Source organism: Mixophyes fleayi, chromosome 6 (assembly GCF_038048845.1).
Source record: "Mixophyes fleayi isolate aMixFle1 chromosome 6, aMixFle1.hap1, whole genome shotgun sequence".
Taxonomy (NCBI): domain Eukaryota; kingdom Metazoa; phylum Chordata; class Amphibia; order Anura; family Limnodynastidae; genus Mixophyes; species Mixophyes fleayi.
Genome location: NC_134407.1, coordinates 173,632,401 through 173,739,299, shown reverse-complemented (window position 1 = coordinate 173,739,299; position 106,899 = coordinate 173,632,401). Strand labels below are relative to the sequence as shown.

Genomic DNA, 106,899 nt, shown 5'->3' with positions numbered 1-106,899 from the left:
GTTTCCTATTTAGACATTGGCAAACCTAAATTCAGTTCTCAATAGTAAGTAAAACTCGTAGGCATTTTCTTAGTGGCTAGTGGAGAAATGCCATAATTATCATAATCCAGATCAGTTAAAAAAACACATGGAGGTATATTTGCTAAACTGCAGGTTTGAAACAGATTCTAGTTATTTATTTAGTACATTCTACAAAATGATAGCTAGAATCTGATTGGTTGCTATAGGCAACATCTCTATTTTTTTTTCAACCCACAGTTTAGTAAATATAACTCATAGGGGCATATTCAATTGTCCGTGGAATCGCCGAAAATCCTGCGGACCGCGCAGGATTACCGTTATTACGGTAATCCTGCGCGGGGAAAAACCGTTAATACGGTAACTTACTATCTAGCTGCGAGCTGAAATCCAGCGAGAGATTACCGTATTAACGGTAATATTTTTTCTGCGCTCGAACTTTGGAACAATTGAATATGTCCCATGGAGTGAGTTTTACAAGTCAGGCATGATCCCACTGAGAGACAAGAGTCAGTCTTGGCTTTCAGGACGTGCAACAAATAAGGGTGCCATGTTAATGGGTTCAAGTTGGGATGTCTTATTGCAAAAATGCAATTAATATATAATATCAAAATGGTGGACAGCCTTCCATTGCTGGAGCCTTGGATTTGATTTTGTTAATCCCACTGTCTAGAGCCATACTGGTAGGTTTTGGGCTTTTGACTAAATTTGACCATGGTTCTGTGACACTGGTGGTAAAGTTAAATTGTAAACTTTGCTGGGTCAGAGACTGATATCCCTGGGCAAAAATTCTCATTGTCCAGAGCAGTTGCACATTTTGCTCTACAAATGAAGGATTATAATAACGTGATACTTTTATAACTAATTAGCGTACAGGTGGAGATTCAGTTAGCCGCGAGATGTCTCGGGAACGTCCAAGAGATAGCTCACAGTGAAGATTTGACAGAAACCTCTGTTTATTTTTCCTCGCACCTCATAGAGTTGCAAGGGAAAATGAGCAGAGTTTTCTATAGTTATTGCTGCCAATGTCCATGCGCCACATCGCTGCCATTTGAATCTCCCTCATAGTGTTATTGCACATCTACCTGAGTGAATGGAGAAGCAAAGTGACAAGAAGTGCACAGAAAAACTGTTAAGACATTTTAGTGTAAAATATTCAATGTGTTCTATGCTTGAAAAAGCACAAAACATCACGGGAACATTTTTTTTTCTATGAGTTATTTTTTAGTCTAGCAAAGCTCAACATGTACTGCTTTTTCCATGAAATATTATCCTAAGCTACAAAAAAAACCTATAAGTTATTTAAGGTCAGTGACAGGCCGTCAAAATGGAAAAAAAGTCTGGTTAGCATTGGGTGAAGGGGTCATTAAAATGACTGTATCCCTAAACATTCCTCTTACCTAATTGTATCTAGCACAAGGCAATGTAAGTGTTATCCATCTCTGCAGGTTAGGAGTGTTGTAGCTGCTATCTCTTTGCCTGCTCTCTGTCAGACCTGGTCACACAGCAAATGATTTGTCACACGTGCTATACCCAAGTGTTGTATTTAGAGATTAATATCCCCATATTGTACTTCTGAAGGGATTATGGGGAAGATGAGAAGCGTTCGCATCTCTCCTATACTGAGCTCTGCATTCTTAAAAGGTCGCCATACAAACTTTACTATTTACATTAGACTAAGGCAAAGGGTGAATTAAATAACAGAGGGCTAGAGTTTCCTATAAAGTATAGTCATCTACACACCGCAAACGCAGCTTTTTTATGTACTGATCCTGTATTCGTGACAGTGTAGCCTAAGAATTTGCTAAGAATTAGAACCGTTACTGAGACATGAAGCATGTTCTACCTCAATGTTGTCAATTAATCTCAGCTGCATGTTTCATCTCAAACTATATATACATAAACTGCTTGGCTATATATATATATATATATATATATATATATATATATATATATATATATATATATATATATATATATATATATATATAATATGACCCTGGAATACATACAGAAAAACTCAGTAGAACATTCATTTAAAAATGTATAATTGGCCCCAAACTGAGAGCTATGCCTTTATTTTAGCCATGAATTGAAGTTAATTTTCTTGAAATAGATAATCGTAATGCCTATTGATGTTTACCCCAAAGTATTGAGTTGTTTACAGGTGCCCCTTAAAATGGAAATCTTTCCAGAAATGCTTTCAAATTAAGGGGCGATAAAAAAGTTAAAAAAATTTCATTTTGTGGGAGTTAATTTTTATAGCCTGATACAGAACCCTAAAGTTATATTTCCTTTAAGTTTGCAAATACTCTAGTGGTTTGTAATGGTCAGCAGGATGTAAATATATTATGTGATTAAGTGCCCTGCATTTACTCTCTACATTTCTGGGTTTTAATGTATTCTGATTGCTAGTGGTTTGGTAACCAAAACAAAGAAAGGGTGAGAGGGGGGCACTTTGCCTTGGTGATTTCCTGTAGAGGTGATTCCATTTCCAGAGACAGTCACCGACAGCATTCAATATAAAGTTGAAATACCAGTCATAGATTTGCCAGAGAAGCCCCTGCAGAAAAGAACATTGAACATAAAAGGCCACTGTGAAGATTGTGGGTTTATCTGGCCCAATTATACCTACTTAACACTGGCTTGCCACCCAGGGGTGCCTTACTAAGCCAGGAAAGCATACCCAGTAATTTCTAGGGTTCTTATAGTCACTCAGGCAAATGCAGTTGGAAAAGTACAACAGTACATTTATTGTAATAAAAACAATCACTACAATACCATATACAAACAGTAAATAAATGCCAGACTGTTTATTGCATTAGCTGTCCTTTACCCAACTAACTTAAGGAGTTAGTCACCTGGATGTCCTAGTAGGATGTACAGTACAGCAGAAGCCTAGACTTCAACGATGGAGTTCTTCCCAGGATGAAAACAAAGAAACAACAACATCCCCTGTGTCTCACTCTATAGCCAGTAGTTTTCCCATGCTCCAGGGGCTGGGTCAGGGGTGGTCTTAGATATTGGGATCCTCTGCAAGTGGCTGTCTGTTACAGGATTACCCCTTCTCATACTTTGGTCTGCTGCTGGAATGACTCCTAAGTGTCAAGCAGAATGCAACCTGAGACAATGGGGACATACTCTGGTTAATTAAGGGGCAAGGCCTTGATTGAGTGATACTCCTAGTATTAACCCCTTACTTGCTTTTTCAGCCAGAACTAGCTTATCAGGACTTCCTGTAGAGTAAGGAGGGGGGAAATGAATGCAGCTACAGCCGCCTCACCTGTATCATAATCCACCTGGTTTCAGTTTAAGAACAATGCATCATTGCAATAACCAGAAACACATTTTTACAATGTGTAAGAATAAAAGTCTCCTATATAGGCATGTCTACAATGTCCCCATATCTGCATTTAATGAGATACTGCATTTGCACTCTGGTGAGCTGAGAAACAGAGCTATAAAAGGTACATGTTATACTCCACATTTTGTGAGAAATGAGGGATGAGCTGGTTAAGGTTATTATCAAACTACTTTTGTCACAGCCACTAAATGTGGTCAACTGTTTTCCACATTGAGCGCAAGCGTTAATAAAGGAACCTTTAGTTCTTGCATCCTGTGAATTAAGTCTATGGTTCATCTTGTGTTATTGGGGATTTGGCAACCTGGGATAAACCTGACCTGGTTGGGGTGGACCATGATTGGAAGAATAAATTTGAGACGGTTTGCCAATATTTCTGCGTAGCTATTTAGGTCGATATTAAAAGGAGATGGGCCTGTAATCTGAGGACGAAGTAGAGTGAAAGGTTTCTCCCTCTTGTATTTTTCTTTTAAAAAAAAATTGTCTGTTTCAGCACTAATGCGTCAATGCTTTTTATAGTACAGAGGGGTCAGACCCTCAGGTCCCGGTGTAGATTATTTGTGACCTATAGTAGCTAGCTTGGCATCTTAAGAAATATTAGGCACACTATTATATCACGTCATTTTTGACGAAATTTGTGTAGATTTGCATCGCCTGCATTTGAAGATTTTTGTTTGGACATGCTGTAGAGTGACTCCCAGAAATCACATTCTTGAATATCGAGGGGGTGTTACTTGACTTGGAACCATTATATTTCTTTATTTGTCCAATCCAACGAAGCACCTGCTTCTTGCTTAATTTATTAGCTAATATAGAGTCTGCTTTGAGCCTCACTCTGAGTGAAAAGATCAGAAGAGGGATTCACCTTCTGATAAGGCTAATAAGGAAATCAGCTGATGTTTCAAGGTGCTAAGCTCTTGGGCTACCTGTTTTCCAAATGGCCATAGCAACACATTACTTTATCCTGTATCATGACCTTATTGACCTCCCAAAGCGTCGCTGGTGTTCCGTTGGAGGAATATAATTCACACGTCTAATTGATATCCAGAGCGTAATTAGTGTTTTAAAGCAAGGAATCACTTAATCGCCATTCACTTTGCTAAGGGGGAGGTTTAATAAGTTCCAAGAGAAGATACGGTCCTGCGTGATCACACCAAGAAAAGGGAGTAATGCCTGTCACTGCAGTTGCTTAAGTTAGTGTATTAGCAGCAGCATTTCAATTCGAGTGAATGTCCAATATGAAGGTAAATAGTGGGTATAATGCTTGGCCAATGGGTGTTTGAGGCTCCATGGGGCATATTCAATTGTCGTGGGTTTCCGCGGCATTAAAACTACTACCATTATTACGGTAGTAGTTAGCTGGATTTCAGCTCCCTGAGCCACAAGCTTAAATCCAGCGAAAAAAAATTACCGTAATAACGGTTTTTCCCACACATTATTACCGTAATAACAGTAATAGTGCGCGGAGCGCAATATTTTTGCCGTTTCCGCCGACAATTGAATATGCCCCCATATGTTTTGTAGGTAGAACAGTTTCAGATGATATGTTAGAATTCAAGAGTGTTTAGAGAAAGTGTATGGAGACTGGGGGAGGGGGATTTATCAGTTCTGGAATCTAAGACCAGTTTGAAGTCTCCTAAAAGAGACATGAAATTGTATAACTCACCCAATATGCTTATAAAGGTTTGAGAGAAATGTCCCTTGTTCTGGATTGAGAGTGTACAATGTAACTGTCTCAGAATGAAGGCTCCCAAGTAAAGTGAGCTACTTACTTTCGATGTGGGCCTGTGAATGGGAAAGTGAAAAGGAGACTTGGGGGTGTATTTACTAGACTGTAGCGTTCAAAAAGTGGAGATGTTGCCTATAGCAACCAATCAGCTTCTAGTTATCATTTACTGAGTACATTCTACAAAATGACAGCTAGAATCTGACTGGTTGCTATAGACAACATCTCTGCTTTGTCAAACTCGCAGTTTAGTAAATATACCCCTTATAAATGAAACGAGACCATGCCTTTTTGCAATTAGCAGAAGCAAAAAAGGTTTGTGAAAATTTCTTACCTTGTTAGATGGGTATGATTACCTGTCTTTATACAGGAGACCCACTTGGCAATGTAATCCTTCTTTCCATGTAATACAATTTTTACTATGGAGAACCCTTTGTGTAACTTAAGTTGAAAGCTACTGGACCAATAGCTTGAAATTTCTCTAGCTAAACTAGTTGCATACATTGATAATATATGCAGAATACCTCATCATAAATTTCTACAAAATATGTTAAAATCAAAGGAATCCTTAAAACCATTAGGTAGAAATTTGTTCAGTGTATAAATCCAATAAGTTTTGCATTTTCTCAAAAGAACTAATCTATCACCCAAGGAACATTTTAAATGCCACAAAATTATAACTGCAGTGGGATGGCATCATGAACGTCCCTAAAATGATGGTCTATATAGAATCTGTCATTTTCTTAATTTTAATATATCACAGATGTTTGTAGATTCGCTCCCTCAGTGTTCTAATAGTGTGACAGATTGGTTGTTGTAGAACATAAACTACTTAGGAAGACTAACAAGTTAAATTGCCCATTATGTGAGAAGTTCAGCTAGTACTATGGAAATATATCTATTCAGCTTAGTATAACCATAAATGCATACCTGCACCTACAGTAGACCACCCACTTATCCTTTATACCAGTAATTGGTTTCTCCCTTGGAAAATAGCTAATTTATTTTCAAGGTTTAAAATTTGGGTGTATATATACTTAGTATTTTTTCTGTAAGCAAAGGTTCCAAAATTGTATGTTCATTTTCAATATTTGCCAATACCTCCGTATCAATTCCATATATATTTTTTTAATAATCTCTTGAATCTTGTAATACACTTGAATTAGGCTTTTTTCTGATGATTTTCAAGTTCCTATCCACTTTATTAATTTCATTCTTTATCCCATATACTACAGATGAATACTATTCTTAAAGCAAAGTGTTCTAGATCTTAATAATATTATAATTCTTAATGAGAAAAAATGTTCAGTCCACATTAAAGTACAGTTCTTTTTCCTCACCCTCAGAATTGTCTTTTAGGGATTCATCTAAGTCAGTGTTTCCCAAACTCAGTCCTCACCCCTAACAGTGCATGTTTTCCATATCTTCTTGCTGGAGCACAGGTGTATTCATTACTGACTGACACATAATTATACCACCTGTGGATCTGTTACAATGTGTCAGTCAGTAATACAGCTGTGCTCCAGCAAGGAGATATGGAAAACATGCACTGTTAGGGGTACCTGAGGACTGAGTTTGGGAAACGCTGATCTAAACCATAAATTATTGTGGCTATGCTTGGCATTTAAGTATTTGCATCCACTCCTTTGAAGTGAGTGTATATATATATGTGTGTATATATATATATATATATATATATATATATATATATATATATATATATATATATATATATATATATATACTTTTAAAAGGATTATAATAAAAAAATAAACTGTCAAATTCCATAAATATAGGTTTTACATGGTCAGACATATGATAGAAAGATATATTTTAAACACTTAAGGGCATATTCAATTAGGATTCCGGTCCGCGGGAACGCGCGTTACCGCAGAACCTGCGCAGTATTGCCGGTAATACGGTATTGCAATAACGTGGATTTTTGTTTTCAACCCTATGGGGTGCGAACTAAAATCCACGTTATTGCGGTACAGTGGATTAATTTTGCGACCCGTTCTGGCGTGATCCCGCGGACCGGAAACCTAATTGAATATGCCCCTTAGAGGTAGATCAGCATTAGACAAGTCAAGCCAGTGCATAAGAAACCAAATTGCACCTGGTAAAATACAGAGAACGGTCGGCATTGGATGAACAAAGAACAAGACAAAAGCATAGTCCCCTGAAAAAGAGGTAACCTCAGGGTGTGTTGGTCAGTGGGGAAGTGGTGTAGGCAGCCACAAAAATAGATGGAGGAGGATCTGGGGACAGACCAACTCCAAAAGGGTCAAGAAATCAGAGTGTGAATGGTAGGTGCATGTTGAAGCGTTTTGCCTAGCACACCCACATTTTATTAAATGATTGAGTTTTGAAGTGTACTTGACATGAATGCCATTTTGTATGTTTGCCACATCCTATTAAGCACTGCCTTTACAGTTGGGGCGGAGGGCTGTTTCCAGTCTACAGCAATCTGACACGTGGCCACCAACACAGTATGGCACAATAATTTATTCTGATGACAAGTTGCAACCGAGCGGGTGACTGAACCTGGGATATAAACATTTTATGTTGCATATTACCAGAATGTAATGTGATTCCCATGAAATGCATTCAAATGTTCTAAATGTTGAAACCTTTGTAAATTATGACAGGTATAATAAAAAAGAAATGTAGTCATTTTATTAAAATCTGTGGGCATTCCATTAAATTCTTGTGAACTTTAGGAAGCTGATGAAAATCTGGAATCCTAAGAGGTCAAATTTAGTTTCTATCTTCATACCCTCGTTTAGTTCTATATCTACAATAACTCTTAATTGCCCATTATAAGCCTCAGTGGGTTCTCTTTTTAAAATACTTTAAGTGTGATGATCAGATCAAATATTAAGGGTACTCCATCTGATGCCATTCCCTTTGTCAGCCTCTTAATACCCCATTCATACTGCACCAAAATCCCGGGTTTTTGCAGGGGCACGCTGAAAAACCCGGGTCTTGGTGCAGTATAAATAGTCCAACCCCTAAATCCCGGGACTTAGACCCGGGATTTTGTGAGGGGTAATTCCCGGGTCTCACCATTCATACTGTAAAAAAAAAAAATGTCAATGTAAAAAAAAATGATTTTAATTAATAAAAAATACATAACAAATGTTTACCTTATTTTCAGCCAGCGGTGTCTGCGGTGCGTTGCCGGCTGTCAGGGGGACCTCTGGGTCCTAAAATGACGTAATTTCTAATGGACTAGAAATTACGTCATTTTAGTACCCAGAGGTCCACCTGACAGCTGGCAACGCACCGGAGACACCGCTGGCTGAAAATAAGGTAAGTAAACATTTGTTATGTATTTTTTATTAATTAAAATCATTTTTTTACACTTTTTTTTTTGTAAAACCCGGGTCGGGCAGGTGCAGTATGAACCCGCCCGACCCGGGAATCTTCTTATCTATAGTGCCGGGGCGGCAGTATGAAAGTGGTATTAACTATTTGAATCCTGACAAAGTTCTCACTAGAAATAAGATTATCCCCATCAGTCAGCGGATTCAGATATATTTTATATATATATATATATATATATATATATATATATATATTGGATGTAAAAAAATTATAAATGGCAGGTAAGAGAGAGTGATTCAAGGTAAACTAAGCACTGATTATTGATGAGCATTCATAGAAATCTAATTATAAGAAGAATTTATTTTACTATAAATGTTAAGTGGGAAGTCATAGCTTCAATAGAACAGTGCCCCTATTGGCCTACATTTGAACAACCTTTCTCGGCAATTACTTTTTTTTTTTCCATCTAGAAAATACATTTCAAATTCAGGCTGCGGAATGATGGTTTATTGCATGAATAGAGCATGGCCATTTATGATCTCTCAAACATGCTGCTCTTTATCTAACCACAAAGTTATCTCTATAAAGCATGTACAGACCAATTAGCCACAAGGAAAGCTTAAAGGCTTTTTATTTTTCTAAATATACCAACAGCAGTCTCAATCCAGAAACTAGCATTATTTGCTCTTTAAAAATAATATCGAACAGCCCTCATTTACACACAGTGGCTGTGGCCATTCTTGGGCTGCACCAAAATTCTTGGAAATGCAAATTATAATACAGTGGCTATATATGCACATTGGGGTTCTGCACATTTTATTTTCTTAAATCAGAATGAAAATGGATTTATTTGTAAACTGTTAGCCCACTGAGTACACACAAATAACTCTAAACTTGTAAAACATGTTCTTCATTACTAATAAAAATTATTCACCCCCTTGTTTTAATACGAAGTAGAAGCACAATGAACTGCAATAACCGATTACTATTTGGTACGTTTGCACAGTTGCTCCAATGTGCATATTGCTGTGTTCTTTGGGCCCTTTTCCTTCTAAAATATAAATCTCCCAAATTCTAATCTAGACTGCAGCAGGTTTTCCTCCAAGATTTCTCTATATTTTGTATTCGTTGTGCCAAGTTTTCCAGTCCCTGGACCAAATGATCATGCTCCTATCTTTTATGCTTTGCTACTAAGCGTCACATTAGGGGATAGTGTTTGTAGCACCCTGGAGGAATTAGTGAATACAATGCAAGAACTTACTTCTTTTTCTTTAATGCTGTTCTTCCTCCTTATTCGCAATTCAGATGCGGTTGTTCTGAGATTGAAAATGGGTGACAGAGGGGCAATGGTACTGGTAGGACTTACTTGCTCCCAACTCAATAACAGACAGCAAGAACCTTTAACATTTTATTTCTTGGTCAAAGGGGTTAAGTTGGAAAAGGCAACGTGGAAATAATACATTCAATACCCATTGGTTAGACAATGCAATTAGCATCGACCATAAAGGATGCAAAATAGTAAATTATTTATTGAGCTTGACTCTGAAGAATACTCCTTTCAAACTGAGCTTCAGTTACTGGTGTCCTCTCCAGCATATGAGGTTCTGTAAAGGTGAGGATTGTGGACCATCCTTGCACTTTACAAATTTCTGTTGGTGATAGTTGTGCTCTTCAAGCTGAACATGTTGCCACTGCTCTGGTTGAGTGTCTACAATTCTTGGCACCTCTAGACCTTTCCCCCTATAAGCCTGTATGATCTCCTCACAAATCCATCTTGCAAGGGTATCCTTTGATGTAGCTTGTCCTTGTAATGCTCCTCTTCTTCCTCTGTCTTTTTTCCTGTCGTGCCAGCTGAGTCAGCAGTTGATATGTAGAGTGTATAGGGTAGTATATATTCTATGCTTAAATGTGGGCTTATGTTTTTTTATCCTGGAGCAGGATCCAGGAGGCCAAGGGGTCGCTCTGATGGTGGTTGCGTCCCAGGGCAAGGGGTGGCTCCTTATGACTGCTATGATCCCTTGTTGAAGAGAGAAATGGTGGGGGCATCTTCCAGCTTCTGGCTGAGCATGCGCAATATGACTCGTCAAGCACGCTGGTGCCATGCTAAGACTCCTGGGTAATCCTAGGAGTCAAAAGAGCATGATATTTGAATGAAAGATGCAGGTCAACACTCAGGAATTCAGTATGGATCTGGAGCCCACCCCAAAAAGTCAAATTAGCATGAAGACAAGATAAGTCCCACTGTTTTTTTGTGTTCTCACATGGATGTTGGAATACATAGAGATTTTTATTATATATATATATATATATATATATATATATATATATATATATATATATATTAGTACCCTTATGGAGTCTGTTGGAAAAAAGAAAACTGGCAAGACTCCTCACAGGACTTGTGGGACCTGTGATAAAACCTTGTTTATTGATTATAAAGAATTTTTTGTATAGAACGCACACCACAAAGTATTACAAATGTAAGCCAGGGTCAAATTAAAGAATTAATGGAATGGATGAAGAAGTCTTTTGTTACTAAAGAGGACTTTTATGCTCAGCAGAGTGTTAAAAAATGTAAAACTGCTATGGGTCTAGACATGGAAGATTTTATCAGTCAATCTATGTATATGTCGGGTGAATCTGACGCATAGTTTAGTCTACTTAAACCTATAAATAAGGCCATGGGGATTCAGAATAGTCTAGTCACAACCTCACTGCAAGACGCCTTCTTTGAGGAAGAGAAACATAAGCATTTTTTTTTTGTACTTTAAGTAATTAAAGATCTGATTAAAAAAGAATGGGAACAGCTTGAAAAATGTTACGTGACTCCTAAAAGAATAGAGAAGATGTTTCCATTCTTAGCCAAAAAAGCAGAGAAATGACATATGATACCTAAAGTTGATGTAATGATGGCGAGCTTATCAGTTAAATCTATAGTACCATCCTGTTAGAAGATGGAGGACCATTAAAGGATTCCGGGGACGGAAAATGGAGAGATGTTTCTCAGCTGCCACAGCGGTCAAATCAGGGCTAGCAGCAGCTTCTGTTTCCAGCGATTAAGAATTTGGATGGAAGCCTTATGTAAAGATACTCAGGACTTGATCAATAGAGATTTTCTTTTGGGAAAGAGTCCAGAAACTATGAATTTTTTTTTATTGACTTTCTTTGTGAGGCTTCCCTTGATATGGTGACACTGTCAATGAGAATCATTGCTTTCATCCTGATGGCTTGGAGAGCTCTTCGACTGCGACCTTGGGCAGCGGATTCTTCTTTGAGGAACAGGCTGGTTATGCAATCTTTTGAAGGATCACTGTTTGGAGACAAACTGGACACAATATAGACCTGGCAAACAGTCTTTTAGACATGAAGACTCAAATGTAGAGAAGCAATACTTCCAAGGTCAAAGACAGGAAGTATAGATCCAATTTCGCCCAAATGACTCATGACACTCAGTCTCAGAGTCCATGGTAGGGGGCAGGATTTAATTATTTTTTTTACAAACTTTGATTTTAACAACCCTGGATCATTGGGTAAGAGAGATTGTAACCATGGTGTACAAATTAGAAATCAGAGTTACAGATGTTTTATTTAAGATCAAATACTTTGGTCACCATAGTACTAAAATAGGCACTGTAAAACAAGTAATTTCATTAGTGCCCATCAGTAAAAGGGGGAATAGTTTTTACTCCAAACTTTGTTTTGTACAAAAATAATCAGGAGATTTTAGGACAGTGTTGGATCTAAGAAGACTAATAGGACAATTTCTGACTTCTATAGATCAGCAAGTTGCATATCTTCATATCCCAATTGCTTTTGTCCTTGTGATGGTCTTGCAGACTGCAGCAAAGGGTGGCCATAAATGGACAGTGTACTGCAGAACAGGAAGAATCTCGTTGCGCAGCACCAGTGCTTTCCATTCAATGGTGAGGTCTCTGATGCTTCACAAACCAATTTTCAGATGAACTGTTGCCAATCTTTCCTCCCAAAACTTCAGGGCTGCCTCCTCTCCACCAAACCAAACTCCTAGAATCTTGATCAAGTCTGAATTTATTTTGAAGGGAAATGCGGTAGGGGCTGACAGATGCCACTGCAGGAAGAATATTGCCTCTGACTTTCCACAGTTGACCTTTGCCCCTGAAGCTCATCTGAAGTTCTTGCAGATCTGGACGAGTGCTGTCACCAAATGCTGGGGACATCATCCTTGTAGAGTGTGCATTTGGCCTCTTGTCTGTCTGGACCCTGTGCAGTAATGCTTCGTCTCTGGATTCTGTCTATTGCACATTGCGAAGTTCTCTATGCAACAAGCAAAAAGGAGAGGTGAATAAGGGTAGCCTTGTTTGACCCCAGACTTAACAGAAGAAGGGTCAGTCTTCCAGCCGATCACCAACACTGATCTGTCAAGGTACATAAGGAAACATATGAACAAAACATTTCTCCCAAATCAAATCTGCAGAAAGATCTACACATAAACTCATGAGAAACACGATCAAAGGCTGCCTTCTGATCAAGACTGACCAGGGCCACATGTGCATGGTGATCTATGATGTAATGGACTGTGTCCCTCAGCAGCACAAGTCTATTTGCAGTCCTGCGACCAAGAATTTCGCAAGTCTGATATGGATGAATTATATGCCCTATGACACCATTTAGCATGTTGGCTAGTACCATAGCCAATGAGGTCCCACAGTACTACATAGATCTCCATTAGCAGACCATCACTGCCCAGGGTCCTAGTCGGCCTAAAACATCAAGCGGCAGGGGGCAGCTCCTTCAGTGTCAGGGGGGCATCCATGGCCTCTTTACTTGCAGGATCAATAGTGTTAGTGATACCTGGCAGGAATCAATCAGCCACTTCAATGTAGGTAGTCTTAGAGGAGTAGAGGTTGCTGTAGTAGTCTGTGATGACTTCAATGTCACTTTCTTTCCCCTTTCTGGGAATGCCGGTCTCATCTCGCAGATCAGTAAGGGGCGTTTGAGTTTTCTGAAAAATAAAGAGTTACAGTTCTTGCCCTTCTCCAGATTCTCCACCTTGGAATAGAATATGATGTGTTTGGATTCTTCCTTAAGTGTATTTTCAGGCCCTCCTTGGTCTCTTCCAGATCACCCTTCACATCCCAGCTGCAAAGTTGGACATCTAACAGGGACTGCAGTTGTTTTTGCATCCTCCTGAAGTTTCTCTTGCTTTCATACAGTTGTTGTCTACCTTTTATCCTGAAAGAAACTGCAAATTTTGACCTTTCATATTCCCATCTGTTAGACATGCAGTCAAAATAACATTTGTAGTTCTTCCATGTGATGTAGGCGTCCCTCAGCTCCTCTAACACATTCTCCCTTTCCAGCAGAGAAAAATTCAATTTCCAGTAGCCCGGGCCAGAAGGAAAACTGTGGTCCAGAACCCCCTGAAGAATGGCCCTGTGGTCTGGGAAGAATCAGGATACAATGACATATCTATTCTGCCTTACTGCTCTAAAGGTAAACACAAAGTCAATCTAGGAACGCACTAAGCCATCAGAGCGGCTCCAATTATAATTAACAGAGCCAGCCCCCACTGCATCCTGCAAGGATGCTTCGGCTACTATCTCCTGCAACAACCTAGAAGTAACATCTAGCTTACCAGTGTTTCTACTACTACATCCCCCTTCCTCTTTAGGACAGTTAAAATCCCCCACCATCACTACTGCCCTGGTGGTTGCAGAGCTGGGTCCCCAGGTTCTAGAAAAGCTCCAAACAATCATTCTTACCAGGGGCTGCATACACACAGATTAGCCTAGTAGGCTCACCCATCCAAGAGTCATCTACGATAAGCAATCTGCCACCGACAAACTTCTGAATGGAATCTAGTGTGAAGAGCCCCCCACAGACCAATAGGAGGGCCAATGAGACCACTCCCCACCTAGCTGCCTATCGAACTAGATAAAGACAAAGGACATTCCTGCAGCATGTAAACATCACATTTAGAAGGAAGGGAGATTCTGTCAAAATGGGAGCTGGCGAGGAAGGAGTGGGGAGGGATGGCTGCGATATGTGAAGATACCAGGTTTAATGTAACCCTTTGTGCCACACAGCTGGCCTATCCAGTACCTATCCAAGGTTCAAAATCACCCAGGCAAATATCCCAAATAAAATAAATAAGTTTATTTAACAAAATTGTAGCACCAAACAGCAATAAACATCTTTCAATAATAATCTGCAACAACTAACACTACAGTCTGGCACAGACAACATACAAGATATAATGAAACCACCTCACCAGTATCTTAGCCACTCTCAGGGACTGCTGTCTATCCTTCCAAGCTTCTCCCTCTCTCTCCTTTAAGGCTACCAGCAAAGTAGTGATCCTGAGTCACTGTCACTCCACTTTTGGCAGACACACAGCTCCCCAAGACCTGAAGAGGTAGATCAGATCAAAGGCAATACTCCAGGGACCAACTGTCCCTTCCCTGTCAGGGCAGAAATCTGGATCTCAATGCCAGCCTGGCTTCAGGTGTCACTGGGTAGTGAATGCCATTTTACTGTTCTCTGGAGTTGGTATTTAAAGGCTGAAATGACCTTCCTTGAAGTTCCAGGACCTGCCTGATTGGTCCTTTTGTGTGTTTACCTTTTCACAGATAAATATACAGACAAAGGGATAGCAGATGGGCCACTCTTGATATAATTAAGGATAGGTATTGTTCTGTGGCTATACAGCAGAGCCTGTTTAAACGGAAGAGATCGCAATCCAGACACATTACATTTTAAATACACAATGCAGTCCTATGTAATTAAACATAGAGCTGTATCTGTGGACCTTTTCCCTATCTTAATACATGAGACCTCCTGGTGTGATGTACATTCATACAGAACTGGTGGACAATAATCCTTTTGTCTAGGCTGAAACAATGGACTAGTCTGCAGGATAAGAAAAACATGCTGGCAGACATTTTAACTACTTTCAAATGGAATATATACAAGTTTAAATATGACTGACAAATATGGGGAACCAGAGGCCTAGAAAAAGTATACGTTTTTATAGTTCACAGTTTGTGAATAACGAGGTGCAGACTGGTGTCACCACAGGATGGAAGGTTTCTTACCCACTCATGCCTGAGTTTGAGGCTTCTGCTGCTTCCTCTGGGCTGGTTTGGGCTGCAGTACAGGAGCAGGTTCACTTTCTAGTAGACCTTTTCCAACCTTTTCTTGCCCTCTGGGGGCAGTTTCAGTAGATGTGGCTGGCCAAGCACAGAAGTTGCAGTATGTCATTCCCTAAGTCATACACTAAGTACACTATATTAAAAGCCTTTTTGATGTACCTGCTTTTGATATAACATAATGTGGTCATGGTATGTATATTATACAGCTGACAGAGATAAATAGCATCTGATAACGGGCTGAGCACCTCGCCATTGCTGGACTTTGCATGTTATGAGGCAGTACTATATATGACAGTCTATTTCTGCCCCTCTGTGTTCAAACTGCAGTGTTTCCTCATTAAGTGCAGGAGTGAATGCTGGGAAACTGTCTTATGACAGTACCACGATTACCACTCAATCTAGCAAATGAAACCAGTCGCCCATTATTTGGCTTCTCATCCTTTATCTTGTCTACCCCTTAACTCCACTACAATTAATTGTGCTTAAGAGTTTATGTACCCATATGCAGTTGCGGCATATTAAAAGTGGAAATATTTATTTCCGCAACCTAAATCGGCATCAGGCCTTGTGAAAAGAATCCCCATACTGGTAATTACAAGCTGGTTTACACATTTGGGCTAATAAATAGGGTTGTTCTAATTGTAGAAATAGCTATGGGATTATTATTATTGTTATCACCCTATGTTTCCCTAAATACTGTAATAAAATAAGTTTTACAATTTTCTACCACTATTTCTCACAAGAAAAAAAACAACAAAATGGGGGAAAAAATTATTCCCATTTTAATCTGACACTTTGCCAAAATATAAAACCGGTCTTGTCATTAAGGGTGTGAAAACCTTCCAGTCTTGAATTTGCTAATGGCATTCACACTAATCTTAATTCCCAGGCTGGTGAGCTGTGTTTGCAGTCTATTAAAACTATTAATAGACTATTGCCATAACATACTGCTGTTTCCGAGTGATACAGAAGTGTCTTTCCTGGGCTAATGTGGGAAGGGAATGATGGATATGCTGTGGTTATGAAGTGAGGAGAGAAATGCCTACGATAGTAGTTTAAAAAGACAATGGTATACTTGGAGTACTTTACACTGGGGCTCTAGCACGAGTGATATATGTAATGTATGGGCACTCACATTTACATGAAAGGATTATTGTGGGAAGAGCCAGAGCTATGCTCTTCTGCAGGCCAATGAAATGCATCACTATACCTGTTTCTTCTGCTAGTAGTGTAGTAATATGTTTGGTATCTTTTTTTAAAAAATAATATATTATTGAAGTTTTAAACAACATTTGGGAATGGGAGGAGGCACATAATAGAAAAGGGATCCAGGGAAGGAGGGAAATGTACAACCTTCAGTACAATTGATCTTTTGTCTTTTAAACATCAGCGGTGGGGTTGAAATGAGTGACCATATTAGATCAAAATCAATAAAGAGGTAGAGCTATGTTGCATTAAAAAGGGGAAACAGTCTAAGGAGGAGAGTGAAATAGAGGCAGGTATAACATGAAATGTCAGTACAGGCATGAGGAGATGGAAATAGAGCGGAGGGAAAGAGGAATAAAGAAAAAGAGATGTTGAGTTCTCTAAACTTTTATAATAGAGAATACAAGAGAAAGGGATTTCAAGAGTCGGAGTACTCGGTCCAGATTTACGAAGTCGACAAAAATTGATTGGGACAGTTATGTATAATATTGGTGATATGTTCTAACTTATATGTGATGAAATGAGTTTGATAACACCCTAACCTGGCTGTCCCCTGTTTCTCACAATATGTGGATTACAGCATGTACTTTTTATAGCCCTTGGCTTTGTTCCCCAGCTCAACAACTGCAGTGTCTAATTACATGTGGATAAGTGGACATTGTAGCTCATTGTAAATATGTATATTATATTATTATTTATTGTATCTTGTTAATATTGCATGGACGCTGTTATACATTGCCCTTAAAGTGAAGCCAGGTGGGTTATGGGTAGAGATCAGGTTGCAAGATACTGGTGAGGGGGAAGGCTAATTAGTATCCAATGTTCTCACAAGACTACTTCAGACATTTAGTCTACAATCTAACAGAGGAGTTTCTGTGGAAGTGAAGCTATTCTTCACTCCCCACTCCAACCCCCTAGTCCAGTACTCACCAATGTTTAATAAGCAGAGACCCAGGGGTTTGCCCAGGGAGGGGGGAAAAGACTATGGAAATTTGACCCTAGATCTAAGGAGCCACTCCAGGGCAGGAGGTGATGTTCATTCTGGGAATTGATGGCTGGAAGCTGCAGGGTGGCTGGTTACTCTACCAGTGAAATACATCGGCAGATTCATAGGTCATAAAGTCTAGACAGCCAGGTGACTGTAACTCCTTAAGCTAGTAGGGTAAGGGACAGATGATGTGGTAAACATGCCTGGCATTTATTTACTGTGTGTACATCTGCCAAATATTCATAACTAGGGTTGGGATAGTAGGAGGTTAAAGATTTTTCCAATACCAGGCGAATAGGCACCTTGCTACATTAATATTATGGCCAGGTAGTTTCCAAATCAAATTATGGATTTCAGGAGGTAGGCAAGGCAGGACATAGGCGATATGGAAAGGGGTTTGTAGGTGAGTTAATTTATAAATAAGATATGACACATCACACTAAAAACGGCTCAATTTTAGGACAGCTCCACCAAACATGGGAAGAGGTACCCTGCTGGCCCCAGTTCTGCCTGCAACGGTCTGAAGCTGCAGGTAAGAATGCTTTTAGTCTAAATACCATCAAAAGAGAAGCTTATATGAATTTTCCTTGGTTCGAGTATACACAGAGGTTTTGGCTACCGTTTCTCAGATTCTTCTGACCATTCTTCTAGATTAATTGACTCACCCATGTCCAGCTCCCAGCGTAACTCATGAGGCTCTTTAGATGGTGAGTTAATTTGTAGTAAAAGAGGGTACAAGATGGAATAAAGGCCTCTGGGGGAGAACCTGTGAAGACAGAATGTCTCTAGTGGGGAGGGATGGTACACAGATTTATTTGGCTATTATAGAGCTTATGGATTTGGAAGTATTGATAGAATGAGAAGGGTATAAGTTGAAGGCAATCATGGAGCTCAAGAAACTGAGGGAAGAAACATGAGGAAACTATATCTAGAAGAAATTTTGTTTAGTCCAGTTGGGAAAAGCCTTAGGATTGACACCAGGTTGAAAGAACAGGTTTTGCTACAGGGGAATCATTAGTTTTGTGTTGTCTTTAAGCTTGAATGCACAGATAAAATATTTCCACAGAGATAGGGAAAAATGAACCGTAGGGGATAGTTGGTGTAAAGAGGGCTGATTTTTGGAATCCAGCCAGTATAGGGCTTAGGGGGAGGACATATGTAATAAGTCCGCTTCTACATCAGCCCACAATCTAGTAGAAGAATTGGCATGCGCGAGAACGGCCTGGGTGAGGTGTGTCGCTATATAATAAGGCAGGGGAGACCTAAGCCACCATTCTTAGAGTATTGGAAAAGGGATTTCTGGCAGGCCTTCGGACGTCTTCCAGATCATATAAATCGGGAAACGCTGGACTGAATATCCTTAAGAGTAGTCTACAGGACTCCAACTGGCAAAGCCTGGAATGAGTGGAGCAGCCTGGGGAGTAAATTCATTTTTACTGCAGCGACTCTGCCAACCCAAGAAATATCTAGGTGGTCAGATTCTGCTTTAGAGTAGTAATTAAAGTGGGAAAATTAGTCCCGAATAATTTATCAGTGTTTTGTTAGGTTGATACCTAGATACTTAATTTTATGAGGTTGCCAATTAAACTTGAAGGTAGATTGCAAATGTTGGAAAGGAGAGTTTGGGACAACAGCGCTACTCTGAAATGTATAATGTATGAAACTGCCAAAATGGGACTGTGGGGGATGAATTCCAGAAACTTCCCCAATAATATACAGTAAAAAACAAAACTTGTCCCACAGTGTAAACGTATGACATATAAGGGCAGGAAAACTTCATTCCCTTAGGTGACCCTAATGTAGGTCTAAAAAACTCTTCTATATATGGTGTTTCTAACAAATCCTTTATTATAAATTATGCCACTTTAGCAAAAAAATGTAAAGATAAAACATTGAGTGAATGAAAAATAGCAATAGATGTAAAGCATAGTCTCATCAGAATAGAGTCTTCTACAGGAAAAAGAGAGACCAAAAAAATATTTCTAAAGGGTTAATATCCAAAAGTCCAGGTAATGCTCTTAGGGGGAATATCCAGTATAGACTCCCATCAAGCGATGGTGTGTGAAAATGCAGATTTTGAATATAACTCGAAAAATGTATAGTCCATTAAGTGCATGCACAAAACATAAAATATAAAAAATAAAAAGTACTCACAAAATGTTGAAGTCCATAAAGGTCTCTCATGAAGACATTGGTAGTCCATGGTCCCTACAGACATTCAGGGGCTCTGTGCGGAACTTCTGGTTTGTTTGACTCCAACTGGTGGAACGCACGCTCTCACTTGCATCCCTCTGTAAGTAATGTAAATAAAAGGTTCTTTTCTTCAATGGAGAGTATTGGTAAAATCAGTTAATATTGAATGTAAATGCCTTTAAATAAACGCGTTTCACCCCTCAAGCAGGGGCTTCCTCAGGATAGAAGGCAAGAACATTTTGTGAGTACTTTTTATTTTTTGTGCATGCACTTATTGGACTATACATCTTTACATTTTTTTTTTTGCTAAAATGGCATCATTTATAATAAAGAATTTGTTAGAAACACCATATATAGAAGAGTTTTTTTAGACCCACATTAGGGTTACCTAACAGAATTAGGTTTTCCTGCCCTTATGTCATACGTTTGCGCCGTGGGACAAGTTTTGTAGATTGCAAATGTTGTTGAGTATCGGGTAGGAAGTTGAGGACAAGAGCTTCGGTTTTATCTAAGTTGATGTTAAAATTTGATAATAGGCCATAATCTCTGATCTCAATCATTAAAGACGGGATGGATACATGGGACAAGGGTGAGAAGGACATCGTCTACATAAATAGCGAGTTTGTCAACTTGAGAACCGGTCGAGATACCGGTTATGTTTATACTGTTCTGAATTCTGGCTGCTAGTGGCTCCATCAACAAGGCAAAGAGAAGAGGTGAAAAAGGACAGCCCTGTTTCGTGCGAATACGAATCTGGAATAGCCGTTTGCAAGCACTGAGGCAGTGGGGTTAAAATCTAGAAAGGCTATTCCTTTAAGGAAGGGGCCTCGAATTTTGGCTGTATTAAGAACTTTTCACATGAATGGCCAAGAAACTCAGTCGTACGCTTTTTTGGCATCAAGGGTCACACCAGAGCAGGTATCTTTCATTTGTTAGCTGCGTAGGTTAAATCAATGAATTTTCCAGTGTTATCTGCAGCCTGGCAGTTAGGGATGAAACCCACCTTATCTGGATTGACCAATGAAGTTATTACCCGAGTGAGTCTGTTTGCTAATATTTTAGCAAATAATTTGAGATCCACATTTAATAGGGAAAGGGCCTATAACTCGCACACTGGTTGGGATCTTTGCCCTCTTTAGGGATTACTACTAAATTCACTCTGGTGGTGGCCCTGTCGAATTTCTTGCCTCAGAAGACTGAATTAACTAAATCTAGTAGCATGGGAGAGAGAGCCAGTGACAATTGTTCATAATAAATTGCTGTGAAGCCACCTGGGCCTGGAACAGGGGTATTTTTGAGTCTCGATAGTCTGCTTTAGCTCTTTATTGGTTATTTCTGTATTGAGGGAAGTTAATTGGTATCAGACAGAGAAGGGAGATGGCATTCCCCCAGAAATTGTCTGATTCTATCATGTAGATCTTTAAGGAGGGGGCGGGAGGGGGGGGTGGGTTGCCTCCCTCAATATGGTCTGTATTTTTAGAGTTGCTGTTAAACCCATGGAGCCTGGGGGACTAGCTGTGAACTCTATACGCCATACGGGATCAGTGCAGGCATGAGGGTACTGATAAGGGATAAGTGGGCTAGGAATGAGGAGAGAGCAATCAATAGACTTAGTACAAATAGCTGTACCAGGCCATTTAATATTTTCATAATATAATATACATTGCAATATTCTACCACTAAAAGAAAAACATATTTCTCACAAAAACATGGTGCTAAGGAATATTGAATACATCCAATTTTACTCCATGACCTTTACCCTGATCCTGTTACTGAAAAAATAGGTTGTGTAAGTCCGATTAGACCTATTGTTTCAGACCTCCAGCCCAGACTTGCCAGAGCCTCCACCACAGGAGACCACGGAAAGGACAACGTGACAGTTATCTAGTCCAGTTCAGCCCCTTTCCCATTCTCCAGCCCAACAGGTACAAGAAGAGGAGCAATCACATGCATGAGATACAGAGGGTTAAAAGAGAAAGGTATGTGGATCTTCTTACGACAAGACAAGGCCAGGTATTACTAATGCACCAGGTTGGACTGTTTGGGGCATGAATGGGGACAGTTTACCTACTAGTAGTGTGGAGTGTGATTCATCATCATCATCATCACCATTTATTTATATAGCGCCACTGATTCCGCAGCGCTGTACAGAGAACTCATTCACATCTGTCCCTGCCCCATTGGAGCTTACAGTCTAAATTCCCTAATATAGACACACACTCATACAGAGAGGGAGACGGACAGGTAGAGACTAGGGTCAATTTTGATAGCAGCCAATTAACCTACTAGTATGTTTTTTGGTTTTTTGGTGATTGCTTTGGTCAGAGCATTTTGAGGCAGCCGAGTTGGGTCTGCCGAAAGTAGACCATGCAAACTCTGTGGGCAATTGTATGTCTGAGCTTGGTGGTAGATAAGGGCCCGCAGTTAGTAAACAGACTATTGCAGGGGCAAGTCCATTCCCAGAAATAATACAGCTAGCCTTGTAGTACAATGTAGTTGTCTGTGTATTTAAGTTTCCCCATTGTTAGTGTGATCTATAGTATCTTGTCCCCTGATGCTCAATAGGAGTTCAATAAAGCTAAAGGTTCCTCTGCAACAAATATATATTGTTAAAAAGTGACAACTGGGTCCCGGGATGCTACTTTCTCCTGGGTATTTTGGCAGGGTTGTACAAAGATGTGAGAGGTAAACAAAGGCCAAAAATCTAGAGAGAGCACCCCAGACAGTCTGGCACTTCTAAAACTAGCCACATGGATGGTAAGTACAGTGGTATTCTCTCAGGATCATCCCTTGTCTGTAGAAACAAGCCCAGCAGCAAATATTCTACTGTCTCCTTTGCCAGCTGTACCCTGGAAAATAGCTAGGAATAGTGAGCATAACTGAAAGGTTAAACAAGTGGGTGAAATATTTAAATACATTAAGAGACATCTATCTGAGACTGTTCATCCAATGTGCTCAGCCTGACAGAGGAAGCAATGGTTGAATAAAAGTTGACAGTTTTGAAAAGATAAGAAAAGGATGACGTTAGTAGCTGAGAAAGTCACAGATGATGGTTGGTGAGTAGAGAGCAGACGTTGTTATAGGGCTGAGTCTTATTCTCCAGATACAGCTCTAGTAGAGATGGTGTAAATATACAAGAGAATGTAAGGGCAATGCCAGCTCTTAAGACTGCTTTACTCAGACTGCAGTAAAGGCAGGTTTTAAATGTGGTAATTCTGTAGAAATTTGCTGATCAGGAGGATACAATTGATCTCTGCTTTTATTGCAGATTCCATTGAAGTGGTAACACCATGTTGTTGTGTCTGTTGTCTCTGCTGCTTCTCGATACTCATGCACTGAATTTGGAGAAACAGAACCCCCAAATCTTCTCTGGACCCAAAGGCAGCTACTTTGGATTTTCATTTGACTTCTATGAGGCTGAAGATAAAGGGCAAGTACATTAGTGCAGCATTGTTCATTTTAATTATATTTTTAATATTTCATTGTCAATAATGTGTTGTTTCCTTCATTTTCTCCTTATGGACTTTTTTTTATAATTTTTTTTTTATAAAGGAATATTTTAGAGTGTATTTAAAATATAATAATAAAGCTAATAATTTTGCATCGTAGATTTTTAAATGCTATATTGTACATTTGTTAATGTATACCATAGATAGCTTTTTAGTTTAAAAGGAGACTGACTATAATTTGTGCAATATTAACCCTGTCCTTTTTTTTTTTTTTTTTTAAACCTCAGGTTAAACATAGTTGTGGGGGCTCCAAGAATGAATACATCTCAGCCAGGTGTCCGTAATGGCGGAGGCGTGTTCTTGTGTCCATGGGGGCCAGGAGACAAAAACTGCTCCATTATACCATTTGACCAAACAGGTACAGTAGTGTGAATTAGAAATGAGCAGGGACTGTATTAATATTATCCTATATTTATAGCACCAGTATATTCTGCAGTGCTGTCAACAAACTGGATATACTCTAAAAACAGTAGAGCTGTTTCCCAGAGCTTTCAATCTCAAGGCATAAGGCCTTTTACCTACTGACGAAACCAGTGACCCCACTAGCATAATTGCATTTGATATTTGGGGGCATATTTACTAAACTGCGGGTTTGAAAAATTGGAGATGTTGTCTATAGCAACCAATCAGACTCTAGCTGTCATTCTGTAGAATACACTAAATAAATGATAGATAGAATCTGATTGGTTGCTATAGGCAACATCTTCACTTTTCAAACCCGCAGTTAAGTAAATATACCCCTTGGTGTTAACAGCACTTACACTGATTGCTAATCCACCAGGCTGGACTATTTGGGGCTTGAATGTGGACAGTTTACCTACTTGCAGTGTGGAGTGTGATTGCTTTGGTCAGAGCATTTGGAGGCAGCCGAGGTGAGTCTGCCGAAAGCAGACACAAGTGAATAGAGCAGATAGAGTCCAAAAAACACGGCTATGCCACAAACATTCCTGAACACAAGTGGAAATGGATTTGGGGTCATTGCAACTAAAGGGTTCCATTAAGTGGCGTAACCAGGGGGGGAGTGAGTGCTCCCCCTAACACAATTGTAGTTAAGATCGCCGCCTTGAAGGTCGACTGTCCCGGGAGTTAACAGCCAAGCCTAATCAGTAGGGAACATCAAAGGGCATAGGACTTCAGTCTTTTCCATCAAGGCTGGGTCAAAGGATTCTAAGCAATGTTACCAGTGAGAGGAGAGGAGTGCAGTATTGTCTAGACTTGAGGCGAGGCATTGTAATGCAGGTTCTCCCCACTGCTGCCTCTATGTGTGATGTGCAGTGTGTGTGTGAGCCTGAGGGTGGGGTTATCGAGAACTCATTGTCATATTTGAGATAAACCATGGCAGAAAAAAGAGTCTTTGCTTATAGCATTAATCGTGACACTGTAATAGACCACTTTGCAAGAAAATAAAACAGCAGATGTAAACTTGTAATGCTTCCTAAGATAAGCAGAAGTTATAGCTTGATGTAGGAAAAGTCAGGTCATTTACTTAAAGTTAATTTATTTATCTAAAATTCTGTCATGTTTTGTAATTAATCGTTTTAATTACATGTAAACATATTGGGCCTGATTCATTAAGGAAAGTAAGGCAAAAAAATTAGTAAGTTTTCTCCTGGACAAAACCATGGTACAATGCAAGGGGTGCAAATTAGTTTATTATTTTGCACATAAGATAAATACTGGCTGTTTTTCATGTAGCACACAAATACTTGATAGCTTTATTTATACACTAAAATTTAAAGTTGATCTAGGACATTTCTTACCTCAACTATAAATCTGACATCACATTTTAAATTTACTTTCTCCTCCAATGCAATATGCCAAGGTGCAAAGTTACTCATTTATTTTGCTTTACTTTCCTTAATGAATCAGGCCCATTATGTTAACATTTATCACTGGCAGTAGGATTGCTGATTTAAAGACTTGTGTCCACCTAAGCCTTAAGGTTATAGGCTCTCATTTACAATAACTTATTTTTCATAAAGTTTTGGAGTGAATGACAATTTTTTTATTCAAAACAACTTGTGTCTATTTTGTACCCTTTGCTCCCCCTCACTTCAAACCCTGGCTAAACCACTGTTCTATTCCCATACCCATTTACATACTTGTACTAGCAATAAAAAAATGCTAGTAAAAGCATAATTTTTAGTGCCAGTAGGTAAGCATTCTTGGGGTGGCAAGGCAGAGATTCTGCAGTATGGCAATGGGTATATATGCAAACTATATGTATGATATCTAAAACATTGCAGATGTGCTTTTGACAATTTAATTCTGAATGTGCAAACACGTAATGAGCAAGAAAGCCCTATAAAACACAATAGTTCACTATATATATTAATATATATTAAAAACTACATATGTTAAAATGCATTGATCACTTGTTTGTTTTTGAGAAATCATCATATGCCTAAAAATGTTTTGCAGAGATTTGTGATTGTTTCAACAAAGTACAAAAACAGTAAAGTTGGCTGCTTGCCAAGGAATAGAGAGGAAAGGGGAATGTGAGCGTTCAGACTGCTATCCTTTCAATATGAAATCTCCTGTCTACAAAAAAATCATTTATAAAAGCTAAATATGCAAGATAAATATAAGAACATTGCAAAAAAAAATGAAAAAAAAATGTATATATTATTATCAATTGGTGGATATGATTTATGTTTTAATTTATTTGAAGTTCCCTTTTAACTTTCCTGTTATCAAGAAAGTTTTCAAACAAATACAGTAGGTTGTTCTGAAGTTTGTGAAAAGACCAGAATTCTATAAGCTATTGGAAGTTTCACACTTCCCTATGTTTTACTTCCTTTCTTGTGTCAATATTTTTATTTAATTATCTCCCTTTTCCTATCACTTCTCCCTATCCTCTACCCCTCATTATATATCCACTGAACAATGACAAATGAGGCTGAATAGGACGAATGCACTTAAAGGGTGACATGGTTTGTAGTAAGCTGAACACTTACCTGAAGGTGTTAACATGGGTTGGCCCGACCAATGTGTAATCCAGTGGGAGGGACCTTGATTGATATAGGAGGCTGAACTTCCTGTTCTGGTTCATTCCACAGCACGAGATCCCACCCACCCACTCCTTTGGTAGGGTATGTCCGGTTATGTTGCGGTAGGAAGGCACTGCGTTCAGCGGCTGATTTGTGGGCGCACTGGTAGTTGTCGTAGGTCACTGCCCCCCGTTGAGGCACCAGTAACTCCCTTTTTAGCCCTTCGGTGAGGAGGGTCCCTGTTCGACTCGGTGAGGGAGGGCAGAGTGAGTTTTAAAAGGGGCAGTCACTCTGATGCCAACTCAGCGCAAAAGTTATGTTGGGATTTGTTCCCCGTGGTGGTGGACGTACGGCGGTTTGCGCCAGTCCACACGTGATAGTGTTTGTCAGCTTGAGAGCTGTTTCGCAGTGCCCTTTCTCCGCCACCATAGGTCTAGTTAAAATTAAAATCATAATAAAAGTTCTGGCAATTTTTAATAACTTATTCAAGTCTCTGTGTGTTTACTTGCATGCATAGGTTTTAGAATTATAAGGTTGATGTAAGGTTTACGAAACATACACGGTGAGCCCTTTATGCTTTTCCTCCTGTATTCACAGTGTTGTTCTTTTACAGGTGACAGAAATGACACTACTTATGGTATAGCCAGTATATTTAAATCTGATCAGTGGCTTGGAGCAACAGTCAGGACCTGGAAGACCAGCATTGTGGTACGGGTCACTATTATATATGATTAAGGCTTCCCTGTGTCCCAGGTTACTCCTGTCCTACTTTGTTTGAACCAAAATCTTTAAATCACATTATTATTTTCCTATCATTTTAAATGCCTGAAGAGCCAAAATCAACAGGACAACTTGGAAGAGTTTCCTGTAACGATGTGACCGTATTTGGGCCATAAAAGGAAATATTCAATGGACTTAATATCCTGAACAAACGTCAGGGCATTGGGTGTTCTGGTTTTTCATTTAAAAATGATGACAGCCCTATATATGATTATTACAGTCAGTTACATTTTAAAGAGTTACTGCCTTCTCAATTGGCATTTAATTTATATATTGCATAGTGTGTTGTGCAATATGCATTATCAAAAAAAGTTGGTGCTCCATCATGGCCCTGTTTGCCCTACCATTTTATGGATTGGACCAATATTCATACGTCATGCCCCGGTGATGTCATTAAAAATTAGAAAATTATTATTATCTTTTATAGGAAAACTCAAAAGGTCCGTAGCGCCGTACATGACATTTACAGTACTATACAGTAAACAGACAGCAACGATCCATATGTGCATACTGTATCCATGTAATCTTATTTAAAGGACATCTAAAACACATATTTTTTAGATCTCAGGATTTCTTCCTGTTATTGCTTAGTAAGTAGTTGCTTAATAAGATGCCACTGTTAAGGTGGAATGTATTAATAACTTGAATGAGCGATTTATAAGCAATTCCTATTAATATTCATGCAGTTCTGGCCTATCTGGAAGCCCATATATTATAAAATACCCTGCATTTGCAACTCAACAGTATGATTAGCTGTAGTATGATGCAGCAGCATGTATGGATGACAAAGTCGTTTAGTGCCTGGAGGTAGTCTAGAATTTATTTTAATACAAGATTGATGTTAATATATGTACACGTGATGCTAATATATGTATACACTGATGTAAATAATATATATATATATATATATATATATATATAAAATATATAGTGATGTCATCACTTATAATCACTAATTCTGATGTCATAACTTTACTGTTCAGGGAAACTTGTGCATTATAAGGAATAACACACTCCCTACTGTAAGTTATTACAGATATTAAAAGTCACCTTGGAGATCCATGACTTGCAGTGCCGTAACTAGACATTTTAGTGCCCTGGGCGAGACAGGGCACCGGCGCCCCCCATCTAAGTGGGAGTGGCATTTGACAAGTGGGTGTGGCCAACCTAATGTGTGGGTGTGGCTAGCACTTTACTGAAAGAATATATATATATATATATATATATATATATATATATATATATATATACACACACACATACACATATACACATATATATACACACACACACACACACACAGTGGTGGGATTCCATTAACCTAGCTTTTTTTATATAGAAAGGAGAAGCCCTATGACATACATTGCTATTTTAATATAGTACACTAAAAAGAGGCAAGATGGGAATATTAGGTCAAGTAACAGAACAGATCTTATAGGTCAGGGGGTAGTAAAGAAAATAAATGTGTGCCTCCTTTAGCACTCACAAGTGCCCACAAGCAAAAAGGATATTTAATTTTGCAGAACACAATTTTTTTTTTTAATTTAGTTTTTTTTCTAAAATACATTTGACCTACTAACTTGCTGGATAAGTTAATAAATAAGCACTTTGGGTACATTCCAGATCGCTTACAGATCAATTGTTTAGTAAAACAATTACTGGATTGTTGTAAAAGGCATTTTGCAAAAAAATACTGGGTTTTGAATATTGAGTGACCTAAGCTGAGTAAAAATACATAGCCTGCCCACACACACATAATATAAATACAATTTTACTTACCTTTCCTGTGTCCTGTGTTCTGTGTCCTCTGTCCTGTGTCCTGTGTCCTGTGTCCTGTGTCCTGTGTCCTGTGTCCTGTGTCCTGCTGCTTCTGCCCCAGCAGTGCTCCTCGCTGAATATGACGTCGGGCGTGATGACGTCACATTCAGTGGGAGCGAGGAGACTGCTGGGAACCGCCGGGAGATCAGGTGACTTCTTTTTTTTTTTTTTTTTTTTTCTTCCCCTTTTGTATTAACTTTATTGACTTTTTTTATTTTTTTTATTTTTACTATGCCGGCGGGTAGGGGAAGGTAGCGGGCGGCTGCTGCGCCCTCTTAGGCTTGCGCTCGGGGCGACGGCACCGCCCGCACCACCCTAGTTACGGCTCTGATGACTTGTATAAAAGCTCAGTGTCTTTCACTCTGTGCCTTTCATATATTTACTTCTTGGTGACTTACAATATCCTTATAAGTTACAGAAGGTGCATCATCCAATATATAATATGTGTAATGTATAACTGGTCAGTTATGGTGTCATCACTTTAGTGTTCATTAGAGAATCTAGTTTAGGATAAAAACTAGTGTACATTATTACTTAAGCCCTAAACCTCCACTGCTGGTCATGTTAGGGGAGAACATGGCATGTAAAGCTGGGTACACACTACAGGTTTTTCATCCAATTATCATGCTGATCATATGATAAACAACCATTTGGTCAGATATTACATTAGTGTGTATGTTTCCACGATCATGTTTTAATGTACCAAAGCGTATCGTATCGTTCAAATTGGTTTTATAAACTTCCTAAAAATCATGATCTACAATGGAACAATGTCAATCAATATGGAAGTGTTTGCACAGTGCATAAATAAAGTGTACATACCTCATACACACAGTGGAGGCAGCCATTTTGTGGCTTGAACCAATATTTATGGAAATGCAGTTATTTCTCCAGTCACCAGTGACACTGATGAAAATGCAGCCAACTAATTCACTAGAAGCCATTTTGTGCCACAAGATGAGCAAGAACCAAATGGTTACATGTTCCCAAGCCTCACTACTCTTCCAGCTTCTCAAAATCTCTCTCGCTCACTGCTCACAGGCCTGTGCCCCGTTCCAGCATTATAACTACATGGATTCCAGTGATTCATCTCGTGAATCTGGTAAAACTCCCACAGGAGCCTGCTACTTAACGGCTGACCTGGAGAACTTCTATGAATTTGCTCCATGTCGGACAACCAAGATAGAGGCAGATTTTAAAGGGAATTATGGTACGTTTAAGTGCAATTCGAGCTTTTCTGCTTCTTAAGTGTATCACTATTAATAATATGTTATCTGTAGTATTCATGTTCAGTAATATGAAAAGTTGTATTTATATGCCAGTACCATCTACAGTAATATGAATGTCCAGTAATATAACTTTAGTAGCAACACTGGGTAATATCCAGTAGATGCTGTATGGCAATTGTAGTTACCCAGTAATATGTCAGCAGTAATGCCCAATAATATGGCAGCTATATATATATTACACTCCAGTATCAGTGGCTCAGCACTACGTCATCATGATAGCCCAGAAAAAATCCAGCAGCAGTATCATAAATAGTTAACCGGTAAAATGCCAGCAGAAATGCTTACGTATATGCCAACAATGAGTATATGCCATTAGTTACCCAGTAATATGCTCTGTGAGTGCTCAGTAGCACTAATCTGTGAGTAATTAGAAGTTGGCGCTGCACACCAAGACTTATGTAATATTAGGCAAATTGGGGCCCATGGCGGAGGACATGGTCGGGGCATGTACATGATCATTAATTGTATTTCTGCCAACAACATAACACAGACCACTTTGCATAAATAATTCACTGCAGTGACCCACATTGTAAGTTTACAGGGAGGGGGGGGGGGGGGATTTACTGCAATTGTAGTGAAGAGCATTGCTGAATTGAAAAAAAAAATCAGCAGAATTTGCCTGAGTTCTTTATAGGGTCTGCCCGGTTGTGTCAGCAGGACTTGACAAATAGGCCCAAAATCTAAGCGCAAGCTCCAAAAGTTAGGTTACCGTACGCTGAGCTATATTTGGTGCCAGGCATAATCTAATGGACTATATCTGGTAATCTGAAGGATGACACACCCTTTAAATATGGTTTAGCTTTCCCTTTCCTAGTCAGTTAAAGCTCCACTGTCCTATTATGTGCTAATACTCAGATTGTGGGAGCTTTTTTTAGTCCTCTGGCAGGCTTAATGCTCCATATTGTAAATGCTGATGAAAATGCTAAAATGTTTGTTTGTTTTTGTTTTAATATTACTGGGAAGTATAATATACATAAAGGTGAAATGAAAACATTGGGATACGTGCTGCAACTACTTACAGGCCAAACTCAGAACTGGAAAAGTGGTGGATGAGTAGATCTTAAATAGTTCCTGAAACAAGATCTAGGTCCTGACCATAGGTAGCAGAATTGCAGGTGCAGTGGGCTGCCCCTGTTTCATCATCTTTAGCACTTTTGTTTTGGTTCCTGACAGTTGGTTATAATTATGTGTCTTTTAAGCATTTTCTTTTCTATTTATTTTATATGCATCCACACTTTGGTTGGGGGTGCTTGATTGGGGTTTCAGGTCACACATTTCTGCCAGCATCACTTTTATTATTATGATTTACTCTACAATACATTTTCTATACTGAAAGTAGGAAAAGGGTCCAAAGAAGATTAAGAAGTTGTTTTCTTAAATGAAGCTAAAACTAAAATCTTATGCAATAAATAAACTTTTCAATTTATTGCAGTTAGTTGTGTTTTACACGTTTTAGCATTTATTTTTTTTCAGTATATCACTAGTAACTTTTAGTTGATGCCTCAAAGCTTTAAATGTATATTTAAACGTCTGAAATTGTACGAAGCAAAAATTAACCAAACATATTGTGCCACCTGCAGGCTGATGTACTACATTGCAATAACATTTTATATTAAATGTTTGTTTACTAGCATCAAGAAGAAAGTGTCAGTTATTGATGGGGGATTCCAGATTTGCTTTTAACCAAAATGTGCATATGTACAAATGCTAAAGTGTCTAAAAAGTATTCACCCCCTTTTGGCTTTTTTAATTTTATTTTCTTACATCAGTAAATAAATAAGACAAAGACTTTTTATATCCTTGGGAGCAGTCAAGTCCATTATAAAGAAATAGACAGTATACGCCCAACTGTGCGTTTGTCTAGAACAGGTCATCCTCCAAAACACCATCTGTGTGATGAGGATAGTTTTGGCAAGAAGGTCCCCAAGTGCATGCCTCCCAGCATTATCTCTGAGGTAATCGCAGCAGGGCGCATGCAAATTGTGGTGTGGCCCAACCACCATGGTGAGTGTATACTGCTCAAATTCCCATGAGTGGGCATGTTTATCAAATTGGGACTCCTTCTTTTCCACAGTGGTGTGTTTACTGATGGACACTCCCTTAGTCCACACCTACACCTGGGATTGGGTGTCCCTTGTCAGGGGCTGCTCGTGGACCTCTTCTCCAATCCTTGGCTCACTTTCAGGCACCCTGCGATGTGTGGCTCCAGCATGTGGATGTGGCTCAGCGTGGACTGGTGCTGGTGTATAAACGCAACAAGTAGGAGGAATAATACACAACTAACAGTACACAAACAAAATGCATACTTATATATTTGTAGCAGGGTGTGCAACCCCATGTGGCAACATTTAAGAATTGTACAATAGACATAAAATACATACTACACAATCCTTATAAATGTAAAACATAGTTTGGATGACAATTGGTGTCCAGCAGGGTTAAATCCCTAGTTTCAATGTCATGACACTCTCACATTCCTCTCCTTTCTTAGATCTGGCTGAAGCCAGGTCCCCCAACACCAGTTTGGCATCCTCATCTAGCCCAATCCATCTGTCCTCAATTCTGCGGCTAGTCACCTACACAAAATAGCTAGCATATACATTGCCCAAATTGTTGTCAAACACCACAATCCTCTGGTAGTTCATTCAATAGTTCCACCTCCACCATCCCATGGTCCCTACCTCAGTCCTGACGCTCCATCCCAGTTTTATGTCTCTTGTTTGCCCACTTTGCGATTACCTGGAACCAAGGGACCATCGGGATGCACCAATGTAATATATGTCCATAAACCTCCAGTTTACCACTCACACAGCCTGGACATTTGGCTACAAATCCACTGAATTTCCCTTTTTGACACCCTTGAGCAGATTATCTTCCAATGCTAACACCTCCACCTTTGGCATATCAGTGTGGCTTTCCTCTTAATGTTATTCAAGTGGGGCCATGTGGAAACAAGCTACCATGGGTGGCCCAGGGCAAACTCCTGGAGTGGGTCCTCTGCTCTGGGGACAATCCATCTGCACATGGTTGCTTACATCTGAATCAGCTTCTTAAGTTGCCCAGCACCTTATGTCTTTCTCTCAGTGGGAATGCTTGAGTGTGCTGTGCCTGTCACTTCTTTCAGAGGTATTTCTGGTCCTCATTCCTATTGCCTGGTCTGTCCATTCTCCCAGTCTAAAGACCCTCTCCACAGTGGCCTATTCGCCACATACACATCAGCCACCTTGATTGCATCTTCTGGGGACTGCGGATTGCTGTCATCCATCCATTCTTAGACCTCAGGAGCCAGCTTCAGCAACAACTGCTCCAACATGACCAGATCCTCTATCTTAGCTTCAGTGAATGCTTTTTTCCCATTTATCCAATGGGTGCAGGTCATTTGCAACTGGCTGGGGATCTCCACATGCAACTTGTTGCCACCTTTGGCCAATGTACGGAACCTGGATCTGTAGGCCTCCAGGGTAATAGCAAAATTTTCTAAGAGTGTGTTGTGGTTCAATGCTTTATATACCTCGGGCACATGTCCCATCAGACTGGTAGCTAGGTCTTGGGTACACTCTTCTTCCTCGTTACTCTGTACACCTGTCATGGATTTAAACACCTGAAGATGGGTATCACTGTCCGTCATTATATCATTAAAAGTGTGAATGTCTGTGTAATTCCAGATGAGGCTTTGAGCTGGTGCTGGATACTCCTGAGCACCTGGATGCTGGAGGGGCAGCTAACTGTAAAGGTACTCCATGGCACATGCCCTTTCCGTTGCAGTAGCGTTTAATACAAGGGCCGCCAGGAGCCACGTAAGCAATGCAACAGGGTAATTGGGATGTTTGCATCTGTATACAACAAGGGGTGTGAATACTAATGTAATCAATTACTGTCTGCTTAGATTTGAGGTTGCTGTTTTTATTTTTATCATTAATAGGATATTGTGCAGGGATTCCAGGCATTTGTAATCCCTATGCATGCTTCACCTTAAGCATTTGAACTTGTCATTACCCAAATCTACTTTCCTGTTACTGATTAAAATAAAATTTTAGAAAGAACCTTGCAGTTAATGGTAAGATTTTTTGGAGCAGGTGACATCTGAGGTGTAATAATGTCTGTAATTTTTCCTGTTATTACACAGAAAACGATGTCCGCTACTGTGAGGTGGGATTCAGTGCAGAATTAAGCAAGGTGAGTTTGTTTGAGGAGGAAATTACACAGCACAACTACAACTATGCACATATATTTTTAACAGCAAAGAATATTCTAATGTTATTTTATCATGGAGAATGTCTCCAGAGCTGTACACGGTTTACAGTTTATCTTTTGGCCTTTGTGACAATAACTGTATAAAGGGCAAGTGTACGGGTTTCATGGTGACGATGGTAGGGAGAGTACATGTTAAAGATGTTGTCCACTTTTGTGCAGACTCTTCAACAGTGCTCTTTTCCCAAATAAATAATTCAGTTGTGGTTCTCCCATCACAAACTTTTGCCTTTGCCTCATTGCAATCCAAATATCCAAGAAGAGAAACAGCACACATATTTACCTGCAGACAGGAGATATGTATTAATGCAGGACCTAACTGGACTCGGCTACAGTCAATCCAATTTGATGCCACATTTGTTACATACCGCCCATACATATTGTAGAGTGCTATAGATGGCTGTGAATCTGCTTTTGTGCTTGTAACCCTACTCTGAATTGTTTCTATTTCATTAATATCTAATTGACAATAGTACCTCCGGTACTCAAGGTGAGGTCTTACCAATGACCTATAAGAGCTTAGCTGTTTATAACCTCTGTTTTCCTACCACTAAGAACGCATCCTCTTCAACCAAGTGTTCCTTCTGCTTGACTATACTACTTGCTTACCCTAATATCACGTGATACTATAACGCCAAGGTTCCTTTCCCCTGTTGTTGCTGAAATTACATCACCATTCATTCTATGTTCTGCTTTGGATTGTTTTGTGTCACATGCATTATTTTTTACATTTTGATTTCCTAGCCCATTACTCTATTTTCTTCAAATCAGTAATGTATTTGTTTTACTCCTTCTGTGGTAATAAACTCTGTAATACATATTTGTATAATCTGCAAAAAGACATACGTTTACTTCTAGATCACAAAATGAGTAATAAATAAATGAAACAAAACAGGACCCAGGACTGGTTCCTGAGATATTCCGCTGTTTAGCAGCCCTTTATCTGAACTTATAACATGGACTACAACAATTGGGGGTATGTTTATCAAGCGGTGGTTTCGACAAATTGATGATTAACAGTGGTTTGCCTTCATTTTATAAAACGTCAATTTTATTAAAGACAAAACCTCATGGGCTTGGTCTTTAATAAAATTGCTGAGATACATACCGGTAATAATGGGTGAGCACTGTCTTGTGAACTTGCTATCTACAGATGCTGCTCCAATAGTAAATACAAAATAATTGCTGTTTTCGAAAAAATTACAGAAAATCGCTAAGTATCGGTGGATTGTTGGAACTGCCTCTTGATAAATGCCCTTGGTCTCATACCCTTTAGTCCACCCTTTTTGTAGGTCACCATATGAAATTTCTTTTAATGATTCCATGAAATGTCTTTAATGACTCCATAGCTCTAACGTTTAGTTATGTAGTCAAACAAACCCACTGCATGTGTTTGACATGATCTCCCAGCAGTAAATCCATGTGGAACTTGTCATTTGTTTGACTCTTAACTAGTTGATGATTATTGTTTTTAAAGTGAGTCCATTAATTTCCCGACTATTGACCTGAGACTCACAGGTTTGTAGATATCCTATTCAGAACTACTGTATTTTAATGGAAGGGAAAATACATTTACCTTTCTCCAATCACCTAGAATTATACCTGTGGACAGATCACTTAGAAATAACCTATTGTATAAATTTACTTCAATTAGTTGCGCACAGCCAATGTATGTTATTGCAAATGTACTGATTTTTCTATTGAAATGTATTGATTTCTGAGTAATATCCCAATTTGGAGGTGTCAAATTCAACGTATGCTATCCATGGATTGATGCTGAGCTTGTACACAATCAAAGGAAATCTTCCTGCATACATGCATTACAATCGATCGGAGAACAGAATAAGCACAGCACCTTCTCTTGTGTGTATAGAATTTGTTCTGTTTAATGCATACCAGGTTGCACATTTTTATAGTACTTCTGAAGTACTTGTTGATGTGCAAAAAACAGTTAATGTGTCACAAGATCAGTTTCCTGACAAGCCTGCAGTTGTACTTGTTCTAGGCTTATGGTGCCATTTTCCAAGAAGTTTAAAGTTAGCACCATTATTTGTAATCAGCTACTTCTGCAAATGCCATCTTTACTTCTGCTTCTAACATATTCTGCAAAACTTCTTACAATTTCTAAAATATATATCTATATATCCCTGAGCATATTAAAATGTAAAACATTCTTAAAGGTACACTATATATTATATAAAATATATTGTCATTCCCTTCTTTTGATTCACCTTTTAATCTAGAGCCTCTAAACTATACCCTGCCTGTAGTCCTATTTGGCTCCTGTGTAGACCCTACTTCACAATATAATTCCCTGAAGGTTTTATACAATTGAATCTTATAGATCCATTCAAGCTTAGTGGTCGTACCAAATAGAATCTCACTCTAACTATGGATTTCATGGGAAAGGAAAAAGGAAAGGGAAGAAGAAAATACACAGTGTGCTCGGCAAATGTTATATGTTACTTATTTCCACAATAGGAGGGATTGTCCATTGTACTGTATATCTTCATTTGGGCAGGGTCCAGTAAGGAGCATGTGGAATCCAAGGGAAAGGTTCTTGGTTTCGGCACTGATCACAGATGGAAGTGGTGCTTTGGGTTCCACACAAAGCGCATTACTTTAGCGAGGTGTACAGTACGGCAGTTAAGACAGGTCTGGTAGCTTTAACTTTTCTGGAAAAGAAACACTTAGATTTAATGCACATGGCCAGGTTCAGCCATATAAACCATCCCTCTAGATAAGCATCTCCAGTGTGCTCCTTTAAAAATATATATTTAATGTCTCTTATTTCTTGTAAGTGTTTATCAATTATTCTCTCTGGGTCATCTGTTTCATTAATGAAAAAGATGCAACACTGGGCTCTTTGTTAATGGGGCTCTGGAACCATCTGATACACCTTTCTTCATGAGGGTGTCCACAATACTCACAAATACGTTTCTGTATTGGGGGTAAATCCCTGCAATCATGGATTGCTCTTTCCTTTATGTGTTTGAGTTGAACTTTCATATTGGAATTTTCCTCATTATGTATAATGATCTCTACACTACTATTGGCGTGAGTCTGGTTCTTCCAGACCTGCCTTTCTTTTGTAGACTGATAAGCACCTACAGCCCACAACAAAAGAAAATAACTTGCAATCAATATACCTCCCGCTAATATCATTGAACACCACTCTCTGGTGTTCCATGGACCTTAAAATAACTTGTACTTATACATTTTACTCAGACTCCCCTTGTCAGTGCGAAGCGTGTATCCAGGTGTCTCTTCCTTGTACCTTGACTGCCGTGGGAGTCGTCAGTAAGATCTGGTATGGTGCTTCAAACCTGGGTTCAAGAGCTTTTCTCACATGTTTTCTTTATAACAACCCAATCTCCAGGTACCCGCCGATGACTGGTTTGGATCTGGTATGGAAGAGAACACCTTGCGGTGGATGTTAGCCAATTGTTTCCTGTTTCTGCCATTCGTTTCTGCATCTTCAATTTAAATGTACCATTCAGCCTTTCTACCCACCCACTACTCTGGGGGGTGTATTGCTGACATGATACCCACTTCTAGAACCTGCTGTAGATTCTTGTCCATAAAATGGGTACCTCTATCATTCTCAATCACTTCTGGAACCCCATATCGACATACTACATCTGACATTTGTTTCTTTGCCATTGCGTTTGTGGTTGCTGTTCTACAAGGCCACACCTCCACTGATTGAATAAATAGGTCCGTGCACACAAGGACTATGTTTGGCAACTGTATGAAGTGAATCTACAGCCTTTGAAAAGGGTACAGAGTCTGTGGGGTACTTTTGGGTGGGACTTTTACAGTCTTATCAGGATTGTGTAAGCACATATTGCACATCCAGATACATCTGTTTGTGCAGCTTGTTTAAATCCAGGAGCCACCCAGTTTCTTTCCAGGTTCTTTAACATGGTGTCCTTAGACACATGGACCTTTCCATGTAGGGCTTGTGCCATCACTTTGTACAGTGCTTTGGCAAACAATAGCAATCTTGCAACCACCATTCATTTCCTTGTTCCTTTGCCCCCAGCCTTTTTAGGCCTGTTTTTCAACATTTGGGGCTATTTATTGACTTTGAGTGTCTCTGAGTCTGGGATTGGGGGTAGGGCCACAACATTTATGTTCACAGGGTTCAGTGGAATTACAGCAGCTTGCTTTGCAGAGGCATCTGCTAGGGCATTACCTTTGGCTTGTGAGGTCTGCCCTCGAGTGTGTGCCTTTACCTTTATCACCGCTAGTTGCTTAGGCAGTTGAAGAGCAGCAAAGAGTGACCTAATGAGTTCTGCACACCCTGTGTATGGTGTGCCATCAACATAATATCGGGAACCATCTACAAACAGTTCTAAATCAGCATTTAGTGTAGGGATTTCAGATATGTCAGGTATAGCAGCACTTTCTAATCACATTCGTTCAATACAATCATGCACAGGAAAAAAGAAAAAGTTTATGCATTTTCTGTGTCTTGCTGCTGCTGTGACTGACTGTCACTTTCACTATGTATCTGATCAATATCTGTTTCTGTGTCAATATGCACCCCTTCTTTCCCCTCTTTTGAATAAAGCATCAGTACAATAATGTTGCTGAATTCAAAGTTGTACACCTTTTTAATTTGACATAGAGGGGGTAAGCAAAGCCACCTCATGTTTAGTGAGCCTGGCTGAGGAAAAGTGTTTTGTCTGTGCCTGGTTGAGGATTTCTGTTACTAAATGTGGTACCTGTGTAAAAAGTTCATGTCCTAACATCATGGGGGCTGTTTTTTCCATCAGTAGTGCAACCACAGCTACTGATTTAATGTACGTTGGTGCTGCCCTGACTACAGGGTCCAGTTGCATAGAGTAATATGCTAAGGGTCTTTCTTTCCTTCCATGTGCTTGTGTGAGCACTCCCTGGGCATGTCCCTCTGTTTTATGATAAAGCAGATTAACCAACTCGTTAAAATCTGGCAAAGTAAGTGCTGGCGCTGAGGTTACATAAGCTTTCAATTGGTTAAACATTTGTTCCTGCTCAGGGGAGAGTGTAAATGACTTGCTATCATCCAGAAGTGCTAATGCAGGAGCATGGATAATAGCTCATAAAGTCTTAAGTCTTTTTTATAAAACACAATAGTCATTACTCAGCAGAGTATATATCATGTAAATCTTTCTAGTGTTTACTTATTACTTTGTTGTGGCTGTGGACTCGCACAACCCAAAACATATTGCATCCTTCTACTCATTGAGAGGTGGGTATATTCAATCTGGATTACCTAAAGGGTCTCTCTCTGTAGCTGGGAGGAGTGTTGGTTCTATGAGAACAGTGTGTCCAAGATTTGCCTGTAAACAGGTTAAACAGCTACGAGAAATTTGCAGCTAGTGTAAAGAATCTTGGAGAATACCAATAGGCCATAATTAATTGAGCCATAGCAGTCTTTTGATAAGTGTGTTAAACCATGACTAAGCTGTGCCAAAACAAGGTACAAACTTTTTTTGGTGCAACAAGCTTACCATCATTACTGCGCCACAAACCTGTGTGGGCAGGTTCACATCCTCCCTGCTTGCCATCTGGAAACCTTCTGTGCAGAGCAAACTTTTTGCATAGAGATTAACATTTGTTCATTAGGGATTACAGTAAATGTTATTAATCTTACATTTGTGTTCTACAATCTTTTTTCTGCTGCTAACTTTATAACTTTGTCAGCTCTGGTATTAAACAATTTGCCAATCAGTTTGTGTCCACCCCCTATCACTGGGTTTCCCTCAGTCTCCTGTAAACCATTATCAGGTAACCAATGAACATTTTGTGCAGTGAGTGGCTGCTCATTAAACATTTGTTTACGTATTTCTCTGTGTAACTTAACTGTGACGCTATGCCTTCCATTTCATGAAAAAAATATTTCCTCTAAGGGGCAATCCCTAATCTCACAAACAGAGAATGTCAGAGTGACGTGACCTGGGTGCATGCTCAAAGCCACTCCTTTCTCATCATCACCTAGCACAGCCCCCTTGAATGACTCTTCCTGGATTTCAGTCATTCCATCACACATAGCCCTCTTAAAAGGTTCCAGGCATTCAGCTATTTTAAAAGCAAAACTGTCTCTCTCAAAAATCAGAGTACTCTCGTTAGACACCTTGCATTGTGTCTGCAAATCACTCAGCATTTTCTCAACAGAATCTCCCAATCACCAAACATTTAAGCATATTTTCAGATTCGGTGTTTTCCCTATTGAAAGTACAAATGTATTCACTTGAACAATTCTCGCTCACAGATGGGATTTTATCTTGCAATATTTCTTTATGGGCATAACAAACCCCCCTGATTTCTGAGAAACATTCATCAGTGCCATTTTCACACAGATTAAAACTGCTTGTAATATCTGCATGTAAAAGCTCACTTCCACTTTTCTCTACTTCACAGAGATAATTATTTTTCTTTACTTCAAAAACAGAAACAGCTTTTTGGACCCCAGCTAGCTGGAGGTCAATGTTTTCACCTAACACTATCTGTACATTATTTACCCTCTTGTCCGTCTGTTGATTCGTACAGTGACGGACCACAGAGTTTAAAACTTTTTGCATCTCTTCAAAATCTTACAATTAACCAATACAGACATTACATTTACAAATGTACACCTTTTTCGACCTTAAAACAATAAAAAAAAACAATACCACTCCCTCACTTATAGAGGAAGAAAAATTAAATGATTTCCTCCAGCCTACAGTTGTGAAACTACAAGTAGCCGCATTAAACCAAATACTAATCTGCTTCAATGTGTTGTCACCACTCCGGAGACATTTAACATACTCTTAAATTATTGAAGCATACTCGAAGAACCTTTTTAGCAATTTTACATACATTGTCAGATAACCAAAAGCACAACCCCCCTCCTTTCTTAACACACTGAAGTCTTTTACACAGAATAAGGATGGGGGGTTTTCCATTCTCTCAGCTGCGCAGCATCACACATACACTGTACAATGATTTTCCTATATACATACATTTACAGTACTCTGATTATATGACCTTAAATTTCAACATCAAATGTACCTGTTACAGGGAAGGTAAGTTTGTTAGAAGTCTGCCTTATGCAAATGCTCAAAATACTTAACAACTAAACTATTTTTCCTATACATGTGACTAGCAACTAACCCTTCAGTAAAACTTGTTTTTTATTCATTTTAATGACAGATTCACAACACAAATAATGCTAGTCACAATATTTAGACCTTCTGTCTGGGTCCTTAATTTTGCAGCATTCCACATTTTACACATTTCTTTACTCTCCAATAATTCAGTCCTGTCTCACATTTACATCTCCACATATTTTGATTCTCCAGTTCTCTTAACTTCCCTGTACCACCTCAAACAATCTCTTGGGGTTTGATCTCAATACCCCTTTTGTTCTTGTCAAATTACCACTTGCAACACTCTCGTTACTCCATCCACACTGATACCATTAGGAGTGGTCAGTAACAGTTGGTTACTGATGGTGAGAAAGGAACCCAGACAAACTGTGTAAGGTCCTTAACCCAAGGACCACCAAAGACTAAGTGGCAAAGTAAGCCCATCAGGTCACAATACCTGTCAGCAGCAATTGGTTAAAAAGTTTTATTTAATGTTCCTACAAGCAATAATCTTAGCTCTTTTACAGTGGTGCACCCTTTTTGAACCCTTTAAGATTTTCTGAATTGCTGCACAAATGTGACCTTAAATGTATTCAGATCTTCATCTAATTCATTCAAACATTAACAGTAATTGTTGAATTGTCCCACACATTTAGCTTCATGGAATTTTGGCCCATTCCTCCTTACAGAACTGTTCAAACTCATGTAGGCTGCTGGCCTTTCTTGCATGAACACCCCTCTTCAGGTCCTGCCACAACAATTCAATTGAATTAAAGTGCAGGCTTTGACTCGGCCATTGCAAAACGCTAAATTTCTATAGCTTCAATCATTGTTATGTAGACTCACTTGTGTGTTTAGGATTTCTTGCTGCAAGACTAACCTTTCGTTTAGCTTCAGTTCACGGAAGGATACCCAGACATTCTCCTGTAGTATTTGCTAGTACAATACAGAATTCATGTTCCATCAATGGTGCAAACTATACTGGTCCGATGTCAACAAAACAGCTCTAAACCATGATATTGCCATCAAGTTTTATGGGTCTTATGTTGGAATGCAGACATAACGTTTCTCATTTAAGCCAAAGAAAATCTATTTTAGACTCATCAGTCCACAGAACATTCTTCCAATAGACTTCTGGCTCATCCAGGTGATTTCTGGCTCATCCAAGTTATAAAACTTTAAATGGACAGCAGTGTTCTTCTTGAAGGGTAATGGCTTCCTCCTGAGTTGAAGCAATTCCTTCAAGCCCTTGTACGGGACAGATCAACAATTACCGTAAATTTTCAAATGAACACTGACATTAGCCAGTGCAAGAGAGGCTTGCAGATCCTTTGGCATTACCCTGCAGTGTTTTGTGATCTCTGGAATATCATATGCCTTGCTCTTGGAGTGATTTTGGTGGATGATCACTTCTGTAGAGTAACATTGGTGTTGAATTTTCTCCATTTGTAAACTATCTGCCTGACTGTGGATTGGAAAAGCCCAATGTCTTTAGAAATTCTTTTTTTAACCTTTTCCAGCTTGATGAACATCAACAATCTTTTTCTGAGATCCTCAGAAATCTCCTCTGACTGAGGTATGGCATACATACCAGGCTTTGATAGGGAAGGCTCGGGTGTATGTTTTTTTTTTTTTTAAATAGGGCAAGGACAACCAAACTCACTCTTGACTGTCATCCCTTTGATTGATATTATTGACTCTAACTATCCCCTTAACAGAAATGGCAAACTGAGAGGTTCACATTCTTTTTACGACAAATTTAATGGTGGATCATTTTGATCAATAAGTTAATGAAAAAGTGTATAATTGTGTGTGCTATTTGATTTATTGAGTTCTCTTTATATATTTTTATGACTTAGATGAAGATCTGAATACATTTAAGGTCACATTTATGCAGCAATTCAGAGAGCTCTAAAGAGTTCACAAACTTGCTTAGTTTCTAGCACCACTGTATATGTGTCTACAGTATAGCATTGTATATCCCTCTAGTGTAGGTGACCCCTGTCACCGGTTATGCCTGTTCGCTGCCTGCCTCGACCATTTGCATCATCTCTGTTAATTATTTTCTATACTACTACTTAGTACAGCAGTTGCTTCCAGTCTGTATACTCTTTTGCTACTTGGCACATATGACAAATTCTTACTACTCTGAGCTCAAGTCCCGGGGGCTTCCGAGTACCTGTGAGAATATTGCCATTTACGGAAAAGGCGGTTTGCTATAGGTGAAGATCTCTCATTTACTTTATTATAAGAATTTATCTGGTATCCAGTGGGAGCCGTTCCACTCCTCTGTGATTTTAGTTTTAGATTCTTCCGACATCAGGTATCAAGCATATTGAAATTTCCCAAAATTAGCTCACGTCACCTTTCATTGACATCTCTGTGATATCCACTTGTAATCTATCCAATTCTTCAACTTGTCCTGGTGTTCTATAAATTGAGCCTCTCTCTCCAATTTCTAGAGTTAAGTCTAGTATGTATCTCATTTTTTGCATGTAAAGACCTTTCTTTTTTCCTACTCTGTCTTTTCCAAACAGGGAATAACCCTGAGTGATTGTAATCCAGTCATGGTTATCATTGTCTCAGTAATACTACACAAAGTAAACTATCCCTTGATATGACTGATGTCAATTCATGGAGCTTATTTCCTAAATTGCAATAATTTTTACCCACAGCTATGTAATATGTTGGCGCTGTATAAAGGATAAAATAAATAATAATAATGTTAATAAATTGTAATCCAAACAAAACTACATGATCTGTCTAAAAATGACCCCCAAAAATCTATCTCATACTAACTATTTAAACAAAACAATGCCAATGATTTAGATTTAGTTTAGCAGCTGACACTCATAAAAATTCTTTAGTTTCTCTGAAATTCAATCATAACCCAATTGAGCAAATGAATTGTAAATCAAATAATTCCCCCCATAAATGTAGTGTAACAAAAACCGATTTAACACATAGATCCCTTAAAAACACAAAGACAGAACATTATTAAATTTGATTTACTATGAAAAGGAGTAGTCACAATGCTTACCGATAAGAAACAGTTAAAAACATACATGCAGAAACATAAATGTAAAACAGATTGAAAATAAAAAATATTTTAATACAGAAAAGTTAACAGAACATAAAAGGTAAGTTTTAGATATACCCAGGGCCGGTAGAAATTTCACAATTTCTCATCAGTAAAAATTTGAAGGGTCCCCAACATTTCTAGGGAGGGACTTCCCTCTCACACTAGCCTGCCTGTCTCAGATTCGCTGCCTTGGAGTTCCCTTCCCCTCTGATTTGATTTTGGGGCCCTAGAATGTCAGCTTCTGTGTATGGCATGCTGGTGCTTCAAAACGTGTCGGTTGTCACACAACAGAACACAATACTCAGAGAAATATAAAACAATAACAGCAGTCAGCAGAACCTTCCATCCTCCTGTCTATGAATGCTTGGAGAATAAATGTGAGTATTTCTATAATTGGAAAACTAGAGGGGGTGAGTTCTAGAAACTGTGGGGTCCAGGGCATGAAACACCCACAATTACAGCTAAAATCTATTTTTAGCCAGCAAAGATATCTTTAATTAAGAAATTAATTTGAATAAATAGAGCAACACAGTTTCATTTAAATAAGGGTGAATGCACAGGAAAAGGGTTTTTGTTAGATAGACAGGTGTTCAGGAGCGAAAAAAGCTAATTAAAATGGGTTTTGTTACTGGTTCTTTGGTTACTTGGTCAATGTAAGATTCCATGGCTTTAAATACCACATTTTCCCTTTGCAGGATGGGATTCTATTAACGGGAGAACCAGTAGGCTACTTTTATGAAGGTAGGTACCCTTCTTCTTCCTCTTCTACCTTCTACTCTAAAATATACATGTGATATTCTGAGTTTAAAGTAGTGTGTGTCTGTGTACATATTATAGAGCAGTGTGTAGGGACATTGTTGTGAATTTAGTTCAGTTTGTGTTTGTAGTGTAGTTGAGGACTGTCCAGCTTCATACAAGCTCCATAGATTATATTGCATGACATTATGTTGAATTATTTTGGTGTATAGGTGCTTTTTTGAGCATTCAGCAGATAATGATATTGTCTGACAACATTTTGGTTCAGTCTGGTTAGACGGCTCATCTCCCAGCAACTATTTTAATATTTTCACTTAAATATCTCCAATGGTCTTTTTATTTGCCTTCCTGCAAACTCTAGGACGATACACTACAGTGCCTCTACATGGTTTCCAGAAAATGTCCATGCCTCTGATTCGGAGATATTCCGGCTCGTTATCCTCAAAAGAGGACCAGAATGCAGCTGAAACATATAAAGGTACATGTGGCTAAAAGCAGTGATGGAAGTGGTGGTGGACACGGTGCAGGGGCAGACCCAGAATTTATATTTAGGGGAGTTGGGGGATTTAGCATAGGCACACCCCTCCTTCATTCTGATTGGCTGTTCCCGGTTGGCCCTGCTCCTGATTTGGCCCCGCTCCTCCTCTGTTTTGTTCGGCATCCTGCCTGTAATTTAAAGGTGTGCTTGTGCTGTTAAGGGGTGGGGGGGTGATTGCCCGGATGACCCCCACCCCCTACTGGATCCGCCACTGATATGGTGGTATGCCATACCCCCAGGCAACCACTTTTCCTTCTGCCTACATTGTATAACTATCAAATTCCATTCACTTACATATTCCATACCACCAATTCTAAATTTCCATTTTGACAACTGGCTAAGAGCATATATAAAGGGAAAATCCTCAATCTCACTTTTTTTCTCTGAATGTTTAGTAACACATACAGTCAGATTATTTTACTTGTCCTTTGCACTTTATAACAAGAATGGGAGCAGACATATGATTTTGGCAATGTAAATTATGCATAGAAGCTTAGTGGCTCCAATGTAAAATGGTGGAATATACAATTAAGTTTTACCAAGCAATAACTTTCATATCTGAAATATATTTTGTTTGAGTACCAATATTTTTCCTAATTTAACAAGCTATCCATTCTATATATGCTTTAGTCATAGATCATGATGTTTTAAAAAGTTAAGGATGTGCTTTAGAATAGCACTACCATGATTCAAGCCACAAATAATTGTTACAAAAAGTTCTTAAAATGTCGAAAGTATAGTTAGAATTGGTTTTGAGAAAGTGACGTACTTCCTAAAGATATATAAAAACCAAATGGCACTAGGATTTGTTACCTGCTTAAATAAGTTAATACTATGTATTTAAACATGATTCATTAAGGATCTTAACTTGAGAAACTTCTTCTTTTAGTCTCCTGGACAAAACCATGTTACAATGCAAGGGGTGCAAATTAGGATTTTGTTTTGCACATAAGTTAAATACTGACTGTTTTTTCATGTAGCACACAAATACTTGATACCATTTCCCCAGATTGGTCTCGGATCCATAGTCCAAAGCTCCACCACATTCCTTGTGTATGAATACTACTAATAACTACTCTATTGTGCCAGTAGTAAAAATGCACCTGTATCCCCACGCTATTAGGATTACAGTTTCCATCCTCTTAGAAGATACAAATGAGACAAATGAGAGCCAATCCTGTAATTTTGCTTTTATATAGTGTTATTTGGCATTTCCACAAATCTTGCCTGCATATACCGGTAATTAAAATAACTGTATAATTTCCCCTTAATTTACAGGAATGTAACAGATATAAGAGGAAGTATACTATTATATAAAGTGTGACGTGCATTCTTCTATGTTGTGCAGAGTTGTTAGAAGTTGTGCACACATTATAGGGTTTGTGTAGAGTTTGACGTAGGCGTCTATTTTTTTTTTTTGTAGGAAATATGAAATTTTCGAATGCGAATGTTAAAAATAAAAAAAAAAACATGTAAGAGCAAGTTCTTATGTAGAGTCAGGAGCATCTTACCCATATGACTCCCTTACATTTAGAGAGGAAGAGGGAAGGGAAGGATCATTCAAGAGTCAAGTCAGAGGCAATTATGAGGGCCCTATCTGTGTGGAGTTTGTATGTTTTCCTCCAGGTCCTCCTGTTTCCTCCAACATCCTAAAAGCTTGTAGGTTAATTGGCTTCTGAGAAAAAAAAAATACCCTAGTCTGCGTGTCTGTTTTTATGTGTGTTAGGGAATTTAGACTGTAAACTCCAATGGGGCAGGGACTGATGTAGATGACAAATATTCTCTGTACAGTGCTGTGAAATGGGTGGTGCATATAAATAAATGATTATGGTGATGACATTTTGAGAGTAAATTTTATGATGGTAGGAGTAAAAGGTATAGCCTCTTTCTTCACCATTAGATGAAAGTCAGGAGTCTATCATGGAGTGTATTTTAAGTAGGGAAGCAAAGCTTTTAATTGTCTTTGTGGGCTAGGAGATTGGGGGAAAGGTAGGGTACTATAATCTATATAATATGGGATTTAGAAAGAAAAGTAATTTGTCAAGTTTGGGTTCATAGCTCAGCTATATCAACATCATGGATGTGCTATCAGGTCTCCTGGTTAGATAGAGTATCAGAGTTCAAAATGATGCTCCTTTCAAAGCTGATGTATATGTTCCGTATGCTCCCGTTTCGGCTCCCAAGACGCCTGATGAATAAACTAACAGCCCTATTGAGTGTGCATCTATGGAAATCTAAGCCCCCCACGTGTGGCGATGCAGCGAATACCTCGGGGGAAGACGTAGGGGGGATTATCCTTTCCCAATCTATGGAATTATTATGCCGTATGCCTGTTGTCCCCGATGCAAGACTGGTCCCTGCCACGAGGATAGAAGTCCTGGGTAGATATCGAAAGGACGATTAATACAGACTTCCCATTGGTTGATTTATTGTGGGTCCTTATGGATTGGAGGCCTACAGCCCACAACCTGGCTGCTCTAACTAGGGACGCCTTGATGGTGTAGGATCATCTATGCAATGCTACCGATGAATCCCCCACCCCACTTCCAGTGTGTCAATACAAGCAGTTGCCACGCAGATTCCCGACCCAAACCTCACCCTATGGGCATCTAGAGGGATTCTAACCCTGGGCCAGCTGTTCAACTCAGGAACGTTCACCTCCTTTACCAACCTTAGTGCCCACTACCATCTATCTGGAGGGGAGTTCAATAACAGGACTCAAACACCATCACTTAAGGGACTGCCTATATGTCCCCTCCACTGCTATACTTCACTAAACTGACCAAGGGTTGCAATAAAGTTAGTATCACATTCTGGTACAACTTACTGCACACTCAACATGACCTGCCAAAATCCAGGGTTTAGCTCCAATGGGACACAGACCTATACTTAGACTTCTATGCCAAGGAGTGGGAACGTATTTTTCGGAACTCTTTCAAAATGTCTAAATGTCTAAACCACACAGAAATGTTATTACTCCCGAGAAACTACATAAGATGTGGCCTTCAATGTCCCCATTCTGCTGGTGTAATTGCTCAGAACGAGGAGATATATTCCACATGTTCTGGTCTTGCCCGGTTGTACAACCCTTATGGATCGAAGTATTTGACTTATTGAAGGACATCTTTGGACACTCTATTCTCTCTTCCCCAGAACTAGCTCTCCTACACCACTACTCAAAGTTTGGGGCATAGCTGCAGACAAGAGTAACCAACAACTGACCTAAAGTGGTAAGGTTTTTCCGTGGAGCTAGGCCACATGATGGGAATGTGGCCACATCCTCCAGGTCTGGCGCTTCAGACGTATTAGGCTGCTCTTAACTTTTCTCCCATAAAAGCTCACATGCACTACCACGCACACCAGTACCTCTCAACCTTTCAACATTCCAACAGTCGACTGTCAGGACGAAAAGATAGACCCCTCAAACTGGGATTGTCCTGATTTAATTGGGACAGTAGCTAGGTATTTGTTTCATTGTCTAATTACACTAGACAAATAAAAGCACATTTCTTAATTGGTTGCTGTGTATTAGTGCACATTTATCACTGTTAGGAAATATACCTCCCTATCTCCATCAAACAAACCAGAGCTTAGCTTTGACCTCCAAGTAACAATAATAGATGCAAATATATAATTGATTGCTATTGGTTGTAGTATTTTTTCAGCTTGTTGTTAATCCTATCAAATTCATAGCCATTTTGTTGGTTAAACCAGTATTTGTCAGAATGCAGCATATCACATAGTGATTCAGTGATTGGTTGCTAGTGAGTTGGCAGGCTACAATCTCATAAATATAAGGTAAGCTCAGAAAATGGCTACCTCCACTGTAGTTGATAGGTGCAATTTAAATAAATCTGCATATGAGAGTCTTGAAGCTAAGATTTCTGTCCTGTTGCCTTGTGTTTTTTCTACATGTTTAGCTCAATTATTTGTAACAATAATTTTTACCATTTTCTTCTAACTTCAGGCTTCTCAGTGGCCTATGGTGAATTTACACAGGATGACAATGCAGGTACTGTAATGAGATAAGGAGAGGTATATAATCCATCTGTGGATCTGCATTTTGTCGTCACTGAAAATCAAGGCATGGGTTTGCATTGTAAAGATCCAAGAGTATTAGGATCCCAAGAATATCCGTAGTACATTCATATAAAAATGACATTTACAATTGTCTTTTAATTGACATTGTGTGGCTGGGTAACATCAACCTTCTCTGACTTGTATAAAATCAATCTCTTTATTGAGTGGTAGTAAGTATCTGTACATGTGCTTGGTGTCTTACAGAAATTGTTGTTGGGTGTCCAAACTTTGCATACATGGGAGCAGTGAGTACCGACTTCTATATATATTTTCTAAGTAGGAAACTATAGTAGGGGCATGGCCAATCCATTGAGGGGCATGGAGGACGTAATTAGCAATTTACTAGTAGATTGTCCTTCAACTCACTGCCTGAACTGCATGCTGTGGCTTATTATTGATCTTTGTGCATTCTGATAGCTGATGGCTGGATGTTTGGGCAGTGTGACAGAGCAGCCTGCACCCATCTGCACAGCCCCAGTATTGTGAACATAATATATAGCATAATCATGGTAATTAAAAAAATTAAACATTTAATCCTGAGGCATCGCCAGTGCTGGGTATGGACTTGTTATTTAAGCGGAAGATTTCCCAATTATATAAAACTTGTAATTTTACAATTTAAAAAAAAAAAAAAAAAAAAGGAAATATTGAATCACCATCTATCATTGTAATATTTAGCTGTGTGTCAATTCCTCCTTAAATTGCGTTTCCGTCTCCCTATCTCACTTATCTGTCTTATTTCTTATCTATGCTGGATCTATTTATTTTCACCTTCTCTGCTGCAGTATGGAGAATCCAATCCTCCACCCTCACCCCTGACCTTGGTAATTCACACGACCAGCTCACCTGTTACTTAAAATCCCTTTAGTAAATGGGAATGTAGAGTCTACTTTTCCAGCAATAAAATGTACTTTAAGTATATAGACTAATTATGGCTCTTAGCCAGCTTGTAATTTCTTCATTAAAATGTTATATACAAAAAATATGATACACAATGACAGATTACTGCAATTTGTCATATCTAAGTCCATGTTGATAAAGTCCCTCACTTGGGTTACGTATCCCATCAGAGTCCAGCCTTCTAGCCTTTTAATAACATTTTTACTCCTAAAATACTACACTGTTTCGCCTTTTATATAACAATGAGAGAGTTGAGACTGTCTCTATTACAGGTGGCAATTTTGTCTGTGTGTGGCATTTTTAAACACTGCTAAGAGTACACATAGAAACGAGCTTCTCCATCAACCCGGTACAACAGGGGAGGCGCAAACCGGGTCCCAATAAAAGTATAGAATATCAAGCCCTTTTGCAGAGTGAAAATGTCTCGTCACCTGTTTATACAGCAAAGAATGTCCCTGTAAATGTGCCCTCCCCATTCCCTTATCACAATTCAATAATTTTGCTCTGCAAAATGAAACCACTAATCATTTGCTGGTACTTAGTTTCCCAGATATAAAGGTATTTTCACAGAGGATTCCATGCATTCCTCATTATTTGCATCCACATTATGTATATATGTTATAGATACAGGTCCACCATTTTTGCCTTCCCCATAAACTCAGGAGAGTTGGTGCATGGATTGCTCTAAATAATGGCTCTTTTTCCACTACAGGTTGAAATTTATAGTGGCCAAAAACAAATTATCAAAATCAAAGGAGATCAGGTACGTATATATCTAGTAATAATGTCTTAATAAAGGGACAGTACAATGTTCAGAGTGTCACGGGCACTAGGAGTCTTTGCCCAGGATATCACCAGATGATGTTCTTACCAGAGTAATATAGCTGGTACTATGGTCCTCTGGTAGCAGGGTGACAACGGAACAGGAGAATCAGCAGATGGTGAGAGAGTGCTCAAGGAAAGTCTATGACTAGCAGCAACCGGTAATGACTTAGATGTATGTACACGAGGAACCAGATGGACAATTAAACGTGAGGAGAGTCAGTGGTCTGCGTACAGCAAGTTGTACCACTGCTATAGTGAGGAGGAATGTCCAGGAGTAGAGAGGAGGTAGTGAGAGTCAGTGGTCTGCGTATAGCAAGTTGTACCACTGTCTATAGTGAAGGAATGGATTCCAGGTGCAAGTAGGTAACGGGGAAGTCAGTGGTCTGCGTACAGCAAGTTGTACCACTGCTTATGTGAGAGGATACTTGAAACTGGTGTCAATGGGAAACAGGAGTCAGTGGTCTGCGTGCAGCAAGTTGTACCACTGCTATATATATATGTGAGGAGGGACACGAGGAAATGAATGGAATGCAGAGGATACACGGGGCACACAGAACTTGATCCCACGATGATAACCACAATACAATAATAACTGACAAGCGCTGCTTTGAAGTATACAAAGTCACTATAGAGATCCAGGTAATAGGAAACAAAGTCAATAGTAACAATAGCTTCAGTAGATGGAAGACTCCGGAGATGAACACAACACAGTCCAGACGGATATGCAATATAATAGCAAAGTCAATGGAAAGTATGCATACCGCGGTTCAGGAGAGCAGGCTGTCAAGGAGACGTGCAGGGATACCTGAACGGCTGAAGGCCGGCAGGAGGAGAGACCACTGGAGGATGGAAGCGGTAATCAGGTTGGTGCAGCGCACGGAAGGTAACCGGTAATCAATGGAGCAATACTCAGGAAGCAGTAGTAAGTAAAACTGGAAACATGATGAACACGGGAGAGTTGAGGCTGTCTGGTATCCGGCAGTAGTAGCGGAGGCAGCGGAGGGAAGGCACGCTGAACACGGGAGAGTAGAGGTGGTCTGGAATCCGGCAGTAGTAGCGAAGGCAGCGGAGGGGAGACACGCTGAACACAGGAGAGTAGAGGTGGTCTGGAATCCGGCAGTAGTAGCGAAGGCAGCGGAGAGCAGACACGCTGAACACAGGAGAGTTGAGGCGGACAGGAATCCGGCAGTAGTAGCAGATAGGAATCAGCTGAGTGCAGACACGATGAACACAGGAGAGTTGAAGTGGTCTGGAAACCACAAACGTAGTAGACAGGAATCAGCTGGAGCTGAATACACGAGGAAACACAGGAACACCTTCAGAGGCTCATGGGGAATGAGACTCCAAGATCAGGCAACCAGGTAATGATCACAGGTGGTTTAAATAGGGAGGGTTGTCTGATCATCCAATCAATTAAAAGCAACAGTTACTGAAGGTTTCATAAGGGCTGCACATGCGCAGACCCTCAGGATGGGGGACGGCCACGGTTCCTGAACACAGGAGAAATGGCACTCACAGTCCGGTGAGTGACACAGAGTTCGGATAAGGATTCTAGCATGTCATGGCTGTGACTGCAATTAGACGTTAGACACTAGGCTCTCAGATGTACAGAAGCTTGTTTTCACAAGGCTGTGAGTCTGACACTGAATACATTATTTAACAAATGTTTTTGTTTTGCTACTTGGTGGCTCCCAGATTTTCATTGATAAACCCCTCTGACTCCAGTAGCACTCAGTGTACATTTCTCCTACAGTGGAGGCAGTCATTGTTTGTGTTGTATTTATACTTAAGCTATTAATTCACTAGGAACTAGTGACATCACTGAGGCACACTGTTACACAGGTTAATAGCAGTGGCAGAAGTGCTGTGGGTGCAGCCACTACTGGGCCCATAGGAGACCACTCACACTCCTGGGGCCTCTATATCCTGAGGAGGGGGGATAAACAGTATTAAAAATAAATACATGTTTAAAAAAGAAACCCCCCCCCCCCCCTTAAGTCATATTAACCCTAGTGCTGGTCTGAGAAATATCCAGGGAAAAAAACAGTGTGGGGTTCCCCCGATTCTCCTTCAACCAGCCCTAGGCTTGGCCAGCCAGGGCTGGTGGCACTGTGGCAGGGGAACCCACAGCAGGGGGTCCCCCTGCCATGATATCAACCAGCCCCATCTGGTCAGCAAGGGGCTGGATTTCCTAGGGAGTTGAGGTTTGCAAAAAAAATCGGGCCCTCTCCCTAGGAGTACCCAGTGCTAACAGGGCTCTTCCCACACCCCTGGCATTTAGCCTGTCAGCATTTTCATGTCGGCAGGATAAGTGTCTGAATTTATTCTGTCGGAATTTCGTACCCAACCCTATAGGCACTAGGGGGCTACAATCTGATTTAGCTTGTTATTTATAAATGGGAAAATTAGGGAGGGAAATGTTGTGTGTTAAGGAAAGTAAAACTAAATGGATGTGAGCATTAACTTGAAATTAACCCCCCATTTTTTTTGCTTATGACCATATACAGCTATGCCTGTAACATGATCCTATATATCTTCCATTTGCTTTTTTATATAATGACTGTATGTATGCAGACACATACAGCTTTATATGTCTGTAGCTGCCTATTTTATATCCTACTTATAACAGAGGTGAAGTAGTGAGTAAGGGTGCTGACTGGAGTCCTTTGCTCGAATCCCAACAGCTCCTTGTGACCTTGGAAATATTATTTTGTGTTCCCTGTCCCTGGTACCAAAATGATTATTAGCTTGACTGGTGGGGTAAAATGTGCCTAGCAAATGTGTGCGTAGCACTGTAGAGAATAAAATACATACAGTATGTACAAATACTAAGTAAAAACAAATTGTATTTCCATAAATGTATCGCATGTCTATGCGTCTATACATACCACGCATTTAAATGTGTCTTATGTTCCTTACAGATTGCCTCATATTATGGTCACTCGTTAGCTGTTACTGACATAAACAATGATGGGTGCGTATTTAAAACAAGTAAAACAAAATGCTTTCTCCGAAAACATCTAGAGCCCTCTAGTGTTTGACTTGTGATATTGTAACATGAACTGAAGACATTTCTGTGATATGTTTAATAGTTTTTCCCAGTCTGGTATTGTCTAAATCTAATCTAAATCTCAATCTAAATGCACACTGTTCAACTATACATCCTTAGGAAGCAGATGGGATTCCAAGCAACATCTCCACACCGATGGGGTTAATAGTACATTTTTGATTGGAGATCGCTAGACAAAAGGAATAATAAAAGGCACAAAGTGCAATTTCTTTATTTAGTTAAATATTTAATTAGTAGATGACTATAAATTACACTGGCCAGGTATTCAAAAGAATAAACTGATTGCAGTCGCAATCAGAATTAAACATAATCCATGTTAACCAGGGTCTGTGTTCCTTCATGCTCTCCCATCAACAAAGTATGACTCTGATATATCACTGTTTTTTTAGTATGCATATTTACATTTACATAGTTACATTACTTAAAGCAGCGTTCTATCATTGATCAGCTGCAATTTTTACTTTTTATTGGCTTGAGTGGACACACGCCCTCTGAAACTTCACACAGTTCTCAGCTTTCAGCCAGAGTATGAGACGAACCAGGGAGCACCAAGGAAAAACAGCTGCGTGGAGCAGCCCCTGGAGTTCTAAATAGGGCAACCTTTGGTAGTGTGATTTTTCCACCGGTGGTAGTCAGCATATCGATGCTGACTACATCGACAACGCTTACCCCGACATCTTCAGTCCGGACGGCTGCTTCCCGACAAGGATCCATGATGACTGTACTGTGAAGCGACTTCAGCCAATCACGATGAATGAAGGCGCCGGCGGGACTTGATGATGTCAGTGAAATAGGCGACGCTGTTAACGCTGCTCTTAAGGGGGTAATGTAAGTTTGCAGCTATGTACACTGTACAACCTTTTCTAAAGTACATTGTATATACCCTCATACATACATTACCCCCTTAAGAGCAGCTTTAGCAGCGTTGCCTATCTCACTGACGTCCTCAAGTCCTGCCGGTATCTTCCTTCATCGTGATTGGCTGAAGTCACTTCACCATACAGTTGTCATGGACAGGGCTGCCAAGAGGAATTCAGGGCCCGGGTACAACAAATTCATGGGGCCCCCCTCATAGTCGAGTAAGCCCTCAAATTTTATTAGCCTTTGGTCATACATTCAATGCAATGCACCGTTGGGGCGTGGCTAGCCTAATGCCGCTGCAAATTTTTTTTGGGGTGTGGTCATATGTTTGGGGCGTGGCGATGCGCCATTGGGGCGTGGCTAGCACTAGATCCTGAATTCACCAGAGCGTCACATATGTCCCAGCACTCCTGACTTTTAAGACATCTAGCACCACAGTGTAGTATACAAAGAATGCAGTGTGTACACAAAGAGTTCAGTCTTGGCCTGCACCTTACATTGAGCACGACACTCGCCAAAAATTCCCATTGTCCCTACTAGAATCACAACATTTCACACACTCTGCTGCTCTCTCCTACCTGTTCTTCTCACTTTCACCACCTGTGACTACTGCTTTCTTTAGTTGTGGCTTTGTCTGGATCCTGGAATGTTAGAGGACCTATTTGGGAAAAAAAATGGCTACATTTAGAAAATTACAGCCAGCCCCGGCGTTAAATCAATAGCACCCACGATTAATAATTAGGCCTTCCTCCAGCCCCAACATTAAAATAATAGTATTCACATTTAATAAATAAACCTATTTCCCTTCCTGCAAACAGCCCCAGCAATACCTATATCCCGCAACCATCACTGCCATTAATAAATTCATAGTCACATTTAATAAATAGACCTCATTCTCCCTAAACTCACCCCAAGATTCAATAGCCCCCAAACCACCCCATCTTAAATTAATAGTCCTTACTATTAAATGTGTCTCTCCCCTTTTTTTTTTTTTTTTTAACTCTGTGCTTCTCTCCCCTTTTTTATTTATTCTATGTTTCTCTCCCCTTTTTCATTTATACTGTTTCTCTCCCCTTTTTTATTTATTCTGTGCTTCTCTCCACTTTTTTATTTATTCTATGTTTCTCCCCCCTTTTTTATTTATACTGTTTCTCTCCCCTTTTTTATTTATTCTGTGCTTCTCTCCACTTTTTTATTTATTCTGTTTCTCTCCCCTTTTTTATTTATACTGTTTCTCTCCCCTTTTTTATTTATTCTGTGCTTCTCTCCACTTTTTTATTTATTCTATGTTTCTCTCCCCTTTTTTATTTATACTGTTTCTCTCCCCTTTTTTATTTATTCTGTGCTTCTCTCCACTTTTTTATTTATTCTATGTTTCTCTCCCCTTTTTTATTTATACTGTTTCTCTCCCCTTTTTTATTTATACTGTTTCTCTCCCCTTTTTTATTTATTCTGTGCTTCTCTCCACTTTTTTATTTATTCTATCTTTCTCTCCCCTTTTTTATTTATACTGTTTCTCTCGCCTTTTTTATTTATTCTGTGCTTCTCTCCACTTTTTTATTTATTCTGTTTCTCTCCCCTTTTTATTTTAACTCTGTGTTTCTCTCCCCTTTTTTATTTATTGTTTCTCTCCCCTTTTTTATTTATTCTCAGCCTCTCTCCCCCGTTGTTTTACTCCCCCTTCTTAATAGCACTGTCCCTTTCCTCTCTGTTTCTTTACTTACCTCCTGTCAGCTTCTTTCTTTTTCTCTTCTGTCTTCTCTTCTTTCTTCCAGCTTTGTCTTGTCCGGCGCTCCTCACTGACTGACGGGTGTGACTTGATGACGTCACGCCCGGCAGTCAGTGTGAATAGAGAAGAGGAGAGGAGGGACGCGGCGCCGCGGTCACGTGAGTATTTATTTATTTTATTTTTTTATTGGTCCAGCTCCCCCCACCAACGATCCGACCCCCACCCTTCCCCAGCCGCGGGAAAAAAAAACCAAAACATAAAAAAAAACCAAGATATAAAAAAAAAAGGAAAAAATAAAAATTAGAACCGAGGGCCCGGCCCGGGCCCCCTGGCAAGCCCAGGCCCGGGTAAAATGTACCTGCTCCCCCCCCTCTCGCGGCCCTGGTCATGGATCCTTGTCAGGAAACAGCCGTCCAACCTGAAGATGTCGGGGTAAATGTTGTCGTTGTAGTCAGCACTGTTAAGCCATACCACATCCTTTTCCACATCCTACCTTGGTGTACAGTTTTAAAATACATTTTTACCATTGCAATCCCATGAGAACACAAACAGCACGGTGGCTTAGTGGTTAGCACTTCTGCCTCACAACACTGTGGTAATGAGTTTGATTCCCGACCATGGCCTTATCTCTGTGGAGCTGGTTTCCTCCGGGTGCTCCTGTTTCCTTCCATATTCCAAAAACTTACTAGTAGGTTAATTTACTGCTGACAAAAGTAACACAAGTGTGTGCTAGCAAATTTAGACTGTAACCTCCAATGGGACAGGGACTGATATGAATAACAGATCTCTGTACAGCATTGTGGAATTGGTGGCGTTTTATAAATAAATGATGATGAACTCCTAGGCACTGACTTGGGCAGAAGAAGTATCGCACTCTCTTACTAGCTTTTTATATGTTGATCTATAGATATGATGATCTACTGGTTGGAGCTCCTGTTTTCATGGAACAAGGGCCAAGTGGAAAGCTGCGGGAAGTTGGGAAAGTCTATGTGTATATGCAGAAGACAAACAAATATTTTGATAAAGAGCATCAGACCCTCACTGGGACACATCTTTATGGACAGTTTGGGGCAGCAATTACTCCACTGGGAGACTTGGATCGAGATGGATATAATGGTGAGAACTGGGATAATACTAAAGTGTGCTGAGTTTCAATCCTAATAATATTGCTTATACTCTGCCTGTCACTTCTTGCTACTGTTACTGTTACTGTGAACATTCTGCTGATCTGGTTGGCCACATGTTGTTCTATCCCCACCCAATTGAAATATATATGCAATCTGAATGGAATGTGACACCATGTTTGTTTGTCTTGTCCTAGATGTGGCTGTAGGTTCTCCGTTTGGAGGAATATCTGGGGGCGGCTGTGTATACATTTATAAAGGTGAAAGGTTTGGGCTATCAGCACAACCATCCCAGATCTTAGAAAGCCCCTTACAGCCCCCTTCCAGGTTTGGATTTGCACTGAGAGGAGGGGTAGACATTGATGGTAACGGGTATCCAGGTAATGAACAAGTAAATCTGCAATATATTAGCATTTGTGTCTACTATTCTACCTTGTGTTCTGATTTCTGTCTCTCGCAGATCTGATTGTTGGAGCATTTGAAGCGGATACAGTATATGTATTCAGGTGAGAAGATTTTTCTACAGCTGTATGTAAGATCATAGGGTTACTGAGCTTCTGATCTCCGAGAAAGAAGCTAAGGAGGTTACTGACTACCTGGGTTATAGGGGTGTTTCTGTTTCATATCTTTTATTGTTTATATGTATTATGGTGTTCTGTGATGAGTCGGTATGTGCCAGTATATATTGCTCTCATACGTTACATACTATGCACCCACATCCGAAATGCAATTGTTTGGCTTATTAGTTTTAGTATAACACTCTTTGTATATGTATATATGAACCTAAATTTGGGCACAAAATAAATTAGTAGGGTACAAGTGATACGTTTTACATTCATATTTCACAGAAACTCGGGACACTATAGGTTTCACTGCACAGAGCTTGGATTACACCTAAGGTATCTCAAGTGTCCAAAATAAACCTGTTCTGGATTTGAGAAGTTGTAAAGATATTGTCCATCTTTTGGTGGCTTTAATGTATTGGCTTGTATGTGGCCATCTACAATTTTTACTAGATATATTACATACATTACCATGTATTTGTTTATATTATGAGACAGACTTGCTTATTCCTGTTGGTATTGAATATGACACATCTCTGCTATGCTCTCTATATTCAAAGAAAAATCAATGTGCTTAGTAAAAGTTGCAGTAGGGCATAAATAAGCCAATACATCAAAGTTATTTAGAAAACTGCTTTCACCTTCCTTATCAAGATGATATAGTATCTACATTGAAATGTGATAAATCCAGCTCCACATTTACATATTTTTAGAACTGTAGGCCCTTAAAAATGTATTGGAAGAAAAACTCCTCAATAGTAAATGTTAACAGTCTTCTTTTTTTTCTATGCAGCACTGACTCAAACATTCTTCTTGTTTTCCTCCATTTCTGTCATTGGGCAGCACATTGGTTAGCGCTGCTGTCTCACAGAGCTAGGACCATAGGTTCTATTCTGGCCAGGCACTATCTGTGTGGGAAGAAATAAGTGGGACAAATGGGGATAGGAACCCTGGTATGTCCTCTGCTTTCCCCAATAGAAATAGCCAAAAAACCAACGCGTTTCGACTTTGTATAGTGTGGTCTTTATCAAGGCGTGAAATATACTACACCGTATATCTTATTTTTCCCTTTTTTGAGAGAATTTCGGATTTATATGTCTGGAAATATTGAAGCAGAAGAAGATCCATCTGCCATGCTAGTCATGCTATGAATTGTGACTTTTTTTGCGATATGATGGAAACCCTGAGGTCCTTATCTGTCCACAATTGTTTGCATTTGGACCTACATTTAATTCTTGTGATTGCATTATATGTAAAACATATTCTTACTACTGTTTATGTGCAGGGGTCCTTAGGTGAAACCCCGTACTTGAATACGGAAACCAGCTGCAGACACTTTTTAGTGCGCAGGAATTGTAATACCTAATTACACTATCTGTGTGGAGTTTGTATGTTTTCCCCATGTTTGCCTGGGTTTGGTCTGGTACTATGGTTTCTTTCCACAGTTCAAAATATGATATTAATTTAATGTTAGTATGTGCTTGTTTGTGGGGTAGAGAAGTTCGACTGGACCAGGGGCTGAAGCATACCTACCAACTGTCCCGATTTTGGCTGGACAGTCCCAAGTTGAGAGGACTATGCTACTGTCCCATGTTCGGCCATTTGTCCAGACTCACAGGAAGTTGGCAGATGCCTCAGGTGTGTGTGGCAACTTAATAATTCTTTAGAAGAGGGGAGGAGCGTTGGAGGTGGAACACTGCTCATTTTGAAGGAAGCATGCCCCTGTCCAAACATTGGCATTACAAATGTTGGGATACTGATGTGTATGGTTAAGTGTCTATATAACACTGCATAATATGTTGGAAGTATATAAATAAAGATAAATAATAATAATTGCCTTGCACTCTCTGTCTTTCAGAGCCCAGCCGGTCGTCCTCCTCCAAACCTCCATACATATTTCTCCAGACACTTTGAACCCGGACTTGAAGCTTTGTAAAACACATGAATCAGAGGCTGTCTCCTGGTGAGGAAATCATGTTTAGGGTTCATTCTAAAAGTTTAGAAGCCCGAGATCCTAAGGTGGATCGCAGCCACAAGCAGCATTAATGTTTTACCCAGCTGTTCTATGCCCAGCAGCTTCACTGTATATAGTTTTCCAGTGTAATGGAAATATTTATCCTTTTCCGGTGGTGTTTTAGGTCTGCTAGAGGACCTGGGAACTTCGTCAAGCTGATTGGATTGAATCTACTTAGAAATAAAACATGAATAAAAAAGTCTAAAATCCTTAACCAGCCCTAGCGATATATAGACTGTGGCTGGTTTCCACTAACACAGGAGAATCCACAAGTGTGCCGTCTTCTGCCATAGTGAAAAGAGCGTGGCTGGAGCCTCTATGGAATGATGTGCTGCACATAAACAGTGCACCCCTCACCCAGTGCTGAAAAGTATTGGGGTTCTCCCTGGTTCGCCTGTACTTTGGGTGTGGAGTACTGAAAAAGATCAGAAACCCTCATCTTTGCCACCACAGTGGTCCCATTATAATGATAATGAGTCATTAGTCACTCAGCCAATCACAAGCTTTTTTTCCACCTGCCATCCAATCACATTGTGACTACTGTGAGAAAACATATGTGATTGGCTGAAAGGCTAGTGACACTCTGTCAGTTCACGACACATTCAATTCAGGACACAGCAATTCAGCACTAGGGATCTTAGCAGACAGTCCAGTGCTGCATATTTTAGAGTTGTTTTCTTCCTAATTGGATTAAAAAATGATCCAATCCACCTGGCCTGGAAAAATGTCTAACAGAAGGGTATACATAGCTTAAAGCTGTGAATATATTTTGAATACACTTTCTGAAAACCCTTCTCTTTATTAGAGCTTACCCTATTCCCTCCTATATTACCTACACTAATGCACCCTCACAACTGTCCCAATCCTTCCTCTCATCTCTGTGCCCTTTTCTCATTAGATTGTAAGCTTTATCAGGAGCAGGTCACTCATTACTGATCCTGGTAGGTCAGGGGTAATTGAATGTGGACTCTGTGGACATTGCAGTAACTGATGTGTCTCTTATTATTCTAGTTTCACTTTGCGTGTCTGCATCCAAGCCCTGGGGAAAAGTCTACCCAAGACAATAAGTGAGCACATTTATTTCAGAGGGGCGCCCAAGAGGGGATTATTCTATAAGGAGAATCCTAAAAATATTCTTAAATATGTGTTGTATAAATCGACTATATAATTATTATTTTTTTTTCTATTTCCAAGAATTTATTTAGGATGCAAAAATGTTCTTTTGTCATTTCTCTTTAGTCCTTAAATTGTTTTTTTCATGAAATCTTAAAAAATAAATTTTGTTGTAGTGGTTTCCTATGGTAATTCCCTATTTTTTAATGTGGACTGCTGATTCAGGCAGAAAAAGAAATATGTAAAATACGACTGCATTTTATATGGCAGAAGTGGAAAAAGTAAAAAAACATAACCAAGATATTCAGGCGCTAAAGTAATAATATAGATTAATTGTAAAATTATAAAAAGTATTTTAAAAATCGCTGCTAAAGAAGTCACTGCAGATCCTTAGTTTAAGTCAAGAACAATAGATATAACAAAGTGCTATATCTCTGTCCAATTCTAATAATACACTCTCTCACATCCAATATATAATAACAGGGGACATTCACCCTCTTATTCTCTCCTCCTTTAATATCCTCTCCATTTGTGTCTTCCTCCCAATCCACCTTCGTGTCATGGTCCTCTACCGCCCACCAGGTCTTGTTTCCTGTTCTCAGACCTACCCTATCTACTACTAGGCAATTTCGATATCCCCATTGACAACCTCAATGAGGCTGCTGGCACCAAATTTATCTCCCTCTCATCCTCTATGTGCTCTTTCACCATGGTCATCCTCCCCCACCCACAACCTCAGCCACTCCCTTGATCTTGTTTTCTCTCACCTTTCCACCACCTCTGACTACTTCAACTTTCCCTTCCTGCTTCACTGACCACCACATCATCTCCTTTACTCTCTCCTTGCCTCCTGCTCTCCCCCTCACCCGAATCCTCATCAGCCATGATATCCTTGCTTGAAACACTTCTCTCTCCTTTAATCACCTTGAACTTCCCACAATCAGGCTGTCTCCCTTTCCAACTCTGCCATTGATTCTGCCACTTTGGTTAGCCTCTTGTGTACCAAACCCCAACAGACATACCCAAATGCTGTAGGAGGAAATGTTGTTCTCTTGCTAATTTCCTCCACTTTTAATTCATATTATCCTACAGATTTGATCTTGTCTTCGCTAAACAATCCTTCTTTATGTCTTTATTTCCTTCCAATCTTCCAACCTCTGGGACCCCTTCGCCACCTTCCCCTCATTCACTGCTCTAGATTTTGCCATCTTCTATATTTCCAAAATTAATACCATGAGATTGGAAATCTCCTCATGTCAGGCCCCTCCTGTGCCTTTCTCCTCACTCCACCCTTCCCCCCTCTAGCTGCTATCTCCACTTGCATTTATCCCCTCTTCCTTTAAACACACTCTTTTGTTTTCCCACACTGACTTTTTGTCAAACTATTACCCAATATCTTTCCTCCCCTTCACCTCCAAAATGCTTCAACGGCTTGTCTACACTAACCCTAACACCTTATCCTCCTGGATGTACAATACTTTCTCTAAACATGTCCAAGACTGAACTCATTATCTTCCCTCTGTCTTGAACCTCCACCCCTCTCCTACTCTAAATTACAGCTGGCAACACCATAATCTCCGCTATTTCCCTATTGCATTGCCTGGGTATAATTTTTGACACAACCCTCTCTTTCACTCCACATATCCAGTCCTACACTATTACTGTCATTCCCTTCTTCGGAACATCACCAAGATTAGACCCTTTCTCTACCTCAATAACACAAAAATAGTAATTCACTTCCTAATCATATCTCACTTTGACTAATACCACCACCTCCTGTCTGGCTTCCCTATCATCAATCTCTCTCCTCTTCTATCCTTAATGCCACTGCAAGACTGATCTTCCTCTCTTACCACTTTACTTCTGCCTCCCCTCTATGCAAATATCTATACTGGCTAATTAACCCCTATAAAATCCAAACTTCTCACCTTCACCAACAAAAGCCCTCACACTCTCCTTCCCCTCTACATCTCCAATCTCATCGCCCAACCGCCCTCTCCACTTGGCCAACGATCGCTGCCACGCCAGCCCTATGGTAACTAGAGCTCACTCCCACCTTCAAGACTTCTCCTGTGCTGCTCTACACCTCTGGAGTGCTCTCCCTTGATCTACCAGACCCCTTTTCACCCTTCAATGCTTCAAGTTCCCTAAAAACCCACCTATTCACCAAATCCTACCAGTTCACTACTCCCCATGGCCCCCTACCTCACTATCTTCCCCTCTGTGTCACCCTCTTCAACTTCTACACTGTTTCCTCCCTTATGCATTGCTGGATATTGACTTTTTCATGTCCTCCGCTATGTCCATACCTGCACTTTGCTACCCATCCTTGTAATTAGCCTTTGTAATACCACTTGTGTATCGTTACCCTTGTTTTTTCTTTGTCACTTGTGTTACTTATTGTTACTTGTGTTGTGTCTACCCTTATTGTACTATGGCTCTGTAAGACGATGAGGAATTTTGTGTCACCCTATAAATAAACATTAATAATAATAACAGAATTTTTTTTTCTTGAGTTTGGTGGAGGATTTCTACCTCCTCTGATTTTTAAAGATCTTAATTGTTGCTAAGCTGCACCCTGAATTTGGTGGAAAAACCATTTTATAATGGGTAATGGGTATTCTTTCAACATCAATTTGCCAACTTTTTTCATCAGAAAAAATTACAGTTAAAAACAACACATCTTTAACCTTATTTACAAAAAAAATTCTCTTAATCGAAATCTCTAGAATCGGGACATTAAAACTGGCAGTAAGTAAATAGAAAAAATTGTAGATAGACATTTAGTTTTAAGAGTTATCCCATTACATTATTCATCAAAAACAGCATTGTCAACCAGTTTCATTTTTACTTGAGTAATTTGTTCTTATTTGTCAATGACCACCATATTGCATTGCTATGTTACGGTCTATAAGTAAACATTCTCCCTTTAGTCCTTTCTAAACTAGTCCCTAATTGCCTCTAGTACATTGCTACCTCTCTGGTGACCCAAACATCATCTCGACATAATTCTCTTTCCTTCAGTTCATACTGATTTGTTGCCTTCCTCCTGTATCCCTCCTTTATAGTCTCATTGTTTTTCAGGTCTCCAAGCAAACATCCAGCTGGACAGCCAAAAGAACAGATTTCTACGCAGAACTTTCTTCAGTGATTCCTCTCAGCCGGCCAAAACTACCCCCATAGCTCTGCAGAGTAACACAGATCCTGTCTGCAATAACTTCACAGCTTACCTACGGGTATATATGTCACGTAACTATTACAAGACAGGTGTATTGCTCAGCCAGTGTCATCCAATAGCTGTTTACGATCCTCCAATTTCTTGTAGGATGAAATTGAATTTAAGGATAAACTGAGTCCTATTGTTGTTAGTGTCAACGTCAGTCAAATGAGTAGACAACCTTCAAGCGTTCTGCCTCTGGTAATACAAGGAAATACCTTTCGGCAGGAGCAGGTGAGACATTGAGTATGTGTCCTCTAAGTTGTTCTTGTTGCAATGTATACTGGTACGGATTACCTATGCAATGGTCTTGACGCAGAGATATAATCAAGGCCTATTTTACAGCTATGATGGTAACATCCTCTATTTACACCCTAGAACTACAAATGCTATAATTTTAAATAGTCACAAATGTAAAACTTCCTGTGCTAGCAAAATACTAAGCATTGGAAATGGCATCTTGTTTCTTTCATTGTCGGAGGCTTGTTTACATTCTTCATGTAGTGCCAACATTTTACAACCAGAGTATGTTTATTTATTCACATCAGTCCCTGCCTCAGTGGAGCTTACAATCTACTTCTCTACCGCATGCACACACATGCATATTAGGGCCAATTTTAGTGAGAAGCCAATTAACCTACCAGTATGATTTTTGGTCTATGGGAGTGTAATGTGCGTATTGTCGCTAACCAATAACGATTGTCGAACCTCGATTTGTGTTTCCAACGCACAAAGATTTATTCGCAATAAGTGGAAAAAATATGCTCAAGCGATGTAATAGTAAATACAGCCGTTACTTATCGCAGGCGCTCTGGATCCAGTGCAGTCATTCAATCCTGAAGTCTGGGGACAAGAAGTCTGCACTCTGGATCACAAGCTGCTGCTTATATACACAATCAAGTACAGTAATACAATGAAGATGGTATGGCTTGCATCTATTGGTCCGGGTCTCAGGAATGTCCAAGGGGTCGTCAATCATTGGCTGGTTCATCCTAAGGAATCCAAAGGAGGGGGTCATCTCTGCAGGGGGTATGCTCTGCTCTTCCCGCCAGAATTCCTTAGTCTTAAGTAGTTCATAATTCCCTATCATTCATAACTTGCGTATGCACTCTGCGATTCCCTCGCAGAGCGCACCAAACAGTAGGATATGTAACAAGGTTCATTATGATACCACTCATGATGTTATTCCTTTAACCCGTTCTGTGTATTTCCCTAATATGCATGTAACTCTGATATAACATATAAATACTACTATATTTCGACATAACTGACTATGTGTTGCAACTACCAATAATGTGTACTATTTTATAAGTATGCGTGTTTGTGCGAATGTATGGTAAAAGACCAATTACTGTTGCTGCCACGTGTAGTGGATGCGTACGCCCTTTCACGCCGTAGCGTGCCCTTGTACGTCAAAGCGTACCGTACGCATCTTTTCAGACAAAGACAACCAAGTTTGCTAGACTTTAATTGAAATGACTTTATCCAATTTGCTGACTTCGACAGTTCCACCCTTTGATAGTGTAATAAACTATCACCCAATCACCGTTTCAAGTTCAGGATTATACAATACTTCTTCACAGACCATGATCTCGGTATCTGGTACCACCCTTTCCGTCTCTTTCTTAGTGTTACTCCCATGAGACCGTTTTCCACACTTCAACACAGTAGGAACACATTTGACAACTAAACCAATTGCTAAGATGACACCCAGTATAAGGAGAAGGAGCTTACCTACACTAGCAACCATTTCCTGTACCCACTCCCCCAGACCGGAGAACCATTTTGCTGGGTTCAACCATGAGAACCAACCCGCCACCTTTTCCCCGACCTCATATAACGAAGAATTATGGCTCTTTCGAAATTCCCATTTCAGCTGCAAAATTTCATCCATCTTCCGGTCTATAACCTCTTTAGGGTCTTCCGTATTATTAGTAATGTACGTGCAACATTTGACACCGAACTGGGTGGCCAGTGTCACACAGTACCCACCAGTAATAGAGGTGAGATAATTTAGTACCAGTCTATGTTGCACCAACTCCTTCTTGTACGCTTGTAGCTCCCTTCCAGTATACCTGAAAGTGTCATCATACATCTCGGTGATATTATCTATTAATTTAGCTAGGTCTTGGATATATTTAAAGTTTAATGTTCCCCGAGCGGTCCTGGTGAGTTCTAGAGCAACCATAACTTGGAAACCAGCAGTTTCACTAATCAATTTTGTAGCTATGGGTTCCTCACCAGGAATCATATTTCTCTTGCCACGGTGTTCATACTGTGTGTGTATGTATGGTGGTGATGTAGTCTTGTGAATATCTACCATTTCTTCATGAGTAATAGTCATGATTTCAGGAACCAGTTTAGCTAAGAAACACAAGCCCTTGGAACTCGGAGTCACCCAGGAATAAGCTTTCCTTCCACAAACAAAATACACATCATCAGGGAGAACATAAGTAACAGTATGCCCATGAATTATATCACACAGAGTTTTGATAAAACTACCCATGCCTAGTGTCTCCATCTGCTCTAGACACGTGTCGGCATTAATGATATTTTCACATTTATCTGTAGAGACTTTTCCAATAGATACCTTCTTATGTTTGGTTATACGCCCTAACTTGTGACTTACATCAGCATTCCTGCCTAGTAGTGACCTTGTGAGTCTCTCTCTAAAATGAGTGTGACGAGCCATTGTCTGATCTGATAGGTCAGCCTCCCAATTCTCCAGGCGCTTTGCATGAGATATGTTTAGGCACAGCAAAGATCTGCCTATGGAGTATTGTCGAAGCGTCAGACTAGGGGACCTAGTGTTATTGTACCTCCCTTCTATGGGCCTCCCACCCCTTAATTCGAGTACTTCGGATATGTTTAGCGGGAATGGCACTAGTCCTATGTTATGCTGCCCTTGAGGCACGTGAGAGCACACCCAACACTCAGTTTGGTTTAGCACCTTACCCACCAGGGAGTGATAATCCTCCAATGGATGCCCGCCTATATTCAGAGTACTGGGGGACTGGCATCGTTGGATGCATCTCTCGTCAACTAGGGAGTTGCAGAACTTGCAGATACAATACTCATCAGACAATAGCCCCTCACACTGCCTCCGAGTTCCTGAGCTAGCAGACCTTTTCATAACCCCTGGACCAAGTTTGATAATGGGCTGCTCAGGATATCCTATTAACTTTTCTTCGGCCTCCATTTCATCCGTATCACTCCCAGAACTCTCCTCCATCCTCCATTCTCCTTCACAAAAATAGAATGTCCTAGAAAAAGTAAAAACAAGGAAAATCCTGGAACAAAAGAAAAACAAAAACCGCCACTCCATCGCTGGAAAGATAGTTCTGAGGTAACGTCTCTGGTTCAGGTGTCCCAACTGCAGGCTTTAGGTCTCCCGGAACAGGCTCACAAGTGACAGCTCTTTGTCGTCGGTCTGAGTCTTGTCTTGCACTTTCTCCGGATTATGGACTCTCCTGCAGTGGGTGGAATGGACCCAAGTGTCTCTCTCTGCAACCTTCAGTGATGTAGTACTGGTCAGCAGCACTTGGTACGGGCCTTCCCAACGGTCTGTTAAACAACCTGAACGTAAGAAATTGCGGATCATAACATAGTCTCCAGGTTCAACATCATGACAGTTCGTCTCTGGCATACCAGGTGACAGCATTTTTAGTTTTTGTTGTTGTTGTTTCAGCTGTCTACTCATTCTTATAAGATATTGTACAGTCACTTCATTATTACACTTTAAGTCGTCTTGTGGACTCACGATCAAATGAGGTTGTCGTCCGAACAGTATCTCAAAGGGGGACAGATTAAGAGGAGGTCTAGGAGTGGTTCGAATGCTGTGGAGGACCAACGGCAAAGCCTCAGGCCATGCCAACCCAGTTTCAGCCATTATCTTACCTAGTTTGTTCTTGATAGTACCGTTTACTCTCTCCACCTTACCACTGGCTTGTGGTCGGTAAGGGGTGTGAAGTCTGCTACTGATTCCCATGAGTTTACACATATTTTGGAAGACATCACCAGTAAAATGGGTACCCCTATCACTTTCAATGATTCTAGGGATACCGAACCTACACACAAAGTCTTGTACAATTTTCTTTGCAGTGAACACAGCAGTATTAGTGGCTGCCGGATATGCTTCTACCCAACCGGAAAACACATCAATACACACTAACACATACTTTAGATTCCTGCACGGTGGTAGTTGGATATAGTCAATTTGTATTACCTGAAAAGGTCCGTCTGTAGGAGGGATGTGGGATGGCTCAGTTGGAATAGTTTTCCCAACATTTTTCCTCAAACAAGTAAGACATGACATTGCTTTCTTACCAGCTTGAGAGGAAAATCCGGGAGCACACCAGTATGCTCTCACCAGTTTGCACATACCTTCTTTACCCAGGTGAGTCAGGCCGTGTGCTGCTTCAGCCAGGCTTGGATAGTATGTTCGGGGAGCTACAGGCTTACCTTGTCCATCCCTCCAGAGTCCTGAGGACTCTTGACCACATCCCTTCGCCTTCCAGACCGCCTTCTCCTGCAGGGAACACAAATCTTGCATTTCAATTAATTTCTGCGTGTCTAATGTCTGAAAAACCATCATAGTCTCGGTCGATACAGTCATAGGTTGCCCTGCTGCCCATTTAGCAGCTTCGTCTGCCCTGTTGTTGCCCAATGACACTGGGTCTTCTTCAAAGGTATGGGCTTTGCACTTTATGACGGCTACTGTTCTGGGTAACTGTATCGCTGTCAGAAGTCCTTTTATGTGTTGTGAGTGTGCCACTGGTGTACCTGCTGCTGTCGTAAAGTTTCTAAGACGCCAAAGGGCCCCAAAATCATGCACTACCCCGAAGGCGTACCTAGAGTCAGTATATATGTTGGCTGATTTACCCTCTGCCAATTCACACGCTCTCCTTAGTGCTACTAGTTCCGCCACCTGGGCTGAGTGAGGTGGACCAAGGGGTTCAGCTTCTACCACATCCTGATCGTCTACAACAGCGTAACCAGTACATAGCTCTCCTGTCTCTGTCTGTCTATGGCAACTTCCGTCTGTATAAAACGTAAAATCTACATTTTCTAAGGGGGTGTCACATATGTCGGGCCTTGCAGTAAAGGTCTGATTCAGGTGTTCCATACAGTCATGCGTGTCAGTATTCTTGCCTAACTCATCATCAACCAGGGTCTCCTCACCTCCCACCCTTTGTGTCTCTTGAGACACATACGGAAGGTATGTAGCTGGATTTAGGGTGCTACATCGTTTGATGGTGATGTTTGAGGGTGCCATCAGGGCTAGTTCCCACTTTGTGAATCTAGCTGAAGAAACATGTCTGGTTTGGGCTGAATTTAACAGAGCTGATACAGCATGGGGTGTATAGATGGTTGAATTATGTCCTAATACTACATCCTCGCTCTTACTTACTAGAAGGGCCGTTGCTGCTACACTTCTGAGACATGTTGGGAGTGACCTTGCCACATTGTCTAATTGTGCACTGTAGTATGCTACCGGTCTGCTGGCGTCACCATGTTTCTGTGTGAGGACACCTGCTGCACAGCCATCAGCTTCTGTACAAAATAGCTCAAAAGGCTTTTCATAATCAGGTATTCCCAATGCAGGTGCTTTTGTCAGACTATCTTTAAGATTAAAGAACGCTTGCTCCGACTCTTCTGTGTGTACGACACGTTCTGGTTTTGAGGAAGAGACTAGCTCCTGCAATGGTAATGCCAGAATAGAAAAACCTGGGATCCAGGACCTACAGTATCCACACATCCCCAAGAAAGTACGAATCTGCTTCTGGCTCTGCGGCAGGGTCATGTGTTGTATGGCCTCAATTCTGTCGGTTGTCAGGTGTCTTAGCCCCTTAGTGAGGCAGTGTCCTAAGTATTTGACCTTAGTCTGACATGGCTGTAATTTATCCTTTGCCACCTTGTGCCCTGTTTGTGAAAGATGAAGCAACAACAATTTAGTATCATGTAAACATGACATAAAAGAATCAGAGCACAACAACAAATCGTCCACATATTGAATTAGAACAGACCCATTGTGGGGTTGAAAGGATTGCAAACAGTCATGTAAGGCTTGGGAGAAAATACTGGGGCTGTCAATGAACCCCTGGGGTAGTCTGGTCCATGTGTATTGCACTCCCCTGTAGGAGAATGCAAAAAGGTATTGGCAGTCAGGGTGAAGAGGGACTGAAAAGAAAGCAGAACATAGATCAATGACAGTAAAATGACTGGCAGACGGTGGAATCTGCATGAGGATGACAGCTGGATTCGGTACTACGGGGAATTGGCTCTCAACAACTTTGTTAATTCCCCTTAAGTCCTGGACTAATCTATAGCCCCTCCCCCCACTCTTCTTCACAGGGAAAATGGGACTATTTGCTGTACTGGCTGTACGAATTAAAATCCCTTGTTGTAACAGCCTCTCAAAAACAGGATATACCCCTAGTTCCACCTCCGGTTTTAATGGATACTGTGGGATTTTTGGAGCTATCCTACCACCTTTTAGATTGACCATGACAGGGGCTACGTTTGCCATCAGTCCAGTGTCCTGTCCATCTCTGGTCCATAGGGAACCTGGTATTTCCAGCAACATCCCCTTTACTTGAGATGGACTTTGTTCTATAACAGGAGAGTGTAACATTAACCTTGGAGGGGTGTCCAATATGTCCTGTACCTCATGTGCAACCCTCTCGGGTGTATCTAGGAACACACCATCTGAAGTACAGTATATGACACATCCCATTTTACATAACAAGTCTCTCCCTAGCAAGTTAGTAGGAGCCGCTGCAGCCAAGAGAAACGAATGCTTAGTATGCAGAGGCCCGATAGTAACTTCGGCGGGTTTAGTTAGAGGATAATGTAACACTTTTCCCGTCACCCCCATAGCTGGAATAGTTTTGCTGGTCACCTGTAGATTGAAAGGAGAGGTTATCACAGATCGGGCCGCCCCTGTATCTACAAGAAAAGTTTGTTTCCTGCCAGCTATGTCAACTATCATTGTTGGTTCTTCATTCTGACTCTCAGTTAACCTCACTGGCTGTAGACTACAGGTATGACCTGACCCCTAGCGCTGACTAGTGATTTCCCGCGCAGCATTTGCTGCCTTAATATGCGCGGGTAGATGTGAGTCTTCTAGTCTATGTGAATCCTTTCTTGGAGGATATCTATGTGACCCACCCTTATGTGTATTGAGTCTTTCTTTATTACAATCTCTAACGTAATGTCCTTCCTCGTTACAGTTGAAACACCTGATCACTTTAGATTTCCTGTTATATGGGTTGTATGCTGGTGGTCGTGTATGCACCCCTTCTAGAGCCTGTATACTTACCGTCATTAACCTATCACTTTTCTCTTCCCTTTTTTTAAAAAGGTTCTTGTCATGCTCCACAGCAGACTCCCTAAGGGAGTCTACCGTGACGCCTCTCCAATTAGGTAATGTGGTTTGTACTCTCGTCTTTAAATTTTCCCTAAGGCCATCCATCAGTACCCCTACAGCTACCTCTCTGTGATGTGGGTCCTCACTTATGTTGGATATCCCAGTAAATCGTGCAATCGCTGTTATAGCTCTAGCAAAGTAATCTGAGGCAGTTTCACTATCTTTTTGTTTGATGGTGAAAATCTTACTCCAATTTACTACTACTGGAAAACAGATGGCTAAGTGTTTGACAATTTGTTCTATATTCCGTTGGTTAATCTCATCAGTCAGGGTGTCATCTTCCTCCAACAAACAATCTCCAATAAATTTTTGTATGTTAGTATTGGGAGGAAGACACGCCCTCAACACTACCCGCCAATCCTTACTGGTTGGTTCATGAGCATTCCCTAAGTCTTTAACAAATTTTTGACATTTAGCTAACTCTTTTCTAGGATCTGGGAATTCAGTCATAATGGAACGTAATTCTGATCTAGTCCAGGGACAATGCATTGTAACATTTCTTAAAGGAACTACACCATCCTTATCCGGTTTCCCATTGGGAACTGATATTGTGCGGACCGGGAACACACCCTCTGGTACACTAACTTCAGGGGACGCTACAGGATTTACAGGCCCTAGATTTAGAACACTTTCACTCCTAGTGATCACGCTACTCTCACCTATCTCAGCCATTTTCTCATACTTGCGCTGAGCCTCTAGTACATTAACAGCATGGGCAATGGCCGAAATCACAGTGGGTTCATCTTCGTTTTCAGATACACTTGATTGAAACTGATTTAAAACAGGGTACAACTTAGTAATTTTTCTATTTTCAGTTTTAACAACGGCTGTACTTACCCCTCCCGCCACATAAGGTGGCGGGGGCGCGCTTGCGCTGAGTTCGCCACGCTTCTCAATGGTTACATCCACCTTGCGCGCGCTTTTCGCCACGCCTATTTCCGGTTTGTATTCGCTGCTCTGCCACGTGTTACCTTCCATTTGCCACAATTTTAAACAATCATTATGTCTATTTCTCTTTTTCGTTGACTTGATCAACCATATTTTATCTTTTACAGTATTCAGTACCTCTGCATTAAAACTCCCTATTGTTGGGAAAGGCCTATCACAAGCTTTGGTCATCCCGACCCACGTGTCACAATACACAGTTGCATATGCACCATACTTCTTACACATGAGAAACCTCGCTGAACCAATAGGGCCTTCCTTAGGCAGTACACTGACCATCTCTAGCGTATGCTTAGCACCCATGTTGAACAATATACCTTCTACCCGGAACACAGACACACCGCAATGCTCTGTTCCTTCCGGCCAAATGTGAAATACAGACACACCGCAATGCTCTGTTCTTTCCACCTAATAATTTCAACTCTGTTGCTATACTCACCGCTAGAGATCTATAATCCTCGGTGAACGTATTTCCTTTAGCCGCGTTCACTCGCTTTTCTCGCCCCTGGCGAGGATCCCTAATACAGAAATATCACTGTGGGCCCCAAGGGCTATCAGCTCCTCGATACCCTGGCTAAACCACAAAATCTGCTGAGTTTATTATCGCTGGGAGCGCAAAGTCGATACAATCAACCTGCCTTTCCAGTATAATTCCTCCTAGCTGCTTCACCAATTCGCACTAACGGTGCGACCGGATCGCACTGCCTACCAATACTAATTATTAGCAAACCTTGCGATCTATTGGTAGCGCTTTGCGAAAACCCAGTTTTCGCATTCGGTATACCTGCCCTGTATACCGTCCTTCAGTTGGGCAATCCGCCTCGTCAGACAGCAACTGAGCACCTCAACAATAAAACAGTGTATCTACGTTACAACATCACACACTATACACCTTTTCTGCGCAGAAAATCAAAAGTTCCCAACAATAGTAATAATGTCTCAGAGGCTTTCACAAGTAATTATACTATGCATGTATAATAACTATCAACACGATTGTTTAACCACGTGGCAAGTTTACCGGAAGTTCGCGTACGCACAGCAGGAAGTACACATACGCTAAACAATGCAATACAGTTAAAACGCACAATGACAGAAAAAAGAAACAGTTTTCTCTTTTGTCCCTAGGTTCTAGTTAGCGTGCCCTAGATAATGCAAAACGGACATTCGGTTTCACAACACAGAGTAAAATTCAGGTTTTGAACACAATGCGTTCTTACCCGTTTATGACGCGTCTCCACCCTTTGTTGAGGAACCGAAATCCGTTGGTCTTGCGTATCATCGGCAACGAAACCTCCAAAGCTCACGAGCCCCCAAATTGTAATGTGCGTATTGTCGCTAACCAATAACGATTGTCGAACCTCGATTTGTGTTTCCAACGCACAAAGATTTATTCGCAATAAGTGGAAAAAATATGCTCAAGCGATGTAATAGTAAATACAGCCGTTACTTATCGCAGGCGCTCTGGATCCAGTGCAGTCATTCAATCCTGAAGTCTGGGGACAAGAAGTCTGCACTCTGGATCACAAGCTGCTGCTTATATACACAATCAAGTACAGTAATACAATGAAGATGGTATGGCTTGCATCTATTGGTCCGGGTCTCAGGAATGTCCAAGGGGTCGTCAATCATTGGCTGGTTCATCCTAAGGAATCCAAAGGAGGGGGTCATCTCTGCAGGGGGTATGCTCTGCTCTTCCCGCCAGAATTCCTTAGTCTTAAGTAGTTCATAATTCCCTATCATTCATAACTTGCGTATGCACTCTGCGATTCCCTCGCAGAGCGCACCAAACAGTAGGATATGTAACAAGGTTCATTATGATACCACTCATGATGTTATTCCTTTAACCCGTTCTGTGTATTTCCCTAATATGCATGTAACTCTGATATAACATATAAATACTACTATATTTCGACATAACTGACTATGTGTTGCAACTACCAATAATGTGTACTATTTTATAAGTATGCGTGTTTGTGCGAATGTATGGTAAAAGACCAATTACTGTTGCTGCCACGTGTAGTGGATGCGTACGCCCTTTCACGCCGTAGCGTGCCCTTGTACGTCAAAGCGTACCGTACGCATCTTTTCAGACAAAGACAACCAAGTTTGCTAGACTTTAATTGAAATGACTTTATCCAATTTGCTGACTTCGACAGGAGGAAGCTAGGAGCCACAGGAGGGAGTCCAATGTGAAACATGTGGAGAACATACAAACTCCATACAGTTAGGAATTGAACCAAATTCCCAAGCACTGTAAAATATCAATGTTAATCACTTGGACTTATAAACATATCAATACATACAGCATGTGAACTTGTGTCATATATTATAAATACATTAGGAATTGTTCAGAACAGAAGTTTGCAAGATTTCCATTTTCTTGGATGGTAATTGTGACATTACAGAATATAGCAATACACATGATCACACTTGACAAAGTACCGTAAGGCACAAAACTGGTGTTTATCTGTGTAGGTATTCTAAGATAGCAGCTATAAGGGTTATTTGCAGATCTGAAAAACATAGACTCATGTTCCTATTTTTAAACCCATTAATACGGGTAAGTACATGGCTTAACATGTCAAGATGGCAGTGACTGATGGGAGCATTCCTTACTGAATGTGGGCTAACCGCAGTAGTGCAGCAACAATTATAGGGTTAAAAATGTTTCTAGAAGCTCTCAGACAATAATAAGTCCTCTAAAGGGTCAGATTCCAATAATATAAGGAGGAATGGAAACTGCAACTAAATTTCATGACACACTTGTAGAAATACTAGTTGGAAGAAATAACTTTTCAATTGATCAGCTGTGTATGTAGTTCATCATCTTGCTACATATTGGGGAGTTTTCTATCTCTTTAGCTGCCTATAGGTCGTGACTGAAAATGAGGATAGCTGTCAATGTTGGGGCTACTGAACAGAGGAGTAAAGGGGAGCCATTTAATATCCCTCCATAAAGGGAAGATTTTACATTTGGCCCTGGCTACTCACCCAGCAATTAGGCATGTTTGCATGGAAACCATTGCAGCCTGTTAAATAGATTGTATGTCAGAGACCAAGTTTTAAAGGGCTGCATGGTATCCACTGATCACAGCCTCCAAAGGGATGGCACAGTTTCTTTGAGAACATTCCAGCCAACATTCTAGCTGAAACCAAAGCTGCAGCTAAAGAGTACAGAAAAGTTAGGAAGTGCCAGCCCTCCCCATTGTTTTGGAGCTGTGGATTATGCAGACTGATCCTGGATGGACCACTGAGCCACAAGGAAGACTAGGACTTAATGATGTTATCCGTCTTCAAAAAAACTTTTTAACAATCCACGCTGGACATTGTTGTAAATTTCAACAGTAGATTAATTTTTATAATGTGTACCCATACTGGAACAGTTAAAGAGAGTGAAGCCGACATACAGCAGCTATCATTCATACATTGTGTGACTAGATTGTAATGTGAGAAAATGGGTAGGATCTATATAGACCTGATTCTCTGCTTGTGATACGTAGCATTGTCGATGGAGCCACTTTCCTTGAATCGGGTATAGTAGAAATAGTATTAATAGTACTCCAATTAATTATATGGTTGGAGAAATAAACCAATTAGTAATACCTAAGGCAGCAATGAGGGGTTGGTCTGGTTCTGCTAGGAATAGCAGCATACAATCAATATAGATATACTCTGTTCTCCAACAAAACTCTGCAACAAGTAGTATTTTAGTAAAAAAAAAAGTAAAATTTGTAATATAAGGGTCTAGTGGAAAAGCGGTAGCAGGTAGACTTTGAAGTGGTAATTTTGCTTACCAGTGTGTGCTCTGGTCCTGTGGGAGGCAGTCATCTGGCCACTTGTGTGATTGCTAATATTGAGAGGGCTGCACTTTCATTCTACAATGCTCATTCTATATTCTTTATTTACATGTCTGGTGTGTACAGATACATTTACAGGATTTACAGGATTACTCCCCTTTCCTTGTGTTTTAGATTCATATCCTTTTGGACTGTGGTGAAGACAAGGTCTGTATTCCTGACCTGCATTTGAGTGGTAGCTGGTAAGTGCTCTTCATAATGCCCCGATTTATGCAGTTGTAGTCATCAGAATGATTGCGATAGCACCTGCGACGAGAACATCGAAAGGAAAAATCCGATCTGCACAATGACTATAAAAAGCAAATGCAGACCAACGAGAAAAGTGACAATAGAGATGACCGACCTGGTTGTGTTACATTCCGAACCCTGGCAAAGACGGCACTTTCTATGCACGTCAGTTGCCATAGCGACTTAAACTTTTTTCTATTTATAGCGGCAATGGCGCTTTAAATAGAGACTTAGGGCTAGATTTACTAAGCTGCGGGTTTGAAAAAGTGGGGATGTTGCCTATAGCAACCAATCAGATTCTAGCTGTCATTTATTTAGTACCTTCTACAAAATGACAGTTAGAATCTGATTGGTTGCTATAAGCAACATCCCCACTTTTTCAAACCCGCAGCTTAGTAAATCTAGCCCTTAAACTTTTCTCTATTTATTCAACTTTTCTCTTTTCTCTATTTAAAGCGTTATTGCCACTTTAAATAGAGAGACGTTTAAGTTACTATGGCAACTGACATGCATAGAAAGTGCCGTCGGATTTTTCCTGACGGTGTTCTCGTCGCCGGTGCCATCGCAATCAGCATTTTGTACCCAACCCGTTTTATGTCATTACAACTATGGGAAAATAATCATTATCTTGGGCCTGTGTTAGTTTAGGCATATTATTTAGGGCAACTACTTGTCTTCCTAAGTGTTTCGCTGATACTACACCAGGTTATTCTGGTACCCTGGACCCAGAAAACTGATTGTTATTTACATGATAAAAGAGGGTAATTGTACAAAATTGACCTTATTTACATATATAACCCCTATCCTACATTTCATTGTTTGATTGATACACAGAGGGCCTAATTTACACTAAAAAATGTCGCGTTTAAAAATAGTGTATTTAACAGGCACACAGCGTAGACACTTATGTTCCACTTGCGCTCATGTGTTTATCCATGTATTTTATGAGCAACAAACACATTCGTTATTAGGCCTCAATAAAACTTAAGTCTTCTCTAATAAAGCAGAAAGGGTTTCTGGAGTGCTGGCTTTCTTTCTATTCATAATATCTGGTCCTATAAGTGACTGAAATCATAAGTTTATGCAATTTTTTTAATTGGTAATTTTGATCCAATTGATGGCGATAAACTAAAAATCTTTCCTTTCTTTTTTTTTTTTTTATACTAACGACTCTACTTATTCTTTGCAAGGAGTGAAGAACCTCTTGTTATCGGGGTTGATAATCTTGTACACGTCTATTTCATTGCCACAAACTTCGGAGAAGGAGCCTACGAAGCTGAGCTGCATGTTTTGCTCCCGTCTGGGGCACACTACATGCAGGTTTTGGGGGAAGCTGAGGTGTGTAGTTTTGTAGGGAAAATGGGTGTGGTCATTAGGAGGTACCAGTTATTAACTATGACTTGGCTTGTATGAAATAAGGGGGGCATTGAATTGAGCAAAGGTTGTTTTGGTTGGGGGATGGACTTACATTGTGCCTGTAGCTTACACAAGGAAGAATATACACTGTTGCCTCAGTGTTGTCATTAGTTTATAGTCATTGGCAAAATGTTTGCCCTGCTGTAGTCAGGAAAGTAAGTGCAGTTGAGGGTTAGCTGAAGACACAGAATCCTTGCTCATTTCTTCTTGCTCCTCATAGGGCTACGCAGATAAGTGAGCAGCGTTTCCTTACCATAATAGGCAGCAATGTGCATGCCCGGACATCACGCTGATGTTCGGCGGAACCTCATGCTGAATTGAATCTGCCCCTTACAGTGTGGGGTGAGGATACTTACTGTAGACATTAGAGGGCCTGTGTTGATGAGCATGAAGGGCATTCATATAGCCATTTCTAATTTGAATTATTCCATTTTATAATTCCAAGGACAAGATACTCTGTTCCCCCAAAAAAGCAAATGAGACTGAACTTGTTGTTTGCGAGTTGGGAAATCCCATGAAGAACAGAACAGAGGTGAGTTGTGGAACAGAAAGGTATTGAATACAGGTGAGAACTGGAGGGATCGAACAGAGAAGAGTAATAGAATATTTATTGTTTATCTGTATAGCACCAGTATATTATGCAGCACTTTACAGAGAATATCGAATAATTGACATCAGTTCTTGCGCTATTGGATCTTACAGTCTAAATTCCCTACTCATGCAAACTAGGGTCCATTTTATCAAAAACCAATTAACGTACAAGTAAGGAAATAGTGCCTGATCTACAATTTAAAGGTGCGAAGCAAAGTTGAGTTCCTGAGAAACATAAATAGAAAATATACAATGCAGAAGAGAGGATATATACGGGTATAATTGAAATAATATAATGTAAAAGTGTAAACAAAATGTGTGTGTATGTATGTATGTATGTATATATATATATATATCTCCAAGGGAATTACAAATATAAATGTTTATTTTTCAATCTCAAGTAAAACATAAGACACAAGTTAAAATCACAATCTAACAAAACAATCCGCTACAATGAGATAAAAATGATAATAAATAGTATAGACATACATAAAAAAATATTACTTGATGTTTCATATATACTATTAATCAATGTATTGATTCAATGTGATCCTATAAGCCGAATCCTCTTTAAAGATATTTTTTAGTATTAGGACTCCTCAGATCCGTGATGATATTGCCTCTCAATATAAAGTCAAGTCAAGGTCTCTTATAGAGGCATCGCCCAATAATATATTTCACATAAAACAATTGGCAGAACTCCAGTAAATGATCTGGTTAATACACAGGCTGGAAGGTAGCTGGAATCTAGAAGAGAAAATGATAGAACGGAATGGAGCGTAGACTAGTATTACAAAGAGACATGTGGCAGATCTGTGTTCTATAATAATAGATAAGCATGGTCGGTGTAAGAACATGGGATAAGGCTCAGTTCTACAGCCTTTTCTTGAGGCATTTATTTATTTTCAATGAGTTATAAAATATTAATGTTGTTTCTCTCTGAGGACTGTTAGCTTATAGTAGAAGCAACCATTTGGGATCTAATCCATACTTCTGTGAATGTATCCCATTCATACTATAGGAACCAGTGATGTCACAGACACACTTCTTACCTCAAGGTGTCACTAGTTCTTAGTGAATCACTGGTTCCTATAATATGGCATTATCATTATCATCATCATCATCATCATCACCATTTATTTATATATCGCCACTAATTGCGCAGCACTGAATCACTCCCATCAGTCCCTGCCTCATTGGGGCTTACAGTCTAAATTCCCTAACACACACAGACACACACACAGACTAGGGTAAATTTATTAGCAGCCAATTAACCTTCCAGTATGTTTTTGGAGTGTGGGAGGAAACCGGAGCACCCAGAGGAAACCCACGCAAACACAGGGAGAATATACAAACTCCTCACAGATAAGGCCATGGTCGGGAATTGAACTCATGACCCCAGTGCTGTGAGGCAGAAGTGCTAACCACTGAGCCACCGTGCTGCCCATTATTATACTGCATACAATTCAGCTAACACATTATTTGCCTAAACTATGGAGGTGTCAGATCCACTTAATGCAGCTTTAATTGAGCTGACTATTGACTTCTTCTTATGGTTTCTGACTTGTGATAGTATTTATTTTTTATTTGAATGTTTACAACCCTACTGGATGCTTCAGAATATTTGGGCTGTCTTTGTGGAGTCAAGCTGTTTTCAATTGTCTTTTTAATGCCTTTACTCTATAGATCCATGCTGGACTGCAGCTGAGCATCAGTAACCTGGAGAACATTGGGAGCAACATCTCTTTCCCAATGCAGATAAAGAGGTGAGAGCTCCAAACAGTCAATGTTCTGCTACTGGAATTTTTAAATTAGAATAATTATTTTCCAAGAACTCTCACTTATGCATCTAGATCAACTTAATTGGTTGGAGAACATTTGTCAATGTTAACAATAAAATGTCATTGGGCAACTGCTTTTAGCAGTCTGAAAAGGGATGTCCACAAGATACCCATATTATAATAGCAAATAGTAACAGAATTGCAGGTGACTCTATGACCGGGACTCCTTCTTTCGGGAGATACTGTCATGGCATCTTTTTAACAATGTATTCTCCTGCTGCAGAGGGCAGGTGGATTTTAATATTCCATGCTCTGACACATGAGGGCTTGTCCATACCTCCCAACATTGTACAGGGAAAAAATTGGGACAGAAATTTCCTAATCTGTCCAGTCATATCCACATTTTGTCAAAACCATAACATCAACTAGCTAACCTCTAGCTCTCAGTTCTTTGTGCACATGAAACTCTGCTGTCTCTGAATCTGAATTATTTCAAAATTCTCCTTCTACTGATGAACCATAAAAGAGGAGCAGGGGGAGTGAGTATCTCTCATATGACAAGTGTTCCAGGAGATGGACCTCTGCAATACATTGCAATATATATGTCATGTGGACAGCAGCAGCTTTGTTTAAAAAAGAGAGGCATTTTTTCATTGAAAAATGCATACTTTATTTGCATAAACATCTACAAGATAAAAGGACATTACATTCAAGTGTACTGCGTTGCAGTGCAGCCGAAACACAATACACCATGAAACATAAATCACAAACCTGGCAACATACAGGTAAAACCAGAGAGTGTCCTGGCCGAGGTCACTCCTCAGAGCCAAGAGAAAAAAACAAGACAAGAAGTTGCCCATAGAGCCATTGTTTCTTTCCCAAAAGGTCCTGCAGATGCAGTTACAAAAGAAGAAGGTTTGCAGGATGATGGGGATATTGGGTATCCCTTTCCCAGCTTTGAGGGGCTCCTTTTACATAACCGCTCGCTTTACTCTGTCCATTGTGGAGCCACAGGTTAAGTGAAACACTATCCTTTTGATAGTCTTGCAGACGCCAACCAGAGGTGACCACACTTGGGCCATGTATGGTAGAATGGGAAAGATGTTGTTCCTTCAATGGTCAGGTGTCTGAGGCTCAATCTTTTGTCTCGCTGTTGCCATCTCTCATCCCAGCACTTCAAGCCAATCTGTAAGTGTCAAGATTCATCAGGTTAACATACGAACAAAACATTTCCCCCAAAACTCTGCAGTGCTCTGCGTATAATCTCATGTGAGACATGTCACAAGCCTTGATGTAATGTAGCGTGTCCCTGAGTAGGTCTAAGCTATCTACAATCCTGCTGTCTGGACTGGTACAGGTCTGGTCCGAATGAACTATATGTCCAATGGCAGCCTTTAGCAGGTTGGCTAGTACCTTAGCAATGATCTTGCTGTCCACATTCAGGAGAGAGGGGGGGGCCACTATTTTCTCTGGTCGCATTTCTCTCCCCCTTCCACTTATACAGGATGGTGATCATTCCCTCTCTCAGTGATGGAGGGTATTCGATCCTCCACCACCACCTCCTCATACAGCTTTGCCAGGTCTTGGTCAATGAGGTTTTAGCTGCAGAGTGGAGCTTCTTCAGCTCCAGGGGAGTGTCCATGGCTTCTTTACCCTCAGGACCGATACTGTTAGTGATATCTGACCGGAACTTATCAGCCGCATCTTTGTCAGTTGTCTTAGGGGAGCAGAGGTTGCAGAAATTATATCTGATGACTTCAATGATGCCCTCTTTCTCCTTCCTGGGAATACCAGTCTCAATTTGCAGCTCAAACAGGTGTAGTTTCCTGACAAAGCATATATCTCACCCTTCTTAAGGTTCTCCACCATGGAACAGAATATAATGCATCTGGATTGCTACTCAAAGTACCTTTTAAGGCTTCCCTTGGTCTCCACCAGATTATTTCTCATATCACAGCTGCATAGATAGAGGTCTTGGAGGGGCTGCCATTGTCTTTGAATCCTCCTGAAGTTCCTCTTTCTTTCACATGCCTGTTGTCTACCCTTGGATATAATATAAAATGAACAGAGCCAGCTCCTACTGCGTACGATAAGTATACCTTGTTTACCATACCCTTGAGCAGCTGGATATCACATTCAGCTGTTGCACCCATGCTACTTTATGGGGCTGTTGAAAGCTCTTGTCATCATTACCGCCCTTGTGGTTGCAAGCTGGGCCCCCAGAGTCTGGAAAAATTCCAAATGCTTATTCTTACAGTCCCCCCCCCCCCCCACCTAACCAATACAAGGGCCAGACCATTGCCTGTCCAGATGTCTGTAGAACCTAGAGAAAGGCAGAGAACATATCTAGAGCATATACATATTATACTTCTGAGATTCAAGGAACTTCACTGTCTCCTAAACTGGCGATTAATGCTCCTCACATTAATGGTGAATAAAGAAAAGTAAGCCATTACTTGGGAGAAGAGAGTTTAGTACAAACAGTACACTTAGTTATCACTCTTGTCAGACCTGAATGGTGAGTCGGTGGGCTGGGGCTGGATCAGGCCTGCTACTCCAATGCATCAAACAGGGAGATGCTTGGTATCCCTGGGAAGTCACCCACATCTACCTGCTCAGTGTCTGATTCCTGATCTACCAACACATCTACCATCTTCTCCATGGCCTCCGTCTGTGGAAGGGTGTTCTCAAAGCGTTCAATGAGTTCAAAAGTTCAAAGCGTTCAATGACCAGCTTTTTGGAAGGGTCTGTGGTTTAGACTGAGCTCTCCACCAGAGACTCTTCCTCCTCAGCTTATTCCCTGCAGAGGACACAAGAGAGGGAAAATCATCAAGAGATGGGGTGGAAGCTGCTCCAGCTGGGGGAAGGGTTAGTGCTGGTGCAGGAGTATACTGCAGGGGGAGGGGGAAGAGACAGAGGTAGAGAAGGGAGGGGAGTTGCTGTCACAGAGAGGCAGCAGTGGTGAGGGTGGGGAGGGGACAGGAGTGGTGTGGGGTGGGAAAGAGGTATGGGGAGTGGGGTGAGCTGGGGATAGGGAAGGGCACTTGGTGGTAGGGTGAGCTGGCGGAAACCTTCTTGCCCTCCTGTTGCTTTTTCTGTGCTGGCTTAGCTGCAAGGTAGAAGCTGGACCACATTCTGTCAGTCCTTTTGCTGCCACTACAGTGTAGATTCTTGGTCTCTGGGGACAGTTCCTATAGATGTGGTGCGCCAGAGCATAGAGGTTGCATGCCGTCTTGTGGGAGCAATTTTCCAGCTGAAACTTTGTAGTTCTTTCACATGTAGTCAACCCTACCACAGTTCTTGCAGTTTTGTGTCTGGTTGGCGTAGTGTAAAATTCCTGAAGAAACCCCAATGGAGAAGCTTTGTTGCATATGCTGGAGACCTTCATATGAATTCTATTCTATTCTCAGGGTCTGCTTACCTGTCCAGAGCCATTGCCATCCAGGATCTTGGAGGAATCCTTGACCACAGTTCAAAACCGCTTCAGGAAGGTAGCAATATTATTGCCAGGTGAATGAGGGTTCTGATTGAAACCATCACCCACCTCTCCTCTCTTTGAGTCAGGCCTGGTCGCCTTTACCGCTTACCAATACCTCATTCAGCTGATGATATCTTCTGTAAGTGACATAGAAGATCCTCATGAGGTAGCTCTTGATGCTAAGAGTTTAAGCTTTGGAGAACTCTTGTTCAAGGACCATCTTCTTGCCTAAGGACTCTTCTGTCATGTTGGGTACACTTCCATCCACTTCTTTCAGCTGGGCCCTAAGCTGTATGGGCAGTGGAGGCTGAAGAGCTGGACTCGGGGAGACCCTTGGCAGACTTCTTCTCATCTTTCTTCCTAGGGTAGGGGCTTTAGAGGAGATGGGAGCTGACGTAGCAGCAGCTTTACCCATCCTCTCAACTTCTTTTCCCGGGATTAGAGTGAAGTCGCAGTTGGTCTTGGAGGGAGGTCTCTTCTTCGAGAGCAGAGCTATGCAGATTTTCTTCCGCTTGAGCAAAGCTATGTAGATTCTTTCCCAGTGGGTTTGAGTCCTACACAGCATCAATCTTCCTCAACATTCTTTCTCTTGGCAATTTTCTTGCTTCTTAGGTGTTGACAGCAGGATGTTTATAGAAATTTTGCTGCAAGGACTGTAGTAAAAAGATACTACAGTTGATCTTAGCCAAATACCATGAAGCGATGAGAAGCATGGGTGGCATTTACTGACTGAGGAAAGTCTGTGTCCTTGGTTTCCTTCTTTGTAAACATAGAAAGCCAACTGTTTTTCTGGCAAGTGCCAGCCTTGTAGAGGAGAGATAAATGGCATATTATGGGGCTCCCACAATGCCTGTTTGCTTTTTCTATTTGTTGTCGGACATACACTAGGCCCAGATAATCTCCATAAAACTTAGTCTTAGTGTTGAAACTTATAGAAACCCGGTGTAAGGCTGTATTTTCTGAATAGTACCTAGTGATTGTGTAAAATCTAGCTACAGTGAAAACTATAGGTCAATACAGAGTACCATACACTCAAAACTTTGATGGTTGGGATCTATAAACCAGCTAGGGCACAGTAGACTGTTATAGAGGCTGAAATAAATGAATCCTTCTGGCTCTCGGTATTTAATGTTTCAGGTACATTTGAAACTTTTTCTGCTCTATGATTTACAGATGGAATTATACTTTGGATTCATACAGTGGACATAATCTGTTAAAAATGTTACTTCATGCAGGCAACCATTGTGTGGACTAAACCCGTCTTCATGTAAAAAAAATAAAAAAAAAGTTATGTCGCTGGTTTCTTGCAAGTCCATTGGCTACTCTCTTATAAAAATCTGTTCAATCCATAAAATGACTACTGTCTATAAGTGCTTGGTTTACTTTGAAACACGAGAGCAACCAGCAACTTTGTTCTCTACAGAAAAGGAGCAATACATTTGATAGCTCCATTAAATGTGTCCCCAGAAGTGAAATTCAGTTCAAAAACTTTGTTTTTTTATGCATTATATTTGTTAGGCACAAAGACAAGTTGATATAGTCTATTACTGTTCTTTTATGTCTTGATTTAGGATTGAATCATTTATTTCTTTATTTTATTTTTTTCATGGTATGTCATGTTGTTATTTTAATTAATTATTATTTATTTATTTATTTTAGCCAAAACAGTCAGAATTCAAGCAGTCCAATTGTTTGGGTGCACTTGAACGTAACAGTAAACATTTTCCTGGGTCTCCTAGGGTAAGTGTGTGATACTATGATTATCATGGCATTGTGTATAGTAAAATTTGGATTTACGCTCTAGTTGGTGGAAATTTGGCAGTGTAAAGGCATATTGTACATTATCTTAAATCAGAGGGACGAAATTGAATAGTTTAATGATTGTTTCCATTACCCAGGAGCTCTCACCCTGCTGAAGTGGTTCTTCCATTACCCAACTGGGAACCAAGAGAGGAGTCCAATAAGCCCCAGGATAAAGGGGAGGAAGTTATTCATGTCTATGAGGTAAGTCTTTAAGACTCTGCCTATGGTCTGTATTGCTGATTTCATAGTACACTGTCCAGATCAGTGGTGGAAGTGGGCAGGTATATGGGGGTAGGCCATACCATTGATAAAAATAAAATTCCATTCACTTACATTTTATTTATCGCCACTTATGAATTTCCACTTCATCCACTGGTCCAGGTACCATGATTTACTTGGTATTTTATAATATACAATATCACAGGTGTAAATATGTGAATTGAGTTTTGTAATCATTCCATCCTATTTTTATTAAGCCCACACCTCATCATCACCTTATCATGATGTCACTCCCCCTTTTTACCAAGCTACATCTTTCAGGATGGTTTTGCACAAATATAACATTTATCAAAGTATTAGAGGTGCCAGTAGTTGCCTGCACATAAAAGACAAACACAGATATAGAGAATTACGCGACCATTGTATAAGCAAAACAAAAGTCTGACTCCCTCTGTACATATGATGATCCAATCTACTCCATCCCAGCACCCCTTTACCACTAGTCTTTCCCAGAACCTGGGGGTCTGTATCTTCAATGAATTGCTGGATTTGACTATGTATGCAAAAGGGTTGCATAGTGACTTTGGCAGTTCAGTGAATAAATACAGCGGACTATGGGAGGATTGTAGAAAGCCAGGAAGAGGGACACCCAATCTTTTATTCCAGTATGTTATTCAGTGGATGATGGGTTGATAACACTAGTCTGTGCCTTAAGCTCCTAGTTATCCCTCTCTTTAGATACAGATAGAGTTGTAGTGGTTTGCAGAGCTGCCTCACAGCGCTGGGGTCATGGATTTAATACCGACCAGGGTACTCTGTGTGACGTTTGTATATTTTCCCGATGTGTGCGTAGGATTCCTCCAAGTGCTCTTGTTTTCTACAACAGTCCAAAAACATACTGTAGGTTAATTGGCTTCTAGCAAAACAGCAATGGGGCAGGGACTGATGTGAAATGTAAATGATTATATAATCTCTGCACAACACTGTATAATATGATTGGCGTTATACATTGTATATTCAATGTGAGTTGCGTTGACAGTGCACATTAGTGTTCACATTGAAGCCTGTAAAGAACATGTAAGCAAAACAATGATATATGCCACAATCCTGCTTGACCAGTCTTTATTGGAATGTTTGTGTGCATGGTCCACACTTTTATCATAGGGCCAAATAACTATGCCTGGTACGCTCCATACACCAAGCGGAAAGCGCAGCTCAGATTAATAGTACCACAGGTGCAGGGAGAACACCTTTGTGTACAGGCCTAATGCTGGCCACACGTGGATCATTTTAGCCACCTTGTTATTTTGGTGCTTAAAAGCTTGGCACATAAACATCCAATGTTAAACAATAATACTGCTTTAGTATGTCTGTGGATTTAAATATGATCTTAGTATATATTGCGTGTGCATACTATACTTGTGCTCTGATAAGTTCATTTGTCTAAGGCATATTAATACAATCCATATGTTCCATATGCTTGTTATCATCATCATCATTTGATTATTGACCTCATGTTCATATTATGTTTGATGCTAGCTGCACAATGCTGGTCCAGGCACCGTCCATGTCAAGTTAGTTGTTCAAAGTCCTGAAAACTATGAAGGTGACATCTTCCTGTACCCACTGCGTTTGAAGACTGATGACAACATGCAGTGCACCAACCTTTCAAGCCTCAATTTTCTACAGGTCACTTGGATATCTCTATCAAAATGTGTTACCATTTCAGTTTCACTGATCATTCCCAAATTATATCATTTATTTCTGGCAAGGTCTTTCAATTTCCAACAGTCCTCTGCCATCTGATGTTACTGTATTTTACTGTGTCTTCTACAATAGGAGTCTGTCACCACCTTGCCCACACTTTATTCCACCACTAATTCCTCCACGCAGTTGTCTCCTTTAAATTCCAGGATCTCTAAATATAACTGATGCTTCCAAATATCTACTCAAACTTTAAGATTTAAACAATATTTTGCTGCTATAGATATGGCGATAACTATCCTTCACTCTTCTCAGCTGGACGTCATGGAGGTGACTGATGCGCCTGTCAACTACAAGAAGGCAGATGGCCATAGACTAAGTAAGAGAGAAGTGACCAGAGATGAACAGGTTACTGAGAGCAGACAGAGTGAGAACCAAACATCCAAAGCAGTCGGTCCCATCCTACTGGTAACTACACAGGGCAAATATTTAAATACAGTATTTTCTCTATAAGTGTACTGGAAATATTAAGCTGAAACTAAGCACACAAAGAAGTTAAAAATGTATATTTAACGCTAAGGTGATAAATAGTCAATATATGCTGTCCTACATTTATTCTACAAACTCGCCTTGTGCTGATTGGGCACTGCCATAATGATGCATTACTAAGTAGATGGTGTCACGTTGTGTATGTATAAAGAAGACAAAACATTGTGATAATAGATATGTTTAATAGTTTGTTTAAACACATCATGTAAACAAGTATATAATGACTTAGGAGTACACTGTAGCTTACATTGCTGCTAAAAACACAGTTGACTTACACATCTAGAGACTTGAGATGTGATGCAAATTGTCTTAGACATATGGCAGCTTCAAGAAATAAACAAATAAATTAGCTGTTTTAATATCCAAGTAGGTGGTTATATTTTTCACCCTGTACCGCAATGCAGAGTGGCATAGGATACAATGATGTTATCCGAGCATTAAAATAACCCTGAAAGTGTTTTTATTGTCTAAAACTGGCAACTCACTGACCGATCCAATACATGTAGATGGCTTAATCCAGCTGAGTGCAGATCATTTATAGTCTGACTAGAGCTTATTAATACAATAAGAACATTATCGCATACACAACATGCCCAATAATGATCCAACTGATTTTTAGAAAATTATTAGTGGGGATCATTCTTGTTTTCTGGTCACATATACTGTGATATAAGGCCAGTTACCCCGAATTGGCTGTGATATCCCAACATGAGATCAACATAACTTAAATAGATCTATCAAACCTCGTGCTGATTGGTTGCTAGAGGTACTGTAATTGTGCAATTTGGTAACAAAGAGCAACATTTCAATATTCTGATTCTGCACATATGCATTGCTAGGAACCTTGTTAAAGATACAGTGTTATAATAATATTATAATTTTTACGTTTGCAAGGTCTTTCCACGTTTGTTATTGCCTCGTCCGTTAAACCCACCAAGCACCAGCTTTATGTTTTCTTGTGGCTGTGCGCTTCCCATATATATTAAGGAGTTAATGTATAGTGAATAGGCAACTGGTGACTCTCCAGCTGTGGCGGAGCTTCTGGTCCCAAGATGCTCTAGAATGTCACTTCCTCCACAGCTGGAGAGCCACAGGTTGCCAAAGTCTTCATTGAAAAAATAGCCTTAATACAATTGCAGCTGTATTCCATAATACCAGAATATACATATATAAATGGTGCTACATATAGTACTGAGATAATTATTATTATTAATAATAATAATAATAATAATAATAATAATAATAACTATGTGTTAAAACAAAATCCCTGAATTATAGAATAAACACCCTTTCCTTGCAAGTTGGAGGAATCCAGTATCCAAGACCTCTGCTTTTTCCCTGATACTCACCCCACCAGCATCTCTGTACAGGAGAATACAAGATCATTTTGAATTTCAGCCCCCAACACCTCTTGCATTGAGAGAGACAATTGGATGGCTACTACAGCTTCCACTCAGTGTCAGGCATTCAGATATACTGACTGTTGGAGGCACCAATGAGTGGCTGAAAGATGAGGGCATCATGCCATTCTACTAGTTGGGAAGGGGTTTTACGCTCTATTTTTTGGTGAGGGTGCTCTTCAGAAGAAGGAAGACATCCCATTTAAGACCTTCACATCATTTACAATGATTTTAACACAAATATGCAGTAAGATATGGGCATGGTTTCTTGTGTTTTGTACTTGTAATCCCTTTTTCTCATGGGTGGTGCTAATGAAGAGTGCAGAGTAAGTCCTTGGTGGCATTCAGCTTAATGCCCCATGTTGAGCACTTGTTTACACCATTGCACCTATCTCCACGGGGTACCTTTACCTAGCTCAGCCTTTCTGCCTCACTGGGCGGTGTAGGGGGTAACTTGGAAGAGAGGTCCTTGTGCACGGAGTTTGAATCAACTGAAATTTGGGATATCTTCAACATAGTTCACGAAGAGATGGTGCAATTATGGGCAACAGACTATCTCTTACTAAAATCCTAATGTTATTCAGATGTCATCCACAGACTTAATGTTCTGTAATGTGGTGCTGCTGTTCCCCGGGAACTGACTCTTCATATCACTCTCTTGTCCTGGGAGCTGTTCCCTGTAGCAGCATTATCTCTTATGTTCTCTCAATCCATCTATTTACACTTGTCGGGACTGGCCGTCATTCTCCTCAGGGTATTTGTCACACTCACATGTCACCAGTCGTATGTCCTTACTTAACAGACCCTGGGTCTCTGAAGTTACACTTTACCTGCAGCCTGATTTAGCTGTTTTGGGCTTGGGGCACTATATGTCCCAGCATGCTCACAAATATACTCAAAGGGGATGATGCTGAGTCGGACTTAAAAATAGTATATTTAAGCCTATATGCTGAGAAACCCTTCCTAATACAGCTGATATAATCTTCCTTTTCATGTGTGAATGAAAGTGGCAAAAAATGAATTCTAAACTGCCCACACATTCATATAATAGAGGAACAATCAATGAAGAAAGAATCAACTTCAGAGAGCAGTTCGCAGTCAGAAGTAGCTTACTAGAACTGGTGACTGTCATTATCATCAGTGCGTACTTGCACCAGCCCTCAGGCACCCGCAAGTGATACAACTACTGGCAGGCGTATCTACATCTTCTTACTCTAAGATACGGAAACCTACCCTTACTGTACTCAAGGTACGTTTGCCCGCCCCTTTCCATCCCTCGTCTTGTCTCTCTAAGGAGGCACAAGTGTCAGATGTGACCAAATTTGCCTAATATGCTTGCGGGGGGGCATGCGCAGTACAAATTATGCTTATTTTATGCTAAACAAACGGCCATTTGCCCAACTCAGCTAAGCCCCAAAGTCTCTGCAGCTCCTGTTAAATCTCATTTATTCCCTGGCAGCTCTGTCTGGTAGTCTAGCTACTGTACACTGATCATCAGTTCTCCTTCAGCTCACACCACTGATCTGCTATACGACAAGGTCACATCTATCGTGACGCTCAACCTTGAATTTAACACAACTTACTCTGCTACCAATATCCCAAGTTTCAGGTCAGGCTTGGCAATTAATTTATCTACTACAGACTCCCATATCTCTATTGCCAAAGGACCAACTATACAGTTAGTGAAAAAACAAGATACATTACAGTATTACATAAAATGCAACATTTTACTAAACTGACACGCAAAAGTTGAATAAATGCCATTTTTGTTTGGTTGGACCTGCATGTCCATGGAACGTTGGTAGGTTTGTAGGTAAAACAGATTTCTGCTGGACAATGGAAAGATTGGGTTTGGGCATTATATGTTGCATAATAAGTGTATTTTGTGTACATGTTCAGCAACACAAAAATGGTAGCTATGTTGGCTTCACATTTTACCGATTTTATATTTAACTGAGAAAAAACACGTTGGATTGACTAACACTTAGGGGGTGCTGCGGAGCTTTTTCAGAGTGCAGATAGGCTCTCTGGTCGTGGGAAATTAAAGGATACCTGCAGGCAGCAGTATGTTTCAAATATAACCCTTCTCCAGAAACTGCTCCTATACTTGTGCCACATACATAGTCAGTACAATGACTTTGTCCGGCAATAATCAGGAATAGGAGCTACTTTATTTTTATTCTATATGAGCAAATTGTAACTGAAACATATAAGTAACATATACAATATATAATAATAGCTTAAATACCTTTTTGCAATATGATGTCTGCATGAAGGGGGATTTTGAGGACATGTCTGGGACAGGAGCTTTGGGTGAAGCCAGTTGTACAGGTTAAGCTTTAAAGCTGTTGGCTCAATGTTTTCTTGTTCCAGAATTGCAGCGATTCACACTGCTGGCAGATAGAATGCTTCATACAGAATATGGGTAAGGGGGAGAGAGCGACAGTGAAGCTTCACTCTATTCTCTGGGTCTCCAGCTTCATGAAGGTAAGAGAGGGTTTGCTGTTTGGCATCCATGCTACAATCTAGAACAATGGTGGGCAACTAGCAGCTCAAGGGCTACTTACAGCTATATATGGCACTGTTGGTTACAGAAAGGCCCCCACTAGAGGAAGTGATAGCCTTCTAGAGGGATATTGATGTAGCAGGTGTTAACCCATGGTTAAATGGTGATGACTAGTCAAGCATAGGTTATCCTATTGTTTGCTCTGTGTACTTCATGCTCTGATCTTATAATGTGACCTGCTGCTTATCTGTAAAGGTAATCTGCAGTCCTCTTCTGGCACTAAGACCATTTGTAAAACCCCCTTATAAATGTCATGTTGCAGACCACTGATGTAGGACAATGGTTTGGAAAAAGGTTTCAGTCCATTATTTATTAATGGATCAGTTAGTTTGACTCTAAAATTCATAATATTTCAGAAATGTTAATAGAGACCGTAAGATGGACATTATGGCCTGTCCTGAATTTCTCCTTTCCCACCACCCAGAGACCACTGCAGCAGTTCACTCTGCGTTCCCAAGGCTACTTCCAGGTGACGGGCGTCCCCTACAGGATCCAGCCTACGGCCTTGCTGGCTAAAGAGACATCTGTAAGTTCTTTATATGTTGGGATGTGTGTAGGAGAATTAAAGGATAACTCTACCCAAACGTTTGGGTGTTGTTCAAAAAACTATGATAAAATTAAGTTTTCATTTACCTTTGTTGCGCTGATCCTTCATTCCTGCAGGTAACTGTTATGATTCTCTTTCCTGCTAAGGTGTCCTTGATTCAATCATAATGAGTAGCTGTTGATACCCCTCCCCTATGCACTAACAACACCATTGCCTGTTTGTATCAAACAAGAGGTAGTAAGAGAGAACAGAGTGTTGAATCAAAGTTTAGTAGAACTATGTCGTTTTTATTATCTAAGAAATCTCCACCAAAAAATAAACTATAAGATTCAGGTGGAGTTAAACTTTGAATAGAAAAACAATAAGGGCTAGATTTACTAAACTGCAGGTTTGAAAGAGTGGAGCTGTTGCTTATAGTAACCAATCATATTATAGTTATGATGTATTTAGTACATTCTACAAAATAACAGCTAGAATCTGATTGGTTGCTTGTGGCAACATCTCCACTGTTTCAAACCCGCAATTTAGTACAAATACCCCAATACATATTAAGCTGAATTCACAAAAGTTTTTTGTTTTTTTTTGCTTATGGTCTTAAAAGAATACTAGTATTTCACAGTCAAATTTAGAAATATATGTAATATTATTTTATAAACTAGTTGTTTTTAAAGAGTAAGAAAGACTCTTGTATGCATGAATATGTGAACCAGACTAGTACTGTATGTGAACTTACTTGGGATGCAAGGATGTAGTGGGGCCATCAAACTATCCAGGGACTCTCCACAATGTGCACACCATCCCCTATAGCATCCCCTCTTATTTGCTGGGGACTACTTCCCACTTTGGGATACTGCCACACTGTTTTAGAAGGCAACTAGATATGGAGTTTACTTGCTTTAATGTGGCTCTCTTGATAGGGGCTCTCCCCTAAACCATTACTATTAGCCCAAGCGGCTATGCTGCAAACCTGCTCCCAGAACTCCAAGACCTCCTCCACTCCTGTTTATGGTTCTCGCCAAAAAAAAAAAAAAAAGTCTTTCACACTCAGAGGCGGGAAATCTGAGTCTTTAAAGACGAGGTCCCCACGTGATGGCCCTAACTTTGTCGCTGGCACCTTAGTGCCACTAAGCCCCAACTAATAGTGACACAGTGACATAAAACAAGCAGCTTCTGATGAATGTCAATTTTTTTCTAGCTTAGTGCTTCCTGTTATAAAATGACATTTTGATGCAAGATTAATAGTACATTGTAATTTAGGCAAAATTATATCACACCCATTTTATTGACAATTATGTATATGAATACAGAGTGAAGGCAGTCATTGTGTGGGCTGAATAAATATTCAGCCTATTCCCTAGAAACTAGTAGAATGGAGGATTAGAACAAGTGCAAAGACAAAACTACATGATAAAAAGAATCTATCCTGTACAACTTGTGCAATAAATATTGCATTGCACTCTCTCCTGTGTCTATCCTGTAACATCTATCTATTTCCACTCATAGGCTGACACTATGGTCCAGTGGGTGAGTCCTGATGGTCAGAAAGAAATTCCTGTTTGGTGGATAATCCTTGGAATCCTTGGGGGGCTGCTGGTCTTGACATTATTTATATTTGTCATGTGGAAGGTGAGTTGAAAAATGGCTGCCATCACTTCTGTTACCAAGACAACCACTCTATGAAATAATGCATGTAGTATTATTTGGTCTCGACTAAATGTACTGTTTCTGATTTTGTAGGTTGGCTTCTTCAGAAGGACACGACCGCCAACAGATGACCAAGAAGAGTTAACCAACCAGTAACAGATAACCTTTCACTTCCTGGGCTACCAGGTTAAAGTTGCAGCCATTAGCTACCTAAAACAAAGTCCAAACACAAGCTATTTTTGTACGTCGTTGTTATTACCAGCTAATCACATTTTACCTACTTGCTAGTAAAATACTGAATATCAACCAGCAGAGCATTCCCCTTTTTCGTCCATGCAGAACATAGCTATGATGTGTTATCTACCGGTCCCACATTTTCCTTGTTTTTTACTCACTGAAAACAAGCTCCTTTAACTGAGAAATTGGAGGAGATTAAAGACAATACAGTAATACATTAAAATTAGGGATGAGCGCACTCGGATTTATGAAATCCGAGCCCACCCGAACGTTGCGGATCCGAGTCGGATCCGAGACAGATCCGGGTATTGGCGCCAAATTCAAATCTGAAACTGAGGCTCTGACTCATAATCCCGTTGTCGGATCTCGCGATACTCGGATCCTATAAATTCCCCGCTAGTCGCCGCCATCTTCACTCGGGCATTGATCAGGGTAGAGGGAGGGTGTGTTAGGTGGTCCTCTGTCCTGGTAGATCTCGTGCTGTGCTGTTTAGTTCTGTGCTGTGCTGTTTAGTTCTGTGCTGTGCTGTGCTGTGCTGTGCTGTGCTGTGTTCTGCAGTATCAGTCCAGTGGTGCTGTGTGCTGTGCTCTGTCCTTCTGAGGTCAGTGGTGCTGCTGGGTCCTGTGCTGTGTCCTGTTCAGTCCAGTGGTGCTGTGTCCTGTGCTCTGTGCTTCTAAGGGCATAGTTATTTCCCCAATATTCCCCTGTGTTTAAAAAAATAAAAAAAAGTTATTTAAAAAAATACCAAAAACTACTTTAATTTTTTTTAATTACCACAAAATTTGCACAACCAATCCTGCAGTATAAGCCCATTGGTACTGCAATATTACCAAGTTCACACATTCAGCAGTATAAGTCCATTGGTACTGCAATATTACAAAGTTCACACATTCTGCAGTATCAGTCCAGTGGTGCTGTGTCCTGTGCTCTGTCCTGCTGAGTTCCGTAGTGCTGCTGGGTCCTGTGCCGTGTCCTGTTCAGTCCAGTGGTGCTGTGTCCTGTGCTCTGTGCTTCTAAGGGCATAGTTATTTCCCCATTATTCCCAAGTTTTTAAAAAATAAAAAAAAAGTAAAAAAAAATAAAAAATTTAAAAAAAAAAATAAATATATAATAATTATAACCAAATTTGCAAAACCAATCCAGCAGTATAAGTCAATTGGTACTGCAATATTACAAAGTTCACACATTCTGCAGTATCAGTCCAGTGGTGCTGCTGTGTCCTGTGCTCTGTCCTGCTGAGTTCCGTAGTGCTGCTGGGTCCTGTGCCGTGTCCTGTTCAGTCCAGTGGTGCTGTGTCCTGTGCTCTGTGCTTCTAAGGGCATAGTTATTTCCCCATTATTCCCAAGTTTTTTAAAAATAAAAAAAAAGTAAAAAAAAATAAAAAATTAAAAAAAAAAAAAAATATATAATAATTATAACCAAATTTGCAAAACCAATCCAGCAGTATAAGTCAATTGGTACTGCAATATTACAAAGTTCACACATTCTGCAGTATCAGTCCAGTGGTGCTGCTGTGTCCTGTGCTCTGTCCTGCTGAGTTCCGTAGTGCTGCTGGGTCCTGTGCCGTGTCCTGTTCAGTCCAGTGGTGCTGTGTCCTGTGCTCTGTGCTTCTAAGGGCATAGTTATTTCCCCATTATTCCCAAGTTTTTAAAAAATAAAAAAAAAGTAAAAAAATTTTTAAAAAAAAATAAAAATATATAATAATTATAACCAAATTTGCAAAACCAATCCAGCAGTATAAGTCAATTGGTACTGCAATATTACAAAGTTCACACATTCTGCAGTATCAGTCCAGTGGTGCTGTGTCCTGTGCTCTGTCCTGCTGAGTTCCGTAGTGCTGCTGGGTCCTGTGCCGTGTCCTGTTCAGTCCAGTGGTGCTGTGTCCTGTGCTCTGTGCTTCTAAGGGCATAGTTATTTCCCCATTATTCCCAAGTTTTTTAAAAATAAAAAAAAAGTAAAAAAAAATAAAAAATTAAAAAAAAAAAAAAAATATAATAATTATAACCAAATTTGCAAAACCAATACAGCAGTATAAGTCCATTGGTACTGCAATATTACCAAGTTCACACATTCTGCAGTATCTTGTGCTACATATAATGGAGACCAAAAATTTGGAGGATAAAGTAGGGAAAGATCAAGACCCACTTCCTCCTAATGCTGAAGCTGCTGCCACTAGTCATGACATAGACGATGAAATGCCATCAACGTCGTCTTCCAAGCCCGATGCCCAATCTCATAGTACCGGGCATGTAAAATCCAAAAAGCCCAAGTTAAGAAAAAGTAGCAAAAAGAGAAACTTAAAATCATCTGAGGAGAAACGTAAAGTTGCCAATATGCCATTTACGACACGGAGTGGCAAGGAACGGCTTAGGCCCTGGCCCGTGTTCATGACTAGTGGTTCAGCTTCACCCACGGATCTTAGCCCTCCTCCTCCTCCCCCCCCTACAAAAAATTGAAGAGAGTTATGCTGTCAGCAACAAAACATCAAACAACTCTGCCTTCTAAAGAGAAATTATCACAAATCCACAAGGCGAGTCCAAGGATGTTGGTGGTTGTCAAGCCTGACCTTCCCATCACTGTACGGGAAGAGGTGGCTCGGGAGGAGGCTATTGATGATGTAGCTGGCGCTGTGGAGGAACTTGATGATGAGGATGGTGATGTGGTTATTGTAAATGAGGCACCAGGGGGGGAAACAGCTGATGTCCATGGGATGAAAAAGCCCATCGTCATGCCTGGTCAGAAGACCAAAAAATGCACCTCTTCGGTCTGGAGTTATTTTTATCCAAATCCAGACAACCAATGTATGGCCATATGTAGCTTATGTAAAGCTCAAATAAGCAGGGGTAAGGATCTTGCCCACCTAGGAACATCCTCCCTTATACGTCACCTGAATAACCTTCATAGTTCAGTGGTTAGTTCAGGAACTGGGGCTAGGACCCTCATCGGTACAGGGACACCTAAATCCCGTGGTCCAGTTGGATACACACCAGCAACACCCTCCTCGTCAACTTCCTCCACAATCTCCATCAGATTCAGTCCTGCAGCCCAAGTCAGCAGCCAGACTGAGTCCTCCTCAATACGGGATTCATCCGAGGAATCCTGCAGCGGTACGCCTACTACTGCCACTGCTGCTGTTGCTGCTGTTACTCGGTCATCTTCCCAGAGGGGAAGTCGTAAGACCGCTAAGTCTTTCACAAAACAATTGACCGTCCAACAGTCGTTTGCCATGACCACAAAATACGATAGTAGTCACCCTATTGCAAAGCGTATAACTGCGGCTGTAACTGCAATGTTGGTGTTAGACGTGCGCCCGGTGTCCGCCATCAGTGGAGTGGGATTTAGAGGGTTGATGGAGGTATTGTGTCCCCGGTACCAAATCCCGTCGAGATTCCACTTCACTAGGCAGGCGATACCAAAAATATACAGAGAAGTACGATCAAGTGTCCTCAGTGCTCTAAAAAATGCGGTTGTACCCACTGTCCACTTAACCACGGACATGTGGACAAGTGGTTCTGGGCAAACGAAGGACTATATGACTGTGACAGCCCACTGGGTAGATGCATCCCCTTCCGCAGCAACAGCAACAGCTGCATCAGTAGCAGCAACTACAAAATGGCGGCTTGTGCAAAGGCAGGCAACATTGTGTATTACAGGCTTTAATAAGAGGCACAACGCTGACAACATATTAGAGAAAATGAGGGAAATTATCTCCCAGTGGCTTACCCCACTTAGACTCTCATGGGGATTTGTGGTGTCAGACAATGCCAGTAACATTGTGCGGGCATTAAATATGGGCAATTTCCAGCACGTCCCATGTTTTGTCCACACCATTAATTTGGTGGTGCAGCATTACCTCAAGAGTGACAGGGGTGTGCAGGAGATGCTTGCGGTGGCGCGCAAAATTGCTGGACACTTTCGGCATTCAGCCAGTGCCTACCGCAGACTAGAGGCACATCAAAAAAGCATGAACCTGCCCTGCCATCACCTCAAACAAGAGGTTGTGACGCGCTGGAACTCCACCCTCTATATGCTGCAGAGGATGGAGGAGCAGCAAAAGGCCATTCAGGCCTACACAGCCACCTACGACATAGGCAAAGGAGTGGGGATGCGCCTCAGTCAAGCGCAGTGGAGACTGATTTCCGTGTTGTGCAAGGTTCTGCAGCCATTTGAACTTGCCACACGAGAAGTCAGTTCCGACACTGCCAGCTTGAGTCAGGTCATTCCCCTGATCAGGCTGTTGCAGAAGCAGCTGGAGAAAGTGAGGGAGGAGCTGGTAAGCCATTGCGATTACACCAAGCATGTAGCTCTTGTGGATGTAGCCCTTCGTACGCTTTGCCAGGATCCGAGGGTGGTCACTCTTTTAAAGTCAGAGGAATACATTCTGGCCACCGTGCTCGATCCTCGGTTTAAAGCGTATGTTGTGTCTCTGTTTCCGGCGGACACAAGTCTACAGCGGTGCAAAGACCTGCTGGTCAGGAGATTGTCCTCTGAAGAGGACCGTGACATGCCAACAGCTCCACCCTCATTTTCTTCCACATCTATGGCTGCGAGGAAAAAGCTCAGTTTTCCCAAAAGAGGCACTGGCGGGGATGCTGATAACATCTGGTCCGGACTGAAGGACCTGCCAACCATTGCAGACATGTCTACTCTCGCTGCATTGGATGCTGTCACAATAGAAAAAATTGTGGATGATTACTTTGCTGACACCATCCAAGTAGACATGTCAGACAGTCCATATTGTTACTGGCAGGAAAAAAAGGCAGTTTGGAAGCCCCTGTACAAACTGGCTCTATTTTACCTGAGTTGTCCCCCCTCCAGTGTGTACTCGGAAAGAGTTTTTAGTGCAGCGGGGAACCTGGTCAGTGAGCGGCGAAGGAGGTTGCTTCCTCACAACGTTGAAAAAATGATGTTTATAAAAATGAATAATCAATTCCTCAATGAAGTACAGCACTGCCCTCCAGATACTACAGAGGGACCTGTGGTTGTGGAGTCCAGCGGGGACGAATTGATAATGTGTGATGAGGAGGAAGTACACACTGTAGGGGGAGAGGAATCAGAGGTTGAGGATGAGGACGACATCTTGCCTCAGTAGAGCCTGTTTAGTCTGTACAGCTTTTTTGGTGTGGGGGCCCAAACAAACCAATCATTTCAGCCAAAGTTGTTTGGTAGGCCCTGTCGCTGAAATGATTGGTTTGTTAAAGTGTGCATGTCCTATTTCAACAACATAAGGGTGGGTGTGAGGGCCCAAGGACAATTCCATCTTGGACCTTTTTTTTTTGCATTATATGACCAATCAACAGTCGTTTGCCATGTTCAAAAAGTAAAACCAAATTTAAAAAAATTCAAGAAATTAAACCAAAAGTAAAATGCCCTGTCATAATTTAAAACAAGAGGTATTGACGTGCTCTAAAACTACTGTATTGTTGTTTATATTTTATAAACACTACACTTGAAAGCTTGAGTCTTTCAATAAAAAAGTAACTGTCCATTGCACGAATATTTGCAACAGGGACAATTTTAGGGTTAAGAAAGTCAACTAATAACACTTCGACGCTGTCTGTCTTTATAAACACTACACTTGGAAGTTGGAGGAGGTATTGTGGCCCCGGCACCAAATTTACTACCGGGGCCACTCCACTGTGCAGTCCATATTTAGGTGTATCAGATATTAAACAACGGTGACAGTTGATGCCCAATTTTTTAATTATATTGTGGCCTTGGTACCAAATTGTGTACCGGGGCCACCACACTATGCAGTCCAGATACTTGTTTGGTGGAATTCAGACCAGTTGAGGGTTTTATTATTATATTGTGGGGACCACTCTATCTATACCACACTACAACTCTATACCACTCTATTTAATACTTTAATTCTATTTAATACTTTAATTCTATTTCATACTTTAATTCTATTTAATACTTTAATTCTATTTCATACTTTAATTCTATTTAATACTTTAATTCTATTACTAATTACCATAAAGAGGAACTGCCGCTTCTATTTAATACTTTAATTCTATTAGTAGTTACCATAAAGAGGAACAAAATAAACCAATTTTACCAAAAGTATAATATGACTTAGACTTACAAACACTACACTTGAAAGATGGTGCCTTTAAATGAAAAAGTCAGTCTACATTGCACGACTATGTGCAACATGGACAGTTTTTTGGTTTACAAAGTCAACCAATAACACTTCGACCCTGTCTGTCTTTAACATACTTGATGGGATCTCAATGACGAATTGTCTGTACCATGTTTGGAGGAGGTATTGTGGCCCCGGTATCAAATTGGGTACCGGGGCCACCCCACTACGCAGTCCAGATACTTGTTTGGTGGAATTCTGACACGTGGAGGGTGTATTTATTTTATTGTGGCCCCGGTATCAAATTGGGTACCGGGGCCACCCCACTACGCAGTCCAGATACTTGTTTGGTGGAATTCTGACACGTGGAGGGTTTTTTAATTATATTGTGGCCTCGGTACCAAATTGTGTACCGGGGCCACCACACTACGCAGTCAAGATAGATAGATGCGTATCATAGATAAAGTACATTCAGTGGTGTGGGGCAAATTGAAAAATATTCAAAATGCACTGACATTATCAAAAACAAGAGGTTGTCACACGCTAAAACTCCAACATGTATATGATGGAGAGGATGGAGGAGCAGCCGTATGTGTAGTGTAATGCAGACCTGTTGAAGGTTTTTTATATATTTTATTGTGGTGCCCAGTGCCCACTCCTCTAGGCAGTCCAGGTACATTTATTGGTGCGATTCATAAAAGTTCAGGGTTTTTAATATATTGTGGTGACCCACTCCTCTACGCAGTCCAGGTACATTTATTGGTGCGATTCATAAAAGTTCAGGGTTTTTAATATACTGTGGTGACCCACTCCTCTACGCAGTCCAGGTACATTTATTGGTGCGATTCATAAAAGTTCAGGGTTTTTAATATATTGTGGTGACCCACTCCTCTACGCAGTCCAGGTACATTTATTGGTGCGATTCATAAAAGTTCAGGGTTTTTAATATATTGTGGTGACCCACTCCTCTACGCAGTCCAGGTACATTTATTGGTGCGATTCATAAAAGTTCAGGGTTTTTAATATATTGTGGTGACCCACTCCTCTACGCAGTCCAGGTACATTTATTGGTGCGATTCATAAAAGTTCAGGGTTTTTAATATATTGTGGTGACCCACTCCTCTACGCAGTCCAGGTACATTTATTGGTGCGATTCATAAAAGTTCAGGGTTTTTAATATATTGTGGTGACCCACTCCTCTACGCAGTCCAGGTACATTTATTGGTGCGAATCAAACAAGTTGATGGTTTTCTTATTATATATATTGTGGTGACCCACTCCTCTACGCAGTCCAGGTACATTTATTGGTGCGATTCATAAAAGTTCAGGGTTTTTAATATATTGTGGTGACCCACTCCTCTACGCAGTCCAGGTACATTTATTGGTGCGATTCATAAAAGTTCAGGGTTTTTAATATATTGTGGTGACCCACTCCTCTACGCAGTCCAGGTACATTTATTGGTGCGATTCATAAAAGTTCAGGGTTTTTAATATATTGTGGTGACCCACTCCTCTACGCAGTCCAGGTACATTTATTGGTGCGATTCATAAAAGTTCAGGGTTTTTAATATATTGTGGTGACCCACTCCTCTACGCAGTCCAGGTACATTTATTGGTGCGATTCATAAAAGTTCAGGGTTTTTAATATATTGTGGTGACCCACTCCTCTACGCAGTCCAGGTACATTTATTGGTGCGAATCATACAAGTTGATGGTTTTCTTATTATATATATTGTGGTGACCCACTCCTCTAGGCAGTCCAGGTACATTTATTGGTGCGAATCATAAAAGTTCAGGGTTTTTACTTTTTAATATATATTGTGGTGACCCACTCCTCTACGCAGTCCAGGTACATTTATTGGTGCGAATCATACAAGTTGATGGTTTTCTTATTATATATATTGTGGTGACCCACTCCTCTAGGCAGTCCAGGTACATTTATTGGTGCGAATCATAAAAGTTCAGGGTTTTTAATATATATTGTGGTGACCCACTCCTCTACGCAGTCCAGGTACATTTATTGGTGCGATTCATAAAAGTTCAGGGTTTTTAATATATATTGTGGTGACCCACTCCTCTACGCAGTCCAGGTACATTTATTGGTGCGAATCATAAAAGTTCAGGGTTTTTAATATATATTGTGGTGACCCACTCCTCTACGCAGTCCAGAAAGATACCTTGTTGCAACATTTTGGACTAATAACTATATTGTGAGGTGTTCAGAATACACTGTAAATTAGTGGAAATGCTTGTTATTGAATGTTATTGAGGTTAATAATAGCCTAGGAGTGAAAATAAGCCCAAAAACTTGATTTTTAAACTTTTTATGTTTTTTTCAAAAAAAATCCGAATCCAAAACCTTAAATCCGAACCGAGACCTTTCGTCAAGTGTTTTGCGAGACAAATCCGAACCCCAAAAATAACGAAAATCCGGATCCAAAACACGAGACCTCAAAAGTCGCCGGTGCACATCCCTAATTAAAATATCGTCTTCGCAAACCAGCAAAACGTTACCCATCCTGTCCCTCCCAACAAAACAACAACACTCTCCAACTCTGAATTGGAGACTGTCCCTTGAAAAACTGTATTGCTGGGACAATCATGGTATTTCCTTCTTAATAAATTAAAGTGTACCTGTCGCCTACAAAGAGTGGAGGCAGCCATTTTGAGGGATTAAACAATATTCAGCCTTACAATTCTCTTGGACCTAGTGACATCAGCAAGACTGCATTCTCTTGAATATTGCTTCAGCCTACAAGATGGCTGCCTCCACTGTGTGTATGTGGCAGGTACACTTTTTAATGTTTGTTTATGGCCTTTTCCATACTCCCTCCTGGGAGAAATGCGGAGGGAATAGAATAGGTGGCGTTTGAAGATTCCATTAGCATCATTAAGTGTGCAGGGAAAGCCATATGACGCTAATGTTATCAGCGCCTGCTCATTGCTCACTGAAGAGGGTGGGGCTTGAACATGCAATTTGCATCATTACAGCATGGGCTTGCAGTCAAGTAAGCAGCCTTGCTGGAGATTTGCCTGCTCCTCTGGGCTACAGGATGTCTCATACATATTTTGGAGTCTCCCAGACTTCCCTGAGAAATTAGGCATCTATGGTTTTAAGAAACATATCAGTAAATAAATGATTGCATTTAAAAATAAAGGCTTTTTGTACCTCAGTGGGAATCAGGGATGTGCCTATGATGCGGCAACATGAGGCACTAGTCTCAGGCAACGAGTTGTAAGGGGCTGTAAAATGAAAGGAATTGATGTAAAAAAAATAAAATAAATATTTTATTGAGGCAGTGGTCTAAATTCATGGTACTTAGTTAATAGCTATAGTCATATACCATTTCAGCCCTGTTGTTTATGCATCCACTGGTGGGGGGGGGGGGATATATGTTTTTATCACGATTTTGTTGTTGTGCATGTAATAGCTCTATAAAATATGTATATTTAATTCTGGCTCTGCACATTGTATTTGACTTATTTCCAAATCTAGCTGGCATAATTGCTCATGTTATCTTCTCTCTCTCCTATTGGGATCCGCCTTAAGAGCTATTTTTGTTTAACTGCCAGGACCTGGATTGATTGTACTTGTACAGATATTTTATTTGTTTTTTGTTACCACAGCATTTTTGCTACATTTTCTATCTCACCCCTTAAAGGGATACTAAGCAAAAGCAGTGTTTTAAAATATTTTTTCTATGCTTCAGTAAAGGACACTGCCTATCTTGTATTTTTTTCATTGTCTGCCCAATGCTTGTTTCTGGATTTTCTTGTTTGCTGCCCTTATCTCATCGGATTCTGCTGCTTGCTGCCCACCCTGAACTTTGGCCTGTCATTTTGGACCTTTGAGCTCTCTACCGGTCTGCTATTACCTGCCTGGTTAGTGCCACTATTCTGAGTCTCCATGCCTCTTTGCTAGCCAGCAAGCAGAAAGTCCCTACTTCCCTGAGTCTATCTCCTGGGAGCATCTGAGTACCTGTGACTAGATGGCACTCTATAGGAAATGCAGCTTACTATTGGTGAAGACCTCGGGCCTGATTCATTAAGGATCTTAAATGAAGAGGTATCTTATTTCAGTCTCCTGGACAAAACCATGTTACAATGCAAGGGGTGCAAACTAGTTTTCTGTTTTGCACATAAGTTAAATACTGACTATTTTTTCATGTAGCACACAAATATTTGATAGCTTATTTGTACACTGAAATTTAAAGTTGATATTTGTGTGCTACATGAAAAAACAGTCAGTATTTAACTTATGTGCAAAACAGAAAACTAGTTTGCACCCCTTGCATTGTAACATTGTTTTGTCCAGGAGACTGAAATAAGATACCTCTTCATTTAAGATCCTTAATGAATCAGGCCCCTCATTATTATCTGGTTCTAGAGATTCAACTAGGGGTAAATTTATTAAGCAGCAAGTTTCCAGCAGGTTTGAAAAGTGGAGATGTTGCCTATAGCAACCAATCAGATTCTAGCTATCATTTTGTAGAATGTACTAAATAAATGATAACTAGAATCTGATTGGTTGCTATAAGCAACAGCTCCACTTTTCAAACCCGCTGGAAACTCGCAGTTTGATCCGTTTACCCCCTGGTGTTCTAACAATTATCAACCATTAACATAAATCATACAAAACTTACATTTATTGTCTGTCTATGCTCAAACAATCTGACCACACAAAATCAACAAGTGTGTTACAGCATCATAGAGCCCCCACCCTTCCCCAAAGCAATATGTGGTTCTTAACCTCATGTCCTCTTTTCCTATAGATTGTAAGCTTGCAAGCAGGGACACTTTACTTCATTGTTTGTTAATAGCTTTGTTTTATTACTGTTTGTTCCCAA

The 106,899-nt window shown here is 40.4% G+C and overlaps 1 protein-coding gene across 2 annotated transcripts; it reads left to right on the top strand.

The window, feature by feature from the left end:
* Positions 1–22,978: 22,978 nt before the first annotated feature.
* Positions 22,979–96,185, top strand: ITGA2B (integrin subunit alpha 2b). 2 transcript variants are annotated; one of them, XM_075177302.1, is made up of 31 exons: positions 22,979–23,005; positions 23,218–23,379; positions 23,686–23,816; positions 27,062–27,156; positions 30,088–30,256; positions 34,462–34,511; positions 45,479–45,524; positions 45,901–46,017; positions 50,045–50,089; positions 50,362–50,402; positions 51,770–51,820; positions 54,804–54,856; positions 58,450–58,658; positions 58,864–59,046; positions 59,127–59,172; positions 61,088–61,192; positions 62,255–62,310; positions 65,441–65,592; positions 65,682–65,807; positions 77,919–77,986; positions 79,223–79,370; positions 79,894–79,980; positions 81,726–81,805; positions 86,958–87,038; positions 87,197–87,302; positions 88,860–89,009; positions 89,340–89,492; positions 93,347–93,460; positions 93,964–94,065; positions 95,590–95,712; positions 95,824–96,185. In XM_075177302.1, exons 2-31 carry the CDS (start codon positions 23,240–23,242, stop codon positions 95,884–95,886), a joined length of 3,090 nt encoding a protein of 1,029 aa, XP_075033403.1. In that variant the 5' UTR covers positions 22,979–23,005; positions 23,218–23,239; the 3' UTR covers positions 95,887–96,185. The 2 variants fall into 2 exon arrangements, with proteins under 2 accessions (XP_075033403.1, XP_075033402.1); XM_075177301.1 differs by lacking the exon at positions 22,979–23,005 and adding an exon at positions 23,013–23,092.
* Positions 96,186–106,899: the final 10,714 nt, after the last annotated feature.

Bases quoted from the DNA above. Each gene is read 5' to 3' on its own strand.
- ITGA2B (XM_075177302.1), top strand. From the start codon at position 23,240: ATGTTGTTGTGTCTGTTGTCTCTGCTGCTTCTCGATACTCATGCACTG. The intron at 62,311-65,440 runs GTGAGCACATTT...ATTGTTTTTCAG, and splicing joins AAGTCTACCCAAGACAATAA to GTCTCCAAGCAAACATCCAG. The intron at 65,593-65,681 runs GTATATATGTCA...AATTTCTTGTAG, and splicing joins ACTTCACAGCTTACCTACGG to GATGAAATTGAATTTAAGGA.